Raw genomic sequence first — 121,896 nt, 5'->3', positions numbered from 1 at the left:
ATAAATACCCAACGGTGTAACCAACAATGAATACCCAATCCTGTACCCAGCAATAAATAGCCAATGCTGTACCCAGCAATGAATACCTAACGCTGTACCCAGCAATAAATAGCCAATGGTGTACCCAATGTTCCATGTACCCGATGAGTTGGTGGACCGAAGAATGACACCATTCAAAGTAGACAAATATGTGGTATGTAGTATGTATGTAGGTATTTATTTATTTATTCCTGATAACACGATCTGTGAATAAAACGTTTAAAAACATTTGATGTGTTTAACTCTCATCAGATCAAGAGAAACATTCAACAAATTCATTAAATAATCCACCGTTTTAACGATAATCCAGCAATCCTTTAATAAATGTACATTCATTGGTTCCATTTTTCATGGAAAAGTTAATTTAACGGATTCTTTTCGTAGGAACGTTTGATGTCATTTGAAGTTTGATGCGAAAGTTAAAATGTGAACGTTGTCGATATTAAACCTGCACAAGACCTAATGCTGATCGTCGGCCTGTGTATGTAATGAAGAAGAAGAATCTCGTGAGGAGGAGGATGAGGCTGTTGAAGTTCAGGTAGAAGGAGCGCCCTCATCTGACCGTTTTGTCGCAGCTTCCGTGCTCGTTGGCTCCATCGAGTTCCGCGGGCCGAGGATCCGGATCTTGTGACCCCTACCCGGACTCCCAGGCTCCGTCACGCGAGCGTTCAGGTAGTGGTGAGCGCGCCCGGGGATCCACGGGGGCCGGGCCCACCTCGTACAATGTCTCGCCATATATGGGCTCCGGGTGCCTTAAATGGGGTTGCCTTGCCTTAATATGGTGGACGAGGTAAGGCAAGGGCGGCCTCTCCCGCGCGGAGTTCGATGGCGGGTGGTGTATGCGCGGGAGCGTCGCACGTACTCGGACCTGAGCGATCGATCGATGGATGATGTTTGGTCTTCTTTCCATTTCCCTCTTCTTCATTATTTTATTTTTCTCTTTCAAGATCTTTGTCCGTTTTTTTTTTTACGCCCCTCCCCTTTTGTTTGAATATATTTTTAAGTCCGCTCGCTTTGTTTGAATGGTATTTTAAATATATGAACCTCCGGCCATTCTTGGGCGTTCTTTGCTTTCACCATACAGAATTGTCAGAACACACACACACACACACACACACACACACACACACACACACACACACACACACACACACACACACACACACACACACACCTCCTCCACTTCATCCACCACCTCCTCAATCCACCACCTTCCCCCCACAATGTCACTTCCTATCCATCGATTGCATTCATTCCAGGAATCCTGAGTTCGAGCCAGCCGTTGAATTAACACCAGGTGGGTTGACTCAGCCTGGCATTCTTCCCAGATTGGCAAAATGAGTGCCGGCTTACTGGTAACGGGGGCACTGCATCAGCTGCACAGCCACGCCTCCAGAAAGCTGATGCAACGAACTGAACAACTACAATTTTAACATGCCTAGTCCCTCGGATGAACGTTAAGCAGGGCGTCCTGTCTGCCGGCATCAAAGATTAGCTATCGCCGTAACGCTGAACAAATTACAAATTCCTGGTCTACCCTGTAGGGGGCACTGCATAACCTATAGGGGGCAATGCATCTTACTAGAATTCACCAAATGTCTGTCTGCCTGTCTGTCTGTCTGTCTACTCCCAGGTACCTCAAAAACGGCTGAACCGATCGCAACGAAATTTTGGGTGTGTTATCCTGGGACCCCGTGGAGTAAAATAGGCTATATTGTTTTTCCAATTTTTTTTTTGAAATTTTCCAGTTTTTCCAAACACGATGTAATAATATTTACCGATATGAAGTGATGTGGCTTTTATTGAAATTCTACAAATACTGTTTAGATTTTGATGATTTGCGTGTGATATGATTTAACGGATGTTTATATAAATCGTTTAAAATAAAAAAGCCTTCAATTTCTGATATTTTGCCTTTTCATTTGGGCCTCCCAATTGAAGCTCCGCCCGTAGGGCGGGTACCATTGCTAGTCAAAATAAATGGAAGGACCAATGTCCGTCACTTAATAGGGTGTTGGGCTAGCAAGTGCGGCGAGTACGGCCTGTTTGCGCCGTGGCATAGAGTCCACCAGCGGCTGGAATTCTGCAGGAGGGATGCGGCACCATTCTTCCACGAGAGAGTCAATCAACTCACACCTGTTTGATGGAGGTGGAAAACGCTGTCTCAGGCGTCGTTACAGAATATCCCATAAATGCTCGATTAGGTTCAGATATAGGTGATTGAGAAGGCCATGACGTATGGATAACATTCGTGTCATGCTCATTAAACAAACCATTGGGCGATCACATGTGCTCTATGGATGGTGTGACGTTGGGGGGGGGGGGGGAGGGAGGGGGGTCTCCTCTTGCAGCCATGCTCGTCATAATTATAGGCAACCAGGCCTGTGCAGCATTATTATTCATGACCCTAAGCATGCTGGAATGTTATTTGCTTAATTATCTCCGCCACCGAAGGTGAATGGAGGTTATGTTTTCATGTCTGTTTGTCTGTTTGTGACCAGGATATCTCAAAAAGTTGTGGATGGATTTGGACAAAATTTGATAAACAGGTTGGGTGTGTGACAAGTAGAATTGTGCAAAAGAATCGATTACCTGGTTAAAATTGATTCCCGCCATCGAAACGAAATCGAATGCTAAATCCCACAGAACAGATTACCTGCCGGTAACGGTTCCATGTTTCCGGAGTTGATCCCTACAATGCCTTATCTCACTTCATCCATTGAGAATCCGTTCGTTGGTTCAACAAATTCTATCAAAAGCTTCTCCTGTCATTCTTTACAAAACACAAAGACAAGTCAATTTTTTGCATCTTGTTTGTTGTCAAGTTGTGAAGAAAATGAGCAGACGTTGTTACGGATTCGTCACTTCCGTTGTGGTGGTTTTCATCCACTGTAAACATTTTCGATTCCATGTACTATTATTGTTGTCAAAAGGTTTATTGTTTATGAACTGTTTTCAAAAGGTGAAAAAGTTAGTTTTAAATGAAACCGGAACCGGACGTCGAAGAAGAGGAGGAGAAAAAGAAGGCGTAGCAAGTGGAGTCGGACAAGAAGCATAGTTGCTTTGCGGTCTGGAGCGAACGTTGGCGAATGACAGTCACTCGCAAACTTTCGGGTTTCCCAGGAAAGGGATTCCTGTGACAGAGTGGTTATTCCTGTGACAGAGTGGTTATCGCTGTGACAGATTAACCTGCGTGTCAGGTTTTGCGATCGATTCCGGAGAGAATCATTGTCGGGCCGTTACGTCTCGAGAACGGGCCGTCCGCCATTTTGACTCGCGCGCTTTGTGCATCTAGCAAGGTTTCTTTGCTTCGCTTCAGCCTTTGCGCGTCGCGCAACGTTTTTCTTTGCTTCACGTCAGCCGTTTTCACCGCTTTCAGACGTATCTGGTGTGTGTGTGTGCAACGCGGATATACCTGAAGGTAAATCTGAGGTTTGCCGACTGCGAGCTGTGGAACGTCCATACCCGAGGGTGTGATTTCCCAGTCGCCGGGAGGGCGCTTTTGGATTTCCCAGTCGCCTGGAGGGCGCCTTTGCACAGCTTTGGCAGTCGGACTGTACCTGCCAACCCAACGGGATTCTGGTCTCGATTGGACATTGATCTGTCGATCGCTGGAGCGGATCGACTCTGGCTTGAAGCCGGGGATTAGAGACATTGGGGATATTCTTGTTTCACTCACTTGGAGCACAGTGAGTTATATATTATAAAACTGATGGTACCATCATAGGATATTGATTGTACTTTTGATTCATATTATTGTTGTACTGTTATTCTTGTGTGATCGTAATACAATATTTGTTTGTGAGTAACAATTGGTGTCGCTTCACCATTGATCTTTGACATACAGAATAACACATTTTTCTGCCGTGACTCCTCTCGGGGCTCGGAGGTACACCGTGACCAGGGGGTCGGGGAGGAGCACGTAACAACGTCCTCACAAACTGTTTCCATGTGGGTCGGACTTCTCCTTCCAGGAGCCTATTGTATCTCTGTAGGGTATTGTGCAATTTCCAAAATAAGCATATTTCTTAACAGCAAAGATACCGCGGCATATTTATTAACAGCAAATGAAAAAAAAGTCCAGAGCAATTGAGGATTTGGATAAACCAGGTTCAATTTTTTCTGTAATTGTTTTTTTTTTACAGTTTTCCTGGAGGTTTAGCTTAATTTGAAGCAGGTTTTACTTCTTATTTTCTTTTCCAGGAGCATTTTCATGTTTCAGGGTGGGGCAGATGGACGACGGCATTAGCTTTCTTTCTGTGCAAGAAAGTAGGAATGGACATGGAGGACCTCCTCGGAAAGAAAAGTATCCGACGCTCGCGACAATGGCTAAAAAGTACTTGTGTGCGCCTGCAACCAGCGGCCCTGCAGAACGTTTATTCAGCTTCTCGGGAAACATTGCAAATGTGAAGCGCACATTGTTGACACCGCCAAATGTAGGGACGCTGACATTTATCAATGACAAATTAAAACCATAATAACATGAGAATAATTATGAAGTCATGAGTCATGCTGCAAAAATAATGAACAACAAATATCTTGTGTTTCCGATCCAGTAACACATGTTAAAGAGAAGAATGAAAATTGGGTAACAATGGAAAAAAATAACAATAACAATAGCAAAGAAAAACCTGAAATTGTGTTCCAACAGCAATGAAACACAATTTCAGGTTTTTCTTGTAATATAAATAATGACACTGATTTTATTTACTCATGAGCATAAATTTTGCAATAAAGTTATTTCCTTTTATTCTCTTCGCCACCAAAGATAGATGTAGATTATCTTTGCTATTTTTATTGTTATTATTACCCTGCGCTCGTGAAGCGAAAAGCGGGGTTAAGCATTCAGGTGCGTGTGGGCCATGTCTGCATTTTAAAAATTCATTTTCTCAGCAACCGTTGGTCTCATTGACATGAAATTTTACCATGACAAGATGGCCTCCGCCTGTATAATTTTTTTTATTCATAATTATGACGTCATAGGTCACGTGGTATGGACGCCATCTTGGAAAAAAACGTTACACCTCTATCTCCCAAACCGCTCAATGGAAAAAAATTGAAACATGGCTCATTGTCAAGTTCTCACCATGGGGAATAAGAGATGTTGATGGTGATGTCATCGGTTCCTTCATTATGATGTCATAATTCGACAAGTACAACGCTTGATCTGATCAGTATGAATAAAACAAAAATTCCTCCACAACTGTTTAGTTAGAACGATGGACACGTTTTCAAAATATGTGCGGCTCCTCCTGTATAATTTTTTAATGACAATTATAACGTCATAGGTCATGTGGTACAGACGCCATCTTGGAAAAAATCGAAAAAAGATGCACATCTATATCTCCGAAACCGCTCCATGGAAAAAAATGAAACATGGCTTATTGTCACGTACTCCGCATGGGGAATAAGATATGTTAATGATGATGTTGTAGCGGTTACCGCTGGATGCACACAATCGCCTTGCACCGGCCAGAACACGGCCAGACGCGCCTCTCCCGGGCATGCCCGGACTCACTGTTCCCGGGCATGCCCGAACCTCCCGGGCACGCCCGGTCTCGTCTTAACCCGGGCATGCCCGCTCTCGCCTTTCCAGGGCTCGCCCAGAGCGTCCGGGCATGCCTGCTATCGCCTTTCCAGGGCTCGCCCAGAGCGTCCGGGCATGCCCGCTATCGCCTTTCCAGGGCTCGCCCAGAGCGTCCGGCCATGCCCGCTATCGCCTTTCCAGGGCTCGCCCAGAGCGTCCGGGCATGCCCGCTCTCGCCTTTCCAGTGCTTGTCCAGAGCGCCCGGGCACGCCCAGCCTCGACTTGCCAGGCCACAGCCAAACACGCCCGGGCAGGTCCAGACTCGCCTTTCCAAGGCTCGCCCTTGACACCCGGGCATGCCCGGTATAGCTTTTGCCGGGCAAACTTCCCGACATAAATGTGTATATATATTGCTGCCCGATAAACGGGCTTTTGTCAGAATACCTGAGCTGTTTTGTTTTAATAAAGCAACTCGGACGAATTCCGTCTTTGGTCGCGTCACTTCTTTCGACTCGCGTTGGAGCGCAGCTCCCTCACTGGTGACCTACCGACATGGACACGGCAGTGACTCTTAAACTGCCTACCTTTTGGGAGGCTCACGCGGCTGTTTGGTTCGCCCAGGCGGACTCCCAGTTCGCCCTGCGAGGCATCACCGCGGACGACACCCGCTTCCACCACGTCGTGGCAGCGCTCGGTTCCGCCACCGCGGCCCGCGCCCTGAGCCTCCTCGAGCACCCGCCCGCTGCCGACAAATATGACGCGCTGAAGACGCTCCTCCTCGACGCTTTCGCCCTCTCACCGGCGGCACGCGCACGGCGCCTGCTCGACCTGCCCGAGCTCGGCGACACGCGCCCGTCCGAGCGCATGGACTATATGCTCTCGCTGCTCGGTGAGCACTCTCCGGATTTTCTGTTCCGCGAGTTGTTCCTTCGCCAGCTGCCTCACCCAGTACGCCTCGCCCTGGCTGGCACGTCGATCACCGATCCCCGCGCCCTCGCCAGGGAAGCCGATAAGATCTCTTCGGCGGGCCAACACATCGGCGCGGCTACCTGGAGCCTGCCGCCATCCGAGGCGACGCCCGAGCGCCCTGCGCGGTTGGAGGCCGAACTGCCGGTGAAACTGGCGGCCGCCACGCCGCACCGACCGCTTCCGACACGACGGCCGGGGCCTCCACCTGACCAGGCGTGGTGTTATTACCACGCCAGGTTCGGACACAAGGCTCGGACGTGCCGACCCCCGTGCACTTTCGGCAAGTCGGGAAATGGCCGGGCCGGCGTTCATTCCCAGCCATGAGCGCCGGCCACTCGAGGCAACTTGCTTTTTATTCGGGACAAAGCGTCCGGGCAGCGTTTCCTTTGTGACACCGGTGCCCAACTGAGCGTCATACCCGCCTCCGAGCAGGACAGGCGGGACGCCGTTTGCGGCCCCTCTTTGGTCGCTGCTAATGGCTCGGCCATACGCACTTTCGGCCCGCGCAACGTCACCCTCTGCTTCGGCAGCCAGCGCTTTCAGTGGACCTTTGTGACCGCCTGCGTCCCTATGGCTTTGCTGGGCGCCGACTTCCTCTGCGCGCACGGGCTGCTGGTCGACGTCAAACGTCGTCGCCTTGTCAACGCCGAGACCTTCAGCTCCCTGGCGTGCACGATGAGCAGCTCCGCGCCGACCGAACTGGCGTGCGCCCTCCCGACGGCGAACGAGTTCGCTCGCCTGCTCGCGGAATTCCCGGCCCTCACACGGCCGACGTTTTCGGCCGTCGCAGTGCGGCATGGGATCGAGCACCACATACCCACTACGGGCCCGCCGGTCTACGCCAGGGCCCGCCGCTTCGACCCGGCCAAGCTCGCCGTGGCAAAGGCCGAGTTCGACGCGTTGGAGCACCTCGGCATCGTGCGGCGCTCCAATAGCGCGTGGGCCTCACCACTGCACATCGTGCCAAAGCCGGGGGGCGGATGGCGCCCGTGTGGCGACTACCGCCGCCTCAACGACGCTACCACCCCCGACAGGTACCCGATCCCGCACATCCAGGACTTTTCCGCCCGTTTGGCGGGACGGGTCATATTTTCCAAAATTGACCTGATACGGGGATACCACCAGGTACCTGTCCGGGTGGCCGACGTCCCGAAGACGGCCGTCATCACGCCGTTCGGCCTGTTCGAATTTTTGAGGATGCCGTTTGGCCTCAAGAACGCGGCCCAGGCGTTCCAGCGCTTAATGGACGGCGTGCTGCGTGACCTGCCATTTCTTTTCGTCTATCTGGACGACATCCTCGTCGCCAGCACGTCCCGCGCCGAGCACCTCCTCCACCTCCGAACACTGTTCGGTCGCCTCAGCGAGCACGGCTTAATTGTCAATCCGGCCAAATGCCACTTCGGCACGACGACCGTTGACTTTTTGGGCCACCGCATCACCAAGACCGGGGCCGTGCCGCTGCCGACCAAGGTCGAGGCCATCACCACGTTCCCGCGTCCCCGTTCCATCAAGGCCCTACAAGAGTTCCTCGGCATGGTGAATTTTTATCACCGATTCGTGCCCCGCGCTGCTCAGCTCATGCGGCCCCTTTACGAGGCCCTCCGGGGCAAGCCGGCCAAGCATGACATCGTTTGGTCCGCGGCCATGGACGCGGCCTTCGCGAGCGCAAAACGGGCCCTCGCCGACGCAACGCTGCTGGCTCACCCGGTGCTCAACGCGCCCATCGCCCTCACTACGGACGCCTCCAACTACGCGGTGGGTGCCGTCCATGAACAATGGGTGGACGGGGTTTGGCAGCCACTCGCTTTTTTCAGCCGGCAGCTCCGGCCGAACGAGTTAAAATACAGCACGTTCGACCGCGAGCTGCTCGGTCTATTCCTGGCCGTTCGCCATTTCCGACACCTCCTGGAGGGCCGCCCGTTCACGGCTTTCGTCGACCACAAGCCGTTGGTCTAGGCAATGGCCAAAGTCACGGAGCCGTGGTCGGCCCGCCAGCAGCGCCACCTCTCCGCCGTGTCGGAATTCACCACGGACATCCGGCACGTCGCCGGCAAAGACAACGCTGTGGCCGACTGTCTTTCTCGGGCCAGCGCGAACGCGGTCCACCTCGGCGTGGACTTCGCGCTCATGGCGGCCGACCAGACCACCGACACCTCGGTGCAGGCCCTCCGGGCGGCGGACACGGGCCTCCGCCTGGCCGACATCCCCTTCGCGGGCACCGTCCTGCTCTGCGACGTCTCCCAGGGCCAGCCTCGCCCCATCGTGCCCGTTTCCTGGCAGCGCCGCATCTTCGCCTCCACCCACGGTCTTTCTCACCCGGGCCGGAAAGCTTCTCAGAAGCTGGTGTCGGCGCGTTTCGTCTGGCACGGCCTTCGACGGAACGTCCGCGACTGGGCCAACGCCTGCACGGCCTGCCAGTGGGCCAAGGTCCACCGCCACACCCAGGCCCCGCTGGCACCTTTCACCATGCCTGCACGGCGTTTCGACCACGTCCACGTGGACCTGGTGGGTCCCCTGCCCCCATCGCGGGGGTTCACCCACCTGCTCACCATGGTGGACAGGACCACCAGGTGGCCGGAGGCCGTGCCCCTCACCTCCACCACCACCGCCGACGTGGCGCAGGCGTTCATCGCCACCTGGGTCGCGCGCTTCGGCGCACCAGCAGACATCTCGTCCGACCGCGGCCCACAGTTCACGTCCGAACTTTGGGGCGCGGTCGCCCGCTCGTTGGGGGTCACGCTGCACCGCACCACGGCCTACCACCCCCAAGCCAACGGGTTGTGCGAGCGGTTTCACCGCTCCATGAAGGCCGCACTCATGGCCGGCCTTCAGGACGACGGTTGGGCCGACCGGCTGCCGTGGGTCCTTTTGGGCCTTCGCACGGCCCCCAAAGAAGACCTCCAGGCGTCCGCCGCCGAGCTCGTCTACGGCCAGCCGCTCCGCGTCCCGGGCGAATTCGTGCCCGACGCTACCAGTCCCTGGTCCGCCGCTCGCCAGCGCTCGGACCTCCAGGAGGCCGCCTGACGATTTGCCCCCGTGCCGACGTCCCGCCACGGTGGCCCCCAGTCCTACGTCCCCCCGGCGCTTCGCACAGCGGAGTACGTCTTTGTGCGTCATGACGCGCACCGCGGGCCACTCCGGCCGCCGTACGACGGGCCCTTCCGGGTCCTGCGACGGGGCGACAAGTCTTTCATCGTCGACTTCGGCGGCCGGCCGGACCGGATTTCTGTGGACCGCCTCAAACCGGCGCACATGGACATCGACCGACCACCACGGTTGGCCCTTCCTCCGCGGCGAGGCCGCCCCCCGTCCACAGTTCCCCCCGCTCGACCACCCACCACCACGTCGGTCCCCTCCCCACGACCCTCCAGGGGTCGCTTCGGCCGGGTCATCCGGACCCCCCTTAAATTGACCCTGCCGGTGCAGGTCGATTCTGGAGGGGCGTGTGTAGCGGTTACCGCTGGATGCACACAATCGCCTTGCACCGGCCAGAACACGGCCAGACGCGCCTCTCCCGGGCATGCCCGGACTCACTGTTCCCGGGCATGCCCGAACCTCCCGGGCACGCCCGGTCTCGTCTTAACCCGGGCATGCCCGCTCTCGCCTTTCCAGGGCTCGCCCAGAGCGTCCGGGCATGCCCGCTATCGCCTTTCCAGGGCTCGCCCAGAGCGTCCGGGCATGCCCGCTATCGCCTTTCCAGGGCTCGCCCAGAGCGTCCGGGCATGCCCGCTATCGCCTTTCCAGGGCTCGCCCAGAGCGTCCGGGCATGCCCGCTATCGCCTTTCCAGGGCTCGCCCAGAGCGTCCGGGCATGCCCGCTCTCGCCTTTCCAGTGCTTGTCCAGAGCGCCCGGGCACGCCCAGCCTCGACTTGCCAGGCCGCAGCCAAACACGCCCGGGCAGGTCCAGACTCGCCTTTCCAAGGCTCGCCCTTGACACCCGGGCATGCCCGGTATAGCTTTTGCCGGGCAAACTTCCCGACATAAATGTGTATATATACACAAAGAATTAAGTTAAGCACCCCCCCGTTTTTTTACAACCTCGCACATTACAAGTTTGTTGTCGTCAAAACAGTGTAATATACCCATGATATTGCTATATTTTCTGGAGAAGTGATATTATGGTCACATAAAAACATAACAATCATGCCGTTTTCAATATTTTATTCTGAATAATTTAAGGTGAAATTTTTTGGGAATTTTAGGCATATTTTCACCTCAATTTAAGTATGGAGCTATAGGTCCATCACGGACAGTGTGGATGACGTTTATGTTTTCTAACGTACAGTCATTGTTCTGAGAAGACCTCTAGCGATCTTTGCGTCAATAACGTGTGTAGGACCCACGTGATCGGATCACTGACTCAACCCTACGTCTCATAGACCCTGTAAGCCGTCGTATGCGTTGCTGTGGCAGGTTGTTCCATTCCCGATGTAATGCACGTTCCAATTCATCCAGATTGGCTATTGGAGGGACCATCTTCGCAATTTGTCGTCCCAACATGTCCCAAACGTGCTCGAGGGGGTTCAGGTCAGGACTGTACGCAGGCCAGGGGATGGTTGTCACAGCACCTTGCTCCATCCGATCACGTGGGTCCTACACACGTTATTGACGCAAAGATCGCTAGAGGTCTTCTCAGAACAATGACTGTACATTAGAAAACATAAACGTCATCCACACTGTCCGTGATGGACCTATAGCTCCATACTTAAATTGAGGTGAAAATATGCCTAAAATTCCCAAAAAATTTCACCTTAAATTATTCAGAATAAAATATTGAAAACGGCATGATTGTTATGTTTTTATGTGACCATAATATCACTTCTCCAGAAAATATAGCAATATCATGGGTATATTACACTGTTTTGACGACAACAAACTTGTAATGTGCGAGGTTGTAAAAAAACGGGGGGGTGCTTAACTTAATTCTTTGTGTATATATTGCTGCCCGATAAACGGGCTTTTGTCAGAATACCTGAGCTGTTTTGTTTTAATAAAGCAACTCGGACGAATTCCGTCTTTGGTCGCGTCACTTCTTTCGACTCGCGTTGGAGCGCAGCTCCCTCAATGTCATCGGTGCCTTCGTTATGACGTCATAATTCGACAAGTACAACACATCCAATCATTGTGAATTTTTTTCTCAGCAACTGTTGGTCTGATGGGCACGAAATTTTCACCATATGAGCACCTCCTGTAGAATATTTTAATGATAATCATGACGTCATAGGTCATGTGGTACAAGCGCCATCTTGGAAAAACCGAAAAATGTTGCACCTCTATATCTCCAAAACCGCTGCATGGAAAAAATTGAAACATGGCTCATTGTAAAGAACTCCATATGGGGAATAGGTGTTCTTGACGATGACGTCATTGGTGCCATAATTATGACGTCATAATTCGACAGGGACAACGCTTAGTCTGATCAGTTTGAAATGTATTGTTACAGACGCGGTTTTAGATGTTATTTTACCGAGCGGTGGTGTATTACCGCGTCCGAACAGTTACTCCCCGATTAGAACCCGATCCCGCCCGATTCCACTCGAACGTTGGCCGAATCGCGCTACGCTAAATCAATGAAGGAAAGGACACAACGGCTGGGATAAATGAAACGACACAAGGGGGTACAGTTCTCAAGACCTCCGGAGGAGGATATAATTGGTGATGCAGAAAAGGGGTAGATTACAAGGTAAGAGGTAAAGCACAGAAAAGATGGGCACTTAGACACAGTCTTATCTATCCCCGACAGACCACAGACAAACGGAACAAGACTGACTTACACGGGGATTGATGGCAGGGAAGGACAGGCAGTCGATAGCACAAGGTGCACCTTGGCTCAGGGGCAGAATCAAACACGGTCCGGTCCAGAGATGCGGGGAGGTATTGCAGCGCTCGGAGGTGGCGTCTTCTCTCTCCAAGCTGAGGGCGCATCTCACGTCACCTCCCTCTTCCTGCGCATGCTCAGCGGGGAGTGACACGCCCTCGGCTCGTTGGCCCCGCCCCAGATGGGATCGGTCCGCCGCTTCTATTGGGTGCGGGGGGTTACCGGGCTCCGCCCTTGACGAGGAGCTGACAGCGAGCCCCTGCGTGGTAACCCCGTCGGAGCACATGTTCAATGGCGGCTAACCAAGCCGGAGTGAGGACGCACACTCCCCCGTGCCGCCGCCGCCGCTGTTGTTGTTGTTGTTGTTGTACCATGAGGAAGAGCTGCGGGAAGGTATTGGGAGGTCCTAAACTTTCTAACGGTGCCATACAATCACATTCTGGTGCAACGAAGAGTCAGAATTAATGGAAACGAGTCCTTAACTGACATAGACTAAGAATAACTAGCAAGATGTCCTATAGTTGTCTACGTGAGATGCGGTGGACCTGGATGCGACATTTAATGGGGGAAATAGGGGAAGGTCGGGTCTACAGAGTGTTGTTTACAGACAATGGGACTAGGGAATGGGGGATTGGGGATAGTTGGGAAGTATTGGGGAAATAGGGGAATATTTACAAGCGGATATGGATGGAGGCCAATCTCATATCCGCAACAGTATTGAGAGTGATCCATGCAACAATTATATTAGAGAATATGAATTTATAATGTCATCGCTCACGTGGTCTGGCAGCCATATTGGATCAAAGAAAAAAAAGAAGTTCAAAAACAGAAGAGTTGGCTCGCAACGAGTTGACTGCGCAGGTAAGTATTCTATGAATACCATCTAGTGGTTATTTTTTTCCATTGTTACCCAGTTTTCATTCTTCTCTTTAACATGTGTTACCAGATCTGAAACGCAAGATATTTGTTGTTCATTATTCCGTCATACATTATTATTAGATTATAATTATTATTTTTATTGTTATCATCATTATTAGAGTGCATACCTCTGCCAGGCTGAACAGTTTGTTTTGTATCCCACTGATAGACCGGATCTGGTTTCGGACCTGAACCAAAATCTAATCGGCTTGTTCTTGTCACCGACCCAACTCGTCCACTAACTTTAGTCATAACTCGTACACAACTTTTTTTAAACATCCTGCAATATGTCGTTTTTGGCCCTATCTCCCAATGGTGAAGAAACAGTTTAAAAATTCTACTCGCCGAATCCGGATTTTCACCAAAATCTAATAATTTTGTCTTTGTCACATACGCTACATCTCTGCCAAATTTCATCTGAATCAGCCCACAACGTTTTGAGATATTTTGTTCACAGACAGACATAACCATACGTCGAAAACATAACCTCGATCCACCTTCGGTGGCGGAGGTTAAAAAAAACAAAAAAAACCTGAAATTGTGTTCCAACAACAATGGAACATAATTTGAGGTTTTTCTTGTAATATAAATCATGACACTGATTTTATTTACCCATGAACATTAATTTTGCATTTAAGTTATTTCCTTTTATTATTTTCGCCACCAAAGATAGATGTAGATGATGCTGTCGCCTCTGTTTGTCTGAGTACAGGATATCTCAAGAGGTTAAAGATGGATTCGGACGAAACTAGTTGAGCAGGTTGTTGTGTGACAAGGCCGAATTGATTCGATTTTGATGAAGAATTTGAATTGATTCTCAAATTTTAAGAATCGCCCAAGCCGAGTGACAAGGATAACATGATTAGATTTTGGTGAAGATTCGGATCTGGATCTGAATTTTTTATGCGATTCTTCACCATTGAGAGACGGGGCAAGAAACGTTATGTAGCACAATATCTGAAAAAGTTATGGATGGATTCGGACAAAACTTGGAGGACAGGTTGTGTGTGCGACAAGGACAATTCGATTCGATTTTGGTGAAGATCTGAATATGGATTCGGATACGAGAATTATTTAATTTTTAAGTGATTCTTCAACATTGAGAGATCGGGTGAAAAGAGGTGTATAACATGATATTTAAAAAAGTTATGGACGAATTATGACTAAACTAGGTGGACGAGTTGGTTCGATGAGAAGAACAAGCCGATTAGATTTTGGTTCAGGTCCGAATCCAGATCCAGACTGTCAGTGGGATACAAAACATAAACTTCATTCCTGGTGGAGGTATGTGCTCCACCGAGTGCTGTTCTCGTTTTGGTTTGTTTCTATCTTGAAAGTTGGCCCTCTTCATGTTACTTGCCGAAATTAACCCTCTTTGCTGGACATTTTTGCTCACCTGGAACGAAGTTCAGGGGAGCTTATGCGATGGCACATTCAGTCCGTCCATCCATCGGTCCGTATACACTTGAAACGTCTTTTCTGAAACCGCTGATGGGATTGCGACCAAATTTGGCACAAGTTATATTTGTTGTGCTGTGACTAAAGTTTGTTCACGGAACTAAGGAAATCAAAGTCTAAGAGGACTACGGGGGGTCACATTGGGTCCAGGTTTGACCCCCCCCACACCCCCACCCCCCAAATAGGTATTTGCTTTCTTCTCAGAAACTACACACGCAATTTTGATGAAACTTCACCACAACCTTCATAACCCATGATGTACCAATGTTTGTTCAAGGCATTAGAAAAATTGGGGTCTTAGGAGGTATATGGGGTTGGGGGAGGGGAAGGGGGGTTGCCCCCCCCAAATAGTTATTACTCCCGCCAGGGAGTAATGCATTCGATCGTGTGTGTGCGTGCGTGTGTGTGTGCGTGCGCGTGCGTGTGTGTGCGCGCGCGCGCGTGTGTTCTTGTGTTTGTGAACAAGATATCTGGAAAAGTTCTGAACGGATTTGGATGAAAGTTGGTGGGATGGTTGCACTTGGGATAAGGAAGAATTGATTGGTTTTTGGTGAAGCTCAAGAAATTATTCCGGATCCATGAAGTTTTTTTTGGGGATTTTTTTTTTCTGTTTTCCTTTAAAAACCATTTTCTCTGCAATAATAGGACCGATTGAGAGCAAATTTTTACCAGAGGAGGGACTCGGTCTGCAGAATATTTTAATGGTAATTATGACATCACAGGTCACGTGGTTCGGTCGCCATTTTGTTTTGAGTGAAAAACACTAAAATCCAATTTTCTCAAACGCCTGAACAGATCGAGGCCAAACTCTGCAGGCAGAATCGCATGCCCATGACGAACAAAAAAGTCAGCGAGCATGACGTCATGCATCATATGGTTTCAGAGTTATGACGTTTTTTAAGCATAAACATTTAAAACCTAGCTCCTCCCTCATTTGTGATCCAATCGAGGGGAAACTTCACAGATCTGTTCAGCATGTCAGTCTACTAAAATGCCCTTTTGGAATTTGCGATAGGTCACGTGGTTTGGCAGATATCGTTAATTAAACGCAAATAATAAAAACATTTATATCTCTTGAACCACTTCATTGATCGACGTTACAATGTAAATGTTTCATGATATTTGTTATCTTATATCACCTTTATTTATCAATATTGTTGAAATGAAGATCAAATAGCTGTATGTTGAAATATGTTGAAAAAGTCAAAACTTTACATGGGGTGTACTTACTTTTTCACGTGACTGTGTATATATATATGTATATATATATATGTATATATATATATATATATATATATATATATATATATATATATATATATATATATATATATATATATATATATACAGTATATATATATATATATATATATATATATATATATATATATATATATATATATATATATATATATGTAGTGTGTTCAAAAAGTATCCGACCTTTATTTTTCGTGCGTAAAAAAAAAAGAAGCTAGGGAGGCGTTGATTGGTGCACGTATGTAGGCGATCCTAATGCACACGCGTGAATTTTTTCCCACCTGCAGAAGCTGTCATTCGACGGCAGACCGCCGATGAGTGAGGACATGTAGGTGAGCGCCGTCGGATTTTCGTTTTTGACAAAATGACGGAAAAACTTGAACAACGCTACTGCATCAAATTTTGTGTTTTTTGGCCTCGGGGATGTTGGATGCTTCCATTGTGATGACTGCAACTTGGTTTCTGGGTCGTACCCATAAACCCAGGACTCATCGCCAGTGATCACTGTGTTGAGGAAGCTGGGATCGCTGTTCACAGTCTCCAGCATGTCCTGTGCGATCTCCAAACGGAGTTGCTTCTGCTCAATCGTCAGCAGCTTTGGTACGAACTTCGCTGAGATTCTCCTGAAGCCCAAATCCTCCTTCATAATGGAATGAACGGTGTTGAATCTTGCGGATCGTTTCCACTTGGGAATCGCCAAGCTTTACACAAAATTTGATGCAGTAGCGTTGTTCAAGTTTAGAAGGCGTATAGAAGCGTATAGAAGATTGGCGTATAGAAGATTAAAATATGGCGTATAGAAGATTTGGCGTATAGAAGATTAACGAAATATGGCGTATAGAAGATTAAAAACACCTCACAGCCGCAAAACACGAAATTAAAAACACCTCACAGCCACGTGATTTAAAAACACCTCACCACCACGTCATTTTACACCTCACCACCACATAATTCAAAATACCTCACCACCACGTGATTCAAAACCACCACCACGTTATTAAAAACACTTCACAACCACGGAAATAAAAGTTTCAGGGAGTAGTTCAGTGACAACAGACACTGCCCAGATGTGTAGATATACAGATAAATAAACCTGAAAATCGCAGAGCCAGAATTATTTATTTGGTCTGGGAAGCCCATGCGAGGTTTCGTCTTCTTCAGCCTCTCACAACCCTGGGTGAATATGCGATCTTTTTAAAAAATTTGGAATTTTACCAAATCTGTTTTATTTGTTTGTTAATATACCTCAGCCATTGACAAATCTGGAATTATAATTTTATTTGAGGTTCAAATTAACCTGGGACATTGTGTCAAACGATGCCTGCAAGTCTGTACACGTGATAAATAATTAATCGTCCAGGTCGATGACTTCTTCTTCACGCAATAACAACTTCCAGCTTCCAGACCGTACATCCAATCATCTTCAAATTTTGCAAACTTGTTACTCTTCATGACTTCCACTACAGTATGAACATTTTGTAGTTCAATGTATAATTTAAATAAACATAAATGCAAATTTCGCATGTGGAAAAAGTAAGTACACCCTTGGCTCCAATAGGTGGTATTGCCCCCTTTGGCAGAAACAACCTCAAGTAGGCGTTTCTTATAACTGTCTACCAGTCTCTGACATCGACTGGGAGAAATTTTTGCCCACTCCTCCATGCAGAATTCTTTCAGCAGTGCGATGTTTGAGGGGTTTCTTGCATGCACAGCTCGTTTCAAATCCCCCCACAACATCTCGATGGGATTTAGACCCAGGCTTTGACTTGGCCATTCCAGAACCCTCCATTTCTTTCTTTTCAGCCATTCCTTGGTGGATTTACTGGTATGTTTAGGGTCATTGTCATGTTGCAAGGTCCACCTTCGATTGAGCTTAACTTTCCGACAGATGGCCTCACATTATCCTCAAGCACCCTCTGGTGCAACGAAGAATTCATAGTGGCCTGATGCGATTCATAGAAGAAGAAGCCCTGATGCAGCAAAGCTGCCTCAAACCATAATATTTCCACCACCGTGCTTTACAGTTGGTATCAGGTTCTTGTGGTCAAATGCTGTCTTTGGTTTTCGCCAAACATGTCTTCTGGTACTGAGGCCAAATAGCTCTACCTTTGACTCATCTGTCCAGAGCACATTGTTCCAGAAGTGCTGGTCTTTGCCGAGGTGTTCATTGGCAAACTTTAGTCTTGCCCTGATGTTCTTTCTGGACAGCAAAGGTTTCCTCCTGGCACACCTCCCATGTAGATCAAATTTGTGCAGCCTCTTTCTAATGGTAGACTCGTGCACTTTGACATCAACAGTGGCAAGAGCTACCTGTAGGTCCCGTGATGACATTCTGGGGTTCTTAGAGACTTCTTTCAGCATCTTGCGGTCTGCTCTCGGGCTGAACTTCCTGGGGCGGCCTGGCCTGAACAAGTTGTCAGTTGTTTGGCATCTTCTCCACTTGTACATGATCTACCGGACAGTCGAATGATTGATTTCAAATTGTTTGGAGATCTTTTTAAATCCCTTCCCAGACTCGTTGGCATCTATAACCTTCTTTCTGAAGGCCTCAGAGAGCTCTTTTGATCTAGCCATGGTGATGCCGCACACTTCAACAACAAAGAGCAAACCAAACGAAATGTCTGAGGTTTAAATAAGACTGGTTCCTCCAAGATCCTCCATAACGATGTTCTAATCATTTGCACCTGAGCTGGTGCACCTGATTCTAATTTTAGGTATTTGAAGTCGTGATAAATGTAGGGGTGTACTTACTTTTTCCACATGCGAAATTTGCATTTATGTTTATTTAAATTATACAATGGACTACAAAATGCAAATGTTTCATGATATTTGTTATATTATATCACCTTTATCTATCAATATTGTTGAAATGAAGATCAAATAGCTGTATGTTGAAATATGTTGAAAAAGTCAAAACTTTACATGGGGTGTACTTACTTTTTCACGTGACTGTATATATATTGTTGCGGATATGAGGATTGCATTTTTTTGATTGTGTGTATTGTAGTGGTAAATTGTTGTGTAACATTGGTTGAATATGGCCCCTCCTGCCTCCAGAGTTGTGTAAAGGTAAAAAGGGCGTCCCGGTAGTTATTCCATGAAACACCACATTGCAGGACCCGATAAAACCCTTGTTCAGTAGCTTATATCTTATTATGTGTTTTAGAGTAAGGCCTTGTCTTCCATTAGAATAATACTCCATTGCACCGAATCAATTAAGAATAGCTCCCCTTCAATAATTCCATTTCACAGCCAAACTCTCCATCTGTGGGTAAAGCAGTTCACAAGCGTGGGATGCACGCCCTCTCATTTCGCTGCGATAGTGAATATGTGCTCCGTGCTCTGTTTGAACAGGAGGGGCGGGGTCGCCAGGGAGAGGCAAGCCCAGGGCGCCCACGAAGGGCGGGGCTGTTCAGCCCCATGCCCAAATAAGGAAACGAGCCCGTGGGATTACCATACAAGGTCACGAAACAGAGCACGGGGGGGGAGGGCGGTACCAAAACCGAGGAGGGCGTGTCAGACCCGCGCTGAAGGTATGAGAGAAGGGTGCGACGATCGCTGGGAGAAGCTACACGAGGGATACGGCAGATGAGTCCAGGTGCGTAAGAGGGCGTGTCAGTCCCGTGCTGGAGAGAAGTGAGAGGAAGGGAATACGAGCTGAGCTGCGTGGAGAGGTACACGACAAAGAAAGGGTCCAAGAGAAAGCAGAGGAACTTTTACGAACGAGTTGCAAAGAGATACGGCAGATGAGTCCAGCCCCGTTTCAACCAGCCGCGTGAAGCCCTGACGGGGCAGCGAGTGACCCTGCCGGCGTGCGCTGTAAAGCGGAATAAAAGGAGCTGCCGGCTCCCCGCTTCCCGCCCGGAGTGGACCTGCTCGCTGTGCCCTGTGATCCCACCTGCTCATCCTTTCCAGCCATTCCTGCCTGCAAGTTCCCCATTTGCGTACGTGAGTTTGTTTTGTTCGTGCTGTCCTGGGTAGTAACTAAGTCTGTATAAGCTAGTATTTTCCCTGTGTCTCTAAAAGCTTCTGTATATTATTTTATTATCTTTCCTTCTCCTTGGTTATTTTGAGCCTGTAAATAGTAAATAAATTTAGTAGTATTTTCAACCCTTTTCTCGTCTTCTTATTCCTTTTCTTCACATTCGTCGTCTTAGTCTTTTCCACATTGAGTATCTGTGGCGCGATACGGCCAACGTTTGGGTGAATCGGGTTTAGTCGGGTAACAACTGTTCGGCCGCGGTTACCTCCGCTCGGTAAAAATAACATCTAATCCGCGGACCGTAACAATATATATACACATCTGTGCAGTGTCTGCCTTGTGTTGTCGCTGAACTACTCCCTCAAACGTTTGTGAAATCGTACTATTGCAACTTGACCCACAGCGGGAGTATGCGCTCTACTGAGTGGCGTTCTAGTTTTTTTGTTTGTTTGTTTAAAGTCTTATGATTATGTTAGTATGATTCTACATGCTGCCCTGTCTTCAACCGGAACTTCCGCTTCCGGTCTTGCCGGCGAGGTTTCGTTTATTCGCTGCTCTCCACGCTCACCTTCGAAATCGAAGTTAAGTAATTGTTCCCATTTGTATTTTCGTTATAACTGTATTTATTTTATGGTGTGTGTACGTATATTGTGTCCTGAGGAAGATTTTCGGTGCATCATCCCCATCTTGCCCCATCCATCCCCATCTTGCACCATGCCAGTTGGCTGGTGCATCATCTTGCCCCATCATCTGTATAGAAAATCGTGTTAATTTCGTGCCGTGTCTTTTGAGGCCTTGTACAGTGTACAACCTTGAGGCTTTGTTTTTCTCTCAGCGGTCCGTCATTTGTGCTCCAATAACTTTCGTTCTCTGCTTTTCCCAGTCTTTTCACCCCATAGCCTACTTCCTTGTGTAAATCTCAACTCAAAAAAAACAAACAAAAAAAAACAAAACATTTCCTTCTCTGTTCTTATTCTTTGTTCTCATTCGTTTATTCGTTCCTATTCGTTCATTCGTTCTTCGACCACGTGTTTCTCCCCCATTTCCCCAGATAGTTTTCACTGTTATTAGCCTTACAATGTTTACTATTTCCCCTCAAGTTCTATATTCCGTCGTATATTATAACACCTTTTTCTTCTTCTTCTTTAAAAGGTTGCTTTCGACTTGCTCACCAAATCTATTCATCCCCCAAAAAAATTCCATCTCTTAGAGTGCCTTTTTTCTACATTCCCTAAACTCTCCTGCACTCCATCCTCCCTCCAGCGTCCTTAAACGTATTTTTGACTCGAAGGTCACAAGAAACTCATTTTGCAATAAATGTTCGTTTCCCATTAATCGTACACTTTCTAAAATCCAATCTCACCCCTCCCCTCCAAATCTTCCCCATAACCGCTCCCCTCCAAATCTTCCCCATCACCCCTCCCCTCCAAATCTTCCCCATCACCCCTCCCCTCCAAATCTTCCCCATCACCCATCCCTTTCAAATCTTCCCCCTTTCCCCTCCCCTCCTAATCCTCCCCATCACCCATCCCTTTCAAATCTACCCCCTTGCCCCCTCCCTCCTAAACTACCCCCTCCCCCTCCCCTCCAAGACTCTCCCTCGCCCCTCCCCTCCTAGACTCCTCCCTCACCCCTCCCCTCCAAATCTCCCCCATATCCCATCCGTATCAAATCCCTCCCCTTGTCCCTTCCCTCCTAAACTCCCCCCTCGCCCCTCCCCTTCAAATCTCCCCACCCTCATTTCTTCTCAATTTCCCCCCTCTCACTCCCCCTCCTCAAAGCGTCCTCCCTGCTTTTTCCCCCTTCCAACTCTCACCTCCATCTCCCCCAACCTTCTGCCTCGCTCTTCCCCCTCCTCAAATAACACCTCATTGTGCCTCACCCAATCACCATCAAACCTTTTGTCCGCCCCATCCTTCCCTTTCTCCGAGCTATTCTAAAATCTCTGACACACCTTCAACAGCTCTCCCTACCTCTTCCACCTCTTCCACATCTTACCCTACCGCTCCTCCCCCCTGTTCTGTATCCGGTGCTCCCCCTTCCTCTTCATTAACGGTATGGACCTCAAACATCTGGGGCCTTCGTTCAAACTCCAACTGATCTCTCCATACAGGTTGCTTCTGTCAAACCAGACGTGATCTGCTTAACAGAAACTTTCCTCCTTCATGATGTCTCTGATTCCTTAGTATCTCTCCCGGGTTACTCCCTCCTCCGGTATGATAGACCTGAGCCTCGTCCTGGAGGTGGGGTTGCTATCTTTATCAAAAACTCTCTTTCTTACTCGCCCTGCACTGCCCTCTCTCCACCTCACCCCCAGGAATACCTCTGGCTATGGCTTCCCCTTCGCTCCCACCTCTTGTTCATATGTGTGTTGTACCGTCCACCAAACAGTGATGACTCCATCTACATCTCGCTGTCTGATAATATGGACCAACTTCTGTCGACTCATCCGAACTCTCTCTTCCTCATATGTGGTGATTTCAATTGTCACCATGCCAGTTGGCTGGGTGTGGGTTCCCTCTCTCACCAGCCATGGCTCCTCAGCAAAGGACTTCTGCGACTCACTGGGACTGATGCAATCTGTCAATTTCCCGACCCGGATCTCAGTCAACGGAGCATCTTCTCTTCTGGACTTGGTTATGACTAACTTCCCTGAAAATGTCTGCTGCTCTTCTTCTGCTCCAATCGGGTCATCTGATCATGTGCTTGTTAAAGTGGACATCTCTCTGACCATTCTCAGGGAGCCTGCTCAGAGTCGACGAGTCTGGCATTTCACTCAGGCCAACTGGCACGGTCTTCAAGCAGCCATCAATCATCTGGACTGGTCTCCCATCTCTACCACCTCTGACATCACCTCATCCTGGGAATTCTTCCAAAGCAAATTTCTCTCTCTCATGCACAGATTTATCCCATCTCGTCTTCAGTTGTCATACCCTTCCTCCGTCCATGGTACACGGAATCTTGTGGTGAGGCTGTTGCCCAGAAACAACTTGCCTTCGTCTCCTGGAAAGCAAATCCAACGGAAGGAAATCTCATTTCCTTTCACAAAGCCCGAAACAAGTGTGTGTCCACCCTCAGGAGAGCCAGGAAACAATATCTCTCCGTTCTCAGGACAGAACTCTCTTATCTGTCTCCCTCTTCCAAATCCTGGTGGCGTCTGGTCAAATCTGTTTCTGGTGTTTGTTCCCTCTCCATCCCCTCCCTTACTTCAAACGGCTACACAGCTGACTCCGCACGTGAAAAAGCTGAATGCCTCAACTCTGTGTCTGCCTCTAAATCTTGTGTCCCAAACCCATCCCTCTCTGTACCCACCATACCCACCATACCCAGTCATACCCAGCTGCTCCTGGACTCCGTGTCCTTTCCTCCTGACAAGGTGGAAAAGTTTCTGTCAACCCTCAACTCTGATTCTGCAACTGGACCTGACGGCATCAGCCCATGGGTCCTAAAATCCTGTTCTTCCGCTCTTTCACTCCCTCTCTCTGTTATCTTCACCCTCTCTTTTGCTCAAGATCAACTGCCATCTGCTTGGAAATCAGCCAACATCACCGCTTTGCACAAAAAAGGTGCAAAAACAGATCCTAGCAACTATAGACCAATCAGCCTTCTCTCAATTATCAGCAAAGTCATGGAATCCATCATTGCTTCGGATATGAAATCTTTCCTCTTCTCCAATGGCTTGATCTCTGATCATCAATTTCGTTTCAGACCAGGTCACTCTACTCTGGACATGCTGCTTCTGCTGTCTCAACAATGGATGGAGGTCCTCAATGCCAAACAGGAAATTAGAGCTGTCTCCCTCGACATATCACTTGCCTTCGATATGGTCTGGCACCCCGCTCTGCTCAGCAAACTCTCCTCCTTTGGTATCCATGGAAATCTCCACGCATGGCTGGCGGACTTCCTCTCTAGTCGTAGTCAACGTGTGGCCCTGAATGGGTTTCTCTCATCTCCTCTTCCTGTTCAGGCTGGAGTTCCCCAAGGCAGTGTTCTGGGCCCTGTGCTTTTTCTGGTCTTCATCAATGATCTCTCTGACTCTCTTGAAAATCCTCTCTATCTCTTTGCTGATGACTCCACTCTCTGCCGCTCCATTCCTCATCCCTCAGATCAGCAGTCTGCAGCCTCCTCACTCTCTGCAGACCTGGACAAAATCACAGACTGGGCGAACAAGTGGAACATGTCTTTCAATCCTGACAAATCTCACACTCTTACGATGTCTCTCCGAAAAGACCGATTGGACAACCCTCCCATCTACTTTCTGAATAATCCTCTCCAAGAAGTTCTGTCACTCAAGCTTTTGGGTCTCACTATCTGCCATGATCTTTCCTGGGAAAACCACATTTCCAAGCTGGCCTCCAAAGCCAGTCGCCGACTGGGCATCCAACGTCGTGCGAAGTCCTTCCTTGGCACACCTGAGCTCCTCACCACATACAAGGCTTTCATCTGCAGCTCAATGGAGTACTGCTCTCCCCTCTGGGCTGGTGCTCCTGCCTCACACCTAGCTCGTCTTCACGCTGTTGAAACCAAAGCGTTCAGAATCATTGGAATCTCCCGCGATGACGCTATCTCCGAGGGCCTTTCACTTAATCACCGCAGGCAGGTTGGTGGTCTTTCCGTCTTCTACCGACTCCTCTCCAGCCTTGCTCCCCCAGCTCTCTCTGGGCTCTGTCCCCCAAATATTCCTGCAGGTCGCACAACATCTGCCTGCAACCCTCTTATGGTTAAACTGCCAAAATCAAGACTCTCTGCTCACCTTCACTCCTTCATTCCTCTTTTCTCCCGCCTCTGGAACAAACTCCCTCACTCTCTTCAATCTCACTCCTCCCTCCAGGTCTTTAAAACGGCTGTTCACCACCATCTCTTATCTTCCCCAATCCAAACCCTTGATCTTTTCTACCCCCGCTAATTTCACCCCAAATCCACTTTTTTGAGGTGACTTTTGACTTCTTTCCTGGAAGTCCTTGGTGTCCTTGCGTTTTATACCTATCCTGCCTCCCCCCAGGCCCTCTCCCTCCAAAAACATCTCCCGATGTCCCTGCTCTCAAATGTTGTGTTTGTATGCTTCCTCCCCTTCTCTCCCCATCTTGTCGACCGCTCCCCTTTTTATATACTTTGTTTGCTTGTTTGTTTGATTTGTTTGATAAATGTTAGCTCTTTCACGAGCCTCGACTCTGTATACCAAAAAAAAAAAAAAAAAAAAAAAAAAAAAAAAAAAAAAAAAAAAAAAAAAAAAAAAAAAAAAAAAAAAAAAAAAACAGATGGCGTGAGGACGGTCCTGGAAGTCCTTGGTGTCCTTGTGTTTTATACTTCCCCCACCCCCCCCCCCCGCCCCCCTTCCCATGCCTCCTCCCCCCAAGCCCTCTCACTCCCACACATCTCCCTGCTCTCAAATGTTGTGTTTTTGTGCTTCCCCTTCTCTCCCCATCTTGTCTTCCGCTCCCTCTTTTTATATATTTTGTTTGTCTGGTTGATTTGTTTGTGAAGTAAATGTTAGCTCTTTCACGAGCCTCGATTCAGTATTCAAAAAAAAACAAAAAAAAAAAAAACATTGAAATTGGTTTAAAATACCTTTAGTCAGTGTGGCTGTGGTATACTGTTTATTAGTCCCCTACCGGTGTACACCGTGTCCGGTGTACCGGTGTCCGTCTGTCAGTCCGTTACACAAAGAACAGCTTTCTGGACTTATTTTTCCTAAACTCTTAATGCCAATGATTTCAAACTTGGCACATGGTTTCCTCATGATAAGTTACAGATCAAGTTCGAACTTCATGACGTTTTGATCATTTTTGACAAAGTTATGGCACTTTGAACTTTGGGAATTTCCCCAACAGTTTTCCTGACTATAATTTGGAGTGCGTTAAGTCATAATACTGTCTTCTATGACAGTGCTACCCAATGCCGGTAGGGGACATGTATTGCAGCGCAATACTCAGAATGCTTGTTCTCCCAGGTGAGCGCCAGGTGTATTGCAACTATGTTATTTTTTACTTCTAACAACAATGTTGCAACCCTGCTTTCGCTCCTAACTTTAAGAAGGTTATTTTCCCAAACTGACTGCAGAGATTTGTTCTAACAGGATGGTGGAAATTGTCCAGTTTGGGTTCAATTCTGAAGGGATTCAGCATGCATTCCCCTTACTCTAATACCTCGTTTCTATGCATCACTCAACCCGAGTCGACAACAATGCTGGCGCGACTCAGGTTTTCCTGCATCCAGCATATGATTGTCTATCCGAGCGAAGTGAAACGCTCTCGTTACTTGCAAAATCGAAGATTTTTCATGTATATTGGTCCTCCAAGTTTGGTCCTCCAAACAGCGTTTGTGGTTCTGTCTGTCTGTCTGTCTGTCTGTTTGTTGTCTGTTTGTTTGTCTGTTTGTCACCGGCCTACAGGTCACAATTCTAAACCCATCGTCACGAAACTTCACCAAGCTGCCTAGGTCGTCCCAATTGAGAAGCCTATTGATTATATTGAAGGTCCCAATTGAGAAGCTTTGAAGCCCAAAGGTCATCTGCAGGTCAAATTTCTAAAATCGCCATTTAAAATCCGATCGACTTGAAAATTGAATAACATTTGTATATCGTTATATCAACAAATTGGGAAATGAACTATTTTTGAGGTCAAAAGGTCAAAGGTCAACTCGAGGTCAAATTTTAAAAGTCATACATTTTCATCTCAAAAGCCGTCAATTCTCAACCGATTGACTTGAAAATTGAACAGCATTTGCATATCGAGTCACTAAATTGGGAAGCATACTATTTTTGAGGTCAATAGGTCAAAGGTCAACTCGAGGTCAATCTTCCAAAATCATCACTTTTCATCTGAAAACCAATCAATTCTCATCCGATTGACTTGAAAATTGAACAGAATTTGCATATTGCCTCACTGAATTAGGAAACCAACTATTTATGAGGTCAAAGGTCAACTCAAGGTCAATTTTCTAAAATCATCATTTTTCATCCTGTTGACCCGAGCTTTGATCAAGATCGTAAATTTTAATCTTCATGAAATGGCCAATTTGCTGTATCAATGGAAAACTTTGGGGGGAAGGGGATTTTGCAAGTATCGTGCGACGCATGACGTCTTCTTGTTTCTTTTCAGTGGGTGTTTTTGATGCACGAGGGCTGTTCTTTCTCAGCAATCCTTGAGCGAAACCGGCACGATGGATATGCTGGTGCTGCTTGCAATCCCTAGGGAGCATGCCTAGGGTCGCTAGCTGAGTGCCTGGTCTGAGATGCGCTGCTAGCCCCGAGAGAAATGCTATGTATGTGACTGAATTTAGGCCTTGAATGTGCATTGGCTCCTAGTGATAAAGATGCATTGCATATTTTTAATTATTTAAAACCAATCTCTCTTCTATTCTGCCTACACAGTGGTGTTGAAAGGTGCCAAAGAATAGTTGGGATTAATGAATGCCAAAAAAAAGGCTTCTTTCCTTTCTGTTGGACACAAACTGTATATGCCCACTCGTTACCCAATTGGCAGGCTTTCATCCCATCATGCGCCTGCTCGATTTGGGAAAAGGATAAAGATAATATGCAGGTGAGCTCACTTAGACAGGCCAAAGCGACGTGGCTACGTTACTTGGATAGGCAGTATCAGGGGGCAGGGCAGCACAGTTTCCAATCCGGTTTGGTATTGCATAGAAACAATTTATTGTACTGTATGTGCTCTGCACGCATTACATGTGAGAGTAGGCATTCCTTCAAAATACATGCTCAGGGGCTGCCCCAATCATTTTCAAACTATGAACCAAATTTGCAATGTGTAAGCACAAGTGCTCATTGCCTCCACCACCGAAGGTGGATGGAGGTTATGTTTTCACCCCTGTCTGTCTGTTTGGTACTTGGCACTTGGCACTTGGTTTGTTACTTATACTTGCCTGCAGGCACGATTTTAAACCGATCTTCACTAAACTTTTCCAAATGGTACAGTTCGTGGTCCGACAAAATCCTATATATTTTGGGGTCAAAAGGTCAAAAGGTCAACATAGGCCAAAGGTCAACCGCTTTTTTCAAATTTCTAAAAGCCTCGATTTTCATCCGATTGACTTGAAATTTGAAAAGGATATACATATCGGCAAACTGAATTCAACCACCAACTATTTTTGAGATCAGCATAGGCCAAAAGGTCAACATAGGCCCAAGGTCAACCGCTTTTTTCAAATTTATAAAAGCCTCAATTTTCATCCGATTGACTTAAAATTTGAATAGGATTTACATATCGGCAAACTGAATTCAACCACCAACTATTTTTGCGGTTAAAAGTATGCTCTACTGAGTGTCATTCCACTTTGTTATGTTTTGCCAAGTGTCACTCTGAGTGATTTTTCATTTGTGTGTTTGTCTGTCCGCTCACTTATACTTGCCTGCAGGACACAATTTTAAACCGATCTTCACGAAACTTTACCAAATGGTAGAGTTCGTGTTCCGACAAAATCCTATATATTTCTGGGGTCAAAAGGTCAACATAGGCCAAAGGTCAACCACTTTTTTCAAATTTCTAAAATCCTCAATTGTCATCTGATTGACTTGAAATTTGAAGAGAATTTACATATCGGCTAACTGAATTCAAACATCAGCTATTTTTGAGATCGTCGCAGGCCAAAAGGTCAATGTAGGCCAAAGGTCAACCACTTTTTTTGAATTTCTAAAATCCTCAATTTTCATCCGATTGACTTGAAATTTGAATAGGATTTACACATCGGCGAACTGAATTGAACCACTAACTATTTTGAGATCAGCATTGGCCAAAAGGTCAATATAGGCCAAAGGTCAACCACTTTTTTTCAAATTTCTAAAATCCTCAATTTTAATCAGATTGACTTGAAATTTGAATAGGATTTTCATTTCAGCCAACTGAATTCAACCACCAACTATTTTTGAGATCAGCATAGGCCAAAAGGTCAACATAGGCCAAAGGTCAACAACAATTTCTGATTTCTAAAATCCTCAATTTTCATCTGATTCACTTGAAATTTGAATGGGATTTACATATCAGCAAACTTAATTCAACCACCAACTATTTTTAAGATCACCATAGGTCAAAGGTCAACAACAATTTCAGATTTCTAAAATCCTCAATTTTCATCCGATTCACTTGAAATTTGAATGGGATTTACATATCAGTTAACTGAATTCAACCAACAACTATTTTTGAGATCAGCATAGGCCTAAAGGTCAAAATAGGCCAAAGGTCAACCACTTTTTTCAAATTTCTAAAAGCCTCAATTTTCATCCAATTGACTTGAAATTTGAATTGGATTTTCATGTCAGCTAACTGAATTCAACCACCATTTATTTGTGAGGTCAAAAGGATGCTCTACTGAGTGCCATTCTGCTTTGTTCTGTTTTGCCAAGTGTCGCTCTATGAGTGATTTTTCATTTGTGTGTTTGTCTGTCTGCTCACTTATACTTGCCTACAGGACACGATTTGAAACCGATCTTCACGAAACTTTACCAAATGGTAGAGTTCGTTGTCCCACAAAATCCTATATATTTTTGGGGTCAAAAGGTCAAAAGGTCCACATAGGCCAAAGGTCAACCACTTTTTTCGAATGTCTAAAATCCTCAATTTTCATCCGATTGACTTGAAATTTGAATAGGATTTATATAAATCGGCTAACTGAATTCAACCACCAACTATTTTTGAGATCAGCTTAGTCCAAAACGTCAACATAGGCCAAAGGTCAACCACTTTTTTCGAATTTCTAAAATCCTCAATTTTCATCCGATTGACTTGAAATTTGAATAGGAGTTACATATCGGCTTAATGAATTCAACCACCAACTATTTTTGAGATCAGCGTAGGCCAAAAGGTCAACATAGGCCAAAGGTCAACAACAATTTCGAATTTCTAAAATCCCCAATTTTCATCAGATTCACTTGAAATTTGAATGGGATTTACATATCAGTGAACTCAGTGGTTCCCAACCTTTTCTATGCCCCACACCCCTAGAAAATATTTGATTAATGTTCGCACCCCCTACAAAAGTAATATCACATTTGAAGATAAAGAAGTCAAATTTTTGAACCACAAATTGAACCACATACAATACTGTTGGTGAACAAATTGAACTAAAAAATAAGATTTTAACTCAGTGCATGAAATGCAAATATAAATTGAGCAATTCGATTCTAATTTATTCAGAAAAAAAATGAAACAGTAAAATCAATCCCAATTGTGAACATAAAATTCAATGTCTTCTTTGTTCCTGCTTCTCTTTCATGATTTTGTCAAAACGTGGAACTTTCTTGCTGTCTGCGATCCGCAGGTCTGCCTGTGGATTCAGCTGATTCCTAGATTTTGTCTTGATTGACAAAAGAGAACTGAATCCGGATTCACATAAGTATGTCGTTGCAAATGGAATGAGGACACGGAGTGCTTTTCCACCAAGTCTTGGGAACATATCCAGTGCTGCACACCAAAACTCCTCCAAAGTCTTGCTTTCAAATTGCATTTCAAGAGCTCGATTTGTCCGCAAATCAATAAGATTTTCCTTCAGTTCTTCATCATTTGACATTTTCTCCATATTGTAGGAATATGGATTCATGATCCATTCTTATGAAATCTTCAGGTCTCCAGCAGCAAAATATCCATGAAACGATTCTGACAGCATTTACAAATGAGCCACAATTTCTTCACGCGCAGTAGGAGTTATGGATCCAGCATCATCAACCATCTCTTCAAGTGAAGGAAAATATGAGAGATTGCCTCTTTCCATCCTTTGATGCCAAAGACGTACAGTCACGTGAAAAAGTAAGTACACCCCATGTAAAGTTTTGACTTTTTCAACATATTTCAACATACAGCGATTTGACCTTCATTTCAACAATATTGATAGATAAAGGTGATATAATATAACAAATATCATGAAACATTTACATTTTGTAGTCCATTGTATAATTTAAATAAACATAAATGCTAATTTCGCATGTGGAAAAAGTAAGTACACCCTTGGCCCTAATTACTAATAGGTGGTATTGCCCCCTTTGGCAGAAACAACCTCAAGTAGGCGTTTCTTATAACTGTCTACCAGTCTCTGACATCGACTGGGAGAAATTTTTGCCCTCTCCTCCATGCAGAATTCTTTCAGCTGTGCGATGTTTGAGGGGTTTCTTGCATGCAAAGCTTGTTTCAAATCACCCCACAAGATCTCGATGGGATTTAGATCCGGGCTTTGACTTGGCCATTCCAGAACCCTCCATTTCTTTCTTTTCAGCCATTCCTTGGTGGATTTACTGGAATGTTTAGGGTCATTGTCATGTTGCAAGGTCCACCTTCGGTTGAGCTTCAACTTTCCGACAGATGGCCTCACATTATCCTCAAGCACCCTCTGGTACAATAAAGAATTCATAGTGGATTCTATGATGGTGATCTGCCCAGGCCCTGATGCAGCAAAGCTGCCCCAAACCATAATATTTTCACCACCATACTTTACAGTTGGTATCAGGTTCTCGTGGTCAAATGCTGTCTTTGGTTTTCGCCAAACATGTCTTCTGGTACTGTGGCTCAATAGCTCTACCTTTGACTCATCTGTCCAGAGCACATTGTTCCAGAAGTGCTGGTCTTTGCCTAGGTGTTCATTGGCAAACTTTAGTCTTGCCCTGATGTTCTTTCTGGACAGCAAAGGTTTCCTCTTGGCACACCTCCCATGTAAATCAAATTTGTGCAGCCTCTTTCTAATGGTAGACTCGTGCACTTTGACATCAACAGTGGCAAGAGCTACCTGTTTGTCCCGTGATGACATTCTGGGGTTCTTAGAGACTTCTTTCAGTGTCTTGCGGTCTGCTCTTGGGCTGAACTTGCTGGGGCGGCCTGGCCTGAACAAGTTGGCAGTTGCTTGGCATCTTCTCCACCTGTCGATGATCTGCCGGACAGTCGAGTGATTGATTTCAAATTGTTTGGAGATCTTATTAAATCCCGTCCCCGACTCGAAGGCATCTATAACCTTCTTTCTGAAGGCCTCAGAGAGCTCTTTTGATCTAGGCATGGTGACGCTGCACACTTCAACAACAAAGAGCAAACCAAACTAAATGTCTGAGGTTTAAATAAGACAGGTTCCTCCAAGATCCTCTCTAACAATGTTCTAATCATTTGCACCTGAGCTGGTGCACCTGATTCTAATTTTAGGTATTTGAAGTTGTGATAAATGTAGGGGTGTACTTACTTTTTCCACATGCGAAATTTGCATTTATGTTTATTTAAATTATACAATGGACTACAAAATGTAAATGTTTCATGATATTTGTTATATTATATCACCTTTATCTATCAATTTTTTGAAAGGAAGATCAAATTCATTGTCTTCAGTTGTCACACCCTTCCTCCCGTCCATGGTACATCTGTCATGGTGTCACATGGTGTCACATCTTGTGGTGAGGCTGTTGCCCATAAACAACTTGCCTTCGTCTCCTGGAAAGCAAATCCAACGGAAGGAAATCTCATTTCCTTTCACAAAGCCCGAATCAAGTGTGTGTCTACCCTAAGGAGAGCCAGGAAACAATATCTCTCCGTTCTTAAGACCGAACTCTCTTATCTGTCTCCCTCTTCCAAATCCTGGTGGCGTCTGGTCAAATCTGTTTCTGGCGTTTGTTCCCCCGCCATCCCCTCCCTTACCTCAAACGGCTACACAGCTGACTCCGCACGTGAAAAAGCTGAATGCCTCAACTCTGTGTTTGCCTCTAAATCTTGTGTCCCAAACCCATCCCTCTCTGTACCCACCGTACCCAGTCGTACCCAGCTGCTCCTGGACTCTGTGTCCTTTCCTCCTGACAAGGTGGAAAAGTTTCTGTCAACCCTCGACTCTGATTTTGCAACTGGACCTGACGGCATCAGCCCACGGGTCCTAAAATCCTGTTCTTCTGCTCTTTCACTCCCTCTCTCTGTTCTCTTCACCCTCTCTTTTGCTCAAGGTTAACTGCCATCTGCTTGGAAATCAGCCAACATCACCGCTTTGCACAAAAAAGGTGCAAAAACAGATCCTCGCAACTACAGACCAATCACCCTTCTCCCAATTATCAGCAAAGTCATGGAATCCATCATTGCTTCGGATATGAAATCTTTCCTCTTCTCCAATGCCTTGATCTCTGATCATCAATTTGGTTTCAGACCAGGTCACTCTACTCTGGACATGCTGCTTCTGCTGTCTCAACAATGGATGGAGGTCCTCAATGCCAAACAGGAAATTAGAGCTGTCTCCCTCGACATATCACGTGCCTTCGATACGGTCTGGCACCCCGCTCTGCTCACCAAACTCTCCTCCTTTGGTATCCATGGAAATCTCCATGCATGGCTGGCGGACTTCCTCTCTAGTCATAGTCAACGTGTGGCCCTGAATGGGTTTCTCTCATCTCCTCTTCCTGTTCAGGCTGGAGTTCCCCCAAGGCAGTGTTCTGGGCCCTGTGCTTTTTCTGGTCTTCATCAATGATCTCTCTAACTCTCTTGAAAATCCTCTCTATCTCTTTGCTGATGACCCCACTCTCTGCCGCTCCATTCCTCATCCCTCAGATCGGCAGTCTGCTGCAGCCTCACTCTCTGCAGACCTGGACAAAATCACAGACTGGGCAAACAAGTGGAACATGTCTTTCAATCCTGACAAATCTCACACTCTTACGATGTCTCTCCGAAAAGACCGACTGGACAACCCTCCCATCTACTTTCTGAATAATCCTCTCCAAGAAGTTCTGTCACTCAAGCCTTTGGGTCTCACTATCTGCCATGATCTTTCCTGGGAAAACCACATTTCCAAGCTGGCCTCCAAAGCCAGTCGCCGACTGGGCATCCTCTGTCGTGCGAAGTCCTTCCTTGGCACACCTGAGCTCCTCACCACATACATGGCTTTCATCCGCAGCTCAATGGAGTACTGCTCTCCCCTCTGGGCTGGTGCTCCTGCCTCACACCTAGCTCGTCTTCACGCTGTTGAAACGAAAGCATTCAGAATCATTGGAATCTCCCGCGATGACACTATCTCCGAGGGCCTTTCACTTACTCACCGCAGGCAGGTTGGTGGTCTTTCCGTCTTCTACCGACTCCTCTCCGGCCTTGCTCCCCTATCTCTCTCTGGGCTCTGTCCCCCAAATATTCCTACAGGTCGCACAAGATCTGCCTGCAACCCTCTTATGGTTAAACTGCCAAAATCAAGACTCTCTGCTCACCTTCACTCCTTCATTCCTCTTTTCTCCCGCCTCTGGAACAAACTCCCTCACTCTCTTCAATCCCACTCCTCCCTCCAGGTCTTTAAAACGGCTGTTCACCACCATCTCTTATCTTCCCCAATCCAAAACCTTGATCTTTTCTACCCCCGCTAATTTCACCCCAAATCCACTTTTTGAGGTGCCGACGTCTGTCCTGGAAGTCCTTGGTGTCCTTGCATTTTATACCTATCCTGCCCCCCCCCCACCCCCAGGCCCTCTCCGTCCCACACATCTCCCGATGTCCCTGCTCTCAAATGTTGAGTTTGTGTGCTTCCTCCCCTTCTCTCCCCATCTTGTCGACCGCTCCCCTTTTTATATACTTTTGTTTGCTTGTTTGTTTGATTTGTTTGTTTGATAAATGTTCGCTCTTTCACGAGCCTCGACTCTGTATCCAAAAAAAATAAATAATAATAATAGCTGTACATTAAAATATGTTGAAAAAGTCAAAACTTTACATGGGGGTACTTACTTTTTCACGTGACTAACTTTTCTTTGAAGGCATTCAACTTTTCACAAGCCTTCAATATGTTTATCCCTTTTCCTTGAAGAGAAACACTCAGGTCATTCATACGAGTGAAAATGTCAGCTAAGTAAGCCAGCATTTGGGCGAATTGCTGTGATTCCAATGCCCCAACCAGATCACATTCACGCTCTTCAAGAAAAACTTTGATTTCTTCCCGCAGTTCAAAGAAGCGGGTTAAAGCTTGTCCCCGTGACAACCAACGGACTTCTGTGTGGAAAAGCAAAACTGAATGCTCACTTCCCAGATCTTCACAAAATGATTTGAAGATGCGATGGTTCAAAGCTCGCCCCCTGATCCAGTTGATGATCTTCACACAAGTACCAAGGACTTTCTTCAAATTTGGAGGCAACGTTTTTGATGCCAAAGCATGCCGATGAAGAAAACATTGGGTAACTTGCAAGTCTGCAATCTCCTTTTTCATCACTGCAGAAAAGCCAGATTTATTTCCAAGCATTGCAGGTGTCCCGTCAGTGCACACAGAACCAATGACTTTGATATCTAAATCATGTTTGGCAAAGAAGTCTTTCACCAGCTGCATCACATCCTTTGCAGTTGTGCTTGTTTTCAAATCATCACAAAACAGGAAATCTTCCTTCACAGCACCATCATTGCATGGAGGTATATAATATGGAGAGCCAATTGGCCACCTCGCAGCATTAGCCGCCGTGAAGCCACCGGAAATAGTCTGGCGGCCATATTGGGAAGCCGATTGTTTTGTAAACAAAGCCTGTCAAAGCAAAGGCGTGGCGCACTGATGATGCAGCTGGAGCGAATTTTAGGACCGCCGACTATTTAATTAATATAGAATACTAATATTTGAACTGATATTCGGGCTCAGAATCCCGTTCTTTAAGGAAATGGTGTTCATTAAGTTTGAAGTTGATTCTAGACGCATTTTTCCTGGGGAATCCAATGGTTTAGAGCTTGTTTGAAAAAAAAGTGCCCAAAATTACCGCTCGGTGTTCTTTATCGTCCTTCTCATGACCCAATCATCCACTAGTAGGAATAAGAATCCTGACATGTTACACCCCTGTTTAACTCCTGTCTTCACCTTTAACCATTCTGTTGTTTCACCTTGGTCGACGACCGCACATTGAAAGTCTTGGTAAAGGGCTTTTACAAGGTTCACTAATTTTCCAGGTATGCTGTATTTCTTCATTATGACCCAGACTTTCTCTGGGCAAGGAGTCGAAAGCTTTCTAGAAATCTATAAAATTGAGGTACATCGTCGTTTGCCATTCTTTGGCTTGTTCTATAATGTTCCTCAATATAAAGATCTGATTTGTTGTCATGTTATATGATGTTACTTAATTCAGTCATTATATTGTAACTAAGATGTGTATGTTTCTATTACCGAGATGCTAGAAACCAGTCACATAAATGACATGAAACGCTGTCATGTAGTTAACCCACACAATTCTTGGGTTTCGGAAGTTTTTGCTATTCATAACATACAAGACTTACATGTTGCAATGGAACGTTCAACAGGACATGGTAATTGTTACATGAATAATGGAGCGGAGATATAGACATCTCATGCAACACATCTTTTACAGTTTAAATATTTACATGAAGTGTTGGTGAACTCGCCATATCAGACAAAGGGCAACCCACTTGCAGACTTGATGTCATGTCGCATCAAGAGGCGCTTATATGCGGCAACAAACTGCCGGGCCGTTGGGTTATTCCCACTTCCACATGCAATGCGGACCGCTCCAAAGAAAAGTTCAATGTGGTCTTGGCTCATTTTGTACGTAAGCAGGTATCGCAGGGGAGATGAGGCAGGTTTGACATATGTGAAATACAAAATTGTGACACTCTCTATGCAGATCATGAAACCAATGAAGGGGGTTTTCAAACGCGTATTGGTCATAACTTGACCATTCATGTTTTTGATGTTGGACAAGTAACTGTAGGCAGTATCCAGGAATGGCAGGAAAAGTCCTTCTCGTGATGTCATGAGTGGTGCCTTGTAGTTTCGTGCCAATGGATTGCGAGAATTTAGAATGTCAAACAGTTTGTCCAATGTTTCAATGTATTGGCAGGTAGCCCCACTGCCCTGAAATTCTGATAGTTGCAAAGTGTCCCTGCAAAACCGAATTGCATCTGCCACACTAGTGCTCAATGTCTGAGCGCTGTGTCCACCTTCATGACATTGCTCTTCCACTCGATGTGTTTCCGGGAGAGCTTATTTCCCAGACGCAAGCCTTCCCTCTTCTGCAGATCAAAGAGTGCCTGGATGTATTTCCACGCGATGACTTTTTTGTTGCCATCCTCCATCATTTTCATGGATCCAAGACAGTTTCTTGCAAGTTTAAGCATGTGACATGCATCGAGTACTTCGAGTACTTCGGCTTCAGTCGGACGGTTTGACCAGTCCTGTCGAAGTCACTCTCATTGAAGTGATCACTGCACAGAACTGTGGTGCCTGGGGTGGGGTAGAAGGACTCCCTTCTCAGGGCAGATGTCCATCGGGAGCACAAGTCCTTATCCTTTGGAAACCTTGAAACAAAATACGTTGTGGTCACAAAATGTGGTTGCGGGTCAAAACCTCAGAGGGCAGTCAAAACATCCGAGTCAAAACGACTCCATATCAAAATAATATTTTGAGTTTCATATGTATAGTTAAATACAACTTCATCTGCTAATGTTTGCCATGTGTCGGACTTTCGTACCTTCCACAAGTAACCCCCATTTGCTCTTTCTGCTCACGAGTGACACAGGAGAGCATGGAAACCCTGACAGTAGTAGACTGGACAATTAAGTTAAGCTCATCACAAATTAAATCACTTGACAATGATCACGAGCTGACGAGTCAATCTCGATACTTCAATCTGAATCAATGAATGAGTCAATCAGACATCAGTCTGACATACTCACATAGCCCTAGTGAATACACAATACAGTTATATTTGAGATCTGTGTCGTATTGCACACCCTGTGCGTGGTCTAACATCATCAAATTCAAACACAGTGTTCAAACTTCATTGAAACTTAATTGCCTAGCCCCACCACCGTGACCACGCCAAAAACTGAAAAAGCAGAACACCCGCGATCGCGGTTTGTCACTGACTTGTGAAATGTGCATGTGGAGGCCTTCCCTGAGGTATTTGTGCAGTCAAATGCAACACACTGTGGCATTTTGAAACAGCGCGTTCACAAATAAGACTCCTTACAGTCGGTAAGCATCCAAAATGAATCAGAAATTGTGAGATCAGCTGATTGTGAGATCAAACACGGACGCAGACACAATCGGCTTCCCAATATGGCCGCCAAGCAACTTCCGCTAGCTTCAGCCGACAGCCATCATTGGCTCTCCAGGTTTATTATATACCTCCGTGCATCATTGACATACCTCACTAATGTGATGAGTTGACAACAACTGGCGACATCAGTTGACTCATCCAACTGAATAGAGATTTTAAGAGGACTAGCTCTGATATCTGAGATGACTTGGTCCAAAATATCTTCACTCAAATCACTGATTCGGTTGTGAATGACATTATTTGATAGGGGCACCTGTTCAAATTTTTTCTTGCTTCTTTGCCCAGGATAGTTGTTGCCATTTCCAGTGCACATGGCTTGATGAGATCTTCTGCAATTGTATAGGGCTTCTTGGATTTGGCCACTGCATATGCCACTTGGTATGAAGCAAAAAGTAGTGGTTTTTCATCATGTCCATCAACATCAGCCCCGCCATGCTTGTTCTTGAAGTGCTCTTGAAGCTTGGATGGTTTCAGATTTGAGTTGGAAAACACAACGCTACAAGGAGTGCACTGGAGTTTTTGCAAGCCATCACTTCCCGTTATGCAAGTGAAACCAAAGCGCACATAGTCATCATTCCATTTCCTTCTTTTTGACATGATGAAGGGTTAATCTGCAAAACAGAAAGAGAAAAATATGAGCTAATATGAGAAAAAATATATAAATATGTAAAAAGTATACAATGGTGTATACAGGTGTTACGGATTCGTCACTTCCGCTGTTGTGGTTTTCACCCACTTGACATATTTCTGATATTAGGTACTATTATTATTCTCAAAAGGTTTATTATTCAGGAACAGCTATCTAAAGTTAAAAAGGTTAACTTAAAATGATACAGGAAATCGAACCGGAAGGAGGAGGTGAAGAGGAAGAGGCGGCGTGAGCAAAGTTGGAGAAGACGCGTGACGTCAAGGCTCCATAGCGAGCCTGGTCTACTGAAAGTCGCGAGGGAATTTTGAGTTCCTTGAAGGGACATCCGTCGATAGCAATTATCGCTGGAGTGGAAAATCTGCGTAGTCAGATTTGGGCGCTGAGATTTCGACGAATCCTCGCCTAGTCACATCGGCTCAAGTAAGAGCCGTCGGCCATTTTGAACCCCGCGCTTCGGACACCTACAAAGGTTTTTCCTCGCGTCATCTTCACCCCAACATCCTACCGTTTGTCAGGGATGTGTGTGTGCGACCGCTTCGTCTCCAATTACGTTGCGGGTCGCTGAGTGAGCGGTGAAGGTGCCCCTCGGAAGGGCACCGTTGTACAGTTTCGGCGGGGCGATCACCGTTGTCAACTGTACGCGATTCGAATATCGACTGGAGAGCGAGATTCGGGCTTCGACTGGATATCGTTCTCGCGACCGCTGGAGCGAATCACATTCGCCTTGGAAAAGGTTACAGAGACATTGAGGAGTGTCCGTTTCACTCGCTGGGAGTGCAGTGAGTTATCTGACTTTATTGATGGTATATAGAGTGCACTCTTAATTGCCATTTGTTGTACCGTTCGTCCTGTGTGATTTTCAATATATTATTTGTTCATTTATAATCATTGGTGTGGTTTCACTATTGATTTCTAACACAGAGTAACATATTTTTCTGCCGTGGCTCCTCTCGGGGTTCGGAGGTGTACCGAGACCAGGAGATCGTAGAGGAACACGTAACACAGGTTACAACAAGTTGTTACACGATAAGAGTTTGTGGTGAAAAAAGACAAAAAAATGAATAAAGTATACGGAGTGGAACATGTTTGACTATTGGTTTGAGACGTTGTTTGCAGTGGCGTGCGGTGATTTTTCGTCATGGGGAAGCAATTTTATGCTACACATAAAAAATTATACAAATACACGACGACCCGTGAACCCGTTGGGTTCCCGTTGTGACAGCGGTTGATGAAAAAAAAAAAATACACACAATTTTAATGTTACTGAGTGGTCAAACTTTAATTTGAAGAAAATTTGAGCATTTACCTCATGAGTCACCGTTCAACGAAGCACGCGTTTAATGACAACAATCTTGGTTGATCTCCCATCCTTCTTTTTTTTTTTTTCATTCTTTTTTTTCTTGTGGTGTAAAAGATGGGAGAGAGAAACAGAGAGAGACAGAGACAGAAAAGTTTTATGTCATGTTCAAAAGGCACACTGGCGGATGGCTGAGTGATGACTCGTGACACACGATGACAAGGACACAAGCCACTCTTTGTCGCACCCCCAGATATTCCATCTCGCACCCCCTGGGGGTGCGGGCACCCCAGGTTGGGAACCCCTAAGTTAACTGAATTCAACCAACAACTATTTTTGAGATCAGCATTGGCCAAAAGGTCAAAATAGGCCAAAGGTCAACCACTTTTTTCAAATTTCTGAAAACCTCAATTTTGACCCGATTCACTTGAAATTTGAATTGGATTTTCATGTCAGTTAACGGAATTCAACCACCAATTATTTGTGAGGTCAAAAGGATGCTCTAAGTGCTATTCTGCTTTGTTCTATTTTTCCAAGTGTCGCTCTATGAGTGATTTTTCATTTGTTTGTTTGTGAACAAGATATCTCAAAAAAGTTGTGGACGGATTTGGCTGAAATTTCGTGGAGAGTTTGTGTATGTGACAAGTAAAAAGCGATTAGATTTTGGTGAATATTCGGATCCGGATCAGATAATTTTTAAGAGATTCTTCACCATTGAGTAAAAGGGCTAAACCAATATAAAGCACGATATCTCAAAAGGCTGTGGAGGGATTTCGACAAAACTTGGTGGACAGGCTATGTGTGTGACAAGGACTAATTAATTGGATTTTGGTTAAGATCTGGATCCGGATATGAGAATTTTAAAGTGATTCTTCACCATTGAGTGATAGGGCCAAAAACGATTTATAGCATGATATTTCAAAAAGTTGTGGATGACTTATGACAAACCTAGGTGGATAAGTTGGGTAAGTGAAAAGAACAAGCTGATCAGATTTTGGTGAAGAACCGGATCCAGATCCGACCTATCAGTGGGATACCAAAACGTAAACCGTTCAGCCTGGTGGAGGTATACTGTCTACCTAGTGCTGTTCTACAGACTTGGCATTTAATATGGAATATTTTTTTGTGGGGGTGAACTTACTTTTCAAGATGTCTTAGAACCAAAAGTTCATTGGAATTATGTTGAAATTATTCTAGATTTTGTTAATGTGACCTTTAAAAGAAACAAAAACCACATTTGACATTTCGAAACAAATATATTGATCCTTGAAAGTGATGTAAACTGATATCTAACTCAATTCATGGACAGTACTGTGTTAAACTTCTGTGCGTTTTCCAGAAGTATCTCTTTATTTTGCACATTAGCCAAAAAATTTTTTAACAAAAGTTAAATTACGACTGGGATTACTGACAGTAAAATTACAGTTCAGTACTTCGTGTAACCCCCACGAGCATTCAGGAGAGCACCTACACGTTGAGGCATGCTGTTCACGAGATTTGCCAAGGTTTGGACAGGAATCGCTTGCCATGCAGTGACAATAGCCTGCTGCAATTCATGGACAGAGGTCGGCTGCTGGTCCAAAGTGGTCGATTTGACGCGTTAATTCTGCCCACAAGTTCTCTATCGGATTCATATCCGGGGACATGGCAGGCCACTCCATATGCTCTACACCACGGTCAGCAAGAAAGTGTTGGATCATGCGAGTATGATGAGGCCGTGCATTGTCATCTTGGAAGACAAAGTTTCCTCGAAAGGCTGCACGAGCAAATGGAAGCAATGTTTCTTCCAGAATGGCCCTGTACTTGAACTGGTTCAGGTTTCCATTCAGAACAACTAGGTCAGTTTTGCCCCCTGCATGAAAAGCAGCCCAAACGGTCACCCCACCACCTCCAACTTGGACTCTTGGCACTATACAATCTTTGTTGTCGGCTTCATGCACTTGTCTGCGCACTCGGACGCGGCCATCTTGACGATAGACCAGAAATCTAAACTCGTTACTGAAGATCACGTGATTCCAGTGTCCTGGCTGCCATTGACGGTGCTCTCTGGCCCACTGCAATCGGCGCTGGCGGTGTTGTCTGGTCAGTCGTGGCTTTCTCAGGGGACGCCTGGCACGATAGCCTGCTTGAACCAGTCGTTGGTTGACTAGCCTTCTGGATACAGGCACATTTGTCAGTTGCTGCCACTCAGCCCTAAGCCGATTAGCTGACTTGGTACGGCCATTGCGGACTAACCGGTGCAGCTGGCGATCATCGCTCCTTGTGGTTCTGCGGGGATGTCCTAGCCTCGGTATTGGAGTAGGGACACCCCTCTGAGCATTTCGTTTCAGGATCTTTGACACCTGATCTTGAGTGATGCCATGCTGCCGAGCAATAGCACGCTCTTTCATGCCGTAATTTCGTAAAGCCACCACTCCATGACAAACAGCATTGTCGAGTTGACGGACCATCTCCAGAGGAAGCGGCAATAACTTTTGGAGACGTGCAGCAGTTGTTTTCCACTAATACAGAACGCAACAACCCTTGTATACCCGACTGTGAAGCCAATCGTCAAATGCACCTGTCCGTACATTTTGCCACGCCACCTGTTATATAATCCTGTTGTTGACTTCTTGCTGCAACAGACAATCAGTGACATGGTTCTTTTAACAAATAAATCACCAAAGTGTAAAAGAAACTCACCAGATTGATATACTGTGTTAAGAAAGTAAACCCAAGTCAAGAAAAAAATATATATTCCATATTAAATTCCAAGTCTGTAGTTATGGAATGGGTTTGTATTTGAAAATGTATATGTACTAAGCTTGAGCTCTCTTGTCTGGGTTTGATCCCCAACTCGACTCTAAACTGTCAGATTGGTGCTTCATAAAGATGCACGTTAAGCTGGTATAAGTTGGTGGATGTTAAACATGTTGGTTTTTGGAGAACTAATCTTATTCATCGTTCGGAAGGGTACTATTACTCGTGTCAGATACACAAGAATGAGATAATTACACCTGTTGTCATCCCTCTGGCCCAACAGCAAGGTCAAAACGTTATCATTATGAATGGCAATGCCTGTACAAACTGTACACATGTTGATGCTCAACATCAAGACCAAAACTTCACTCGCTTGGACGGGCCTGCACATTCTCTGTGTTTAAATCTGGTTGAACATGCTTGAGATGCCTTAAGAAAGCAGTTTTGTGGTTGCCAAATCTGCCCACAAACTGCTGAAATTTCATGGTGTAAGAATGGCAAAACATCCCACAGCTAGAGCTAGATCATCTAAACAATGTGCTAGTCCTCTTCAATAATAAAAATTGTTATGGATCTGGTCTAGGGGGTAAAATGGGAGATCGATTTGGATAGTTACTTCATAACATGTGTTGGGTAAGTGTGGTATAATTCTCGTAATGGTAATGCGTTGAGCACGTGTTTAGAATGTTGTAATTGTTGTAGTCTCCTCGCCCGTGTCTGTGTCTATGCCATGCCTTTCCCAACTCCCCTTTTCCCAACTGAAACCTCCACCTCTGTAACATCTGTCCTTAAATGGCAATTCTCCTAACTGTGACAGCCAATGAGCACAGCGCGATTGCAAGGCCCGGCATGGGGCTGCCAAGCCTGTATATGGAGATTTGGATGACTGCATCTGCCAATGTGCATGCCCCATGCATGTTTACATTGGTCAGTTCAGCCTGTGCTCATTGGCTGTCACACACTTATTGGGGACTTTACAAAAGTGCAGACCACATGCGTGAGGCTCTTCATTTTGGCTTGGTTAGTTAGTCGGCTGGCTGCCGGGTCTGTTATTGGTTGTTGGAGTGGTGTGTGCGGCAAAGTTTCAGTGGGTCTTTGGGGTAGAGAGTGCAAGAGGTCCTGGACAGAGGCACATGAGGTGCAACGAGGCCAAGACCAGCACAGATCCGCGGCGTGCCTGAGCAGGACCTCGATGTCCGACTAGGTTGAGCAAGCCCACACCAAATGACGGACCCACACCACATGCATGAGTGGTGCCACGCAGGACAGATTCTTTGTCTCTTCGTCTCCTTCTGAGTCACGTGTTCCCCTCGTGAAAGCGACAAGGCATAATTGTTGAGGTCATTGTGGTTTTGAGGCACGTGGGGTATAGTTTACTTGTTGTCTGTGATCTCTGCTGAGCAGACGTGCTTTCTTCTTTCCTCTTCTTCTTCTGTGACTAAATCCCCGTTTGATCAAGGCATGTGTGGTCATCAGGAGCAGGATTCATAGCACTTAGAAGATTGGCTTCCTAACCCGTTAAACAGACAAATTGGGTCTGCGCTTAAACGCCTCAAACACAGAGAGCCAACATCAACAGGCTCTGCTCGGCCATCTTGTCAACATTTCCACCGCTGTCGTTGCGTTCAGGGACACCAATTCGCTCCCAATTAACCCTTCACACACGCGGAGATCTTTTTGTCCCACTGGGCGGCATTTAAGTCGTTGTAAACTGGGTGACCTTACCAATATGAACATGTTTGATTGTACCATTTAAAACAGTTTGAGCCTTTTGTGGCTTAGTTTTTGTGAAGAGTATGTTCTCCAAGTTAGGAAAGGAAGGCGGCGGAGAGCAGAAATCCTCATGATTGTGTTATTCATTCCACATCTTAATTTACTTATCGGTCTATCTCTTCTTTTTATTTTATTTTTTCCCCAGCTTTCTTTACAGTCATGCAGAATGCTAACATTCCGGTGTCGGAGAGTGACGCGGAGAGCCTGGAGAGTAACGAAGAGTGCTGTCATGGCCACGAGGCTGTGCGATCCGGTCTCGCCCACGTGGCCAGTTTCGCGCCAGGTCAATCAGGGTCTTCCCCTCGCCCTGGGAAAAAGACTCGGGGCAGAGTGAAGATCAAGATGGAGTTTATTAACAACAAGCTGCGACGGTACACAACATTCAGCAAACGCAAGACTGGAATCATGAAAAAGGTTGGCCTATTTATTTTCAATTGGTTTTTCTGTTTCGAAGGTTTGGATAATTTTGTCGTTCAAATATTATATCGCAAAGAAGCTTTGAATTGGGTGAGAAACATGTTCTTGCTCTTGCAGGAAACTGGTAGAGAGAAGGAGAAGCGCACGTATATCCAAGAGTATCATGGAAAGAGGAATTGAGAAGCACAAAGGCCACATTTGTGTTAATTCGAAAATTACCGGAGCTGTAATTCATTCATTCATTTGTGTATAGCATGAAGCTGATGGTCTGAATCATTGCTGGGAGCACGGATCTGTTGCTGAAGCAGTGTCCCCCTGTGGGTTAGAGCAGGGGTTGCTAATTTGTTCATGGTGCCGGCAAAAATTCACCTACTCTTCGTCGAAAGACACCGTGGTATCTTTAATGTCAACCGACTCCTGCTCGTACAAGTAGACGAGTCCTCAGTCTAACGTCTCTCAGAAGGACGGCACACCCATTGATGCAACACTACCTGTGAGGCACCAATCCGACATCTTAAAGTCAGCTCAGGAATCTATACCAGACTAGACCTATTAAGAAGCTTCATCTTGGATATTTAGATTTGGATGTTTTAATTGAAGGTGTCTGCACAGTATGGTGCTTAGACACAATACGTGAGTTTCAAAATGATGTATGAATGCTAAACGAGGCCTTTTGTGCATGCGCTGATTGTGTGTTTTCAGTGACTCGGTTCTGCTCGCCGGGCACTTTTAACCTGCTGTTAGCACGAAATCTGTGATTCAAATAGTGTTTTAAAATAATTTTCAGCGTTTCGATAAAAGGGTGACAATTTCAGGATGGTTAACCATAATTGTTCTGTTCCTGAATGTAAATCGGACTCACGGAAATACGCGAAATATCCAAGGATGAGACTTATTGAGTTCCTTTAATTTTCTGCTAATGCAAGCTGGGGATTGCAGTGTATGTAACACACATACATGCACCCGGACAGACACTTCTCCTTTTAGCAATAGATGCAAAAATCTAGCATAGTTTCTCTTGTGGCCCCAGAACCAACCAATCATGTCTTAACTAGAACAGCACTCAATAGAGAGTATACTTCCGCCTGGTTGGCCATATCACTCAATGGTGAAGAATCACTTTAAAAATTCTACTAGCTGGATCTAGATCCGGATCTTCACCAAAATTGAATGGATTCTTCCTTGTCACACACACAAACTGTCCAACAAGTTTCGTCCACATCCATCCATAACTTTTGGAGATATCCCACTATGTATCTTTTTTGGCCCTATTTCCCAATGATGAAGAATCGCTTTTAAAATTATACTAGCCGGATCCGGATCCGGATCTTCACCAAAATCTAATAATTTCGTCCTTGTCACATACGCTACATCTCTGCCAAATTTTATTCGAATATGTCCAAATCGTTTGTTGTGCAGAGGCACAGCCCTTTCTCCAAAGTACTTTTCCAAATATATTTGGCTTCTTTTAGAAGCTTTGTGTGCCATTTTAGGTAACAATCCTTATCTCTCACACACAATATACAGTTGCAGCGATGTGATATTTTTTAAAGGGAGAAACAGTATAGTTATTTCATTATTAAATGTTCAGCATAAGAGAACAGTGTTTTTGAACAAAGATTACAACGTGTTGTAGTATGTCTGGACAGATTTTAATTTTGATCCTTCAATTCTACGTTATCTCTCTGTTAAATGTTTATTTTAAAAGCCATACACAGTCTTGAGCTGCTAAAACTGGTAATTAGTATCACCACAAGAGGTGGAAAAACCGTTATGGACGTAAAAGGAGTTCGTTGTCTGTGATCAGACGCTGGGCGGCTAAATAAAGATCGGCAGAGAATAAAAAGCGTTAAAAAAGACGTGGCTATAGCGCGCTTATGATCGACAGATAAAAAGCAGCTGGCAACCGCCTGTAGGAACGGATCAAATTGTTCCCTGGAGTCCGACAAGGAATTTTATTTTTGCCTCTGCTATTGGATGCACCAAGCTTGCAAAGAGGCTGCCGAACAAGCTGCATTCCTTGTTCCTTCCTCTGTCGACGTGTAAGAACGAGCAGTCGCCTCATGTCGGTACTGGAACCGAACTGCCTCCAGCTACTTTGCCAGGCTCTTCCTCTGGATTTGCCGATCGTCTTTATTTGTGAATTTCCCCAGTGTCATGAAGTTTGTCGGGTGGACAAATTAGGTAGACGGTTAAGCTGAATGAGTTATCGTGGGCCCGAAGGAATCATAACATTATGATCTGTATCTGATTGTTATAATGCAGAACCGGACATCGATTCTGTAATTGCTGTTGATACGTGCTATTCTCTCCCACAATCTCCCTTCGCCCGTTGATTAAATCTGATTACTTAAATTAACTTGTGTCGTCGGCTGGTTCGCGGTTCTTCATTTGGCTATAAACCTCAGCGTGGTTAAAACGCATGATCGCAGGAAGTTGGTGTCATTACCTCCGAGGAGGCTTTATAAAATACTGCCGGATCATCAAAGCCCCCGCTTGGGCTTCCATCCTGTTTCAACGGGCGATCCACACAGACAATAAGATTCTCATTCGAGCAATCTGTACTGTGAAAACCGAAGTAAATAGCAAATCGGCTTTCCGATTGGTGTATGGTCTCTTTCGACAATCCGTCGCTAAATTGGTGATTGTGTGGATGGAGGATTTGACTTTGAGTCCACCCGTCGGACTCTGTCAGGTCCAAATCCGGTGACCGTAACAATACTTTAAGTGCCCCGAAGATCGCTATTTCCTGTGGTTGCTGCGCATGCGCACCGAGCAATCTGCGGTGGATTACATCATTTCAAAAGTCGCATATTGGTCAATGTTGACATCGTAAAGTTTGGAAAAATCCCTAATTCACATAAATGGTGCAAGATGTGTTATTCTTTGATGAATTAATTGCACATCCTGTACCAATTACATGAAATAGAGTTATCTTCCTACCTTTTTGAACCTGAATATCTCAAAATCGACCCATTTTGGCTAAGCACGATATTGCGCCAACATCGTCAATTGTCTTTATAGTATTTCTTTATTTCCATAGTTTTAATTCAGTGTTTTTACGGTGTCCTGTATTTTAAAGTAGTAATAGGCGTACACAACCACCATCCCTGAACATGTTGTGGAATGTCTGGCTGAGGCCCTCACATTTTTTTTTTCTTCCGCCCTTCTTCCTCACCTTTATTAACACTGCCACTGAAGGTGGATAGAAGTTAAGTTTTCATCCCTGTCTGTTTGCTTGTTACTTGGTGAAAGTATTTCACCGAGTATGTTGGTCTGTGATGTCTGTCTGTTTGTCACACAATTTTGTCCAGTTTTGAAGCAATCGTTCTGAATTTTTTTTGTGAATGTAGGTGACTGGCCAAGGACAGCAACACACATTTTTGGTCAGGATGTGGATGGGGATCCGGATCTTGGAATTCTTAGTGATATTTCACCATTGAGAGATGGGGCCAAAAAACGATATATAACACGATATCTCAAAAAGTTGTGGCAGATTATGTCAAAACGTCATCAATGAGTTGGCTTGGTGACAAAAACAAGCCGAGTAGATTTTGGTCCATGTCCAGATTCAGATTTGGCCCATCGGTGGGATACAAAACGTAAACTGTTCAGCCTGATGGAGGTGTACACTCCACCGAGTGTCGTTCTAGTTCTCTTTGCTTCAGTCATGTAATCCTTCCCCCAAACATTTGCTTGTTATTAAACATACCTGGTCTCGGGTTCTTCTGGCCACCTCGTTTGGTGGTTTCGGGTGGTTGTAGGTTTATGATAAAGTGGGTCAAACGGCCTCAGTCCATGTCATTTGCTCGGCCGAATTATATAGTTTACGGGCGTCCATTGGCTCTTCCTTGAGTTAATTCCTCGCTTCATCAGTTAATCGCTGTCCCAACGAGTAGTATAACGTGGCAAATAGACCCGTGAACTTGCTTGGGGCTTTGGACTTAGCTGGCAGTTGCAGTTGTTTTGACACAAACTGCAGGAATCAAACAGGGTAACCAGAACAGAGACTCGGCTGCAACAACACACAGTTGTAGTAATTTTGGCCATTATTTAAGTTTACAAACCGTCAGATAGCATTTTGGAAATCTGTTATTATATCAGAGACAATGTTCCATTTTGTATTGCATACAGATATTGGAATATGTGCACACGCAATAAATATATGACCCCTTTTATTAAAAATGGCATTATGCAGTAAACAAAACCTCTGAATTTCCCAATAATATCTGTGGAAAGTTGCCATGTCTTTCATACGATTGGCAGAAATGTAATGTCACCAATGTGTCATTTCTGCTTATCTCTGTCCACCTATTTACCTGCAAGGCCTATGAACTCTCAACACTAACGGGGACACAGGTGATGCTTCTGGTGGCGAGTGAGACAGGCCACGTGTACACGTTTGCGACACGCAAACTGCAGCCCATGATCACAAGTGAGAGCGGAAAGGCTCTGATCCAGACTTGCCTCAACTCTCCCGACTCTCCTCCACGGCCCAACGGCGGCAGTGACCAGCGCATGAGCGCAACTGGCTTTGAGGAAACTGAGCTATCATATGCAATGCCCGATGGTGAGACAGCGATTGCAGAAGACAAGGTGAGTCATCGCTAGCAGGATAAAGAAAAGATTATGGTGAGCCTCACAGAGTTCCAGAATTATAGAGCACCTCGCTGTATAACGCATTCCATTTTAGATAAGTCGTTAGCTTTCCCTATTCTTCCAGCAGCAGAGCAAATGCAGAAATATCCACATGCATTTAATATATTTAGACATGTACAAGGCTTGATGCACGAGAATCCACCTGCTCACTTTATCTGCCTCCCAAAGAAAAGAAGAATAAAAAGGTATGATGAAGAGGGGCGTTTGGAGCAGTTGGAAAAGTGGATAAAAATCAGGAAGGTATTTAGCAGGGAATATGAAAATATACAGGCGTGGCTAAAAATATTGGCACCCTTACACTTTTGTCAAATAACTCACAATTTTCTCTAAAAATAAGTTGAAATTGACAAAAGTATTTGGTCTCCACAATTCTTTATTTCACTGTTAATATTATATCCCGCCAAGTTCAGGTATACACCTCGGAGTTAACGAGGTTCAGCTACTCGTCTGAGGCCAGTGTTCATCGGCCGCGGGCTTGACAATATGTGTATATACATATATATATATATATATATATATATATATATATATATATATATATATTGTTACGGACCGCGGATAAGATGTTGGTTTGCCGAGCGGATGGCCCCACGGCCCTAACAGTTACCCCGACTAACCCGATTCCCGAACGTTGGCCGGATCGCGCCACAGATATTCAATATGGAAAAGACAAAAGCGACACGGATGTGAAGAAGAAGAAGAAGAAAACCAAAAGGTTGGAAATACTACTAAATTTATTTCTACTATTTACATGCTCAAAAAAACCAAGGAGAAGGAAGGATAATAAAATAAAATAGACAGAGGGACGGACCAGAAGGACACAGTGCAAATTCCTAGCTTACCTACAGTCTTAATTAACCCAAAGACAGAACAAACAAAACAAACTCACGTTCACAAAAGGATGGAAAGGCAGGAGGTGGATGGCTGGAGGGAGAGGAAGGTCCAACGGGCCCTGCAGCATGATCGGCGCGTTTCGCAGCCGCCGTTCCTTCGCGGCCCCGCTCAAAACTGCCGTCCAGGCCCCAAGCTGCGGTTACTGAAGCTGCTGTTGTTGAAGCTGCTGTGTTGCTGCGTGGACGTCGCGTGCTTTCCCCAGGACTCGTCTGACTCGTCTGGTCCAACCTTGGCGAGCAAGGCGACGAATAGCAGGCTTTGTGCTTCCCTGGATATCCTTCGGCAGTACCTTGCGCGCACGCTTTTATAGCGCCTCCGGCGATCAAGCCGCCAGCCTTTAGGACACGCCCATCGGTCAGCTCGCCTCGGCCCTGATTGGTGGGCACAGGCCCTCTGACCCCGAGCTGAGCACATGCTTAATGGCGGCTATTGGGGTGAAATCAGCAACCCACCGCTGTAACAAACCTGTGCCCCGTGCAGTTGGCAATGGAGGCTTGGAGGGGATGTAATTGGCAATCGAGGCTTGGCAATGAAAGTTTTTGGGAGTGGGAATGGGGAATGAAAGGAATCTACTCTATTTCACTTGGTGCAATGGAGTGTCATCTTAATGGAAGACAAGGCCTTACCCTAATACACATAATAAAGATATAACTATCAACCAGGGGGAAATCTATGATTGGCTGACGTGATTGTTTATGACCTAATTATGGGACGCCCTTTGACCTTTATACATAACTGGAGTAAGGAGGGTCCAGAATAAAGCAATATTTCACAACAATTTACTATACAATACAACACAATAAAAAAAACACAATCCTCATATCCGCAACACTGCACCCTCCTTCTCTTAGGCACGTCCCGGGCCTATAACTTTAATTTAGTGTGATACGTCGGTGTAGTTCCCTCTACTTTTAACCTGACCCTGAGTGCGACAGTTTTAAAACATAAATAAATATGTCCCGCTGCTCCATTGCACCCGACCTAACAGACTCACGCCCACAGCTAACCGAATTGCGGAATGGTCTTCAAACTATACATTTACGGTGGGGATCATTATTTACAATGGCTTTACTTTATTTACAAAACGTAACCCAGGACCTGTGATTGTTCTTTCTGGGGGGGGAGACAGTCTGCTCTGCATCGACGCACCATGAAAGCACCCAAAACGCACCAACACACCCTCAAGCACCAATCGGTGCACAGTAATCACTGTTCATGAAAATAAAAACAACAACCCCTAACCCTGCAGGTGGTCTCTTGCTCTTCGGCTCCCTCTGCTGGCTATTTGCTTTCTTCCAGATGTTGTCATTTTCTTTGCTGGCGGCCTATTTGTATTACAATAAAATGCACCCAACGTGTCCATTTTTATTTATTTATGGCCCACAGGGGCCGACAAGTGTGGTTCACCTGTGGGGCATCGGTGCCCTGTGGCCAAGGTCTGCCAGCAAGATCTCGGGCCTTCATGGCCGGTTCTAGCAGAGGGGCCATGCCCCAACCCATGGGGTCCATAAGTGGTGCTCGGCCACAGACATGTGGTCCATAATGTGGTGCATCGATGCAGACAGCTGGTTCTGGGAGTTCCGGGCGCACAATGGCGGACTCACGCACGCTCCCCTCGGTGCCCAGTGGCGCACAGGTCCTCATGTGGGAGACAAAGGGGGGGAAAGACAGGTGAGCGAGGGGTAAGGTCACAAGGGTACACATCAATCAAGGCAATGCAAGGCGAAGTGCGTACGGAGAGCGAAGTGAGAAAGCTCGTCCCTACCGTACGTCACCCCCCCGTCACCTACTCTACCCTTGCCCTTATCCCATATTTACAAAATCTACACATTTACAAATTCGTCACTACTGTCACGTCTTCCCCATATTTCTCCTACACCAAATTCGTTCCCACAATCCCTCTAACCAAATTTGCCATCACCAATTCATCATCAATCCTCATAAGGAGGGAGAGATGGAACATCAAGCACAATGTCACACCCACGTCATGATGCGTCTCACAATCCAAACATTTGCATCAAAAATAATTAAAACAACCTGGCATGGTGTGGAGTACCATCGTTACCTCAGGTGAGTGGATGTAGATGGTGCGAGGAGACTTCAATCCTAACTATCCTCTAAATGACTTTAACACTCTTTACACTACCCAGGGTCTTTCCCTGCCAATCCATTGGCCAACTTACACGATGGGTTCTAAAAACCAATTCCCATTGACCAAACTGTGGTGCTTCTCAATTTGGGGTCTCACTCCCCCGATTCAACTCCCTGTGCCCTTGCACAATTTCCGGGCTGGGTCGTGCAGCTCTCCCAGCAGGTCTACCCACCTGCACACCTCCACCACTGCAGTTGCCACCCTAGCTTACCTAGCTCCTCACCCTAAGCTATCTAATTGGGGAAGGCCCCTCCTGGCTCTGTCACCCCTCGGTGCCCTCTGGCACTGGGCTACCCGGGTCCGTCCTCCGGATCCTCGGGCCCCATCCACAACAACTCTACCGGCTCCCAGAGCCCACCTGCGGCCTCACCTGGCCGACATCCTCACAGTGGTGGAGTGCCCAAACCAACTACACACACTAACAGGCTACACGCCCAGCCATTTCCACAACACTAATGCACCCATCCAAATACCATTCTTTCACCCGCACCACAGATGCCAATATCCAACCACAATTTACCTATACCCTCTACCTAACAGTTACACTACCCTCCCCGGGTATTCGTGATGGGGATCCATCCTTCCCCCATTCACACCTTCGCACCATCCACTCCACTCCATAGTTTCCACCATACTCACTCCACGACCATCCATTCCAATACTCCATATATTGCACACTCCAGGTATTCCACACTCCATGTATTTCACACAACCATTCTCCATTCACCTGTTGTTGCACACCTGTGCAATCACACCTGGTGCCACCTGCACCCTCCTTCCTTCCTGGACCATTTGGTCAGCACAATACTCATCACTATCACTCACTCAAACACTGCTCCATACACCTGTTCAGTTGCACACCTGTGCAATCACACTACAACTCACACTCACAATCATTTACTCATACCCTGCTCAATACACTTGAATACACCTCCAACACTCACACGGCATCATCTTATCTACCTGTTGCCCTGCTAACTTAGTGCTCCCCGTCTTCCCTTTAAACTAAACACATACCACGTCATTATCATCCACTCTAATCTACCTGCGTCCCCACTACAGGTATCATTGTCACTACCTAATCTTACCGTTACCTAAGGTCATCTTCTCTAGGTCCCTACACATTATCCAAACCCTCCCTCGGCGAGCTTACACTGCCATAAACCCCATAAAACTAGTGCTCCTTTGCCCCCGCACTATGAGAGATGGCAGAGTTGCCATCCCACTACATCGGGTATCTCCCACTACCAATTTTGCACATCAAATTTCAGCCAATCAAAAATTTGCCAATCACTACCAATCGTCTGCCAATCCTCACTCTGCCAATCATCAAATTTTGTTTTTCTAATTTCGGGGCCAAAACACTATCCTCATCATCATCATCACAGTCCGCTTTCTCTGAGCCTCGGTGCGTCGTCACATCATTAAACTCGGCTTCGCAAAGCCGAGCAATGAATTCGGGTGGTTTGGTCGCCTGTAGTTGGATCCGTCCGGCATTCACGACTCTGGAGAGGAGGCATGCTCGGGCCGAGGTTCCACGCATCATCGCGGCTCGGTACCTTGCGGTCCCGGGCCCGATGGCTGAGGCTCGCCCGGTCGGAACCCCGTCCCCGCGAGGGGGCACCGTTCCGCTTCCTCCCACTCGCCCTTGAACCGGACCGGTCGCCTCGCCCGACAAGGCCCGGACTCGACCGTGCAGGGCGGGGCCAAGCCCGAATCGGCAATGACGCTTCGAAGAGAAGCGACGCAGCATCGATCCGCACCGGGCCTGGCATCCAACAAAGCACACCGCGCCCCGAGTGCTCGCATCGGCTATCCGTCGCCCTAAACGCTAACCCGTCCAATGTCGATGCTTTACTCGCATGCCCACACGCACACGCGACCCTTTTGACACTCACAAAACCCGGCGTTCCAACGCCGTCCGTCCATTCCACCAATGCACCCCCTGTTACACACCACACCTCTCGCGCACACTCGCCGTTCGCACACTCCCTTAACACACCTCACGCACCGTCTTGCGCACTCTCCCTCGGTACGTACTCCGTACCACTCACCATGGGCGTGCACTCTTGCATCCACCCACTAACGCGCTCAGATGGGCTCTCCCACACCTGCGCCACGACCAACCCAGGTGTGCTTCCTCGCACACGTTCCACCACCACCTTACTCTCCGTGTCACACTCCGTACACCCCGACGTGCATTCTCGCTCGCACTCGGTTTCACACTCGCGCTCCGATGTGCCCTCTCGCACCTGCGCCATCACCAACTCACTCTCCGTGTCACACTCAGTACACCCCGACGTGCATTCTCGCTCGCACTCGGTTTCACACTCGCGCTTCGTAACACGCTCACCCCTTGACGCACACTTTTTTTTCACACGCATGCCATTTCCACTCACACGGGACCCTTCACCAACGCCCGGGTGCCATATTGACCCCAATCGCGCGACAATTCTCTTGTCGTCAAACATCCTCCTGCAAAATCTACCCGCACAATATACAGCACGACTCACCTGGGGGATCCTTTTCTCCACGCGCACCTGCAAACTTCCATTTGGATTAGCAAGTACATCATCATGATTTGAGCAGGGACTTTGTACATATTCCATCTTTTCCTCCCGCCGCGAGTGGTTTTCTAAGTCCCCGGTCTCTTCAATTTCAATGCCCACTACCACTTTTTCTTTACTCACCTCGACGACCGTTGGCTTTAATAAAATTCCCTCTACCTCATCGGTCGCCGGCTTTTCCAAACCCCGGGTCGCGATTTCTACCCCCGTCATTGTACCCGCGCTTTCCTCCGCCTCGCTCAACCAGCGCTTCTCGACCCGCGTTACCTCCTCGTGCACCCCTGGGACCTGCTCGCCCAACCTGCGGTTAACCTCCTTCTCAGCCTCCCTTACCTCGTATGCAGCTCTGTCCCTCGCCAGTCCCTCATTATCGGCCCTCATGTCGTTTGTTATTGCTTCAATTTGGCCTCCCAATCGCTCATCATTAGTCCTTATTTCTTCGAATTTGGCCATTATTTGGTCCATAAAAAATCGCATGTACTCCGGCATCTCTGGCTCGGCTGCCGCGACCACGGGCGCCGCTAAATTTGGTGCCGCAACAACCATGTGCGCGAGGGCGCCATTTTGTGCGCCTGATACCTCCTCAACCACCTCCTCCATTTCTTCCCTCCGGTCCTGAGTTACCCCTAACCCCTCTTCTAGCTCACCCACCTGCATCCGATCGCCTTGACTATCCATGGCGCGATTTCAAAATTCGGGTTTTTTAAAAACAAAACAAATTTCGGCAGCTTGTAATTTTGAGCGCGTTAAGCGCGCTTCGGGTCCGACCCTGCTCCTGACACCAATTGTTACTGCCAATAGTACAATTGGTGTTCCAAAATTTGGGCTAAATAAATTTAGTCCCAGGTCCGAATCCGACACTCCTGACACCAATTGTTACGGACCGCGGATAAGATGTTGGTTTGCCGAGCGGATGGCCCCACGGCCCTAACAGTTACCCCGACTAACCCGATTCCCGAACGTTGGCCGGATCGCGCCACAGATATTCAATATGGAAAAGACAAAAGCGACACGGATGTGAAGAAGAAGAAGAAGAAAACCAAAAGGTTGGAAATACTACTAAATTTATTCCTACTATTTACATGCTCAAAAAAACCAAGGAGAAGGAAGGATAATAAAATAAAATAGACAGAGGGACGGACCAGAAGGACACAGTGCAAATTCCTAGCTTACCTACAGTCTTAATTAACCCAAAGACAGAACAAACAAAACAAACTCACGTACAAAAAAGGATGGAAAGGCAGGAGGTGGATGGCTGGAGGGAGAGGAAGGTCCAACGGGTCCTGCAGCACGATCGGCGCGTTTCGCAGCCGCCGTTCCTTCGCGGCCCCGCTCAAAACTGCCGTCCAGGCCCCAAGCTGCGGTTACTGAAGCTGCTGTTGTTGAAGCTGCTGTGTTGCTGCGTGGACGTCGCGTGTTTTCTCCAGGACTCGTCTGACTCGTCTGGTCCAACCTTGGCGAGCAAGGCGACGAATAGCAGGCTTTGTGCTTCCCTGGATATCCTTCGGCAGTACCTTGCGCGCATGCTTTTATAGCGCCTCCGGCGATCAAGCCGCCGGCCTTTAGGACACGCCCATCGTTCAGCTCGCCTCGGCCCTGATTGGTGGGCACAGGCCCTCTGACCCCGAGCTGAGCACATGCTTAATGGCGGCTATTGGGGTGAAATCAGCAACCCACCGCTGTAACAAACCTGTGCCCCGTGCAGTTGGCAATGGAGGCTTGGAGGGGATGTAATTGGCAATCGAGGCTTGGCAATGAAAGTTTTTGGGAGTGGGAATGGGGAATGAAAGGAATCTACTCTATTTCACTTGGTGCAATGGAGTGTCATCTTAATGGAAGACAAGGCCTTACCCTAATACACATAATAAAGATATAACTATCAACCAGGGGGAAATCTATGATTGGCTGACGTGATTGTTTATGACCTAATTATGGGACGCCCTTTGACCTTTATACATAACTGGAGTAAGGAGGGTCCAGAATAAAGCAATATTTCACAACAATTTACTATACAATACAACACAAAAAAAAAAAACACAATCCTCATATCCGCAATAATATATATATATATATATATATATATATATATATATATATATATATATATATATATATATATATATATATATATATATACAAACTTGGCATTTAATATGGAATATTTTTTTTGTGGGGGTGAACTTACTTTTCAAGATGTCTTAGAACCAAAAGTTCATTGGAATTATGTTGAAATTATTCTAGATTTTGTTAATGTGACCTTTAAAAGAAACAAAAACCACATTTGACATTTCAAAACAAATAAATTGATCCTTGAAAGTGATGTAAACTGATATCGAACTCGATTCATGGACAGTACTGTGTTAAACCTCTGTGCGTTTTCCAGAAGTATCTCTTTATTTTGCACATTAGCCAAAAAATTTTTTAACAAAAGCAAAAGTTAAATTATGACTGGGATTACGGACAGTAAAATTACAGTTCAGTACTTCGTGTAACCCCCACGAGCATTCAGGAGAGCACGTACACGTTCAGGCATGCTGTTCATGAGATTTGCCAAGGTTTGGACAGGAATCGCTTGCCATGCAGTGACAATAGCCTGCTGCAATTCACGCACAGAGGTCGGCTGCTGGTCCAAGTGGTCGATTTGACGCGTTAATTCTGCCCACAAGTTCTCTATCGGGTTCATATCCGGGGACATGGCAGGCCACTCCATATGCTCTACACCACGGTCAGCAAGAAAGTGTTGGATCATGCGAGCACGATGAGGCCGTGCATTGTCATCTTGGAAGACAAAGTTTCCTCGAAAGGCTGCACGAGCAAATGGAAGCGATGTTTCTTCCAGAATGGCCCTGTACTTGAACTGGTTCAGGTTTCCATTCAGAACAACCAGGTCAGTTTTGCCCTCTGCATGAAAAGCAGCCCAAACGGTCACCCCACCACCTCCAACTTGGACTCTTGGCACTATACAATCTTTGTTGTCGGCTTCATGCACTTGTCTGCGCACTCGGACACGGCCATCTTGACGATAGACCAGAAATCTATACTCGTCACTGAAGTCACATGATTCCAGTGTCCTGGCTGCCATTGACGGTGCTCTCTGGCCCACTGCAATCGGCGCTGGCGGTGTTGTCTGGTCAGGCGTGGCTTTCTCAGGGTACGCCTGGCACGATAGCCTGCTTGAACCAGTCGTTGGTTGACTAGCCTTCTGGATACAGGCACATTTGTCAGTTGCTGCCACTCAGCCCTAAGCCGATTAGCTATGCTGTTTCATGCCGTAATTTCGTAAAGCCACCACTCCATGACAAACAGCATTGTCGAGTTGACGGACTATTGAAACTGTGCTTTCCCTCGCGGTCCCCCTGTACTGTCTTTCCCTCACGGTCCCCCTGTGCTGTCTTTCCCTCGCGGTCCCCCTGTGCTGTCTTTCCCTCGCAGTCCCCCTGTGCTGTCTTTCCCTCGCGGTCCCCCTGTGCTGTCTTTCCCTCGTGGTCCCCCTGTGCTGCCCTTCCCTCACGGTCCCCCTGTACTGTCTTTCCCTCGCGGTCCCCCTGTACTGTCTTTCCCTCATGGTCCCCCTGTGCTGTCTTTCCCTCGCGGTCCCCCTGTTCTGTCTTTCCCTCACGGTCCCCCTGTACTGTCTTTCCCTCGCGGTCCCCCTGTACTGTCCTTCCCTCGCGGTCCCCCTGTACTGTCTTTCCCTCGTGGTCCCCCTGTACTGTCTTTCCCTCGCGGTCCCCCTGTGCTGTCTTTCCCTCGCGATCCCTCTGTACTGTCTTTCCCTCGCGGTCCCCCTGTACTGTCTTTCCCTCGCGGTCCCCCTGTACTGTCTTTCCCTCACGGTCCCCCTGTACTGTCTTTCCCTCACGGTCCCCCTGTGCTGTCTTTCCCTCGCGGTCCCCCTGTGCTGTCTTTCCCTCGCGGTCCCCCTATACTGTCTTTGCCTCGTGGTCCCCCAGTACTGTCTTTCCCTCGCGGTCCCCCTGTACTGTCTTTCCCTCGCGGTCCCCCTGTACTGTCTTTCCCTCGCGGTCCCCCTGTACTGTCTTTCCCTCGTGGTCCCCCTGTGCTGTCTTTCCCTCGCGGTTGTCAGCTCTTTCACGAGCCTCGATTCAGTATACAAAAAACAAATCACCAGAGGAAGCGGCAATAACGTTTGGAGACGTGCAGCAGTTGTTTTCCACTCATACAGAACGCAACAACCCTTGTATACCCGACTGTGAAGCCAATCATCAAATGCACCTGTCTGTACATTTTGCCACGCCACCTGTGATATAATCCTGTTGTTGACTTCTTGCTGTGACAGACAATCAATGACATGGTTCTTTTAACAAATAAATCACCAAAGTGTAAAAGAAACTCACCAGATTGATATACTGAGTTAAGAAAGTAAACCCGTCAAGAAAAAAATAAATTCCATATGAAATGCCAAGTCTGTGTATATATATATATATATATATATATATATACACATTTATATACATTGTTGTGGATTCGGCCCTAATAATTGTTGGTATTATTATTATTGTTGGTTCTCAGTAAGGGTTATTGTGAAGACTTCAAGAAATCAGAAGACTGCAGTTCCAAGACAGACCTATCGTCCGGGGGGCTCGAAGCAGACCGCCGCCCCCATGCCTTGGCAGACCACGAGGTTCTCCTCCGGGCCTACTTGCACTTTTTGCCATAAACCTGGACACTTGATGTCCAACTGTTATGCTCTGGGAAAGGAAAATCAGGATTGGAGTTCGACCAGTACGACTCCAAATGCGATGGCCATTGTGAGAAATCGCCCTCAAAAGGGTTACCAACCATTTATTTCAGAGGGGTTTGTGTCACTGGATGGAGCCTCGACTAACCGGAGACCGGTTAGGATATTGAGGGACACAGGAGCACATCAATCTTTAATGCTTGAAGGCATCTTGCCATGGTCCGAGGAGACGGCAACTGGGGATAGTGTTCGTTTACAGGGGATTGGTGGCTGTGTTAGTGCTCCACTTCATGTCATCGATTTGGAGTCCGATTTGGTGTCAGGACAGGTCACCGTCGGTTTACAAGCCACGCTTCCTGTAGAGGGAGTATCTGTTGTTATCGGGAATGATTTGGCCGGTGGTCAAGTCTATGGTAACCCGATGGTTGTTAAAAAGCCCAGTAGGGAAAATAACACCACACCAGTTAGGGATGGCGACAAATTTAGCAAGTTATTTGTAGGTGGACTGAACTTCAAAACAAAGGAAGATGTTCTGGAGTCTGCCTTCAGCAAATATGGATCGCTTTTGGAAGTGCTGCTGATAAAAGACAGGGAGACACAAAAATCAAGAGGGTTTGGCTTTGTCACGTTTGAAAACTCAAAGGACGCCAGAGAGGCAGAAAAGGATCTGAATAGCAAGGAGTTGGAGGGTCGGACCATCACAGTAGGGAAGGCATTTCCTAGGGGTCGAGGGGGCTATGGAGCGTTTCACCCTGCTGTTCGCTATGAATGCGTCAGGAACATGCCGCCTTAAACCCACAGTTGTGCATCGAGCTAAAAGACCCAGGGCCTACAAAGGATGCAACATGAACAAATTAAATGTGCACTGGTTGACATCAAAGAAGGGGTATATGTCGGCCAAACTTTCCCAGGACTGGCTCAAGGAGGCAGTCATTCCCGAGGTTGAGGATTTTTGCAAGTCCCAAAACATAAGGTTTAACATTCTCCTGCTCCTCGACAATGCCCCTGGACATTCGCCACTTCCAAGGGCCGAGCATCCTAATGCCACCAAACCATGTTTTTTCCACCAAACACGACTTCCTTGATCCAGCCCCTTGATCAGGAGGTCATATCAGTTGTGAAGGCGTCCTATTCCACACGGCAATTTAGGAAGATGCGGTAGGCAACTAAAGACACCGCCTTTATCCAGCAATTGCTAGACAGTGAGGATGAGGATGAGGACATGGTTCAATGGGATACTGAGGCAGAACAAAAAGTGATTCGGTATTGGAAAAACTACAATGTGAAACAGGCTATCGACTTAATCGCTGGTAGACTGCTGGAACAATGTTACCCCTGCCAGTATCAAACATGCGTGGCGTAACATTTTGGAAGGTCTGCCTGAGGACCGCCAGGTGGCTTTGCCAGGTACGCCACAGACTGTTGAGGCAGAAGTAGAGGCAGCGGTGGAAGAGGCACTCCAAATCCCTGGAGCTGGTTTTGCTGAGACAACTGGTGAGGACATCCGAGAAATGATTCAGCCTGCTGCAGTTACTGTCGACGAAATAATTGAGGAAGATGATGTGGCACAAGAAGGGGACAGTTCAGGAGAGGATGAGGAAGGTGTAAATGTGAGGCGTGAGGGATTATCCATGGCCGACATCAAGAAGATGATAGACTTCGATTGCCAGCTACGCCACCTCCTTGAACAAGATTTAACAATCAACAGCGAAGCAAGGTGCTCCTTTATTAATAAGGCACTGGCAGGTTACGAAGAGCAGTATCACGCGTTTGGCACATGTGTTGGTTTGGCGCATGTGTTAGTTTGGCAAATGTGTTTGTTTGGTGAATGTGTTTGTTTGGCGCATGTGTTAGTTTGGCGAATGTGTTGGTTTGGCGAATGTGTTAGTTTTGCATCTGTGTTAGTTTGGCGAATGTGTTGGTTTGGTGGATGTGTTGGTTTGGCGCATGTGTTAGTTTGGCGAGTGTGTTGGTTTGGCACACGTGTTGGTTTGGCGAATGTGTTCGTTTGGCGGGTGTGTTGGTTTGGCGAATGTGTTGGTTTGGCGAATGTGTTGGTTTGGTGCATGTGTTAGTTTCGCGATTGTGTTAGTTTGGCGCTTGTGTTGGTTTGGCGGGTGTGTTGGTTTGGCGAATGTGTTGGTTTGGCGAATGTGTTGGTTTGGCACATGTGTTCGTTTCGCGATTGTGTTCGTTTGGCGCTTGTGTTCGTTTGGCGGGTGTGTTGGTTTGGCGAATGTGTTGGTTTGGCGAATGTGTTGGTTTGGCACACGTGCTAGTTTGGCGAATGTGTTGGTTTGGCGCATGTGCTAGTTTGGCGAATGTGTTTGTTTGGCACATGTGTTGTTTTGGCACATGTGTTAGTTTGGCGAATGTGTTGGTTTGGCGCATGTGCTAGTTTGGCGAATGTGTTTGTTTGGCACATGTGTTGTTTTGGCACATGTGTTAGTTTGGCGAATGTGTTAGTTTGGCGGATGTGTTGGTTTGGCGAATGTGTTGGTTTCGCGTTTGTGTTAGTTTGGCGGATGTGTTGGTTTGGTGAATGTGTTGGTTTGGCGCTTGTGTTAGTTTGGCACATGTGTTGGTTTAGCGAATGTGTTGGTTTGGCGCTTGTCTTATTTTGGCGGATGTGTTGGTTTGGCGAATGTGTTGGTTTGGGGCATGTGTTAGTTTGGCGCATGTGTTGGTTTGGCGAGTGTGTTGGTTTGGCGCATGTGTTGGTTTGGCGAGTGTGTTGGTTTGGCGCATGTGTTAGTTTGGCGCATGTGTTAGTTTGGCGAATGTATTGGTTTGGCGCGTGTGTTAGTTTGGCGAGTCTGTTGGTTCGGCCCGTGTGTTGGTTTGGCGAATGTGTTGGTTTGGCGCATATGTTAGTTTGGCGCATGTGTTAGTTTGGCGAATGTGTTTGGTTTGGCGCGTGTGTCAGTTTGGCGAGTCTGTTGGTTTGGCCCATGTGTTGGTTTGGCGAATGTGTTGGTTTGGCGCATGTGTTAGTTTGGCACATGTGTTAGTTTGGTGAATGTGTTGGTTTGGTGTGTGTGTTAGTTTGGCATGTGTGTTAGTTTGGCGCATGTGTTGGTTTGGCGCATGTGTTAGTTTGGCACATGTGTTAGTTTTGCGAATGTGTTGGTTTGGCGAATATGTTGGTTTGGCACATGTCTTGGTTTGGCGAATGTGTTGGTTTGGCGCATGTGTTAGGTTGGCGCATTTGTTAGTTTGGCGAATGTCTTTGTTTGGCGCATGTGTTGGTTTGGTTAATGTGTTGGTTTGGCGCATGTGTTGGTTTGGCGAATGTGTTAGTTTGGCGAATGTGTTGGTTTGGCACATGTGTTAGTTTGGCGAATGTGTTGGTTTGGCGCATGTGTTGGTTTGGCGGATGTGTTGGTTTGGCGAGTGTGTTGGTTTGGCGCATGTGTTAGTTTGGCGCATGTGTTGGTTTGGCGAATGTGTTGGTTTGGCGAATGTGTTAGTTTGGCGAATGTGTTGGTTTGGCGCATGTGTTAGTTTGGCGCATGTGTTAGTTTGGCGAATGTGTTGGTTTGGCGAATGTGTTGGTTTGGCGAATGTGTTGGTTTGGCGCATGTGTTAGTTTCGCGAATGTGTTGGTTTGGCGCATGTGTTAGTTTGGCGAATGTGTTGGTTTGGCGCTTGTGTTAGTTTGGCGGATGTGTTGGTTTGGCGAGTGTGTTGGTTTGGCGAATGTGTTGGTTTGGCGCATGTGTTAGTTTGGCACATGTGTTGGTTTGGCGCATGTGTTGGTTTGGCGAATGTGTTGGTTTGGCGCATGTGTTGGTTTGGCGCATGTGTTGGTTTGGCGCATGTGTTTGTTTGGTGCATGTGCATGTATGTGAGTGAGTAGTGTGGAATGAGTTGTGTGGAGTGCATGGTGCGAAGGAGTGAATGGGGGAAGGATGGACCCCTTCATGAATACCCGGGGAGGGTAGTTTAAAGTTAGGTAGAGGGAGTAGGTAAATTTTGGTTGGATATTGACATCTGTGGTGCGTGTAGTAGCAATGAAGTGCTTAGAGGGGTGCATAAGTGAAGTGGAATGGCTGGGCGTGTGAGCCTGTTAGTACGTGTGGTTATTGAGCACTCCGCCACTGGTAGTATGTCGGCCAAGTGAGGCCGCAGGTAGGCTCTGGGAGCCAGGTAGAGTTGTGTAGATTTCATTGGGGCCCGAGGATCCATGGGAAGGACCCGCGTTGCCTGATGCCGAGGTGGGCATAGAGGGGGTAAGTGCCAGGGAGGGCCTTCCCCAGTTAGGTAGTCGTGAGGAGCTAGGCAAGCTCGGGTGGCGACGATCAGTGGCGGAGGTGTGCAGGTAAGTAGACCTGCTGGGAGAGCCACACAACCCAGCCCCGAAATTGTGCGAGGGCACAGATGGAAAAATGGGGGGAGTGAGACCCCAAAATTGGAAGAGCATTACAGTATGGGCAATGGGAATTGGTTTTTAGAACCACATAGAGTAAAGTGGCCAATGGATTGGCAGGGCGAGACCCTGGGTAGTTTAAAGTGTTAATGTCAATTAGAGTATAGTTAGGAGAAAATCTCTTCGCACCATCTGCATCCACTCACCAGGGTGACAGGACTCGACACCAGGTTTTGGCAAAGATTTGGAATGTAAGACGCATCTTGACGTGGGTGAGACATTGTGTTGTTTCCATCCCTTCCTTCTTGGGAGGGATTGGGGATGAATTTGGTTTAGGGGAGATATGGGGGACGAGACAGTAGAGACGAAATTTGTAAATTGTGTAAATACGGGGAAGGGCAAGGGTAGTGTAGGCTGACATGGGGGGTGGCGTACGAGTAGGGACGAGCTTTCTCAGCTCGCTCTCCCGCGCCCTTCATGTCGCATTGCCTTGTGATTACGTGTACCCTTGCGCCCTTTACCCCCCCCCCCCCCCCCCCCCCGCTAACCTCTGCTTTGTCTGCCTCCCCACTCATGGACCATGGTCTTTTGTGCGAGGGGAGTGTGCAGGTGCCCTGAATTGTGCGGCCGCACGCTTGCTGCCTGCACCATGCTGCCTGCCTGCCTGCCTGCCTGCCTGCACTGATACACCATATGGACCACACGTTCTGTGGCCTGGCACATTTGGACCACACGTTCTGTGGCCTGGCACCATTGCTGGGACAGACCATTGTTGCCAGCAGTATCTGGCTTACGGACCACTGTTTTTAAGTGGCATCCATGCCATGCAGGCGGACCACCTGAGTTGGCCCTGCTGGCCATCAATAAAAAAGCGGCCGCGGTTTGTGCCCTTTTTATTAATTAAAACATCAAGCAAGAAGATCAAGCCAAGATCCATCGGCCCAGCAGACAAGTACAAGACATCATTCTTTATTATTTTTAAAATGTTTTTGTGCATTTTCATTGATAGTGCTTTTTATGCATTTTTTTTATTATGGTGCATTTATGGTGCATATGGGTGTATGGTGTATTGGTGCAGTGCATGGCAATGGCATTTCCTCTTTTCAAAAAGTCTTCTTTTTTCCACAAAGACAGGTCCTGGGTTCTAGTTTTCTAAATAATTAAATAGTAGTGTCTTGTAAATAACATGCTCCCCACCGGCTTAAATGTTTAGCTTGAAAACCATTCCATAATTCGGTTAATTGTGGGCGTGAGTCAGTTAGGTAGGACACAACGCAGCAGGGGGGACATATCTAGTGTTAAAACTGTCGCACTCAGGGAGTAGGTTAAAAGTAGAGGGTAACCACACCTAAGTGTCACACTAATTGTTAAAAGATAGTCCTGACCCAGGTATTGTTTTGGCTCGGGACGAGCCTGGCAAAAGGAGGGGTGCAGTGTTGCGGTTTTTAGAACCCACACTTGCTTGTAAATATAACATCGTTAAAGGTAGCACCCCGTAGGTAGGCCACAAGCAACACGTAGGTCACCATAGGACGTCAGTTATTTCATAATATGTGTTAGATAAGGCCATTTTCCAATAATTGCATCTGCGTTGTGTCAGTCAAATAAGAAGTAGGCCCCTCGTCCTCGTCCTGGCCCCTCGTCCATTTTGCAGCCTCCCTCCAAGCGATGCCATTAAGCGCTCTCCAGTCTGTGCCCCATGGCCCCTCCCAATTTGGTACGCTCCTTGGCCGCAGCCTTCGCTGCCCTTGAGCTCGCTCAACGCCGCCATAAGCCACGAGGTGAAGCCCGGAAAAAGGGGGCGGAGCACCAGGGAGGAGGTGTGGCCGCGTCACCCAGCCGTCAGGGCGGGGCCGGTAAGCCATCACCAGCCAACCAGGGCTGAGGTAAGATCGCCTGATGGGGCGTGGTTGGGGCTTCCGAGAGCGTTCGCTGGCTTGGCTGATAAAAGCGCGCACGCAAAGCCCTCAAAAGGACTTGAAGGAATTGCGCTTTACAAAAGGACTCGAGAGAACTTATCGTGGTTGGAAGGGCTTGAGGGGGCGAGCGCGTTGTTGAGAGGACTCGTGCCAAGAGAGAGTGGAGAGGAGATGGTAAAAGGACTCGTTGGAGAGCGCGCTAAAGAACGGCGCTACAACGACTTATTGCAAGAACTCGCGTTATGAGCCTTGATTGAGGCGGCTGCTTTGGAGGGACGTGTGTGAAAAGCGCTTTGTATAACCGCCAGTTTACCGACCTTCCCCTGTATAATTGTCCGCTCGCGCCTACGCTACGCGGAGAGCTGTCTGCCATCCACCATCATCGCCTGGTATGGGTCGAGGACCGGAGCCTGAACGCTATCGCCGGACCTTCCACCCTACCTTCGTCATCCCCGTGTGAGTGAATCTGAGAGTGATCGGGCCCGAGTCCAGGAAATAAGTTAAGACTGTAAGTAAGGCTGCCCTGTATACTTTTTTTTCTTCCTCTTCTTTCTTGTACATCCTTTCTTTTCCTCTTCTTGTACAAATTGTAAATAAATTGCCTTGATCTTTCTGGTTTCCTCTTAATCCAATCATCCTAGTCTTTTCTCAATTGGGTAAGCGTGGCACGATCCCAACCGCTATAATCGGGTTAGTCCTTGTTAACAGCTCGGATCGCGGATCGCTATCCGCTCGGCGTTTCCATCAATATCCATGATTCGGGCGGGAGTTATTTCCTTGCTTCACGGTCGGTGTTAGTAATTAGGTAATAGGACTAAATTCGACCAACAACCCTATTTAACACCGACCGGAAGGAACGTGATAACTTCGGATCGCGTCGGCCAGATAAAAGGACAAGGGGATTAACCCCCTCTTGATAAGGGGAGAGCCGACGTCGGAGATCCGCAACAATATATATATATATATATATATATATATATATATATATATATATATATATATATATATATATATATATATATATATATATATATATATATATATATATATATATGTATATATATATGTGAAGAAGCAGCTCTTCGTTTGGAAAAGAAGTCCACAAATAGCCTGAAATGACGCAGCTTTTATTAAAAACCAACTTATACAGATCCGGAAGAAGCCAGACATCTACAGCAAGAACCAGCTTCATGCCACGTCTAGCCTTCCTGAAGCACATTGATTCGCAGTCCGTATAAATACTTGACAAGTTTATCAGAAAATCTCCGAGAGAACAAAGCGACTGGCGAGAGTCCCTCGCCGTCATCCTAGCCCCCACCGTCATCCGCTCTGTCATTCGGGGGAGTCAGCCCTTCCTTATCATTCGGACCAGATATAGTTTCAAAAGCTCCGAGGTGACGAAAAATGTAACTCACAGAGAGAAGAGTGCATGCTTGGCCAGATAAGACCATGCTTGGCCAGCCAGATAAGACCATCTAGGTAAAAAGGGCACACGTATACGAAAAACCATTTGCCCAACACGACCGAAGCGAGCCTTTCCTCATTTTAAACACAAACTGAAGCATGTTTATTGTAATTCAGGCGCCGCTATGATTATATGGAATATAATTAATGTTTTTTAAGTTTATATCTGCAATTCGAGCATTCTACTTGAAACTACACATTCCACGCGCGTATAAACGTCCGCCAGCCCGCGGCTCGAGGCGCCATCTGCGGACCGAATCAGAGAATCTATGACCGGGCTTTATCTTGCATCGAGAGGGCACATGGAGGACGAGCCATCCGTTCAGCACGAAATGCATCGAGTACTTTCCCATTTATCCCCAGCAAAGCGAAAACCCCTTTATTTACTTATGTAAAACATTAAGCAACATTTTAGATCAAAACATATTATTCGACCGACGTTTAAAACAGAATTCTAAGCAATAAAGAATCTACGACTTGACATTCCTTCCTCTTGTCTCGTCGAGACAAAGTATCTTAAGAGACAACGTGCCACATCGGGCTTTATTGAAAAATAATTGTGTAATGCGGGTATTGAAAAAATAATTGTGTAATGCGGGTATCTCCCAAGGGCATATCGTGCGCCCAAAGCGCCTCGCCCGTGCATTTGGCGAGCGTGTCGTGTGGTGCGTGCTTTGAACCTGAGGGCTCAGAACATGAAAGTCCATTAACGTTTCGGATCCACAACGAAGGTGTCTGGTCCAGATGAGGTTCTGCTCCGCCAGAGGGCCCATCACCTCCCCTGCGGAACTTGCTCCCCCCACCCTTTGCAGACTCAGTCCTTGCAGATCTTCGAAGTTAATCAACGATCATGCCCATGAGGTCCCTCACGTGCTGCTGTTCTGGGGAATACATAATATTGTCAGTATCTTGTGTCTCAATTTCCTGGTCAGGGTACAGAGCGTAAAATCCGATTCACTTGAAGCATTTGAACTTAATACATATGGAGCAAAGAGAGGAACTTCCTTTATGTCAAAGTCTCCCTTGGGCGCCTGGTCGGCTTGCGGGTCTAGGATATCCACGTCGGGTCCCTCGATCGCCAGACCCAGCGTCGCAATCAGATCCATAGTTGGGTCGGAAGGGGGCGTGCAGCTGTCAGCTTGTAATACATAAGCGGCGTTAGCCAGTACACGCAAGGGGTTTATAGCACAAGTATCACAGTCATCACAGACACCGTTACAGGCAGCAGCCAGTTCCCACATGGGATCCGCACAAGTATCACAGTCGTCACAAAATTCAATACAATTTTCTGGAGCGCTGGTCGCAACTGCCTTGTTGAAGGACCCGTTCAGGTCGACGGCCTCTGTGGTCAGAGCCATAGTCGTTGTCGGCGGCTTCTTCACTTTCCATCCTGTAAAATACTTTCTCATACAGAGGAGGACTAGAGATTTCATTAGTGCCCCCCAAATTACTACCCCGATTATCACAGCCAGTGCGGTCAATAACCACTTCACTATGGTGCCCGTCCATCCCTGGAACCAGTCAGTGAGCCAGCTAAATTTATAAGAGTTCTCGCGCGCGATCCGATCGATTGTCAGGGCGTGGCTAGTTTCCCTTAGTCTCACTATTGCGGCTGACACTCCTTCAGATGGATCGGGTATGTAAGTGCAACATTTTCCCTCTATAATTCCGCATACCCCTCCTTTCTCTGCCAAGAGCATGTCCAAAGCCACCCGATTCTGCATCACCATTGTACGCATGTGAATCACCGTATCCAGTAGTATGTCATGAGCCGTAGCGGTGTCGTTTGCCACCTTTTCTAGGGCCAAAGCCAATTTGTCTATCCGGAAACTATCCATGACTGTGCCCGCTCCTGGGAAGAAGAAACCGAACACCTTTTCCCATAGGCTCCCGTGTAGTTTAGTGGTTCCATCTTCGTTCATGACTGACCTCTTATAACGCCTGTCCAAGGACTTTGGGTCTAGCTCATCCAGTATCTCAACGTCAGGAAGGACTGAACCCAGATAACATGTGCCCCCCCAATTATTTGGTAAATAGGGGTAAGCCTTGTCGCCGCATATAAACATTGTCCCATGGGGTGGGACCAGGTGGGTGGATAAGCACCGGAGTCCCTTTACCACCCCATTAATCCTACTAACCCCCCTGGAGAATGTTATAGCCGTTATGTTGTGGTTGTGTTTATCTTGCAGTACTATTCGTAGTGTAATCCCTAAGCTCCCTTGTCCCAGCTTCCCGGGGAGAGTGTAGGCGCATTCTGATTCTCCCATACGCAAGTGGCCGGAACCCTGGAGGCAGACCGTCCCTTTCTGTGGTTTGACCCAGACGGGGGCAGGCCTCTCGGCCACATGGGCAATCATTGACGGGCGATAATTAAATTGTCGATTGCAACTCTTGCCGTTGTCAACCCCTTCTCTTTCCAGCGTGGTGACTAAACATGGGGAATCGATAGGTTGTGAGCAGAGGTCATTGAGGGACAGAGGTAGCACTATCATGTGTATTCCTGTGGTGCCTGCTTGGGGAAAGCGCATGCACGACCAGCAGTGTGTCCTATTTTGAATTGTTGCCACCTCCCTGGCCACTTTCCAATATGTGTTTTCACCCTTCTTTGGGGCCTTATTCTGGGGTTGTGGCGTGAGTATGTATTCGATGCATGGTATGTAGTTCTTTTCGCCACCGGCCGCGCCAGGGGTCCAGACGCTGCACCGGACCTGCATGGTCATGTCTTTCCCTAGGCGTGTGCGTGTTTGTAGCTTAAAATCAGGGGTTCCCCATTGGTATCCTGGTTGGGCCAAGGTCTTAATGCTAGCTTGCCCGTCTTCCCGGAACTCTCGTTGCTTTTGTAGTACCATGCCAACGCGTCCAGGCCCTGCCGACAGTGCTAGCCAATTTATGTTCACCCAATTTGTGTGCAGGGCTTTCTGTTCGAAACATGGTAGTGATACTCTTTGTCCCCATGTTACGGTGAGGTGTCGGGTTTCGTTTTCGCATCTATTGGAATCGGAGTTTCCCCTAGCTGCTGTCGCTATCAATAGTATTGTACCTATGATTAGGCCCATCCTTACTGTGGTTGCTGTGGTGTAGTGTCTGGTGCTTGTATGGCCAACTTACAGTGCGTGGCGTGGATCCACGAAGTCTTGCCCTCGCAAAAGACTGCCGTTGGTGTAGTCAGCAACACCTGGACTGGTCCCTTCCACCTTGGTTCCAAGGCGTTCTTGCAGGTGAAGTGCTCCACGAACACCTGGTCTTTTTCCTCTGGTGGAACACCTGGTCCACAAGTCTCCTGGGAACGCCTGGTCTACAGGTCTCCAATTCATCTATCTAGATTCAATTCATTCAATTCATAGTTTCATAGAACACCTTTTCTCCAATTTCCTAATCCACTTTTTTCAAGTGGATCCAATTTTTTCCAATATTCAATTTTTTAATTCAATCCCATTTAATCCAGTCCAATTCAAATTAAATTCAATCCTTCTCTCAGCATCCCATTACCTGTTTCCAACATCAATAGAAATAAAATTATAAAATTAATAAAAATCAATCATCTCAAATCTCAAATCAAATCAAAAAATCAATCAAAATCATAAAAATCAATAAAATAATAAAAATAAACGAAAATTACTTCAGCTAGAGTTTCAACTAGAATTAACACAAACAAACCACCATTAACCTCCATTAACACAAACAAACCACCATTAACCTCCATTAACACAAACAAACCACCATTAACCTCCATTAACCTCCCCCTATTATTTATTTATTTTCACGAATAAACAAATAATAGAAATAACCTGGTCTACTTCCAATTTCAATTCTGGTCAGTTCTGGTGTCTGGTCACACACAATGTTTTCCTCACCCACTGTGATTCGCTCAAAATAGATTCTCACTGTTATGTCTGAAATTCGTCTCATGAAAACCCATTCAAGAGTCCGGTGTAACAGACAGCCAAACACATAGACACGCCGAAGACCCCAGGGTACCCATCAAACTAGCTTGTCCCCAGATCCACAACACAGCGACACATGTAACTTTACTAAAACTAGAACGGGCACTCGGTAGAGCGCATACCTTCGCCGCAGCTACTTTTGTTGCCAAAATAAAAGACTACAAGATCTGTGTAGCAAAGCCACACCTACGTTGTCATGCGGGAAGATTTGTTTCAAATTAAACCATTCTATCCCGCCAAAAGTTTGATATTGTAATCACATCCATGACCTTTTCATGACCTTGACCTTGACCTTTGACCCGATCGATTCCAAAATCTAATCAAATGGTTCCCGGATAATAACCTATCATCCCACCAAATTTCATGCGAATCGGTTGAATACTTTTTGAGTTATGCGAATAACATACACATACACACACACACACACACAGACATACAAATAAATACACAGCGATCAAAACATAACCTTCCGCTTTTGCGAAGGTAATAATCACTTACTCATAACTAATACTCATAATAACTCATAATTACTTATGTAATTACTCATGCCAATACTTACTTAAAATAATGTAATATCCCAATCTTCACCCCCTATGCAAATCGAAGCACCCCGGACAACCCACAACCAATATCAACCACTGTAGCCGCCTTCCCCTCCAGGCAGCCACACACAGCCACATACATCTCCACCCACGTCACACAAGACAACAGCCAACCAGTGTGTCCACCACACAGAAACCTTTGGCAATGCAACAACCGAACTCCCAGACGACCAACAACGGAACATCCAATCCATTTCCATGGCTCACCAAGCAGTTCCAACTTAATCCAGCTTCACATACCGATTTCCCCAAAAACTCGTGAAACTTCACCCCCATTCTGGAAGAACCCTGGACTAAACCCTGACACCCTAAATAACTTCAGACCCATCTCCAACCTACCCTTTCTGTCAAAAGTTTTGGAACGTGCTGTGGCCACTCAACTCAAACATCACCACTCTGCCAATAACCTGTATGAAACATCCCAATCCGGATTCTGCTCCAGCCACAGTACTGAAACTGCTCTCCTCAAAATCACCAGCGACCTTTTCTCTCCTCTGATGCCGGCAACCTCAACATTTTCATCCTCCTCACCTCAACGCCTCCTTTGACATCATCAATCACACCATCCTCCTCACCCTGTTTAGACCAGCTTGTGCCTATTAAACCCAAATCAGTTCACTCCCAAGCCTACAAGGACCACCTACAGCACTGCAAAGATGTCCTCTACTCCACCTACTACTCTCAAATTATCCACTCTGGCTCCGGAATCCCAAAAGCACTCTTCTCTACAATAAACAAACTAAATAAACAAATAAATAAACAAACTTTACAACGTGAACAAACTCCTCAGCGCCCTGGATACCACCACCTGTCATTCAGAGTAGACAACAGCATCTCCTTTCTGGCTTTCAGCATCTCCTTTCTCCTTTCTGGCATCCAAATAAAATTCTGGCTTCAAATCAACTTCCTCGAACTTAACTATGATAAATCTAAATTAATCTTCGTTTGCCCAAAACCACTCACCAAATCCACCCATAACTTTGCCCCCAACATCGATGGTTTCCCAGTATCCACCTTTTATGAATTTTATGAATCTTCTCATTATTCGAAAGTTTACAAAATGTCCCAAATCTGTATATTATTTTCTACTGTGGTTATATTAAACCATTATTTTACAAAATCCAACTTTCAATAAACTGAAAAATGCTTCGCCATGGAATAGTCCACCACTCATATAAATAATCATAAGAGTTCTGCGAAACATCTCCATCTTTAAAACTTAGCCAACCATTTTTAAACCACATGTTTTCCCCCCAAAAAACAAGTCACATTCTTTGTATATTGCCAACATTGTTCATCGTTTAAGTATCATCCAGAACTAAAATTTTATAAACCATCAACTTGTAGATGCATTTATTTATATCCCATTAACCCAAGAACTCTCAATTGCTTGGTTATATTTTAGTAATGTCATATATCCATATTTCTTTTCCAAAATGTTCCTGATATACACATTAATCCCATCTGTCTTTGTTTCCAGATCAACTCAAATCAAGAAATCGACACAAATCCTTATTACCTCCAATCAACTCAAAATTAAATCAAACAATTCAAAACCAGATCGGATCAGCGATCAGAAATCACTTTTCCAATCAACACATTCCAAGCAACAATTCATTCAAAGACCAAGCTTAAAAACACAACTCTCATCTTACTGTGACAAATAAGCAACCAACCTACTTCACACTAAAACAAATAACTTTTCATCACCCCTTTCTTCTCCACCGCCTCTTACACTTAAACAGATCACAATTACTCACTCATACACTGTTGCCCATCATGAAATCCCAGTAGGTTGTTCTTCAATCCCAACCATCATGTGATCCCAACCACCGCTTCTGACACCATTGTCGACGTCTCCATTTATTTCGTTCCTCATGGGGTTGGTGTTTTATGGCCTTTACCTCTTACCCAATCACACTGCACATCATTCCCCGTCCTTGATGGATAATTTTACATCCAGATGGGCACAGCATCCCATTTTTGGCGACCCAGCCCTGAAACAAGCCCCTGGACTCCTTGCAGGCTGGACCAAAACCCCTGGACGAGGTTGCATCCCAGTACTGACTCTGCTGCCTTCTTGCAAACCACTTCAACTCCATGAATTTTACATGTTTCGTGAACAGAACAAAGCACTCTGTAATCGTCAGATTGAACCTGCCCCAAACCCGTCCATATAAACTCCATTGTTGTCCTGTCCATCTCTCTGTGTTACATTTACATTTTGTGACTCACAGTACCTGCCTCCATGGAACAATGACGCCTAAGCACTCAATTAGCCCTCCCAGTACCAAAGACTTACAATCAGACCGACAGACAGACAAATAACAGAGGCATGTCGCCAGCCCCAGCACAGGACATCACCTTTCCGGGCAGGCACAATATAATCCACAGCATCGAAATGCCAATTTCTATCCGGAGCCTCGCAAAGCCAAAATCGGGCATGTTCACTGCATTTCACTGCATTTCACTGACCATGACTATCCCCATTGCTCGATCACACACGTCACTGTGCTCGGCCCGGTTAAATTAAATTCCAAGCGTACTGTACCTGACGCTTCCACATCAACAAAAAACTCGATATTCTCTGTTCGCTAATTACGTACATGATTTCAGTTTTATCCAACAATATATGTCCCGATATTCTCTCCAGATTTAAGTTCTATATCCTGTCGTTAAAGCAACACCCTGTAGACTGACTCCGCCTGTCGTTCTTCCAAGGTTAGTGAATTGCCTCTGACCTCTTACCCTTACATATCTCGAACAAAGGTCAAATAAACTTCGAAGGGTCAAACTTCAAATTGGGGTAACCAGCGCTTTATTATCCCACAAGTAATGCAAGTCCGGCGACAATGGACAAATGACCATTAATGTGGCTCTACATAGCATAATGCTAACTTCTACGAATCCAACAACCGTCACAATCCGCCCAGGAACGTCCGTACGAGGCGTGCTTTACAATGCAGCACCCTTGCTACCTGGTGCACCTTTCGCACATCCCTCCTCGTTCGCACAACGCTTCATCAACAAACCTCCTCGCGCCCACACCTTGGCATGAAGCCACACCACATACCGACAGTTGAAACCTCGACCGTCCTCCTTCCTCGGATAAGCGTTCTGTTGAAAACGTGACATTTGACCCACAATGCATTTGGGCACACATCCTCCGAGCAACCTCATACAGCACACCCGTGACTCGCGGCTCGCTCGGCTCCTGCCCGAACGCACAATAACTCTACCCAAACTTCCACGGAGCCGCACGGCGGAAACACAGGTTTGTACCACACTTTAATTAAACGAACATCGCCAGGATTCTCGGATAGACGTTAATTTCACAACACACATGACAAAAATCCGATTTAAATTCAGAGATCGCCGATCGACCTGGCACAACCATCTCAACGCGACGACGCCACGCCGCCCTCCGTCCTGGCGCGCACCCTCGTGCCTCCACACGAATCCCAACACTCCCAAACAGGTGAAAATCCGGACTCAGTTCAGGACCTCACCTGTTCCCTCGGATAGTCGCTAGGGAATGTCAAGTAGACCACTTACAAAGCTTCACACCGAAACCCTCTGCTTTGCATATGTCATACAGACAAATACATTGGCCAGATACACACGTCAATTAACATCCCAATATACATTCATTCCTCATTCATATACGAGTGAGTCTCCCAGACTTCGCGCGAAAATCAGATCGACTCAAATCATGCCTTTCTCCAGCCACTCTCATGTACAATCTTTGCTCATTCATGTTACGTCTCTCATTCAAGGAAAAGGATTTTTGGGACGGGTTGGACGGGGTGGGTTGAGGTGAAAAAGGGAAGGCAGGGCGGGGTGTTGGGGTGTTGCCTAGAGCCCCGGGACTGAGCTCAGGTCTTGGGGGGGTGGGGGGTTGTTGCCTAGAGCCCCGGGACTGAGCTCAGGTCTTGGGGGGGTTGGGGGGTCTTGGTCTGGCATCTGGTCCAGCGGCATCAATCGCTGATTTACTTGCTTAACTGCTTACTTACTTGTCAAGCGCAAACGACCCCTCCTCTGGCCAGGGATTATTTAAATCTTTAGTTAACATAGCCCAGTCCTTTAATGGTCTTACCGCGGCAAAATGATGCCTCTTAAACATGAAAGATGCCGGGGTTCCCTTAAGGGGTTCCCCTTCTTTCATTAGCTTGCTTCCCATCTTATTGCTCTGGGCTGATCCTTCCTGGAAAGTTCTCGGCCTGGCTCAACCTTTACGGCTGTCCGACCTCACTTTTCCCCTTTCCCTTGTTTAACTTATAACGTTACCCTTATCGAACGTTATCTTTACCGATATCCTGCGCAAATCCTTTTACTGGCCATGTTCTTATGGCCCTCTTAAGTTAGCCACAGCCCTTCGTTCCCTGGCATGCAATGGCATACCCCATCTTGTCTCTGGGCTGTTCCTTCCTGGAAAAATCTTGGCCACCTGGCTTCAACCTATATGGCTGTCCGACCTCATTTTCCCCTCCTGGTGCTAACTGTAACTTTAAGCTTACTGTTAAGTCCTTACTGGTATCCTTAATTGTTTATCCTGGCTTTAACAAAGCCACGTCATTCTGAGGCCTAAAATGAGCCTTTACTTACAATTTCTGTTCGAGTGCAGGCAGCGCGGATGACAGGGAAGCGGACTGAAGCCGTTCGAGGAAGCAAGGTACAAATTTGGAAAGATAGCCCTCTGGTATAAAACAATTGCTCACCTTAATCAAATTAGAGTGCCAGCGTCCCGGCCTCGGGCAGCCTTCCTCCTGTCGCCCGGGTTCCGCTTCCCGTCCTCCGCGTCTGTTGCGACCCCACTCCTGGTACCATCTGTGAAGAAGCAGCTCTTCGTTTGGAAAAGAAGTCCACAAATAGCCTGAAATGACGCAGCTTTTATTAAAAACCAACTTATACAGATCCGGAAGAAGCCAGACATCTACAGCAAGAACCAGCTTCATGCCACGTCTAGCCTTCCTGAAGCACATTGATTCGCAGTCCGTATAAATACTTGACAAGTTTATCAGAAAATCTCCGAGAGAACAAAGCGACTGGCGAGAGTCCCTCGCCGTCATCCTAGCCCCCACCGTCATCCGCTCTGTCATTCGGGGGAGTCAGCCCTTCCTTATCATTCGGACCAGATATAGTTTCAAAAGCTCCGAGGTGACGAAAAATGTAACTCACAGAGAGAAGAGTGCATGCTTGGCCAGATAAGACCATGCTTGGCCAGCCAGATAAGACCATCTAGGTAAAAAGGGCACACGTATACGAAAAACCATTTGCCCAACACGACCGAAGCGAGCCTTTCCTCATTTTAAACACAAACTGAAGCATGTTTATTGTAATTCAGGCGCCGCTATGATTATATGGAATATAATTAATGTTTTTAAAGTTTATATCTGCAATTCGAGCATTCTACTTGAAACTACACATTCCACGCGCGTATAAACGTCCGCCAGCCCGCGGCTCGAGGCGCCATCTGCGGACCGAATCAGTGAATCTATGACCGGGCTTTATCTTGCATCGAGAGGGCACATGGAGGACGAGCCATCCGTTCAGCACGAAATGCATCGAGTACTTTCCCATTTATCCCCAGCAAAGCGAAAACCCCTTTATTTACTTATGTAAAACATTAAGCAACATTTTAGATCAAAACATATTATTCGACCGACGTTTAAAACAGAATTCTAAGCAATAAAGAATCTACGACTTGACATATATATATGTATATGTATGTATATGTATATGTATGTATATGTATATGTATATATATGTATATGTATATATATATATATATATGTATGTATATATATATATATATATATATATATATATATATATATATATATATATATACACACACACAGACTTGGCATTTAATATGGAATATTTTTTTTGTGGGGGTGAACTTACTTTTCAAGATGTCTTAGAACCAAAAGTTCATTTGAATTATGTTGAAATTATTCTAGATTTTGTTAATGTGACCTTTAAAAGAAACAAAAACCACATTTGACATTTCGAAACAAATACATTGATCCTTGAAAGTGATGTAAACTGATATCGAACTCAATTCACGGACAGTACTGTGTTAAACTTCTGTACGTTTTCCAGAGGTATCTCTTTATTTTGCACATTAGCCAAAATTTTTTTTAACAAAAACAAAAGTTAAATTACGACTGCGATTACGGATAGTAAAATTACAGTTCAGTACTTCGTGTAACCCCCACGAGCATTCAGGAGAGCACGTACACGTTGAGGCATGCTGTTCACGAGATTTGCCAAGGTTTGGACAGGAATTGCTTGCCATGCAGTGACAATAGCCTGCTGCAATTCACACACAGAGGTCGGCTACTGGTCCAAGTGGTCGATTTGACGCGTTAATTCTGCCCACAAGTTCTCTATCGGATTCATATCCGGGGACATGGCAGGCCACTCCATATGCTCTACACCACGGTCAGCAAGAAAGTGTTGGATCATGCGAGCACGATGAGGCCGTGCATTGTCATCTTGGAAGACAATGTTTCCTCGAAAGGCTGCACGAGCAAATGGAAGCAATGTTTCTTCCAGAATGGCCCTGTACTTGAACTGGTTCAGATTTCCATTCAGAACAACCAGGTCAGTTTTGCCCCCTGCATGAAAAGCAGCCCAAACGGTCACCCCACCACCTCCAGCTTGGACTCTTGGCATGATACAATCTTTGTTGTAGGCTTCATGCACTTGTCTGCACACTCGGACGTGGCCATCTTGACGATAGACCAGAAATCTAGACTCGTCACTGAAGATCACGTGATTCCAGTGTCCTGGCTGCTATTGACGGTGCTCTCTGGCCCACTGCAATCGGCGCTGGTGGTGTTGTCTGGTCAGGCGTGGCTTTCTCAGGGGACGCCTGGCACGATAGCCTGCTTGAACCAGTCGTTGGTTGACTAGCCTTCTGGATACAGGCACATTTGTCAGTTGCTGCCACTCAGACCTAAGCCGATTAGCTGACTTGGTACGGCCATTGTGGATTAACCGGTGCAGCTGGCGATCATCCCTCCTTGTGGTTCTGCGGGGACGTCCTGGCCTCGGTATTGGAGTAGGGACATCCCTCTGAGCATTTCGTTTCAGGATCTTTGACACCTGACCTTGAGTGATGCCATACTGCCGAGCAATAGCATGCTGTTTCATGCCGTAATTTCGTAAAGCCACCACTCCATGACGAACAGCATTGTCGAGATGACGGACCATCTCCAGAGGAAGCTGCAATAACTTTTGGAGACATGCAGCAGTTGTTTTCCACTAATACAGAATGCAACAACCCTTGTATACCCGACTGTGAAGCCAATCATCAAATGCACCTGTCCGTACATTTTGCCACGCCACCTGTGATATAATCCTGTTGTTGACTTCTTGCTGCGACAGACAATCAGTGACATGGTTCTTTTAACAAATAAATCACCAAAGTGTAAAATAAACTCACCAGATTGATATACTGAGTTAAGAAGGTAAATCCAAGTCAAGAAGAAAAATATATTCCATATTAAATGCCAAGTCTGTATATATATATATATATGAAGCTTTGCAAATCAAGGCAAGATGGAGGATATTCTGCATGGTGCTTTCCATCACCAGAAACTTGTGGAAAACATATCAAATGGCATTAGCAAAGGTAACGAACGAGTCTCTGGGATTACCTATGAAAATGAAATGAAGAAAAGAGGAAGAAGGTTCTTGTGATGTGGGACAATGTGTATTTATGAGATTTTGTTTGGTTAAGTTGTATCATTAGAAATCAGGATCCCTTACTTACAGATGCCTTTGTGCATGTGCCCACTCCGCATATTTTGTGTGGTCATGAACTAGCCCTGACCCTTGTTGCAGTACTCTGCTAGTGACTATCTACCATCTGAACATATGTCTGTTTACTCCGACCCGTTTCCTATATACTTGTACCAACAATACAACATACGAAGGGATAGTTGGGCTGAATTCCTACCTTTGTGCAGAGCTGACCTGTTTGTGGCAATAAACAAAGGGTCCACGTTGCAGCTTGGTGGTTTTGAGTAGACACCACAACAAAGAGCACAATTTTAACTCTTACTTGGTCGTTGCCTTTGCAAATAAATCAGATTGTGATCATGTCGATCGGGGCCCAAAATGAAGGGGTAGGTTGGGAGGCATGCGGCTACCCTCGGACATTCATGGTGACTCTTACTTTTGTTTCTACCTAGGGATCAGCCTGACTGCAGCTTCAAATAACTGGGTAGTCTTGCAAGCATAAGACATTGCTCCCTCATGTAATTATCTGGCTGCAAGCCTCGGGTGCCATCGTGTTCCTCCATCATATTTTCTCATTGTCTTGTGCCAGACCTCACAGGCCAGTTTGGGGATTCCACAATGTTCAAACATGAACAATTGCAACAGAAAATGCGAAAATAGAATAGATCAAGGGTTTTGACCCTCAATATACTAATACCTTTCTAAGTGAAACCTCGTAATCTTTTTCTGTCTTTTGTGTGGCTATTCTCAACCAGGAAGTGATGCGCACAGCACTGGTCACAGTGCGCAGTGTGCCAGGAGCGCTGCAGACACCGGGCGGCACCATCTCGACCGTGCAGCTGGGGTCCAGCCCGGGATTTCCTCTCACCAACTACATGGGCTCGGTGTTGGGCCCCACCGTCGGCGGAAGCAACAATGTCAACAAGAGCACTACGACAGCTAACACAGCTCATGCTGCGACTATTGTGCCAACCAGTCTGACGGTGATGCCAGGTAGAATAAGTCTTGGAAATAGAAGTGTATGTTTTATGATCTATTTTTATAGCCTAGGTAGAGCTAGAACACAGAACGGATCAGGACACAACATAACAAAAGGAATAGCAGGAGGAGAAGGGGAAAAGGTCAGGGCCTATATGCTTCTCCTTCCTGTCTCCTTCTTCACCACTAACCAGCAGTTATGTCTTGTCTAGATTCATCCTCGATCTCTTACGCTCCCTTGCTTCCTTCCAAATTTGAAATTCTATTTTTGCTGTCAAGACTAAGGCAGCAGAGATAAAGGAAACCGGTTGTGATGCCCCGTCTCAGTTCTGGTGCTCTTGATTGTTCAAGTTGTGGTCCTCTGTTTTGGTCTTTGGTCCAGATTGGTCTTTGTACTTATTTACGGAGCAATATTTTCTGCCTCCCATTCCTCCCCACCCCGCCCCTTCCACTGGCAGGGACCCTCTTCCCTGCAGGAACTCCAACTGTTTCACTCGGATCGCTGGTACCACAACTTGCCTTGTCCACACAGTGCGCATGCAGTGTATCTTCAACCCACAGTGCTCCTCAGACAGTGTTCAGATTTCCACCATCCGCTCACCAGATACTCTCCATCGGTGGGTCTCAATCTGGTCCATGGTACTGCACTTACGAGTTTTGACGACACTGTGTTGATACTTTTTTGAATTTGGTATCAGGACCCTACTTTCATTACGTTTCAGGATTTTCTCCACCTTTGGACAGGCATTGGTCCCAATGAGGTAGAAGCGTTCCTACGCATTTGGTGTGTAATGTTTTGTGACGTGTCCGTAGCCAGTGCAGAAAATCTTAATACCTTGCTCACCAGAAATATATTTCCCTTAAGGTGCCCCTTAATATGGATGTCCTTGGTAACCAATTATCACCCAAAATTTCAGCCTGGTGTTGGCTTAACAGTTAAGGTGGCTCCTTGAGATCTTGAGATCTTAGGGTCCTGAGTTTGAGCCCCTGTTGTGCCGTTGAATTAACGCCATGTGGGTTGACTCGGCCTGTCATCCTTCCGGGGTCGGCAAAATGAGTACCAGCTTACTGGTAATAGGGGGCATTGTTTCAGTGGCACAGCTACGCCCCAGAAAAATGATTCAGCCAAGCAGCCACAGGCCGCATACGAACCACTACCACCCAAATTTCAACAGGCTCGCCATTTTTGTTGATTAAGGATGAATTGGGGGCTAGGGGAGTGGAAGGACACAGTACACATGTTGCCAGCTATCAGTAGAGCATATTCTCAAGATCACTAAATACATGCACACATGAACACCATAGGCTTAGGCTGATAATTTATAGTTAGGAATTAATGTTTACAAACTCCGTGTCACTCTAGGTTGTTTGCCGTTTCCGATGATGAGAAAATACGTGTTTTATTGAAGCAAACCAATGAACTTGTGATGCACCAGAAGTTCGAGAAGCAGAGAGCTATCACGATCACGTTTCTCAGTACAGTCACGTGTTTTACGGACTTGCAGATAAATCAAAAATAATTTTAAACACACATGGCCAAGGCCAATGCTTATGGCATTGATATAAACCTATTAATAATTTATTATAATGGCTGAAATTTGTGAGTAAGCCCACTGAGCTGCCACCTGCCGGCTTTGTATAATGTAAACATAAGATTTTGTGAGTTGTCAAAAAGATGAGAATAATGGGGATTTTGATGGTCAATGGATTGGCATGTACGAGTAGTGGGCGTAAATCTCGGTCTTGACTCGAATGCCAGACTGGTGCTGTGCAGCCAGAGCATGGCATTAAAAACTGTGTGCCATCCACATACGGTGTTCGACACAGGTGTCATGGGAAATAGGTTCCTTTTCACATCAATGCCCAAGCATAGGGTGCGTCTTGAGTCCCCACCCACCAGATTGGTCTATTCCATTATATTGTATTGTATTTGATGCCCGACAGGGTGGTGCAGAGGGAGCACACTTACCTTTGAGCTGTCAAGTCTGGGTTGCTGTCTCGGCCCAGCGAAAAACTGGCAAATCGGTGCTTCACAGACATTGTATTGCATCACAGTGCACCATCCCTCTCATCGGCGTTAGGCAGTTCGGCATTTGATTGCATGCGTGTGGCGTACGTGCATGTCTGCATTTTTTAAAATTCATTTTCTCAGCAACCGTTGGTCCGATTGGCATGAAATTTTGCCATAGGAGTGCCTCCGCCTGTATAATTTTTAATTAATAGTTATGACGTCATAGGTCACGTGGTTTGGACGCCATCTTGGAAAAACGTTACGCCTCTATATTTCTCTGAAACCGCTCAATGGGAAACATTGAAATAAGGTTCATTGCCAAGTACTCTCCATGGGGAATAAGATATGTTAATGATGATGTCATCGATGCCTTCATTATGACGTCATATTTTGACAAGTACAATGCTTGATCTGGGTTTTGGTATCAGGACCAAGTTTGGGTATCAGGTATTTTGGTATCAGCACCATCCCTCTCATAGGCGTTAGGCAGTTCGGCATTCGGTTGCGTACGTGTGGCGTACGTGCATGTCTGCATTTTTAAAATTCATTTTTTCGGCAACCGTTGGTCCGATTGACATGAAATGTTGCCATAAGTGTGCCACCACCTGTATAATTTTTAATTCATAATTATGACGTCTAGATCACATAGTATGGACGCCATCTTGGAAAAATGTTATGCCTCTATATTTCTCTGAAACCGCTCAATGGAAAAAAAATTGAAATAGGCTCATTGCCAAGGACTCTCCATGGGGAATAAGATAAGTTAATGATGATGTCAACGATGCCTTCATTATGACGTCATATTTTGACAAGTACAACGCTTGATCTGATCAGTATGAAAAAAAATGTTTTCTCTGAAACTGTTAGTCCAATGGACACAAAATTTTGACGTTAGGAGCGCCTCCTCCTATATAAAAAATTTTAAAATGATAATTATGATGTCATATTGTCACGTGGTACAGCCACCATCTTGGAAAAATCTAAAATCGTTGCCCCTTTATATCTCCAAAATTGCTCCATGGAAAAATTGAAATGTGGCTCATTATAAAGAACTCCACATGGGGAATAGGTGTTGTTAATGATGACGTCATTGGTGCCGTAGTTATTACATAAATTATAATCATTTGACAAGGACAACGCTTATTCTGATCAGTTTGAAATTTCTTGAGCGTGATCTACACAACAATTATATTAGAGAATATAAATTTATGATGTCATCGCTCACGTGGTCTGGCAGCCATATTGGATCAAAGAAAAAAACCCTTCAAAAACAGAAGAGTTGGCTCGCACCAAGTTGACTGTGCAGGGTAAGTACTGTATTCTATGAATACCATCTAGTTGGTATATGTTAAAGATCCCATGGTGTCCTTTGCGAAGAGTAGGCGAGTTATCGCGTAGCATCCTGAACAAATTGAAAATTCCTATCACCTTCGATAGTACGTTGGGTTTGGCCAGGTGGTCATTGAAAGGCTTGGGCCAAAAAACGTTCCTCTGTCAATCTCTCAAGAATGTGGGAATAATTGGCACTGTTGAGGTAGTAGAAGTAGATTTTATTGTATTTGACATGTTTAATTGCAAGTGTCGCTCTCTAATGAGCTGCGATGCCTGCCTACGTAAAAGTAATTGTCCTTTTTTTTCTGATATCAGGATTTCCTCTTCTTCCCCACACCATCCAGAAGCAAACAACATGGCTCAGCCTTTACAGACGATTCATGTGCCACCAACCTCAATGGTGCAGCAGGTTGGCAGCAGTACGACCAGCACTAGCGGCAGCACCAGCAGTAGCAGCACCATTGTCAACAGCAACAGTGCACCTTTTGCATTGCAGCCTCCTCCTGGCACTTTGACCCTGCAGGCAGCCACACCAATACCAATTACTCTACAGTCAAGCACAGGCCAGGTAAAGCTCCATCCGAGTCTCTGAGACGAGTTCACACAGGATCTAGGTCCAAGTACACACACACACACACACACACACACACACACACACACACACACACACACACACACACACACACACACACACACACACATAGATATACACACACACATATATATATATATATATACTAGCTTGGCTCGGCTCGCTACGCTCGCCTCACCGTTACTGAGGAACGGGCTTATTTTAGCTGAGGCTAATGACTGCACCTGAGTTGCTGTGTTGTCATGATTTACACCAATCATAATACAAACAATTACTTTGCACAAATGTATTTGTTGTGTTTGTGATATTACATTTTTATATAGTCAGGTCAAAATACAGTTTAACCCCCAAAAAATTGCTACAAAAGGTTTCTCAACTGATTCTGGTAGGGTTTAGCGTACGTTATAACATACTAAAAGTTTACCAAAGTAGGACCCCCGGAAAAGTGTTTTTTTCAAGATGGCGTCCAAGATGGCCGCCGAAACCTCTTAATGATCATAACTATGTAACTATCAACTCAAATTTGATGATCTTGGTGTCTATCCCTAGGTTTTTGGGGGCAAGGAACACATTAAGACCATTAAAAATGAAAGTGGGCCATTATATGTAACACAAAAATCCAATATGGCGTCAATAATGGCCGCCAACACCTCCAAATGACCGCAAGTCCATAACTATTGACTCAAATTTAATGATCTTGATGTCTATCCCCAGGTTTTTGGGGGCAAGGAACACATTAAGACAACTTTGGATATTACTGAGCTGTTGAATCATTATGAAATTGAACTCATGACCTTCAGCTGTCACCTAATGCACAAACACCTTTGTCCATAGAATAAGTTTCAGAGCGTTCAGTTTTGAGTGTCATCCTCCTCCTCAGTATCGACCTCTTGAGTGTTGTTTGGATTGTCACAGTTTTCAGTTTGGCAAGGGCCACATGCAGCAGTGCAGCGGAGTCCATAGCGTCTGCAGCTGCATCGAGAGGATTTGCATCCCCCCAAACAGTTGCAATGGATAATTTTCAAGAGTTCGTCAGGCGCAGCATTGTTTTGGGTCATAATTGGAATTAACTGATCATTTTCCTGTTTCCATCCCCATTCAGTTGGGTTCATTTCATTTGCCATCCCCATCCATACCATAATTTGAAAGTACACACGTTGGCTATGGAATATTGTTGCAGGTGATGTTGGGGGGAGCCGTTCAGAAGTGACAAATGCTTGAGCAGTTGCCACTTTTTTGGTGAAAATGATATGGCGCAGTGATGATAGCGTATCATTAGACTTGCCACCAAAGAGATCAACCATCAGGTCTTTGCCAAGATCTGATATGTCCTCTTGAGATTTGTTTTGAAGGATGAATGCACTAGCACAGGACTTCATGACAGGATCAGATTTCACTAATTTCCGGAAGGCTGACTTTTTTCCGATGCCGAAAATCCTTGAAGTAGAATCACATCCTGAGTAGGCATGTACAAAGAGCAACTCATTGCACACATCGTCTCCTAAAGTTTCTTTCAACAGGTTAATGTTATACACTCTGTGTTCTTTTGACTGCTTGTTTGCATCAGAACGGAAGTAGATGATCTCATTGTCTGTTCTGGAGTAATGAAGGAGCAAGATCAGCAAATCTGTATCCTCACCGACCAACGTTGTGGTGCAATGACGGGATCGTTCAACAGTTGCCTTAACGATATCAACGTCTGCATCCCCTGGTGACTGAATGACATGGCATCCCCTTTTAGTTAGTGCTGTGCTGATGAGAGCAATCATGTCTGCCTTGTTTTTGTCACGAGACAAAAAGTCGTCCTTTTTGCCTGCAAACTCTGTTTCTGCAGTGAAACTAACAATAGGGTGCAGGTTTTTTCCTCGTCTCTGATGTGTGTTGTCTTTTATGGAGGGACCTTCACCATAGCCATCGAACACCACTGTCGCTTGTCCGTAATGTCTCACAATGAAGTCTGCATAAGACTCAGCTATTGCATTATATGAGTCGCCTTTGTTCCATGGTAAACGATGGAGCAAAGAGCCACCATCAAGCACATAACAATCTGTTTTGGGAATAGAGTTCATCACAGCCTCACTTGATAAGTCCGCAGCATGGTCTCGAATTGCCTGAGCAAGCTGAGGTTTGTCTGCTTTTCGAAGAATGTTCCTGGTCTCAAAGAGGGCTGGAGGGTAGGGGCTTAGTTCATACGTCAAAACCTCTTCAAGGGAAAGATCTCCTGACCTTGACACCAGAAGGAAACGCTGGAACAGAAGGGCAGGATCAATGGTACGATCAGGAGCAATCTTCACAGCAGAGATATTCCCAAGGGTTTTGGCTCTGTCTTTCCACTTGAATTTGTAAGTAAATGCCGACTTTCCGATTATATCTTCAATGATCTTGTTTCCAACCGATTCAAAGTCATGTACATTCACATCTGGCCCAGCCACTATCCCGTTGACAATGTTTCTCAGAGTAGGATCAGATGTGAAGGGTGAGCAGGCTGCAAGCTTTATCCGAATTTTCTCGAGATCAGATGCATCTCTTTTGATGCGCGCCTCAGTTGAGTCTTTGTGTTGCGGACTTGTAGTATAGGTTAGGTTTGTGAAATCCTGCATCGCAATGTTGTACTCGGATGTTACAGGTGCAGATAAGGTCCAAAGGTTTCGCATGTCCTCGGTCATCCCACTGCCGCGAGTTAGACCACCAGTGCTCTTCAGAGACCTCATCAACGTTTGTTCGATGACAAGATCACTACTATGACAGCTCGTGGGCAATGACAGCTCGTGGGCGAACTTCCTGAATTATGGCATGACCAACTGCCGCAACCTTGCGTCTTGTGTCTTTCCCAACGAACAATGTTTCCAGTGCTGTCCGCAGACTAGTCGGAATGAACGATAGGGCTGAATCAAGTTTTAAATCATCACTACTTGGATACTGATTCGTCACGGTAGAAACCTGAGATTTTATATCACTTCTGATTAACCTAGCAGCAGTTTCAATAATAGCGCGTTTTTGGGACTCTTCATCGCCTTCCTGACACGTTTGCTTGTAGTATGATCTCAGAATCTGCGACGTTTGTTCTCTCATCGTAACAATATCGTCCAAGCCTTCTCTTTCACCAAAAAAAATTGAGTCCTTAAAGCGTTCTTTAAGACGCTTTTTCAAACTGTAATTGTCATACGGTTCCGAATCAGGATTACAAAGATACCCTTTCATTATGAGGCTCAAAGATGTAACAGTTAGTTGTTCCTCACTGTTCAGTTCTAGGTAAGCACACATTTTCTGAAATGCTTCATACTTATCTTCATCTTTAGGACGACCACACTTTCTGCGCTTGGCTTCGGGGGCTTTCTGGAACTCTAAAGGCACAGACTTGAAGGACCGGAAATTTCCACTACACGAATGATGATAAAGTCCGTCTGCTGCATGTAAATCTCGTAAATAGTATTCAATCCGACCCTTTACAGTATGTCCCCAATCATCTGAACGGGATTCACAGACCTCCACAATTGTCTCCACAAATTTGTCAGTCCGTACCCAGCTAAAGTGTCCCTTGTCCAAATCAATTGTACATCCACAGAATACGCAATCCTTTTCACTGTCAAAACCTCCACTTGATTGTCTTGTGGTTCTCTTTGGTGGCACAGAACCACTACTTTTCTTTGCAACATGGCTTTTAATGTTTTTATCATTTATGTACTGTTGACGACAGCTTTTATGCACTTTAGTACTGGCTTCAACTACAAGATCGTCCTTCCGCTTTACACTGGCTTCATTTATTCCCTTCGCCCCCTTCCACTGAATTGCAACCCAGTTATCACTGGAATCCTCGATCTCCTCCTTGCAGATTGGACAAAAAGCTTGATTGGCTGTGCTTGCACTCATTGTTGAATCATGTCTGAAAAAGAGAAAGATGAGAATTAGTTATTCAGTTAGATCCAATTCGACACATTCTTCAGGTCAATATATGGAAAATGCCCCCTCAACCTGTTAGATAATGGCCCACTTTCATTTTTAATGGTCTTAATGTGTTCCTTGCCCCCAAAAACCTAGGGATAGACACCAAAATCATCAAATTTGAGTTGATAGTTACATAGTTATGATCATTAAGAGGTTTCGGCGGCCATCTTGGACGCCATCTTGAGAAAAACACTTTTCCGGGGGTCCTACGTTGGTAAACTTTTAGTATGTTATAACGTACGCTAAACCCTACCAGAATCAGTTGAGAAACCTTTTGTAGCAATTTTTTGGGGGTTGAGGGGGTATTTTCCATATATCGACCTTACTAATAGGCAATTTAGGTTGAATGTTTTTTTTTCAAGAAAGAACCCCTCAGCACATACATAGGGGAGGGGTAGGTGCAGACTGGAAGTTTGGGACGATTACACCTCACCACCACGTAATTCAAAACACCTCACCACCACGTAATTTAAAACACCTCACCACCACATATTTCAAAACACCTCACCACCAAATAATTCAAAACACCTCACCATCACGTAATTTAAAACACCTCACCACCACATATTTCAAAACACCTCACCACCAAGTAATTCAAAACACCTCACCACCAAGTAATTCAAAACACCTCACCACCAAGTAATTCAAAACACCTCACCACCAAGTAATTCAAAACACCTCACCACCACGTAATTTAAAACACCTCACCACCACATATTTCAAAACACCTCACCACCAAATAATTCAAAACACCTCACCACCAAGTAATTCAAAACACCTCACCACCAAGTAATTCAAAACACCTCACCACCAAGTAATTCAAAACACCTCACCACCAAGTAATTCAAAACACCTCACCACCACGTAATTTAAAACACCTCACCACCAAGTAATTCAAAACACCTCACCACCACATATTTCAAAACACCTCACCACCAAGTAATTCAAAACACCTCACCACCACATATTTCAAAACACCTCACCACCAAGTAATTTAAAACACCTCACAGCCATAAAACACGTAATAAAAACACCTCACAGCCACAAAATTAAAAACACCTCCCCCCAAGCCCTCTCCCTCCCACATTTCTCCCGATGTCCCTGCTCTCAAATGTCGTGTTTGTGTCCTTCCCCCTCTCTCCCCATCTTGTCTACCACTCCCCTTATTTTTTGTGTTTTATGTGTCGGTTTGACTTTTTGTGTGATTAATGTTAGCTCTTTCACGAGCCTCGATCTTGTATACAAAAACAAAAACTAAAAAAAACCATTATATTTTAGCATCAAAGGTGAGGAGTGATGTGATTTTGGTGAGGTCAGAGGTCATATCAGGTAAAATGTGATACTTGAGAACAGCTGAATGGATTTAAATCAAACTTGGTATAAGTATGTATAACGATGTAATAATGTGGGTGGAGGCCATATCAGTCGACTCCATGATGTCGAAGAGTGTAGTTCTAGTTAAATATACCTTCAGATCTTTAACATCCACACCCATAGATGTAGATGGCGTAGCCATCTTGGGTTCCTCATTTTAAGGATGGTAAGCTTCAAGATGCAGCACCCTCTACTGTTATGACACCAGAACGACATTTTTAGTGTGCTGCCTCTTGTAGTAAATTTCCTTTCATTTACCAGCAGATCACATTGCAGCAGCAGCAACAACAACAACAGGCTGTAACGCTGGTGTTGCAGCCAGCAGCGGCACCACTACCCGCTGTGACCCAGCCAGCCAGCACCACCACCACCAGCAGCACAGTGACTCTTCTGGATACATCTCAAGGCGCTGGTAAACTTGGAAATGGTTGTTTAATTAAAAAGCACGACTGCCAGCCTTTAAGAGGCCGATCTCACGACTGGTTTCATTATATTCCTGGAGGTGCATCTTTTTTTTCTTTTTTTTTTCTTTTTTTTTGTATACAAGATCGAGGCTCGTGTAAGAGCTAACATTAATCACAAAAAAACAAATGGACAAATAAAACATAAGATAAAGGGAGCGGGAGACCAAGATGGGGAGAGAGAGGGACGCACACAAGTGCAACAGCAGAGAACAGGGACATCGGGAGATCTGTGGGAGGGAGAGGGCTTGTGGGGAGGAAGCGTGGGCAGGGGGGGTGAGTGGGGTGGGAGAAGTATAAAACATATGGACACTGCAAGAACTTCCAGGAAAGAAGTCGGAATTTCAAAAAAGTGGATCTGGGGTGAATTAACGGGGGTAGAAAAGATCAAGGTTTTGGATGGGGGAAGATCAACATTTTTAGTTGCATTTTTAGATCAACATTAGCATCTTTGCTGCTAATGCCGTGTTCCCCTTTGGTTAAAGTGGGAATTTGTGTTATTTAAAGGCCAGAAATGTTGCTGTCCTCTTATTGAAAGGCATCCCAATATGCTGGGACCAATTGGGGGAGGGGGGGGGGGGGGTGGAATATGGCTGGAAATATGTTTGCTTGAGGGGAGGGTGGAAGATTGATATTTAATTGGTGTAATTGTCATTAAAACTTGACTGGTTGATCTAAACCACTGCAAGGTTGATTCACAGCATCGTGTCGGTTGGATTTTGTCTTTAATCCATCCTTTGTTGCTAGTTTGGACATCTTGTACTTGATTACCTATTGCGCACCTCGCACTGTCTGTGCAATTTATATCAAACTATGACATGATACACAGTAATTATTGCTGCACTAGTTACAAAAATCTTTGCAATGCTACAGCCCACAAGGCCTTTGGCCATAATTCAATGGAGTAGTGCTCTCCGCTATCAGTCGTTGCTCCAGCATCATAATCTGTCTCTCCGAGATTTTGTGAAATCTAAAACTCTTAACGTTATTTGACTCTCCCATGATGAGGCCGAAGTACCATATTAATATGTACCATAAAGTACCATACAGTACCATATTTTCATGCAAATAACCCATACCCGGGGAAGAATCTAATAACCCGTACATGGGTATACTCTTCCCCTGGGGAAAAAAGTGCTCTTTGAAAATTTCAGGCATGTATAACCCACACACGGGTATACCCCGCAGTTGGAATTTTTGGAGCTAATTGAACGTATAGCCCACGGGTTATTTGTGTGAATATATGGTAGTCTGTTGCTCTCACATTGCAGACAGGTCTTTGCCTCTCCTCTAGTCTACCTCCGTTTGCTCTATCAGCCCTCTGACCCTCCCTATATTCTACAAGATGTATGTGATCTTACAGTAACCCATCACTCATTACTATATTTCCTGAAATGCAATGGGAATGCTGCAATTATTACATCTGGTAATCTACCAAACTTTGGTAGAACGTGTTAGCGACAGGGTCTAAACTATGCTTGTTACCGATGGTGGGCCATCACCCTATTAGAAATGGAATCGACGAAAGCAAATTATTAACCTTTAATAATTAACAAGATATTCCGCTCACAAGGTTCAGACATACATGGCGTCAGACATACATGGTGGTGGCCATCTTGGATTTTGACATGGGTTGCACCCACACACCAAATTAGAATTCGGTCCTTCGCTTACGCACGCACGGACGAACGGATGCACGCACGGACGGACGCACGGACGGACACACGGACGGAGGGGAAAACCATAGGCTCATTGTCCCCCTTTGACTGGGCATGTCCCCCTTTCGCTCCGTGGTGCGACGGGCGACAATAACCCTGCTTGCCTTAACGTACATTCCTGTTTGATATCCTGTACCAAAATGGCTTCTTTTACCAACACTAGCAGAGTACCCACCCTCTGGGAGGGTAGTGTTTATGCATTACTTGCTGAGAAAAGACTTTGTCGATGTTTGTGTGTTTAAAAGGTCTAAGACGTCTAAATGGTCTAAAGCTCCAAAGGGTCTAAGAGGCCGAAGGGGTTCAAAGAGTCTTAGGGGTCTAACGGGCTAAATGGTATAAAAGGCCTTAAATGGTCTGCCGGTTGAAGGTGTCTAAAGGGTGTAAAGGTCGAAACTAAAGTGTCTATGTGGTCGAAGGGGTCATGAGAAGTCTAAAGTGTCCATAGGGTCTAAACGACATATTGCAATCGTATTCAGGGTCTAATGGGTTTAAATGGTCAATGGGTTCTGAAGGTCTAAAGGGGTCAAAGGGGTCTAAATGATGAAATTATTAAAAGCGTCTAAAGGGTCCACAGGGGGTTAAAAGGGTCCAAAGGGATCTAAGCAGTCTAAAGGTTAAAAAAAAAAGTACGTTCCAATAGTACGTAATTAATAGACATAGTCGCGGTGCAACTGGCATTCAAACTGTCCGTAATTAAGAGACATAAGTATGTGGTGCAATTTTTTTCCACGGAGACGTACAGACAGACATATATGAATGGCTTTTCATATTATAGATGAGCTTGAAGGAGTCCGGGCTCCAGCATGATACGGACAAAAGGATGGCAAGACACAAACTCGTCCGAGAAGATGTTTATTGTAAAAACCAACTCGGGAACTCTCTAACTCTGAAAAGCCCGTTTATCGGGCTGCCTTATAAAGCACAACCAGAAACCGAAACCGAAACCGAAAGCCACGCCTCTCAGGCGAGGCGTGCTTCGGTGGTCACGTGATCAACAGGTGCAGCTGATTATACCCGCACGCGCGGCACGCTTTGGTGGTCACGTGACCAGCCACTCTGGCGCCGTGGTTCCCCGCCAGTGACGTCACCGGCTGGAGCAAGGAGATTCTGATGCAGGTCTCGCTTGGGGGACCCATGGGTCGCTACAAGCTGCTGCCAAAAATCCAAAGATCCGTGCTGCCCATGACCTTGGCTTTGCACCTGATTCTTCCCAAAATTACTTGCACACCAAAGAAAGATGGTCCTCAACATGTCTGAACCTTTTATTATTTATTGCCGAATAATGGGATATCATGTTGATTGAGGAACTTGGGTAATACATCCATTTATCCATACAATATCACCACCGCAGGCCGCATTCTTCAGACCATGCACAGCATGATGTACGCCTGGGCATGTTTGTCTTGGTGAACGTCTTCAAAGGACCCCTTGGACAAAAAATGTGATGCAGAACACAAGATGTTCCGAAGATGAATAGAGGAAACATCGCAACTCAGTCCTTGAAAGATAATCATAAAAATAAAACTTTAGGCCCTGAGGGCCTCATTCCAACTTTTGGTCTCTGCTTCGGGAGATTACAGCCGACAGCCCGGGTTTGATTCCCGGCAGGAGCAAAACGAGCACAGCTGTTTGATGCAGCAAGGGACAGTACGTCTTGCAGCATGCTTATCTCATACTAAAATACACCATTTGTGTCTGTCCGTCTGTCCGATGAATTTTTGACACCAATACATTCCGTCGTTACTTCTCCAATCTCAACCAAACTTGACAGGATGACAAAGGGTTACATAATGAAGGTTGTAGCGCATTCATTTGCCCCCCTCCCCAAGGGGGTTTTCCCTGCCATTGCCATCAATGGGGTTGCATGCTGAGGTGTATATAATTGTTAAATGAGCTTTATCGTGGCGTTTTTCCAAAGATGCTTTTAATAACAAAATTAATGATAATCGCATATTATTAATGTTGTTACAAAACAATATTAATACTAATAATGTCCCACTTTCCCGAGGCGCTTTTCCCGTAGTGACAACGTGTATAAATAGCTTATAGTTATAATGGCGTTTCCGTGGGAGCAACGGCTTCTGCAGGAAGTAAAAATATTATAAACCACAAACACGAATGCTTCGCTTTTTAAACAGTCGCTAATGCTCTTTATAACACTAAATGAAGAAATTTGGAGGAATCCCGACATCCGTGAAGTAAGGTTTACTTGCAGAACTGAACGAAGATCTACTGTACTCTATATAACCCACAAATGTTGGGTTAATAACATGGCCCTTTCTGCCGCTACCATGGCGTTTTTCCTAGCGAGCTTTTGAAACTCGCTCCTGCTGTTTAATACGAAACAAAGGGAGGAAGACCGGGTTGTGCTCATTTAACCAAGCAGCTAACTAGCGCTTGCCAAGCCAGCCGTTCCTTAACGGTTTTGAATGGAGTGCTTGCTCGAATGCTTAAACCACTTGGCGATCTCTCCACTAGAAACTTGGTAAATGAACACACACCCAATGTTCTTGAGACCCGTCCATAGATCGACTGTAATCTATATACCCCAAAGACCCTTCCTGCCCCCCTCCCCGAGTCTGCGGGTGTACTTGTAGCAGAAATGAGGCAAACAGTCCCATCTGCTCGCGCCTGCCTCATAACGTTAAATATCCCATGACATGTTTGGAAAAAGGATGGTGTTTGGCTGTTCCTCGGCCCCAATCCCCTGCATGTTTTATGGCTGTTCAAGCAGTTAGATCCCCAGTATCCGACACCTGTTAAGAAATTAATGCCAATGAAGAATACACCAAATTCGTCATCCAATTCCATCAGTTGCGTGTTCGCTAGTTAGTTGAGATGCACCTGGCACAAAACCAGTGGCCATTTGTCTCGTTTGCTTGCGATACAATGAGGCTGCTTGCCGTCAGGTAACAATTTACATCAACCTTATCTTTGCTTTGAGCTGAACAGGTGTTCATGTATCTACACAGTATCGATACCCACCGCGGGCCAGATGATGTACCAGACTGCACAGGGCATGATGTATACAGATGGCCTGACGGTGTTGAACACGATCAACAATGCCCCTGGTTCGGGACAGGAACCAGGTATGCAGATAGAGATATATGCACCTCGTTTTCGTCACCTAATTTTTACTTCCTGGTTGTGGTTATCTTGTTGAAGAGATGTGTAGAAAGTACACAAGGCAGCGAGGATTGGTATAGCAAGGACGTCACAGATATAAGAACACCGAAGCATCACGGATAGCCGTAATATGAGAATATAAAATGGCGGACGTCATGGAGGATATGTTTCTGACTATTGTCATGTGACATTCTGCATTTTGATTGGATAATTTGTTGACTGTTCAGGTGTGATGGCAATGACTCCATCAGTGTGCCTGAAGCACAATTTTTTTTTTTTTGGGGTTCTGCAGGTGTGCCAATCTCGCAGGTTGTCCTCACGAGTTCTGGCCCCGCTTTACACATTCCTGTGAGTGCCGTGTCTGCCGTTCAGCTGCAGCAGGTAAACTGAACTCTTCTTCCAGTTTCTGATTATTTTTGTAATCTTTTGTAAGACGTCGGTGGCGCTGCTGTGTCCATGAATGCCATTTGTTGCTCGTCCCAGCTGACGATTCCTCTTCCGGCTATTTAAGCATTGGCTCATTTTAAATGGGCTCATCGGTCGTAGTCATTTTGTCCATCAAAATGATCTTTGAACTTCGGATGGTTCACTGTGATGCTCATACTGTACATGCTTGTGATGATGGTACTGCTCTTGAAACGTTCGTGTCACAATTGGCATTTCTGTTGACAATCCCATTCTGAACAAATTTTAACTTTATGTAACTTTAACTTATTCCAAAACCTTGATCTTTTCTACCCCCATTAATTCACCCCAGATCCACTTTTCTGAAATACCGACTTCTTTCCTGGAAGTCCCAGCTGTGTCCATGTGTTTTTTTTTTTTTACCTCTCCCATCCCCCACCCCCCTTCCCACGCCTCCTGCCCCCAAGCCCTCTACCTCCCACAGATCTCCCGATGTCCCTGCTCTCAAATGTTGTACTTGTGTGCTTCCCCCTCTCTCCCCATCTTGTCTCCCGCTCCCTTTATTTCGTCTTTTGTGTCCGTTTTTTTTTTTTTTTTTTTTTGTCATTTATATTAGCTCTTACATGAGCCTCGATCTTGTATACAAAAAAAAAAAAAAAAAACCAATTCAAACTTTTGTGGGCGGTGCCATAGCGATATGTAGTGGTCATCCTGAACGGAAGGTGTGTGCCCTTCTGGTGGAGGGAGGAGGGTGGGGAAGAGGCCGATGTGGGGGTAGGGGATTGGGCAGTGGTGATGCAGGAGTAGGTTACATTTTCAAAACAACAACCAGTCCATGGAACGTGCATGGTCCTTCTTGCGAGGCTATAATGTCAATCTAATTCACATAGGTCGTTTCCTTTTATTATTACCTCCGCCACCGAAGGTGGATGGCAACCTCTGTCTGTCTGTCTGTCTGTCTGCTGTGAACAAGATATCTAAAAAAGTTGTGGACGGATTCGAAGGAAATTTGGCAGAGATGTGTATATGACAAGGACGAAATGATTAGATTTTGGTGAAGATCCGGTTTCGGATCCGGCTAGTATAATTTCTTATGTGATTCTTCACCATTGGGAGATCGGGCCAAAAACGATAAATAGCAGGATATCTCAAAAAGTTGTGGACGGATTCGGACAAAACCTGATGGAGAGGTTATGTGTGTGACAAGGAAGAATTGATTAAATTTTGGTGAAGATTGTAATCCAGATCTGGATCAGAGAATTTTTAAGTAATTCTTCACCATTGAGTAAAAGGGCTAAAACTGATACAGAGCACGATATCTGAAAAAGTTATGGACATATTTGGGCAAAACGTGGTGGACCGATTGGGTGTGTGACAAGGATGAATAGATTCGATTTTGGTGAAGATCTGAATATGGATTCGGATATGAGAATTATTTAATTATCAAGTGATTCTTCACCATGGGGAGATAGGGCCAAAGCGATACAAAGCAGGATATCTCAAAAAGTTATGGACGGATTTGGACGAAAGTTGGTGTACAGGTTGTGCGTGTGACAAGGACTAATGGATTCGATTTTGGTGAAGATCTGAAAATTGATTCAGATATGAGAATTCTTTAATTTTTAAGTGATTCTTCACCATTGAGAGATAGGGTGAAAAGTGATATATAACATGATATTTAAAAAAGTTATGGACGAATTATGACTAAACTTGGTGGACACGTTGTGTAGGTGACAAGAGCGAGCCGATTAGATTTTGGTTCAGTCCCGAATCTAGTGGGATACAAAACATAAACAGTTCAGCCTGGCGGAGGTATGTGCTCTACCGAGTGCCCTACTAGTTTTAATTATGTAACTACTGTCCATGGATGGCAGGATGGCCTAGAGGTGCGCACACTCGCCTCTAAGCTGTCCAGCCTGGGTTTGAATCCCGACCCAGCTATAAACTGTCATCCGGGTGTTTCATGGGCAGGGTGATTCATCAACGTGTGTGTCGTCCCTCAGATGGACGTTAAACTGGGCGTCCTGTCTACTGACATTAGTTGGTGGACGCTAAAGTTCCCCTGGTGTCCTTCACGAAGAGTATGCGAGCTATCTGCGGCACCCTCAACAAATTTTGAATTCCTGCCCTGATTGCTGCTGGGAAGGCAAAGTCAAACCACCCAGTGTCACCCTTGCCAAGAAACTGCTTGGGCAGCACCGACGCTCCATTGGAGTACGCAACATCAGAATCAGAAGAACTACTGTCCATGAACATTGAATTTTATCTTTCGTAACTTGTGGTGAAAGTCGTCTATCAAATTATTATTCTAGGTTATCAAATTATTATTCTTGGTTATCAAATTATTATTCCAGGTTAACAAATTATGATTCTGGGTTATCAAATTATTATTCTAGGTTATCAAATTATTATTCTTGGTTATCAAATTATTATTCTAAATTATCAAATTATTATTCTAGGTTATCAAATTATCATTCTTGGTTATCAAATTATTATTCTAGGTTATCAAATTATTATTGCAGGTTATTAAATTATTATGCTAGGTTATCAAATTATTATTCTAGGTTATCAAATTATGATTCGAGGTTATCAAATTATTATTCTAGGTTATCAAATTATTATTCTAGGTTATCAAATTATTATTCTAGGTTATCAAATTATTATTCCAGGTTATCAAATTATTATTCCAGGTTATCAAATTATTCGAGGTTATCAAATTATTCTAGGTTATCAAATTATTATTCCAGGTTATCAAATTATTATTCCAGGTTATCAAATTATTCTAGGTTATCAAATTATTATTCTAGTTATCAAATTATGATTCTAGGTTATCAAATTATTATTCCAGGTTATCAAATTATTCTAGGTTATCAAATTATTATTCTAGGTTATCAGATTATTATTCTAGGTTATCAAATTATTATTCTCGGTTATCAAATTGTTATTCTAGGTTAGCAAATTATTATTTTATGTTATCAAATTATTATTCTAGGTTATCAAATTAATATTCTGAGTTATCAAATTATTATTCTAGGTTGGCAAATTATTATTCCAGGTTATCAAATTATTATTCCAGGTTATCAAATTATTATTCCAGGTTATCAAATTATTCTAGGTTATCAAATTATTATTGCAGGTTATCAAATTATTATTCTAGTTATCAAATTATGATTCTAGGTTATCAAATTATTATTCTAGGTTATCAAATTCTTATTCTAGGTTATCAAATTCTTATTCTAGGTTATCAAATTATTATTCCAGGTTATCAAATTATTATTCCAGGTTATCAAATTTTTATTCTAGGTTATCAAATTTTTATTCTAGGTTATCAAATTATTATTCTAGGTTATCAAATTATTATTCTAGTTGATCACATTATTATTCTAGGTTATCAAATTATTATTCTAGGTTATCAAATTATTATTCCAGGTTATCAAATTATTCTAGGTTATCAAATTATTCTAGGTTATCAAATTATTATTCTCGGTTATCAAATTGTTATTCTAGGTTAGCAAATTATTATTTTATGTTATCAAATTATTATTCTAGGTTATCAAATTAATATTCTCAGTTATCAAATTATTATTCTAGGTTGGCAAATTATTATTCCAGGTTATCAAATTATTATTCTAGGTTATCAAATTATTATTGCAGGTTATCAAATTATTATTCTAGTTATCAAATTATGATTCTAGGTTATCAAATTATTATTCCAGGTTATCAAATTATTCTAGGTTATCAAATTATTATTCTAGGTTATCAGATTATTATTCTAGGTTATCAAATTATTATTCTCGGTTATCAAATTGTTATTCTAGGTTAGCAAATTATTATTTTATGTTATCAAATTATTATTCTAGGTTATCAAATTAATATTCTCAGTTATCAAATTATTATTCTAGGTTGGCAAATTATTATTCCAGGTTATCAAATTATTCTAGGTTATTTTAGGCAAATTAATCTAGGCAAACACGACTCCCCTATTTACCCTGGTGTTGGGCTAGCGGCTAGGGTGCCGGCTTAGGATCCTAGGATCCTGGGTTCGTAATCCCGGTCGTTCGCTGAATTAACGCCAGGGGGGTTGACTCAGCCTGTCATCCTTCCGAGGTCGGCTAATTGAGTACCAGTTCACTGGTAATTCCGTTTGTCGTTAAAGGCGGCAAAAAGGGTTGGCGTCAGGAAGGGCATCCGGCTGTAAAACATTGCTTCAAAAAGGGGACCAAAAAAACAACAACAACCACGGTGCCCGAAAAAGGCCAACCCTCGCTTGCGGGGAAAAATGGCCTCTAAAGGTGGTTATTATTTATATATATATAAATTATTATTTCAGGTTATCAAATTCTTATTCTAGGTTATCAAATTATTATTGCAGGTTATTAAATTATTATGCTACGTTATCAAATTATTATTCTCGGTTATCAAATTATTATTCCAGGTTATCAAATTATTATTCTAGGTTATCAAATTATTATTCCAGGTTATCAAATTATTATTCTAGGTTATCAAATTATTATTCTAGGTTATCAAATTATTATTCCAGGTTATCAAATTATTATTCTAGGTTATCAAATTATTATTCTCGGTTATTTTAAAGGTCATTTAAATGTTGGGAAACATACATGATTTACATGAATGCAGATATCTTTAGCTAATTATTTACACCTCATTCTCCCCCTCTCCCACTGTAGCTTTCCTCGCTGGCCCAGCAAGCCAGCATGAACCAGGCGGCCACTCCCATATCCAGCACAGCGACGCAGCCAGGGAAAACGAGGAAACAAAATTCCTGACAACTTGACATCGTTGCCTCTGTCAATTTAAAAAAAAATTGCAACTGCCTCAGAAAGGTGGATCTCACACCCAAGGTGGCTCGGAGTCACCCTGCACTTTAAGCGATGCGATTTTGAGTTAACCACGCGGTACGAGTGGAGAATCTCCAAGCTTCAACCCAGACTCGTGGTCACTCGGCGGTCGCCAATGATGATGAGCCAACGGGCCACTCGTCCACCCGTGGCTGGACCGTTTCAGAACGGCGGACGTCGTTTACCGCCGAGCATGCATGACAGGTGCACGTGCTGGGCTGTGGTTACCATGGAATTTCCAGAACAGGGTACAACATTCACTTTGAAACTTGCATCGATTTGTATTCGACGAAAGACTCGTCTGAAGAAGACTTTTGATAAAGAAAGACTTTTGAAAAACAATTTTTCGTTCCTTCGCTCATTCCCGCTGGAGTAACTCGTAAAATTGTGACGCCCCAACTTAAAGAGAAAAATTAGGAAAAGAATTTTTTACATTTTCCATACAGTATTTTTGTTTTTAATGTTTTGTTGTTACCTTTATTGCAAACATATATTTTCCATGTTTTGTTCTTGTATGAGTTTATTTTGCCATTTATAGATGAAAAAAGATCATGTGGCTGAAACTTGTGAATCTTGTTAAAAATAATTCACAAATTCTGAATTTGCAAAACTTTGACAATCATCATGCAAATCACATGTAAAATTGGATATTTTAACTGTGTACCTTTTCAATACATGTATTTGGTAAATACCCAACTTTTTTAATGAAAACTTTCTTATTACAAATCCCGTGGATCAGAGAAGTTTTCACCAGACTAAAGAGTGATTGTTTCAATTGAACAATCTAACAACAATCTCTGTCTCTCTCATGTACTGTACTTTTCACAGGTCATCGATGCTGCCGAAGCTGCTTCATGAGCAAGGGCTACACTGGGTGGTTTGCCATTGCCTTCCCAGCAGTATGAGGCAGGAATTTGTAATTTGGCCAGGGCGCCACCGATAGCTCGCCTACTCTTCACGGAGGACACCGTGGGATCTTTAACGTCCACCAACTAATGTCCGGAGACAGGATGCCCAGTTTAATGTCCATCCGAGGTACTTTTCATCATCCGAAGACACACATTGATAAATCGCCCTGCCTGTGAAACACCAAGATGGCAGTTTATAGCTGGGTCAGGATTCAAACGCAGGCTAGACAACGTAGAGGAGAGTGTGTGCACCTCTACGACATCCTGCAAGAAAGTACATCCACAATTCGGTCATCCACTTTACCTCGCAACTCTCCTGCTGCCTCCACCATCTCAACCCACAGCACCAGTAGTTGTTGTTGCATAGCCCCGGACAGTTCTCTCCAGCCCACGACAGGAAGACAACCAATCGATCTCCCAGGAACGATTCAGGATGGTGTACCCCCACCTTCACAAAGTCAGGGCCACGACAGAGTTAGAGAGAGAAAGAAAGAGACAAGAGGGAAAGGGCCGGACCATGGAGACCAATCAGCACTCTGACCATGACCGCGTTGCCCTGACGAATCCGGACAGCAGGGAAGAATGGGGAAGATTTGACCCTCGACTTGCGTTGGGAGTAACGACCACCGTGAAGAGACGTCCCCGATAATTGTCCACAACACCAGTTGGTCGTGCTGCTTTACCTTTCTTTAATTAACTTTTCTCCCAATTTCTCCAAATTTCTCCCATTAACAGTCAAATTCCCTCATCTTTTCAGATGAGGCTTTTCTCCAAAATTATATCATTGAAAGCTTTTCTCCAAAAAATTTTGTGGTGGGGGTGGAAGCACCAACAACTGTGATGGCTATGGTGGCTGGAGAATTTTCATTTTATTTCACACCGACATTTAAACACAGCAGGTTTCAAAAGTTCCAGTCTATAAAGTGAGAATTTAGTTTTCCAGGTACGGTTTGAAGAATTCTCGGAGGATCTCGGCCAGATCGTCATCGCCATAATCCCTCACGATGATGTTGCTTCCGTCGTGTGCCCCTCGGACCATGGCTGAGAGATCTGCACGACAAATGGTCATCCAGGATGCGAGGTTATTGCAAATATAGTATTGTCATTCACTCTTGACTTCTTTTTAGTCATAATTTCCTAGTACCCTGGTAAGTGGTGAAGTCACATTCCATGATGAGGAACATAAGAAACAGCACTTTTGGTGTTGAATCCTCAAACAAATTTACATTTTATCACCGACACTGGTACGTTGAGCCATTGCAAATAAATTAAGGAAAACATAATTCTGACCAGAGAAATAAAAATTAAATCAAATGACGTCATAGCGTCAAACTGTTTACAGATCTGGGAAGCACTCATCAAGGGCATTCATATGAGGTATTACTCGATATGGTACCTACGATTTCAAAATTTGACCTTGGGGTCAATAATTTTCGACCTCCAGCGCTAACCATGAAGGTCAAGGCCGATCGCCACCAAAAACTAATCAGCTGAGCGCCGGACCATATACTAGATTCCCATGAAGTTTGGAGACGATCCGATCAAAGTTACTCAAAAAATAAGGGTTTCGTCGACCTCCATGATTGACCGCAAAGTGACCTTGACCTTTGACCTTGACCTTCAAAATTTTGTGTGCTGAAGGGTATCTCTATAGGACTCTGATATGCGAAGTTACAGGAGTTTCCAATAATAACTGTGGTCTACAGAGTGATCTAAACGTGAAAAAAAATGATTAACCACAAACAATGAACATATGTCACCCACAGGGTGAACCGTATCTTGCCAAAATGTGAAAATTCCGTTTTTTCGTCATGACGTCATCAAATGACGTCATAGCGTCAAACTGTTTACAGATCTGGGAAGCACTCATCAAGGGCATTCATATGAGGTATTACTCGATATGGTACCTACGATTTCAAAATTTGACCTTGGGGTCAATAATTTTCGACCTCCAGCGCTAACCATGAAGGTCAAGGCCGATCGCCACCAAAAACTAATCAGCTGAGCGCCGGACCATATACTAGATTCCCATGAAGTTTGGAGACGATCCGATCAAAGTTACTCAAAAAATAAGGGTTTCGTCGACCTCCATGATTGACCGCAAAGTGACCTTGACCTTTGACCTTGACCTTCAAAATTTTGTGTGCTGAAGGGTATCTCTATAGGACTCTGATATGCGAAGTTACAGGAGTTTCCAATAATAACTGTGGTCTACAGAGTGATCTAAACGTGAAAAAAAATGATTAACCACAAACAAAAAAACAAAAAAAAAAAAACATATGTCACCCACAGGGTGAACCGTATCTTGCCCCTGCATCTGTCTATTTTACCTTTTGGTCAAAATTGAATGACCTTCAAAATGACCTTGAAGGTCAAGGCCGATCGACACCAAAAACTAATCAGCTGAGCGCCATACCACACCCTATATACCCACCAAGTTTGGAGATCATAAGATCAAAGTCACTCAAAAAATAAGGGTTTCGTTGACCTCCATGATTGACCGCAAAGTGACCTTGACCTTTGACCTTGACCTTAATAATTTCGTATGGTGAATAGTATGTCTTCATGACCAACGCACATGAAATATTGAAAGATTTTGATGAGAACTGAGGAAATAATTTTTTCATGAAAATTCCGTTTTTTCGTCATGACGTCATCAAATGACGTCATAGCGTCAAACTGTTTACAGATCTGGGAAGCACTCATCAAGGGCATTCATATGAGGTATTACTCGATATGGTACCTACGATTTCAAAATTTGACCTTGGGGTCAATAATTTTCGACCTCCAGCGCTAACCATGAAGGTCAAGGCCGATCGCCACCAAAAACTAATCAGCTGAGCGCCGGACCATATACTAGATTCCCATGAAGTTTGGAGACGATCCGATCAAAGTTACTCAAAAAATAAGGGTTTCGTTGACCTCCATGATTGACCGCAAAGTGACCTTGACCTTTGACCTTGACCTTCAACATTTTGTGTGCTGAAGGGTATCTCTATAGGACTCTGATATGCGAAGTTACAGGAGTTTCCAATAATAACTGTGGTCTACAGAGTGATCTAAACGTGAAAAAAAATGATTAACCACAAACAAAAAAACAAATAAACATATGTCACCCACAGGGTGAACCGTATCTTGCCAAGTGACCTTGACCTTTGACCTTGACCTTAATAATTTCGTATGGTGAATAGTATGTCTTCATGACCAACGCACATGAAATATTGAAAGATTTTGATGAGAACTGAGGAAATAATTTTTTCATGAAAATTCCGTTTTTTCGTCATGACGTCATCAAATGACGTCATAGCGTCAAACTGTTTACAGATCTGGGAAGCACTCATCAAGGGCATTCATATGAGGTATTACTCGATATGGTACCTACGATTTCAAAATTTGACCTTGGGGTCAATAATTTTCGACCTCCAGCGCTAACCATGAAGGTCAAGGCCGATCGCCACCAAAAACTAATCAGCTGAGCGCCGGACCATATACTAGATTCCCATGAAGTTTGGAGACGATCCGATCAAAGTTACTCAAAAAATAAGGGTTTCGTCGACCTCCATGATTGACCGCAAAGTGACCTTGACCTTTGACCTTGACCTTCAAAATTTTGTGTGCTGAAGGGTATCTCTATAGGACTCTGATATGCGAAGTTACAGGAGTTTCCAATAATAACTGTGGTCTACAGAGTGATCTAAACGTGAAAAAAAAAAGATTAACCACAAACAAACAGACAAACATACAAGCTGACTAATACATCTTGCAAAAACTTCGTTTTGGCAAGATAAAAAACAAACAAACAAACAAACATACAAGCTGACTAATACATCTTGCAAAAACTTCGTTTTGGCAAGATAACAAACAAACATACAAGCTGACTAATACATCTTGCAAAAACTTCGTTTTGGCAAGATAACAAACAAACATACAAGCTGACTAATACATCTTGCAAAAACTTCGTTTTGGCAAGATAATGAACAAATTATATTGGTTGGGAGTGGTGGGGGGTGGGCGAGAGATAGCACTGTGCATGCATGCACCAGATACGAGGGGTACACTTTGTTTTACTTTTGGTGGAAATTTGAGGAGTTGCTGGATAACATTTTGAACTAGAATGGTGCTCCGCAGAATGCATTTCTCCGCCGGGCTGAATGGTTTGCGTTTTGTATCCCACCGATAGGCCGGATCTGGCTTCGGGCCTGAACCAAAATCTTACCGCCTTATTCTTGTCACCGAACCAACTCGTCCACCAAGTTTTGTCATAACTCGTCCACAACTTTTTGAGATATGGTGCTATATATCGTTTTTGGCCCTATTTCTCAATGGTAAATAATCATTAAAAAAATTATCGTATCCGGATTTTCACCAAAATCAAATCACTTCATCCTTGTCACACACTCAACATGTCAAATAAATTTCGTCCGGATCAGTATATAACTTTTTGAGAGATCCTGCTCACAAACAAACAGAAAGACAGACAGACGAGGGTGAAAACATATTAACCTTCCGTCGATCTTCGGTGGCAGAAGTAACGAGACAGGGAAACACCCGCTCCCTCTAGGAGTATCCAGGCGGATCAGAGTCATTATTATTACTGTATTAATAATAGGTGGCCACAACCATCCTGAATCATGTTGTGGAATGTCGGCCGAGGCCCTGACTTTTTTTTTCCGACACCCTCACTTTTTCACCTTTATTCTCTTTTACATTTGTTTTCTCTGCAAGTGCTTGAGTGATTGACACCAAACTTTCAACATCGGAGGGGCACCTATGCAAGGAGAATATTTTTTCAAAATCACATGATGACATTGGATGAAAATGCGGCCGGCATTAGAAAGAGTCAGTTTTCTGTAGGCATGGGTTGCAGGGTGTTTCACGAGTCAGGGAATATACGCCCGACGCCGAGAGCATGTTGCTGTTATTACTTTCATTATTGGAAGTGGCCTTGGAAAGACGCCACGATGGCGTGTAATGACGCCCACACTGCTATGTATACACCATAGTACATATATCAGGAAATTCACGACTTCCACAGAGAGCTCATGTACATTTAGAAGCTGGTTTTGTTAGAAACCACTTGATGCATGTCTCCAAGTTGGTGTTTTGCAACAAAAGTAATAACACAACTGTACAACGTACGCAGGCCAGTCTCTGGTCGGAACAGGCAGAGGATGGGCTTCTTCATCGCAACTGCACGGCCGATCTCGTATCCTACACCCAAGGAGGGCTGGGTGACCTCGGCCACGACCACTGGATGGCACACGGTGCACAATCACACGCAAGCTCTAAACTATACAAGAAACTAGAACGGCACTCTTCGATGTCACAACATTGACCGATATGCCTCCGCCCACATTATTACATCATTATAATACTTTTACCAAGTTTGCTTTAAATCCCTTCAGCTGTTCTCAAGTTATCACATTTTTACCTGACATGACCTCTGACCTTTGACTTCTTGACCCCAATATTTAATCAGTTCATGTTTACATCATTATACATACCTGTACCAAGTTTTAATTTAAATCCCTTCAGCTGTTCACAAGTTATCACATTTTTACCTGACATGACCTCTGACCTTTGACTTCTTGACCCCAAAATTTAATCAGTTCATGTTTACATCATTATACATACCTGTACCAAGTTTTAATTTAAATCCCTTCAGCTGTTCACAAGTTATCACATTTTTACCTGACATGACCTCTGACCTTTGACCTCAGGACCCCAAAATCGAATCAGTTAATCTTTACATCATTATACATACCTGTACCAAGTTTGAATTAGATCACTTTCAGCCATTCTCAGTTATAGACCAATAACAGACTTTGACCTTTGACCTCTTGGCCCCAAATTAGAATCAGTTAATCTTTACATCATTATACATACCTGTCCAAAGTTTGAATTAGATCACTTCAGCCATTCTCAAGTTATAGACCTATTAGGACTTTGACCTTTGACCCCAAAACCTGATCAGTTAATCTTTACATGCTTTAAAAGACCTGGGAAACCATTTTTAAAATTGAGGAAGTCAAGACGGCCTCACCATCAGCTTCCTCCAGCCACTGCACGTCCCTGTCATGGATCTTTTTGTCTCCTAGAAGGGTCCCGATGGCTTCTGCGGAAGAAGAAAATCCTTTGAGCAAGTGACAGACATTGACATCATTAGAGCAATTTCATTCGTCATTTTGTTTCTTGGGTAATTCTTATGTTCTCACCGATTCTTTATGAGGTTCAGGTTCCTTTACGTAAGGTCGATTCAAAATCGAACGAGAGTGAAGTCGATTCCCCGTTTGACCCCTGTGACCTTAAAGGGTTCTAAAGTTGTCAGCATCTGGAAGTGCTGTAACATGCATGGATTGCACACAAATGGCCAATCTGAACCGCTTCCTTCGGACTCGGATGCGATTTTTCTATGATTTTCGGATGTACGTAAACGCACACAGATTTGCTTTATTTAATATAGTCGGATAGGATAAAGGGGGTAATAAGGTAAAAGGGGAAGAAAGCAAAAAGGATGGTTGGGGAGGATGGTGGTGGTGGGTGGTTCATGTGCAGCCACCTGCCTGCTGGTTGCATCATTTATCTGTGGGCGCGTCTGCTGCTGATGCAATGCCTCTCTATAACCAGTTATCTGGTACTCATTTTGCCACCTTGGAAGGATGGTTTCAGGCTGAGTCATCCCCACCTGGCGTTAATTCAACGGGATTCAAACTCAGGACCTTAGGATCCCAAGCCCATCACCCTAACCATTCGGCCAACACCAGGCGATGGGAGGATGGTGGGCGGGGTGTAGAAATGAGTGGGAGGAGATAAGAATGAAGGGGGCGGGGCATATGGTAATATGATTTTTTAAAAATTAGCAACAATATAATTAAGGATCTCTTATTTTGAAACGAATTAGAAGGAAAATATCTAAATATAATTATATTATTTGCAAGATTAAGCCAGCGTACCAACAAGTGAAACATGGCGATTTGAAATGAACTTCAGGCCATCATGACGCACGTTGGGCGGAGTTAACTTTATCGAAATGCAATTTGTTACATTTAAAAAGTAATAGCTTTGTATCTACTATGGATGAGTTGTGTGTGCGTGTGCGTGTCATACTTTTTGTGTCTATTAATTACATACGTCTATTAATTAATTACGTATTAAGTACTATTGACATGTACCTTTCAACTCTTACTCTTCGAGAATGGTGAGAGAGATACAGTGAGAGCACGTGTAACAAACCCGCTTCCTGCAACGACACGCTGCCCACCTCCGGGTTCAGCACGCGCCCGTGCGTGTTCAGGAGGCGCACGAGCTCCGTGTACTTAACGCGGTGCTGGCGACCCCCACGTATGCTGGCACAGAAGTAAACCACAGGAGCCATGCCTTCGACGGGAATAAAAGAAAAGATTTGGTTTCAACAAAATGTCTGAACTCCGCCTGTTTCTTTCACTTCTATCGGTTTACTTTGGCAAAGCGGACTCGTTTACTGCAAAAAATGTTTTACCTGAGAGTCTGCAAGAGCTCCGTGTGCTTCTTCTTGTTGTGGTTGTTGTTGTTGTTGTTGTCGTTGAGGTATTTTTGAAATCTGCACCCGTTGGTCGGGTCGCTGTCGGACACCACCCACATTCGTTGCTTGACTCCACCCACCATGGCCACTGAGCTCGATAATATGGAAGAACTACCGGCGGATGAGAGTGCGTTTGCTGATGAAGCCATGCGGCCGCCATATTGGGACTCCCCGCCGACCGAAAGTTCCAGAGTAAACAACGTGACCAAACCATCACAGATTAGCAGGTTTTTAAATAAACTGTGATTTAAAAAAAATTATATAGGGCTTTTCCATGTTGTGGGGAGTACCAAGAACATGTTTTTAAATAAACTTTTTATAGGGCTTTTTCATGTTGTGACTTTCAACATGGCGATCGATTAATTCAGTTTTTTTTCAGCAAACCAGTGATCCATGTAGTGAAATTATACTGAAGGTGAAGGTGAACCCGGGAGTGCTCGCTTATCCCACTAAAGGGGCGTCTATAAGACCCGGGACAACCGCGACGCAAGGCCACTCCTGCGACATTTACTGTGACATATAGTCCTGTAGTCTTGAATGGTATTGTAACGAATGTGGAAACGTTACAATGTGAACGTTACAAAAGTATGGTAACATCCTCGTAATGTAAATAATGGTCGCAGCCGTCCTAGTTAATTCCATGAAACTTACACGCAGGTCACGATATATCTTTTAAATAGTGTATTTCCTTATTCCATGTAGGCTAAATATGTGTTTCCCACTAGATTGACTTTGCATTGTATCGAACAAAATAAGCGTAGGCCATTCCAATTTCCCCAAAACCTCCCTTCCAATTGCCTTCCGCATTTTGGGCGGTTTTCTTCAACCACCATTGGCCACGAGGTAGGGTTGGGGAAGAAAGGCGTGTCTCCACCTCATCATAAGAGGGAAGGAGTGAACCAGCCCTAACAGCCAATCAACACCGCGGTGAGCGACCCGGTAGGCGTGCCCTCGGAGTCGGCGGCTTGATTTCGCTCGAGGTGATAAAAGCGACTGTAAGGGACTGCTTTAAGAGATGACCTTGGGAGATGAGCAAAGAGACTGCACCAAAAGGAGCGGTGAGATGCGAAACGCTCCAAGCCAAAGAGGAGAGGTACTCGGCAAGGAAACCAGCTTTGGAGAGACGCGCTGAAAGGAGGGAGACGGCTCCACCCCAAGAAGAGGAGCAGGTGTGCCGAACCAGCGCGTGACGTCTACCGCAGCGGATACACGACGGAGGGTTTCCCGCCAAAACCGCGAGGAATTGCGAGCTGCGGCCTCCCGACTTTGCCTCCCTATCAAGCAATCCATCTCAAGCCCTACCTGCCTGCATTATCCCATGTGTAAGTGTGAACGTCCTGTCCTGCTCGTTGTCTTGGGGCTAAGTAAAAATGAATAGTGTAAGTTAACGATTCGCTGTGTTACTGCTTCTTCCATCCATTGCTTGTGTGTGTATAATAAATCTGTTCTTCCTCCGTATTCTTCTTCTTCTTCTTTTTCATTCTCTTTCGGTCGCTTTAGAGATTTCCCGATTGAATATCTGTGGGGCGATCTGGTCAACGTCGGGTGAAATCGGGTTTTAATCGGGGAGTAACTGTTCGGACGCGGTTAAATACACCACCGCTCGGTCAATATAACATCTAAAGCCGCGTCTGTAACATTTGGTGTCGAGGAGTTGGATTCGGACCTGGGGCTAAATTTGTTAGGCCCAAATTTTGGAACACCAATTGTACTATTAGAGTAACAATTGGTGTCGAGGAGTGAAATCGGACCCGAAATCGGACCCGAAGCGCGCTTAACGCGCTCAAAATTACAAGCTGCCGAAATTTATTTTGTTTTATAAAGCAAAACCCGAATTTTGAGATCGCGCCATGGACAATCAAGGCGATCGGATGTCGGTGGGAGAGATAGACAGGGTGGAATCGACCCAGGACCTCGGGGAAATGTAAGTGGGGAAAATGGTGGAGGAGAGTAAAGAAGGTGTGGTTGAGGGGGTATCAGGCGCGCAAAATGGCGCTCTCGCGCACGTGGTTACAGCGGCACCAAATTTTGCCGCGCCCTTTGTACCAACGGTGGAAGACATGCAATTAATTATGGCTGAAATGGAGGCCCTTTTGGACAGGAACAGGGAGCGATTGTTAAACCAAATGGAAGCTGACGGTGAGCGATTGTTAAACCAAATTGAAGCAATAACCAACAGAATGGATGACCGCATGCAAAAATGTGGGGAGACCATGGATCGCATGGTGGGCGAAAGGGTCCCAGGGGTGCACGAGGAGGTAAAGCGGGTCGAAAAGCGCTGGTTGAGCGAAGCGGAGGAAAGCGCGGGTACAATGACGGGGGTAGAAATCGCGACACGGGGTTTGGAAAAGCAGGCGACCGATGAGGTAAACGGAATTTTATTAAAGCCAGCGGTCGTCGAGGTGAGTAAAGAAAAAGCGGAAGTGGGAATTAAAATTGAAGAGATGACGGAGGTAGCCCGGGAATTGCAGGGAGAAATGGAATATGTGCAAAGTCCCTGCTCACATCACGATGCTGTGCTTAACCCGAATGGAAGTTTGCAGGTTTTGGTGCAGGGAGGAAGAAGAACCCCGAAGGTGAGACGTGCTGTATATTGTGCGGGTAGATTTTGTAAAAGGATGTTTAGCGACAAAAGAATTGTCGCGCGCTTGGGATCGAGGAAGCATCCGGGCGTTGGTGAAGGGTCCCGTGTGAGTGGAAATGGCACGCGTGGGAGGAAAAAGTGTGCGTCGGCGAGTGGGTGTGTTATAAAGTGTGGGAGTGAAACCGAGTGCGAGCGAGAATGCACGTCGGGGTGTACGGAGTGTGACACGAATAGTGAGTTGGTGATGGCGCAGGTGCGAGAGGGCACATCGGAGCGCGAGTGTGAAACCGAGTGCGAGCGAGAATGCACGTCGGGGTGTACGGAGAGTGACACGAATAGTGAGTTGGTGATGGCGCAGGTGCGAGAGGGCACATCGGAGCGCGAGTGTGAAACCGAGTGCGAGCGAGAATGCACGTCGGGGTGTACGGAGTGTGACACGAATAGTGAGTTGGTGATGGCGCAGGTGCGAGAGGGCACATCGGAGCGCGAGTGTGAAACCGAGTGCGAGCGAGAATGCACGTCGGGGTGTACGGAGTGTGACACGAATAGTGAGTTGGTGATGGCGCAGGTGCGAGAGGGCACATCGGAGCGCGAGTGTGAAACCGAGTGCGAGCGAGAATGCACGTCGGGGTGTACGAAGTGTGACACGGAGAGTAAGGTGGTGGTGGAACGTGTGCGAGGAAGCACACCTGAGTTGGTCATGGCGCGGGTGTGGGAGAGCCCATGTGATCGCGTTAGTGGGTGGATGCAAGAGTGCACGCCCATGGTGAGTGTTACGGAGGACGTAACGGAGGAGAGGTGTGGACCAAAGTGTGCACGAGAGGTGTGGTGTGTAACAGGGAGAGCGTTGGTGGAATGTACGGACGGCGTTGGAACGCCAGGTTTTGTGAGGGTGAAAGGGGTAGCGTATGCTTGTGAGCATGCAAGTAAAGCATCAACGGTAATCGGGGTAGTGGTTAGGGCGACGGATAGCCGATGCGAGCACTCGGGGCACGGTGTGATTTGTTGGATGCAGGGCCCGGCGCGGATCGATGCTGCGTCGCTTCTCTTCAAAGCGTCGTTGCCGTTTCGGGCTTGGCCCCGCCCCGCACGGTCGAGTCCGGGCTTTGTCGGGCGAGGCGACCGGTCCGGTTCAAGGGCGAGTGGGAGGAGGCGGAACGGTGCCCCCTCGTGGGGACGGGGTTCCGACCGGGGGAGATTGAGCCATCGGGCCCGGGACCGCAAGGTGCCGCGCCGAGATGGTGCGTGGAGCCTCGGTCCAACCAAACCACCTCCCTTGAACCGAAAGCCGGACGGATTCAACCTGCAGGCAACCAAACCACCCGAATTCATTGCTCGGCTTTACGAAGCCGAGTTTAATGATGTCATGACGCACCGAGGCTAGGATATAGCGGACTGTGATGATGGTGATCGTGATAGTAATAGTGATTTAAAACGAAATTTAGAAAAGTGAGTAGAATTGGCAGTAAATGGAAAATTTTTGAATTGGTTGGAATCTGGACGAACAAAATTGATAGTGAGAGACCCCCGATGTGGAGGGATGGCAAATCCACCATCCCTCACAGGTGGGGCAAATGCGCAATAGTTTATGGGGTGGCTATGACAACCGAGCCAGGGAGGGCTTGGATAATTGTAGGGATCTAGCGAAGATGACATTAGGTAACGTTAAGTTTAGTTAGTGACTGATACCTGTAGTGGGGACGCAGGTAGATTAGTGTGGATTATAATGACGTGGGAGCGCAATAGTTTAAAGGGACGACTGGGAAGCGCAAGTTTCAGAGGGGAGTAGTTAGCTGAGATGATGCCGTGTGTGTGAGGATTGAACAGGTGAGAATGGAACAGGTGTGATTGCACAGGTGTGCAACTGAACAGGTGTGTGGAGCAGTGTATGAGGGAGTAGTGGTGATTGCGTGTTGTGTTGACCAAATGGTCCAGGAAGAAAGGAGGGTGCAGGTGGCACCAGGTGTGAGGGCACAGGTGTGCAACAACAGGTGTATGTGGCTGTGTGGAATAAATGGTAGTGTGGAATATCTGGAGTAGTGGAATGGATGGTCATGGAGTGAGAATGGTGGAAATTGTGGAGTGGAGTGGATGGTGCGAAGGTGTGAATGGGGGAAGAGTGGACCCCCATCACGGATACCCGGGGCGGGTAGTGTAAGTGTTAGGTAGAGGGTACAGGTAAATTGTGGTTGGATATTGGCATCTGTGGTGCGGGTGACAGAATGGTATGTGGATGGGTGCATTAGTGTTGTGGAAATGGCTGGGCGTGTAGCCTGTTAGTGTGTGTAGTTGGTTTGGGCACTCCACCACTGTGAGGATGTCGGCCAGGTGAGGCCGCAGGTGGGCTCTGGGAGCCGGTAGTAGTTGTTGTGGATGGGGCCCGAGGATCCGGAGGACGGACCCGGGTAGCCCAGTGCCAGAGGGCACCATGGGGTGACAGAGCCAGGAGAGGGGCTGTCCCCAGTTAGTTAGGTTAGGGTGAGGAGCTAGGTAAGCTCGGGTGGCAACTACAGTGGTGGAGGTGTGCAGGTGGGTAGACCTGTTGGGAGAGCTAGACGTCGCAGCCCAGAAATTGTGCGAGAGCACCGGGAGATGAATCGGGGGAGTGAGACCCCAAATTGAGAGGCACCACAGTTTGGTCAATGGGAATTGGTTTTTAGAACCCATAGTGTAAGTTGGCCAATGGATTGGCAGGGAGAGACCCCGGGTAGTGTAAAGTGTGTTAAAGTCATTTAGAGGATAGTTAGGATGAAGGATCTCCTCGCACCATCTGCATCCACTCACCTGAGGTGACAGGTACTCCACACCATGCCATGTTTTGATTATTTTTTATGATGCAAATGTTTGGATTGTGAGACGCATCATGACGTGGGTGTGACATTGTGCGTAATTCCATCTCTCCCTCCTTATGAGGATTGATGATGAATTGGTGATGGCACATTTTGAAGTAGAGGGATTGTGGTGACGAATTTGGTATAGGGGAAATATGGGGAAGACGTGACAGTAGTGACGAATTGGTAATGTGTAGATTTTGTACATATGGGGTAAGGGCAAGGGCAAGGGTAGGGTAGGTGACCGGGGGGTGACGTACGGTAGGGACGAGCTTTCTCTATTCGCCCTCCGTACGCAATTCGCCTTGCATTGCCTTATTGACGTGTACCCTTGTGACCTTACCCCTCGCTCAATTGTCTTTCTTTTGTCTCCCACATGACCTGTGCGCCATTGGGTGCCGAGGGGAGCGTGCGTGAGGTGGCCATTGTGCGCCCGAGATTCCCAGAACCAGCATGCATTGCGTTGATGTACCACTTTATGGACCGCTGTTCTGCGGCCAAGTACCACTTGATGGACCCCAGGTTCTGGGGCAGGGCACCTCTGTTGGAGACCGGCCATAGTGGCCAGGGAATCTTGCTTGCGGACCTCGGTAAGGTGGCACCTATGCCAAACAGGTGGACCACCCTTAGTTGGCCCCTGAGGCCCTAAATAAAAATGGACACAAGTTGTGCTTTTTATTATTTCCAACTAGGCCGCATGAAGCCAGAAGACGTCGGGAAGAACATCGGCCCAGCAGAGAAAGAGAAGACCACCACCAGTTGTTTTGTTGTGTTTATTATGAACCATGGTGACTGCGCACCGGGTGGTGCTTTTGGTGCTTTTGGGTGCTTTGGTGGTATTGGTACTGGTGCATCGATGCAATGCGTGCTGTCTCCTCCCTCCCAACAGGAATTTCTTTTTCTTGTTCCCTAAAAAAAAACAAAAAAAACACAGGTCCTGGGTTGCGTTGTAAATAAGAAATCACGTCATTGTAAATAATGCTCCCCACCGTAAATGTATAGTTTGAGAATAATTCCGTAATTCGGTTAGCTGTGGGCTTGAGTCTGTTAGACAGGGTGCAATGCAATAGGGGGACATACTTATTTGTGTTTTAAGATTGTCACACTCAGGGTCAGGTTAATTGTAGAGGGAATTACACCTACGTGTCACACTAAGTTAAAGTTTAATAGGCCCGAGGACGGGCCTGAAGAAAGGAGGGTGCAGTGTAACGAATGTGGAAACGTTACAATGTGAACGTTACAAAAGTATGGTAACATCCTCGTAATGTAAATAATGGTCGCAGCCGTCCTAGTTAATTCCATGAAACTTACACGCAGGTCACGATATATCTTTTAAATAGTGTATTTCCTTATTCCATGTAGGCTAAATATGTGTTTCCCACTAGATTGACTTTGCATTGTATCGAACAAAATAAGCGTAGGCCCTTCCAATTTCCCCAAAACCTCCCTTCCAATTGCCTTCCGCATTTTGGGCGGTTTTCTTCAACCACCATTGGCCACGAGGTAGGGTTGGGGAAGAAAGGTGTGTCTCCACCTCGTCATAAGAGGGAAGGAGTGAACCAGCCCTAACAGCCAATCAACACCGCGGTGAGCGACCCGGTAGGCGTGCCCTCGGAGTCGGCGGCTTGATTTCGCTCGAGGTGATAAAAGCGACTGTAAGGGACTGCTTTAAGAGATGACCCTGGGAGATGAGCAAAGAGGCTGCACCAAAAGGAGCGGTGAGATGCGAAACGCTCCAAGCCAAAGAGGAGAGGTACTCGGCAAGGAAACCAGCTTTGGAGAGACGCGCTGAAAGGAGGGAGACGGCTCCACCCCAAGAAGAGGAGCAGGTGTGCCGAACCAGCGCGTGACGTCTACCGCAGCGGATACACGACGGAGGGTTTCCCGCCAAAACCGCGAGGAATTGCGAGCTGCGGCCTCCCGACTTTGCCTCCCTATCAAGCAATCCACCTCAAGCCCTACCTGCCTGCATTATCCCCTGTGTAAGTGTGAACGTCCTGTCCTGCTCGTTGTCTTGGGGCTAAGTAAAAATGAATAGTGTAAGTTAACGATTCGCTGTGTTACTGCTTCTTCCATCCATTGCTTGTGTGTGTATAATAAATCTGTTCTTCCTCCGTATTCTTCTTCTTCTTCTTTTTCATTCTCTTTCGGTCGCTTTAGAGATTTCCCGATTGAATATCTGTGGGGCGATCTGGTCAACGTCGGGTGAAATCGGGTTTTAATCGGGGAGTAACTGTTCGGACGCGGTTAAATACACCACCGCTCGGTCAATATAACATCTAAAGCCGCGTCTGTAACAGTATGTACGCACCTATATGCTGGACTTGCTTGCTTTGCCTATTGTTATCGGTCTTTCCCATGTAATACCCCGATTCTGATGTCTATTGCATGAATGTATTTTACAGGATGTTACCACAGATCTAAATGATATTAAACCTACCTACGGGACAAGTCGTGTGTATGGATGATTTTCACGACAATCCAGTTATATTTAGATCATTGTATGGCACCCAGAAGAAATGGTATGGCCGCCATCTTGGTTTTCTGGTGGGCCTAAGACATCAGACCTGTAGGGGAGGCCTCTGCTGATTATACACTGCCTGGGTTTGTTGCGTGAGATTTCCATTGGCTGTTACAATGAGGGACCCAGAAAACCTAATCAATGTTGAATAAAAATTAATAGTAAGGTTTAATCAAGCCCGTTAGTACGCACGGTATGCGCCTCTAAAAAAAAGAGCGTTATGTTATTTTTAACGGCCCCCCATTGGGGTGAAACAATGTTTCTGGATGGAGTTTTAATGATTGAATGAATCCAATGAATGTTCCATGAACGATGAATGGAATTCTGGTCTCTCCTCATGGAGGCGTGGGTTCGTATCCCGCTTCTGACACCATGCAAGATAAGTGCGTGCTCTCGTGAGATGTCACACGATCCCGTCGTGCGGTCATTCCTGTTGAAAGACATTTGATGCTCCGTCAAATTCGGGGGCTGTTTCTTTGGAAGAAGTTACGAAGGCATCGTTTGAGGTCACCTGGAAAATTGCACGATGCAACCAGCCTCAATATTGGTGAAGATCTTGTTCATCCAGCTGCTCTTACAATGGGCAGGACTGTCTGTGTTGATGAGATTGCCAAGAAGCTTGAATTGGTCCAACTTTCTAACAACATCATCAAACGACGAATTGACAGAATGTCACAAGATATTCTCAAACGAGTTGTTCATGGACTGAAACAGGCAGGAAGACTTGTGAATCACATTGATGAATCTGTGGATATCGAGGACAACCCTCAGCTCATAGTGTTTGTACGGTACAAAACAGATGACGACATTTTTGAATAATTTCTGTTTTGTGAGCCACTTAGCACCACCCCAACTGGTCAAGACATTCTTGAAATGGTCAGTATTTTTTTTTTCAAGCAGCAAAACTTTCACTGGATGGATTTCTCTGCTGCTTGTACTGATCGAGCTCCAGTCATGATGGGCAGTCGGATGTTGTACGTGAGTAAAAGAGGTCAACCCTGAAGTCGTCTTCATTCTTTGCTTCTTGCATCGAGATAACTTGGCGACACAAGAGATTCAACCAAAATCCAAAAGACCCTGAGGATCCAAAAGACCCAAACAACCCCGAGGACCCGCTGACCCAGAGGACCCAAAAGACCCCCAAGGATTCAGAAGAGCCCCAAGGACTCTGACGACCCAAAATACCCCAAAGACCCAAAATACCCCAAAGATCCAAAAGACTGAAAAGACATTGAAGACCCAAAATATCCCAAAGAAATACCCCGAAGACCCAAAAGACCCAAATGACCCCGAGGATACAAAATACCCAGAAGATTTTACAGAAGTTTTACAAAACTTCGCTCTAAAAGACATTATCCAAATTGTGAACTTCATCAAGGCGAGGGCAATCAATTCTCGAGTGTTCCGTGTTATGTGCGAATAAATGGGATGGGAGCACTCGAGCACTCAGGAGTCCACTGGCTTTCTCATAGGAAAAAAGCCTTTGCCTGTTATGTTGCTCTCAGAGACAAAAATCACTCATTGGCTGACCGCTTCAATAATTATTGAAGCTGTTCTGTCACTGTCAAGTCAAGACAGTCACTGCCACTGTCAAGAAGTTCTGTCACTAATTATAATTAGTCTGCCTGGCAAAGCTGTATTCCTCAAATTACATTTTCCAGAACTTGAACAATGAAATGCAGGGGCGAAATTGGACCATTGTTGATAATGGCAAAAAGATCTCTTCATTCTAAAATCAATTGGAAAGACGCTCGGGAGAGAGCATACCTCCGCCAGGCTGAACAGTTTTGTATCCCACTGATAGGCCGGATCTGCATCCGAGCTCCAAAAACGAATTGGCTTGTTCTTGTCGCCCAAACAGCTCATCCACCAAGTTTAGTCTGAATCCGTCCATTACTTTTTGCAATATCTTGCTCACAGAAAGGCAGACAAACAGGGGTGAAACCACAACTTCCATTCACCTTTCGTGGGAAGATATGTCAAAGGGAAAATTTGCAGCATTTCCTGGGCTGAATGAATTTCTTGAAGACGCTGCAGAGGTATCTATCAAAGACCTGGTTGAGATTTTCCAACAACACTTAGCCAGACTTCAAACGGTGATGGATCGATACTTGACACAAAATGGCGATCTTTAGTTGGATGAGAAATCCATTTGAGTTGGACGCCCAAGAAGTTGGGAATTGTGTTGATGGATTCCAGAAAGAACTCTTTAATCTCCAAGGAAAAAAAAAAGTGCCGCGAGGGAAATTTGCTCAAGTTCTTGGTCACAGTTCTGGGAGCAGCAGCGAGCTAAACCTGTTCTGTCTTGTGAGGCAGAAAAAGCTCTGCTTCCGTGACCAACTACAAATCTTTGTGAAGCAAGATTTTCTTGTCTGGTTGTAGGAGGGATTTGGTTGGGGTTAACAAGGGTAGAAACAATCATGGATTTGAATTGGGGACAATCTGAGATGGTGGTGAACCAGTGACTTGAAGACCTGGAGGGAAGAACAAGATTGAAGTCTCTATGTCTCTCCTACTCCTACTCTCTCTCCACTATGTCTCTCCAAAAAGACTGTCTGGACAACCCTCCCATCTACTTTCACAACAATCCTCTCCAAGAAGTTCTGTCACTCAAGCTCTTGGGTCTCACTATCTGCCATGATCTTTCCTGGGAAAACCACATTTCCAAGCTTTTTTTTTTTTTTTTTGTATACATAATCGAGGCTCGTGAAAGAGCTAACATTTATCACACAAACAAATCATACAGACAAACAAACAAAGTGTATAAAAAGGGGAGCGGTAGACAAGATGGGGAGAGAAGGGGAAGCACATAAACACAACATTTATGAGGGACATCGGGAATGTGTGGGAGGGAGAGGGCTTGGGGGGAGGCGGCGTGGGAAGGGGGGGGGGGGGTGGGGGGTGGGAGAAGTATAAACACAAGGACACCAAGGACTTCCAGGAAAGAAGTTGGTATTTCAAAAAAGAGGATTTGGGGTGAAATTAGCGGGGGTAGAACAGATCAAGGTTTTGGATGGGGGAAGATAAGAGATGGTGGTGAACAGCTGTTTTAAAGACCTGGAGGGAGGAGTGGGATTGAAGGGAGTGGGGGAGTTTGTTCCAGAAGTGGGAGAAAAGAGGAATTAAAGAGTGAAGGTGAGCAGAGAGTCTTGATTTTGGCAGTTTAACCATAAGAGGGTTGTAGTCAGATCTTGTGCGACCTTTAGGAATATTTGGGGGACAGAGCCCAGAGAGAGCTGGAGGACCAAGGCCGGAGAGGAGTCGGTAGAAGACAGAAAGACCACCAACCTGCCTGCGGTGAGTAAGTGAAAGGCCCTCAGAGGTAGCTTCATCACGGGAGATTCCAATGATTCTGAACGCTTTGGTTTCAACAGCGTGAAGACGAGCTAGGTGTGAGGCAGGAGCACCAGCCCAGAGGGGAGAGCAGCATTCCATTGAGCTGCGGATGAAAGCCTTGTATGTGGTGAGGAGCTCAGGTGTGCCAAGGAAGGACTTCGCACGACGGAGGATGCCCAGTCGGCCACTGGCTTTGGAGGCCAGATTTGAAATGTGGTTTTCCCAGGAAAGATCATGGCAGATAGTGAGACCCAAAAGCTTGAGTGACAGAACTTCTTGGAGAGGATTATTCAGAAAGTGGATGGGAGGGTTGTCCAGTCGGTCTTTTCGGAGAGACATCGTAAGAGAGTGAGATTTGTCAGGATTGAAAGTCATGTTCCACTTCTTTGCCCAGTCAGTGATTTTTTCCAGGTCTGCAGAGAGTGAGGAGGCTGCAGACTGCCGATCGGAGGGATGAGGAATGGAGCGGCAGAGAGTGGAGTCATCAGCAAAGAGATAGAGAGGATTTTCAAGAGAGTTGGAGAGATCATTGATGAAGACCAGAAAAAGCACAGGGCCCAGAACACTGCCTTGGGTAACTCCAGCCTGAACAGGAAGAGGAGATGAGAGAAACCCATTCAGGGCCACACGTTGACTACGACTAGAGAGGAAGTCCGCCAGCCATGCGTGGAGATTTCCATGGATACCAAAGGAGGAGAGTTTGGTGAGCAGAGCGGGGTGCCAGACCGTATCGAAGGCACGTGATATATCAAGGGAGACAGCTCTAATTTCCTGTTTAGCATGAGGACCTCGATCCATTGTTGAGACAGCAGAAGCAGCATGTCCAGAGTAGAGTGACCTGGTCTGAAACCAAATTGATGATGAGAGATCAAGCCATTGGAGAAGAGGAAAGATTTCATATCCGAAGCAACGATGGATTCCATGACTTTGCTGATAATTGGGAGAAGGCTGATTGGTCTGTAGTTACAAGGATCAGTTTTTGCACCCTTTTTGTGTAAAGCGGTGATGTTGGCTGATTTCCAAGCAGATGGCAGTTGACCTTGAGCAAAAGAGAGGGTCAAGAGAACAGAGAGAGGGAGTGAAAGAGCGGAAGAACAGGATTTTAGGACCCGTGGGCTGATGCCGTCAGGTCCAGTTGCAGAATCAGAGTCGAGGGTTGACAGAAACTTTTCCACCTTGTCAGGAGGAAAGGACACAGAGTCCAGGAGCAGCTGGGTACGACTGGGTATGGTGGGTACAGAGAGGGATGGGTTTGGGACACAAGATTTAGAGGCAAACACAGAGTTGAGGCATTCAGCTTTTTCACGTGCGGAGTCAGCTGTGTAGCCGTTTGAGGTAAGGGAGGGGATGAAGGGGGAACAAACACCAGAACCAGATTTGACCAGACGCCACCAGGATTTGGAAGAGGGAGACAGATAAGAGAGTTCGGTCTTGAGAACGGAGAGATATTGTTTCCTGGCTCTCCTGAGGGTGGACACACACTTGTTTCGGGCTTTGTGAAAGG

The 121,896-nt window shown here is 45.6% G+C and overlaps 2 protein-coding genes across 8 annotated transcripts; one reads left to right on the top strand and one right to left on the bottom strand.

The window, feature by feature from the left end:
- Positions 1-526: 526 nt before the first annotated feature.
- Positions 527-101,445, top strand: LOC137413758 (uncharacterized). 6 transcript variants are annotated; one of them, XM_068099216.2, is made up of 10 exons: positions 527-711; positions 44,555-44,823; positions 49,153-49,422; positions 80,606-80,843; positions 81,287-81,445; positions 84,516-84,739; positions 90,344-90,494; positions 95,234-95,350; positions 95,680-95,768; positions 100,481-101,445. In XM_068099216.2, the coding sequence occupies exons 2-10, from the start codon at positions 44,569-44,571 to the stop codon at positions 100,577-100,579; spliced, it is 1,602 nt and encodes a 533-aa protein (XP_067955317.2). In that variant the 5' UTR covers positions 527-711; positions 44,555-44,568; the 3' UTR covers positions 100,580-101,445. The 6 variants fall into 6 exon arrangements, with proteins under 6 accessions (XP_067955317.2, XP_078626084.1, XP_067955309.2 ...); XM_078769958.1 differs by having other exon boundaries at positions 546-711; positions 90,347-90,494; XM_068099208.2 differs by having other exon boundaries at positions 560-711; positions 84,519-84,739; positions 95,206-95,350.
- A 966-nt stretch (positions 101,446-102,411) lies between these two features.
- On the bottom strand, positions 102,412-109,438 carry LOC137413824 (5-hydroxymethyl-dUMP N-hydrolase). Of its 2 annotated transcripts, none has more exons than XM_068099263.2 (5): positions 109,058-109,438; positions 108,793-108,936; positions 107,603-107,674; positions 106,608-106,809; positions 102,412-102,609 (listed from the first exon to the last, which is right to left on the bottom strand). In XM_068099263.2, exons 1-4 carry the CDS (start codon positions 109,332-109,334, stop codon positions 106,610-106,612), a joined length of 693 nt encoding a protein of 230 aa, XP_067955364.2. In that variant the 5' UTR covers positions 109,335-109,438; the 3' UTR covers positions 102,412-102,609; positions 106,608-106,609. The 2 variants fall into 2 exon arrangements, with proteins under 2 accessions (XP_067955364.2, XP_067955361.2); XM_068099260.2 differs by having other exon boundaries at positions 106,699-106,809; positions 109,058-109,376.
- Between the last annotated feature and the right edge of the window lie 12,458 nt (positions 109,439-121,896).

Source organism: Myxine glutinosa, chromosome 1, assembly GCF_964187855.1.
Source record: "Myxine glutinosa chromosome 1, kmMyxGlut1.1, whole genome shotgun sequence".
Lineage (NCBI taxonomy): Eukaryota > Metazoa > Chordata > Myxini > Myxiniformes > Myxinidae > Myxine > Myxine glutinosa.
This window is presented reverse-complemented; position numbering and strand designations above follow the sequence as displayed.

Coding starts and splice junctions, on each gene's coding strand:
- LOC137413824 (XM_068099260.2), bottom strand. CDS start 109,334: ATGGTTTGGTCACGTTGTTTACTCTGGAACTTTCGGTCGGCGGGGAGT. Junction 108,937..109,057: donor GAGCTCTTGCAGACTCTCAG/GTAAAACATTTT, acceptor TTCCCGTCGAAG/GCATGGCTCCTGTGGTTTAC. Junction 106,810..107,602: donor GTGGCTGGAGGAAGCTGATG/GTGAGGCCGTCT, acceptor TGTGCCATCCAG/TGGTCGTGGCCGAGGTCACC.
- LOC137413758 (XM_068099193.2), top strand. CDS start 44,569: ATGCAGAATGCTAACATTCCGGTGTCGGAGAGTGACGCGGAGAGCCTG. Junction 49,423..80,605: donor CAGCGATTGCAGAAGACAAG/GTGAGTCATCGC, acceptor ATTCTCAACCAG/GAAGTGATGCGCACAGCACT. Junction 81,446..84,515: donor TCACCAGATACTCTCCATCG/GTGGGTCTCAAT, acceptor CACACCATCCAG/AAGCAAACAACATGGCTCAG.